The sequence below is a fragment of the Uloborus diversus genome, chromosome 4 (genome assembly GCF_026930045.1).
Source record: "Uloborus diversus isolate 005 chromosome 4, Udiv.v.3.1, whole genome shotgun sequence".
NCBI classification, from domain to species: Eukaryota; Metazoa; Arthropoda; class Arachnida; order Araneae; family Uloboridae; genus Uloborus; species Uloborus diversus.
Genome location: NC_072734.1, coordinates 145637480 through 145781658, shown reverse-complemented (window position 1 = coordinate 145781658; position 144179 = coordinate 145637480). Strand labels below are relative to the sequence as shown.

General features: G+C 32.8%; 3 protein-coding genes across 3 annotated transcripts; 2 read left to right on the top strand and 1 right to left on the bottom strand.

The window, feature by feature from the left end:
* The first annotated feature begins 9697 nt into the window (after positions 1-9697).
* On the top strand, positions 9698-20327 carry LOC129219974 (actin-related protein 2/3 complex subunit 3-like). Its single transcript, XM_054854295.1, has 7 exons — positions 9698-9784; positions 10008-10101; positions 12281-12360; positions 12452-12520; positions 15281-15407; positions 18574-18668; positions 20035-20327. The coding sequence occupies exons 1-7, from the start codon at positions 9779-9781 to the stop codon at positions 20095-20097; spliced, it is 534 nt and encodes a 177-aa protein (XP_054710270.1). The 5' UTR covers positions 9698-9778; the 3' UTR covers positions 20098-20327.
* Positions 20328-39705: 19378 nt separating this feature from the next.
* On the top strand, positions 39706-79548 carry LOC129220187 (nucleolar and spindle-associated protein 1-like). The gene is made up of 12 exons (XM_054854548.1): positions 39706-39879; positions 48944-49036; positions 49122-49217; positions 56280-56613; positions 57216-57299; positions 58054-58140; positions 59492-59560; positions 64967-65032; positions 70012-70157; positions 70716-70899; positions 77738-77930; positions 79347-79548. The coding sequence occupies exons 1-12, from the start codon at positions 39778-39780 to the stop codon at positions 79420-79422; spliced, it is 1530 nt and encodes a 509-aa protein (XP_054710523.1). The 5' UTR covers positions 39706-39777; the 3' UTR covers positions 79423-79548.
* A 97-nt stretch (positions 79549-79645) lies between these two features.
* On the bottom strand, positions 79646-97918 carry LOC129220188 (actinia tenebrosa protease inhibitors-like). Its single transcript, XM_054854549.1, has 5 exons — positions 97795-97918; positions 95479-95646; positions 92943-93137; positions 80835-81011; positions 79646-79736 (listed from the first exon to the last, which is right to left on the bottom strand). The coding sequence occupies exons 1-5, from the start codon at positions 97838-97840 to the stop codon at positions 79732-79734; spliced, it is 591 nt and encodes a 196-aa protein (XP_054710524.1). The 5' UTR covers positions 97841-97918; the 3' UTR covers positions 79646-79731.
* Positions 97919-144179: the final 46261 nt, after the last annotated feature.

Genomic DNA, 144179 nt, shown 5'->3' with positions numbered 1-144179 from the left:
CACACATACGCACGCGCCTTCATGCATACACACAGGTCTACGCACACACACAAGCCGACACATGCACAAACGCGCGCCTACATACACAAAACTTTAAACACGTAACCGCCCAGGCCCAGGAGAAGGGGCTGGCTTGGAGGGACAGGAGCTGTTTCCAGAAACGATAACTCCAATGAGTAGGGTCCTGTTGCAACTCATGATTGCGAAAAACATAATTTGGATTCAAAATTTCATAATTCAAATTAATTTTTCTTTTTTTTTTTGTCAAATGTTGAATTTGATAACTTTTCTACAATTTTATTCATTTCTTTTATTTAAAATATTAGGCAAAGGACAAAGTGTGCTAACTCAATGAAGGCTTGCATCCATGAATATTTTTGAGAACCAGTCAATTCAAGTAAATATTTTTCTTTTGGACATTTAAGTATCACACTAGAGGTATTACTTTTAATATCTTTTCTGTTTATAAATGATTTTTTATTTTTCAAAGTAAATAAAATATTTGTGTAATGTCCTTACATAAAATTATTGATTTTCCAAACACAATTTTGTATTTTTTAGTTTCCTGCTGCATTTTCAGATGGATAACATTTATAAATGGAGAAATGTTCCAATTCTTACACCTTCATTGGATACATACCTGGTATAAAATTTTCCCATTAGTTAGAACTATCTAACAACTCTTGTAAATGATTATTACACCATCAATTCTTAATGACATTTTAAAAATAGTAGCAAATAGCTTTTCTTTTCTGTGATGGAAATATACCTCCTGGGGAACCCGCCTTGCTTCTGCAAAAAGGGGTAATGCGCTTATTGCATCATACCTCCAAAGTGGCATCCCCACTAGAGTGCTTTTGATCTTAGGTCATGTTCAGAAGCTGTTTTATGATGCTCCAGTCTGGATGCCACTTTAAGGTAGTGTGGAAATTGATGCAGAACTTTATTTTTCTTAAAAAACCTTTCATACTCAAATGAGAAGGATTTGCATGCAACTTATATTTCTAGGTTATCACAGTTGAAGTGGCTAACATCCCATCAGATTCATTGGCATAGCGAAAAATTTTGCACACAAGAAGGCTGATTTTCATAAAAACAATGGATTTTTTTTGAAAATAAAATTATTTTATTTGAATGTGTCATTGTTATTTTTTATACAAACTGTTGAACATTCAAAATTGGTTTAAGACTAATGAGTAATATGTATTTTAAGCGTCAAAAAGTTTTCCTCCCAAACAATAGGCAGTCTGATTAGTAGTAAGTAGTGAATAGTATGGATAAGAGGGTAATTTTTATCAATTTACTATTAAAGAAGCAAAGTTTACCAGGGTAAAGTAAAATAAAATATTACAACACACACACACAATAATCTATATATACGCAACAATGGCTTGATGTGTCCATATGGTAAAACTATACTTTGTATAATCCATGATTTGCTGTGTAGTGAGAGATTTCATACTTAGAACATGCCACTATGTTGTTCTCCATGGCGGGGTAAAATATTGAAAGTCCATATATACTTTTCAGTAACTTACCGCCCTATAGCCAGGGTTAAGGCGGAAATACATGAAATACACCGCCAGCTCAGTCAATTCCAGCCGAGGACAACAGTTTTGTGCTTATTAGCACTCATCAGCCCGGCATAAGAAGTGAGTGAGATGGAGGTGGAAAACCTCTTAAGGAAGCCTAAAGTGCCAAACAAACTGGTAGCTAATGTAGAATCAGCACCGATGACCAGACGAGTGACCGAACCATTGCTTCGGTCACTCGTCTGCTAGCTAGTTTCACAGCTAGTGAAACAAAATGTAAACAATAATATACAGTGAATTTCCATATATCACATCTTTTTAAACTTTTGGTCAACTTATCAAAAAATTCACGTCTTACAACTGAAAACAATCAATATAAACTGATAAAATTCTCTATTAGAATCCTATAATATGCTATGAATCAAGTGAAAGCATTTAGTAGAGGAAAGAAAAAAAAATCCTTAAATGGTATCTTGAGAAGTTTCTTCAAAGAAATGTCGGGTTCAAAGCTATGCAAAATATCACCGAAAGGCAAAGTTGTCAGATTTTGTCCACCCTGGGAAAAACCACCCTATCCACCTTTTTTCAGTACATTAAAATTTTCAAATCGAAAACGCTGAGCTTAATAATAATAAATAAAATGTGTAATATGTGTAAATGATGAATCTGTAACGTAGCAATTAAATTTTTTAATGCAATTAAAAATTAAATCATGATACAAAAAATCATGAATTTTGGGTCCAGTATCAAAAGTTATAAAATGAATTAAAAAGTTGGTGTTGAGAAAGAAAAATTATAGTGTGGCTCTGATAAATGCAAGCTTGACCTTGACTACTTCTTTTTGGGAACTTCAATGAAAAAGGGACGTGTAATTGCTGCACAGATTTGGGTTGGAATACTTTTGAGAAACTTCTACAAAAGCAACCCAACTCAATTTGGTGCCAATTACCCTTCCTTGATATCCCAAAAGAATATAAACATTATCAAGGTCAAGCTTAAACTTATCAGAGTCACAATATACGTTGAAATGAAACCAGTACTTAGTATGACATTAATGTAAATTTAAAGTTAAGCTCTTTTGTTCCGGTTCAAATTTAATGCATTTTACATGTTTTCACTTTTGGTTCAATATCTGAAGCAAACTTAATGAATCATAACTTCTTGTGGTATCAGCCTAGGCTGTTTTAAAGTGAATATGGATTTAAATGGAAAAAATAAATTCATTAAATGCAAACAAATATTTTTATTAAACAATACAATGATACAGACATGTACTATTTTTACATTTGATTGCCTTATGATTCATAAAAACTAATGTAATACTAGTTTTCAATAAACAGATTTTTATTTTCCAATACTCATGCTATGAGAAAATAATTCTTTCTTTTTCTTGTAATAAGCAATAATATACGAGTTTTAAAATTAAAGTTGGTGGTATTATAAGATTTAAGAAAAATATAAAAGCAACAAAATATAACACTGCAACATACAGAAAAATCTATCATGCAGTAGCCATTTCGGAAGGTTAAGTCATTATTGGATGGTGAAATTGTAGACTATAATAAGTAGGATTGCCAGAAGTCCTGGTTTGACCATGACAGTCTCGGTCTTCAAACAAAATCTCGGTGTCCTGGTTGGTTTACTTCACGTAGCGGAAAAAGATAAATTTGATTACAGATGACCGAAAAAGTCCAAAAACTCATTTCTGTACCTCAGAGCCAGACTGACACAAGTCTATAAATTGCAATTTTCTGCATTGTATGTATAATCCTAGTCCATATTGAGTCATGCAAACGTAATTCTAAAAAAAAAAAAAAAAAAACAATCAACTGTAATTATTTACCAGTGTTAAAAGAGGGCACCCCTTATCCTTTGAATGATCCAGACAAATGTTCCTTTTTTTTCCTATAAAGTAGCGATTGTGGACATAAGTTAGTCTTGCTCTGAGGTAAAGTTGACCTGTAAAATTAATATTGGATTAGCTTGTGAGGAATTTTTACAGCGAGATTAAAAACAAAAAAGACTTTCTAAAACAGTCCTGGCCAATGCAAAGAATGCGTAAGTATCGTTCAAATTTTTATTTCTCATTCAAAGCTTTCCTTCCTACTAAAGTAACTTAAAAATATTAACGTGTAGGAAATAAAATATTTAAATGTATCTGATTGCATCATGTATTATTTATTACCCCTGATTTATCATTAAAATTAGTTACAATTTATTCATGGCATTGAGCACGGGTGCCCACAGAGCGGGATTATGGCGCAAATTGCACTATCAAAATTTTTGGAGGGGATTTTTTAATTTTTCTATTGAAATTTATTTATTGATTCATTTTTGATTCAAGTTATTTATTTTATTTTGTTTATATTTCATTTCATTTATTTATTTAGTTTGTATGTGTATGTGTGTTTTCATTGGCATATCACAGAACTTTTCTAATAAAATAATGATGATAATAATGATTAAAAATAAATAAATAAACAACTAAAAAAATGTTAAAAAATTAAATTAACATATTTTTAAAAAATAAAACATAAAAAAGAGAGCTAGAAAATAAAAAAGGGGGGAAAGAGGGTTGAGAAAATTTGGGGGGGGGGGGAATGTGACCAGATTTTTCAAGTTAAATATCAGGACACATGATGGGGGGAGGGGGGGTTGAGTAGCTTTTTTTCCCACAGGCTTAATATTTTACGTAACAGAAAAATGCCAAGAAATAACTCAAATGTACCAATAAAGAACTCAAGTTGAAAATAATTTAATAGTATTGATGTAAAGAATATTGCATCACACAACAAATTTATTAATCAAAATTATTATTTTCATTTGTACTTGCAGCGTATTAAACATTAAAGAATAACATTTTACATGGCGTTCTTACGTTTACTGACAGCAAAAAATCGAAAAAGCGTTTAAAAAATCTAGATTGTATGTTATATTTCTTGTGTGACAGAATTTAAACAAAAAAAGCAGGACCTTTTCGACAAAGCGAGACACTTTGGCGGGACATTCCCGCTAAGACAAAAAGCAGGACGTCTGGTCACATTGGGGGGGGGGGCAATTCTCAATGCCAACCCCTGGCATTGAGAATGAACCACCCTCTAAAACTCTTAAAAAAAAACAGGGGTGGGCAATGTCATTCTATTTAATTTCTGTTCACACACACACACATCAGAGGATTGTTCATTCAACTCGTTCATTTGAACTACTTCGTACATTTGAAAAAATTGCAGATGATCTCTGCACAACATACTCACTTAGACTCGAAAGGTTTCATAAGATCAGTAATATTCTTAAAGAAAAAATAACTAAAATTATTTTAAAGTAATAAAAAATGCCTATGAAAAAATGATCAAAAATTTTTATTCAGATTTAGATGTATATAGCAATTATAGTTTTTTTTTTTTTTTTTTTGTAAGTCATTTCTCAGTTGCCGAAACGAAAAAGTAACAACAAATGTATTGGTAGCTCAGCCGGAGTACCGAAGAACTTAATTAAAAAAAAGGTACTCACCTAAATATTAGAGAATTTCAAAATTATTCCACAGTACCGATGAGAACAGAAGAAAAAAAGACAACACTTTTTTAAATGGGGGACTAATTAGACAATCTTTATTAAAAATCCCTGGATATTGAATGTAAAATAAGCGACTTCAAAATCGCCAAGCAAGTTAAAAATAAATTAAAATCAATATAGAATGTAGCTGATAGGAATGTTATAGAAGATAAAATGATCACCAGAAAAGTGATAAAAATTATTTTTAGAAATAACTTTGGTGACAGAAAGCGTGAGAAGGATTTCAGCAGGTGCTTGGGACAAGAAGTGGAATGTCCAAACATTTTGCTAGTAGCCCAAACCAGTTACACAAAACATTGCTTAATGTAAATTTAACTACATTGGAAAATAGAAAATTAACTGCAATGGTTAAAGAAAAATGATGAATAACGCAAAAAGTAAAAAGGTTCGAAAAGAAGATATTGTACTGCATTGAGAAAAAGGAAATTTTTGAAATTGATTGCCCATTAAAAAATTGAAGATGAAAGTATTTTTTTTAAAATACGATTTTATCACAAGTGCATCAATAAAATTTTCCAAATGCTCACCGTTCAAAGGAATGGTTGTTCATTTTTTAGTTAACGAACGGATCTTTCATTTTAAGGGTTCGTTCTTTTTGACTCGTTTGTTCATGAACGACAAATCCCTACCCTTTTGAATACTTGCTACGCTGAAGGGTGGGGGGAGTTTTTCGTTGTTCCGTTTTGAACAGTACAAAAATCTGGCTCGCCTAAACATAAGCCACATTAAATTCAAGAAAACTGAGGGTTCTTGCAACAGATTGAAAATTGCTTAGCAAAAAACAGTCTGCGGGATAATGATAATGATCTGCTATCATCATTCACTGCAGTTTGAATTTTTCGACTGTCAAGAAATAAAGTCCTTGTAACATTGGCGTAGCCAGAAAAAAATTGAAAGGGATGTCGCTCCATTTCAGAGGAGAAAGGGTGTGAAGTTTGTTTCAGTTGTTTTGTATGGTCACTAAAAGAAACATTTCTGCTTTTCCGAGGGATGGATAATCACCAAATGTCACTGTAATGTGACTGCCTAATGTCATTCATTACACTCCAGTTACAGAACAGAAAAATTGGTTGACTTTTGAAAGACAAAACCAGCAGAGAAAAATAGGCAACTTGTTTATTAGTTGTCCATTAAATCAAAATTCTGACTCTTTAATGCTTAGAATATCGTCAATAAAAAAGACACTGTACATAGAGTAAATAAGAAACCTCATGCACTATTTACTTCTATATATCGATCTAGAACTCTAAAAAAAAAAAAAAAAAAAAAAAAAAACATTGTATTGGTTAGGAACAAAAAATCAACTATTTATTTTTGATCACCTGCAGTTCTTTTTTATTTTATAAGGATGTTTGCTTAGTTAAACACTTAATATCATTTCATGATTCTTCTGTAATGGTATTAAAAAATAAATAAAATACGGTGCAGAATCTCAGGAAAAATATCTTTTCATTATTTCCATTCGTAGTTCACTTACATGCTGGTTCGAAATAAACTTTTCTTTACAAACTTCCAAGCCTTTCATTGGTTTTGCAAATCATATTCATTTCGTAGGCATCGAAAAAATTTTGCTGAAGTTTTCAGAATGATCATGTATTTCTATTGTTCTAAAATCTTTTAAATATTACGGCGAGGAGCTAATAAAATGCTAGTTTTACCCAATTTTTCACTGGTGATGACAAGTAGCTGAAGCTGGGTGGTCAGCACTGGCTTCCAAAACAAAGCAGCAAAAGCTGCATAGATCACGTGTCCTATGCTAAAGTCACGTGTCTTATGCAAAACAAACCTGCTGTGACGTCACGTGAAAGTATCCCATTGAAAGATGGCCAACACTGAAGCATATCGACCGATCCCAAGCGGTAATTCTGTAATCCACGCTATGGCTTGGTTTCTTCTATGCTCGATAGATGGCGCCACTACTTTTTCATGAATTTTTTTTTTTTTTTTTGCTTTCTTTTCAAAAATATCTTACGATCAAAACGATAATTGAACTTACAGAGTAAAAGAAATCACTGATGAAAATGCTGCAATGTAAGTTTTAAATTTTTTTTTCTTAATTTAATTGCGGATAATCCCGGGAAAAAAATGTTATTAAAGGGACAGAACAGCCGATTTAAATTATTGGAATTTAAGAAAAAATGTGAAAATTCATGTGCCTAAAGGTTTAACGTTGTAATTAATAATTTAATCAACGGTCTAATTGATACAACTATATCAATTAGATAACATTATATGCAGTATTCGGGGGGGGGGGGGAGTACATATATATAGTGTGAAATGTAAGTCAGAACAGCTCTTTTACAAAAGTACTCCAATAGGCTTTCTAGTTTTTTTATTTATTTATTTATTTATTTATTTATTTTTTTTGAAAAACACAAAGACACACATATATAATATATGCCAATGATTTTTTTTTTGGTGTGGGGGGGGGTGTGATCGCTTCCTTTGGGGGGGGGGACACATTCACCCTTAGTTTTATTTACCCATGTTTTGTAGCATTTTTTGAAATTAATTTTCTGTTTAGTTTGTTCTTTAACTTTTGTTGTTTTTTCCACCAGTACTTACATGTTCTTTACTAAATTGCTATGTTGGGCCTTTTTTGGTTAAAGATTTTTTAGATTGTATTTGTGTTTCAATAAAAATTGAATTAATTTCTCTTTTGAATGGCTTATACAGATTTAACTTAAATATGCTTGTTAATTTTATACACAGAACTGGTTACATCAACCGATTCCGATCCGCCAATATCAACTAATTCCGATCCGCCGGTCGAAATGCGATCCGAAAACTGCTGGAAACGACAGTCCGTTTTGGAAAATTATAGGCAATTTTTTACTTGAACTTTTTGATCGCCTGAAAAAAAGTCTTTGTTCAGTAGAAATATTTTTCTAAACAATCGGGACTGAACCCCATTCGGATAATTAGAACCAGAAAATGTTCTATTGAAAAAAAATAATTGAGTGTATGTGATGTTACTTAGTTGTAAAATATTTTATTGAAAATGAAATAATAAAGTAAAATTGCAAAATTAAGGAATAATTATTTGAAAATGGGACTCATATTACACCAAAAAAAATTATAATTTAAAAATGAAATAAAAATTAATTATAAAAAAAAATTGTAAACGAATTTTCAGAACTTATAAAAATTCTCCCCGAAATTCAAAAAATCCCCCCTGGAATCTGAAGTAACGGGGGACATTCCCCTTCTAGAAATTGAACCTTATTTCAAACCCTGTTATATATACATTTAATTGAAAGTAACTTGCCTTTGTATTGTGATTGTCAATTTAGCAGTGCATCCTGTATGCTTTGAAGGACCATCCCCAGAAACTATTCTGTCTGTCATGCACACAGCGATAGCTGATTTTGTATTTATTAAATCTCCCTAATTTCGGATATGTTGTTGCAACACGCCAAGTACTTTTTGTATCTTCACTGTGTTGCTGTAACCAGTTCCGTGTATAAAATTAACAAGCATATTTAAGTTAAATCTGTATAAACCAATCAAAAGAGAAGTTAATTCAATTTTTATTTAAACACAAATACAATCTAAAAAATCTTTAACCAAAAAAGGCCCAATATAGCAATTAAGTTAAGAGCATGTAAGTACTGGTGGAAAAAACAACAGAACTTAAAGAACAAACTAAACAGAAAATTAATTTTAAAAAATGCTACAAAACATGGGTAAATAAAACTAAGGGTGAATGTGTCCCCCCCCCCCAAAGAGGAAGCGATCGAGCACACACCCCCCCCCCACCACCAAAAAAAAATCATTGGCTTATATATATATGTGTGTGTCTTTGTGTTTTTCAATAATAATAATAATAATAATAATAATAATAAATAAAAAACTAGAAAGCCTATTGGAGTACTTTTGTAAAAGAGCTGTTCTGACTTACATTTCACACTATATAAATGTACTCCCCCCCCCCGAATACTGCATATAATGTTATCTAATTGATATAGTTGTATCAATTAGACCGTTGATTAAATTATTAATTACAACGTTAAACCTTTAGGCACATGAATTTTCACATTTTTTTTTAATTCCAATAATTTAAATCGGCTGTTCTGTCCCTTTAAGAATATCTTTTTTTTTTTCGGGAATATCCGCAATTAAATTAAGAAAAAAAATTTTAAAATTTACATTTGCAGCATTTTCATCAGTGATTTCTTTTACTCTGTAAGTTAAATTTTCGTTTTGATCGTTTGTAATATTAATATTTGAATAAGTAAAGCCGGATGATAAGCTATCCATGGTTAAAACTTCAGAAGACACAAGACATTTTTGAAAATAAAGCAAAAAAAAAATCATGAAAAAGTAGTGGCGCCATCTATTGAGCATGGATGAAATCAAGCCATAGCGTGGATTACAGAATTACCGCTTGGGAACGGTCAATATGCAACACTGAAGCATATATCCCAATAAGGGGCTGCCATATATCGCAAATAAAGAGAAACATTCAAGTCACCATCTTAGCCGCCTCTCCATCTTACCCGACTCTCCCCTACTCTTCTTTAGCTATGCCTAGAGTCCCTATATGAAAACCTTTCAGCCAGTAAAAGTTTTTCTCTTGTGATTTCTAATTTGGCAACAGTTGGCGACGTTAAAGGAGGCAACCGGATTTTGATATTTGTTGTGGGTTCTGGGTCGCATTGGAAAGATTTAAAATGCCTGTATGTTGGGAATTAATTGTAATTCTTTTCTAATTTTAAACTTAAACATCTTTAGATTTCAAGAATGATTGCTTGTTGATTCATATTTCTAAAACATTTCGCTGTGTCTTCTCTTATTATTATTTTTGTCAACTCTTGTTTACAGTTTTATCTTATTTCTGTGTAATCTTTTGTATAAAATTAGGTTGCAGTTTTGTTGTAAATAACAATAAAATATTTACAGGCTTATCATTCTGCACTCAAATCAACGCAATTGATCGGCAATATGGCTCTCCTCCCAGTTAAAACTCAGTTTAGAGGACCAGCACCTCGAGCAGGTGAGTGATGTATATAGTAGGGCTACACGATGTAGGAATTTCTACATCATGATGCATCGCGATATTGCGATGCAACACAATGTAGGGTCTTCTTTTTTTGTAGCACTACCAGCAAAAAATTGTCAAAAAAAGAAAAACACACACGCAGCGTTAAAAGTGCAAGATAACAATAAATATTACAAACGTGTTTTGAAATTACAATGAAACTATTTTTTTCAATTCAAAAAGATGTGAGCTTATAGAAGCAATCTCATCTTGCATTTAAAAAGGTGTTCCTCGAAACACCATAATATGTGTATTAAACCTTTGTTGCTATTTTGAGCTTAAAGCTTTTGTTTTTGGTAAATGATTATAAGATATACTTTGTTCCTGAATGTATATTCCTTTAAGAGCTTAAAAAAGTGCATTTCCTGCCAGTGTGGGAAGGTCTTTGTTCACTGATGATCTTCCACTCAGAGATGCCCAGAACTTAAATTTTTTTGGTGGGGGGAATTTTTTAATTTGCCAAATGATAAAGTACTACGAGCATTAACACAAGTTTCTTTAACCTTGAAAAATAAATCAAATAATACAGAACAAAACTTTTTTTTAAATGTTTCACTATGTCTGGAGAATTCATTTACCTTTTTGTAACGAACGTTACATATAATACATGATGTTGTAATTATGCCCCTAATTAGACTTTTATGTTTGAAACAAGCCCAAACATGGTTTAATTTTACTTTTATAGTGTTTATATCAATATTAAATTTAATCCATTTAAATTTAGAATCATAATTTTCTTTACTAATAAAGTCATGGGCGCCCATATTATGCAAAATTGTAAGGGGGGGTCTCAGATATTTTAACCATGGTTTAACAGGATATTTTCCCCATGGAAACCGATTTCTGGACAGATTAGAGTCATTATAATTTGACATTTTTAATAACTTATTCATTAATGGCTGGAGAAGAAATGTTTTTACATTTTTGCAAAGAAAAAAGTACTAAAAACAAGGAAGTTCTAATTTCAAAGGGGGGGGGCTTAAGCCCCCCTATATGGGCGCCCCTGAATAAGTTGCAAAAATGATCATTTTACTTGCTAAAAAACACAAAAAATAAGACATTTTACCATCTCTTCCTCCACTAAATAAACCTAATATGAGAAAAAAGCAACACTAGATTCTTGTTCTAGGGGTTATAAGCTTTCCAATGATATATAACTCTTAGGGATCTGTTTAAGTTGATTTTCTGACCTCTTGGTTTCATGTTAGCTGGTATTCACTTTATAGAATTGAGGGTGATATAGGGTTTTTGAAACCAGGCAACTATACTAATAGTCTTGATGAAAGAAATAGCAGAAATTTTTAATTGTGTTTATGAAATAAATGCCAAATACGGTAAACACCCGATTATCGGCGGACGGATTATCCACCGATCTTTTCCCATTTTTTTTCACTGTCATTAAATGTTTTTAAAGCTTATGATTGTGTTATTGTTCGTGTATACCTTTTACACATATTTTTTACATATAACGTTAGTAGATGCAATTATTCGGATTGTCTGCAGTTTTCGTTTATCCGTGGTTACCATGCCACCCTATTCCATGGATAATCAGGAGTTTAATGTATTTCAAAGCTGTGAAGTGCATCAGTGAGAACATTACAATTTTAACTAAATTTTAACTGATGAGGGATGATCATGTTTATGAAACTGCAACTAAAGGTTAAGATCCAACACTGTATTTTGATTGCTGCGTTGATTATCAGACTTCCAACACTATTGATCATCAGAAAAGCCTAAAAACAGTTGAATAATTTTATTTATTCACATTCAAGGAAAAATAAGGACAGCTTGGCTTTTGTCCTATAAATTTATGCACTATATGGAAGTCAATATCTTGCGCTGATGATTTTAATTTGTTATTTAAAATTAAATTTCACTTGTTTAAAAAGGCTTATGACTCCTTACCTAGTAAATTTCTTTTCGAGCTTTGGAACACTGGAAAAATCTTGTAAGGGAGTTTTTTAGTCTTTCCAATAGTACAACTTTTGAGGCTATAGAATATATTTTATCCTGTAGTACAATTTTGTCAGCTTCTCTGAAGGTTTCCTCTTTCTTACTGCTCTTTCTCTCTCTCTCTCTCTTTGAAAAATATTTTTTTCTATTGTTTTTCTATGTTTCATTTTTATTGTTATAGAAACAGACCAAGAAGATATTGTTGATGAAGCAATTTACTTCTTCAAAGCTAATGTATTTTTCAGAACATATGAAATTAAAGTAAGTTTCAAAGGATTGAATTTCATTTGAATTAGTAATAATTGAAAATATTCATTATGAATGTATAAATATTGTCAATGTTTTGTTTTAGAGTGAAGCAGATAGAGTATTAATTTATCTGACATTATACATAACAGAATGTTTGAAAAAGTTACAAAGGGTAAGTTATATATTTCTATTCAAAAACTTATCATTCGTAGAATTTATGAAAATCCTAAAAATCAGATAAAATGACTTTTATACTGATTTCAAAATTTTGAATAACATAAAAATTAATGTAGAATTTTGAAACATCTCTTATAGTTAAAGTAGGAATTGTCAGTTTTTATTTGTGTTTTATTGCTATTTCAAAATTTAATTTTTTATGTCATAAAATTAGTTACCCGTATAGTGTATAAATGTGGCTCCTGTCTTCTTTCATATTGATGTTCGTACATTCCTTATAAACTATTGCTTTTCTAGGAGGAAAAAATAATAAGGGCACTTAAAACTCCTGAATTTTTCTAGCATCTGTGTACAAATCCTTATTTTTTATTCTGTAGATGCATCGCCTTTAGTTTTAATCTTGGGGATTGAACTGTTTTTCCTGTTAGTGAAACAAATGAATCTGTTTGGTTTGAAGAGATTTGGGTAGTAAAACTGACCTTCTCTTTCATTCTAACTTCTTATCCCTATTTTTACCTTCCTGTTTTGACTGTCCTTTGAAGTCTGTATGGGTTGGCCTGCCTGCATCAATCAGATTGAAGTAACCTTTAAATTACTCTGATAAGAGTCTGAAAACTGTCAAAATGATTGACACTGAACCCTCTCCCACACATACTATTCTTCCAGTTTTGGTAAGGAACTTCCACTCTTCAGCTGAATCTCCAGTTCTGTGGCTTTACGGTTTATTTGTCCAGATTTTTTTTTTTATTATTATTGTTATTAATTTCTGGACTTTTAAAATCTTACTTAAAATGTTTTTTTAAGCAAAATTTTTGGAGGCCCGTCTCATCACTGCACAATTGTTTGTTAGAATATTTTACTGTGAAAAGTATAGCTAGATAATGTAGATGCACGCCGTGCGCTGATATATTTGCAGCTGTGCAGATGCATTTGCTGTAGATATGTGCATCCCCTGATAACTGATAATTATTATCAGTATGAAGCATTGATTCAGTGGCAGTTCGTGAGAGGGGCCAGAGGGGGCCCGGACCCTCTCACTTTTTTTAGAAGACAATAATTTATAACTTTTTATTTATTTTCCTTTTTTTTTTTTTTTTTTTTGTGCATATGTGCTTGAACAAAAAAAATTAAGAATGTTTAAATATTAAAAAAATATTTAACTTTTTTTAAACCAGGGGGGGGATGCGAGTGCACCCATAATCTGGCCCCCTCACTTTTTCAAGGCACGAGCCGCCACTGCATTGATTAATGTTAAGATAGGTGGATAAATTAACGAAAAACGTTCACCTTTTGCTCTCATGGATGCATGACTGAATTCACTGTATTAATGCAAATTTTAACATTCACTGTGTAATGTTTTTTATACCTGCAGATGGTTTTGAGTTTTGTGCGCAGATACTTCATATTTTTATCTTACTACGATGAGAAGAGAGTTTAATCTCCTTCCGTTCAATTACCGTATTACTCAAAATTCGTATTTCACAAGATTTCTCTTCAATTTGCCTGCAATTTACGCAAATTGAAAGAATTGCAAATAACACTTCTCATTTTTTTAACTTTCCAAATGTAGAATGAGTACGGAAATTAAGTAAAATTTACTACGAAAAAGAACTTGAGAAGCAATAATTTTCCTAGTTAGAGCATAATAGCACTCAAAATGAAATAAATTGCAGCTTATTGAATGTAAGAAAAATACTGTAAATAATATTCTATGTTAAACTAACCAATGATACTAATGTTATGAAAAGTATATAGCTAAAAGTTTACAACCAAAGTTTCTCTCATTTTTAATTTTAGGTGTTACAATTGTTTAAAGTTCATGGAAAACAATAGTTATGAACTAATACTTTTTACCATGTTGTTAAAACACATTGGTTTCTGAAATAAATACAATTGCGCTGAAAAGAAAAATTTTAAACAGTATTTTATTGCAAAAACTTGCAGATTACTGCCACCACGTGCCTCGACATTGCAAATAACAACCCTTTCAATGTTAAAAGAAGTGAGCTCATGGTTGAAAAGGATATCTTTTCATATACGTGCTTATAGGGTGGTTCAAAAAAAAAAAAAAAATCAGCTAGAGTCCAGGACACCCCCATTTTTTATATTTTTTTATACTTACTAATAGTATTATGCTGTAAAAGTTTTAGCTTCTTACTCAAATTTTAAGAAGGTGCATTTAATGTGTGCTTTAATTTAACATAAGCCGTAGCATAAAAAATGCCGCAAATTTAGAAACATTTAATTTCCCCAGCTGTGTTTTGTAAATAATTATTTTATTGCAATGTATATGCATAATACTCGTGTATATTATAATATGTAGCGTAGTTGTTTCAGTTTAATGTATTTTTTAACCCCAATCCCCATACTGATGAAGTTAGCGGGAGGGGGTTGAGCACCCTCTTTCAGTTGAAATAGGAAGCTAAAATTCTTCCAGTATATTACTATCCACAAACCTAAAAATATTGAGGGGTGTCCTCTTATCTAGGAGAAACTTTTTTTTTACATGTATTTTTGAACCACTCTAATGCTCACCCCTCTTGCATTGAAAAAGACACTCCCTACAGTGCTGAAACATGTGTCTGCAGTAATCTGCAAGTTTTGTGGAATAAAGCATTGTTGCTTTAAATTTTTAATTATTCTGGTTTTGTTTTTATATGTATAAATAACTTTTCTTATTAATGATTCAGTGAGTATTTTAAATTAATGCATAGAAAAATTACATTCAGTTTGAATTGTTTTTTCTGTATTTTAGTGTTCAAATAAGAATCAAGGTCTTCAAGATGTATATAGTTTAGCAATAGCAAAGTTTGATATTCCTGGTGATTCTGGGTTTCCTTTAAATGCTGTGTACTCAAAACCTAGTTCTTCTTCTGAAGCAGGTATTGTACTTATCTTTTGCCTTATCTGCTATTTATCATTACAAGTAACTTAAATGTATTCAGGAATGGCAAATACTGACATTTAATTAATAAATCAATATTATTTGAGAAACTTTACTCAACTTTTTATTTTTATTTTTTTTTTTTTTTTTTTTTTTTGAAATTGGCGGACATGCTTGGATTAGCAAAAATTTTGATACAGAACTTTATTCCATCTAAGTACTCATTATTTCAAGTCTAACTATACATATTGTTGCTATGGCATAATGAAGAATGGTAAAAAAGCAATAATATAATTTTGTTTGCAATAATATAATAAGGTTTATCTATGCAATCAGAAACACTTTTTCAGACTAACTCCTGTTAATCTTTTAAAAAATAATCAGTTGTGCTAACTGTTGATAAAAACGTGATGACAACAGTGATGATTGTTGATATTTTTTTACTGCATCTGAAGTTTATTATTTTCTTAGAAACAAGTAATAACCAGGGCCCAATTTAGACTTTTCTCTAAATGAGTTTTTTTCCATGGTCATAATAGCAATTATTATAAAATTCATCATTAATGTATGAATTTGATACATTATTTGGTGGCTTAGATGATCCATCCAACAAGTTAGTCTCTGTGGCCAAAACCAATTCACTATCAATTTTCTGACTGTTTTAATGGAATGGTGTTGTAAAGCTTTACGGCAGAACAGGATTCGTACGCTCCTTCAAAACTCCTCCAATACTCCTTCATTTAAGATTTTTTTTTTGAAGGGCCCTTCAAACTCCTGCATTTTGGTTTGAACTCCTTCAAAACTCCTTCTTTCTTAGTTCAAGACGACATCATCTTCCTCTATAACAGTAGCTTGAAATACTTGGGTTGACAACTTTGTCACAAGAGCGAAAAGGGCGATTTTAATGTAGTGATTTTGTATATTTTTTACCCATAAAGATGTGATTCACAAATTGATCATAGAAGTTATAAAAGTTGAAGATTAAAATATTATTATCAGATGACTAAGATATTTCATAAATGAAGTATACCATGCTTTTTTTTTTTCAAATTTTATTATTATTGCTTTTCTCTCCACCCCACTCTCAGCCAGCGCCGTGTCCAAGAGGAGGGTTTTAGGGGTTAAACCCTTCCCTTGGGGGAAAAAATAAGCAAAATGAAGAAAATGTATATTTGACTTAAATTTACTTTAATGAGAAAGTTTGCGTTCAGCGTTTTTATTTTATTTTAATTTTCTTTCTGAATTTTTTTGCGATTTACAACTGCTAAAGCCTTACAAACTGATGTAATATTTCGAAAAAAGTATGGCGGACGAACCGCTGAATGATCTACCAATGCAAAGAAAGAATATTGCTTATTGTAAGGAGCTTATGGTGAATTTGGCATATGTTACATCTATGAAGATGCATTAGTGATTGTGCTTGGCTATGTAATTTGCATCTGCAAAGAGCTCTTTCTTGTTTAGTTTATTAAGCATTATTTCAGAACATAACAACCTGATATACATTCTACATCATAAAAGAATTTGTGAAGAGTTTTTAATACTCATTGCAAAATACTACATAGTAAACAGATTTAATTAAAAAGAAGCAAGCAAAGTTTGATTAAAGCGAATCTGTGAAACGAAGGAATACTTTGGTAACTTGTACAGCTAGAGGTATCCTTCAAGAATACAGCAGTCCTTACATGTGAATAAACGCCATACTGGGATCAGCAATTTGTCGTAAAACTAAAAGCTGTAAGGGGGTTGAATTCTCCCCCCTACTGGTAAGATTAAAACCCCTCCCTTTATGAAAATCTGGGCACGGGCCTGCTCTCAGCTACAAAAGTCAGTTTGTATAATTATTATTAAAATATTTAAAAATACATAAGGAGATGTACTTTATTAAGTGATTGTGTTAAAAAAACAATTGTTTAGCAAATCACAGTTATGATATTGTAAAACGAGTCATCCGCAAGTGATGTCATGCCTTGAGGGGAGACAGGTTCGTGAAAATGTGTCAAGGAGAAGAGAACGACGAAAAGAAACATGATGCAGTTATTATAACAATATGCTTTTAAAAAATATGACATATAACAAGAGGAGGAGTAAGATAAAGTGTTACACTTTGTAACAAAGAGGAAGGGGATCAAACATGTTGAAAAACAAGTGTGACATCATTTAAGGACGGCCCATTAGTACTCCTTCAAAATCTCCTTTTATTCCTTCAAAACTCCTTCATTTTATTTCTGAAACTAGGTTCGAACCCTGCAGTATGACTTCATTCTTATTTGATTCCATTAAAAACATACTGCAGTTGTTAACATTGGTTACACAAGGAACAAAATCTTCGATTAAATGGACTCAAACTAGTATTATTTTGTCGCACCTAATGGATCTCATTTTGTAGGAAGCAATTCAAACTATTTATCTTATCCTATTAAAAACTGAGCTTATGTATGTATGTATGTCCGAGTTACTTCTTCCGAATGCCAATGAACTGACCATCGAGCTAGGTATCGATAGATTCCTAATTTCCCCGTCTTTGTTAGGCTGTTTTAACATGATCCTCTGATAATAATAATTAGCAGAGATATCAATTAAAAACCATTAATTATGACATTTAGATTTCGACAAAAAAAATCCTATTTTTCAAGGACTTTCCTAAATTCAAATTATCATTTAGTACTTCATCTCAACTTTCCTATTATCATTAGGGGAGGAAATTTTAATAAAAGCAATGTAATTAACATTGATTTTATTAAAATTTATAACATGAAGAAAATCATTGAGAAAAAAGATGTTGTCATTTTTTTCTCCAATATGAATAAATAAAATTCTGGATTTTTTTTAAAGGCTTTTCCTCTAATCGGGGGATTTAAAATGTTTTACTGTTTGTTATTTTTCTGCAATGAGCCACAAAATTGCACTTTTTTTTTTTTTTTTTTTGATTCAACCTTGATTGTTGAACATGCTTCACTTGACGTAACTTTTATTTTAAGGTAGACTGTGCAAATCCGGGTGGCGCAGCTAGCTTTAGTATAAAGTTTATATTAATAATTGTCAAACTTGTTGGTATGAATTCAACTTTCTTTTTAGTTAGCTGTATTTTTTTTTTTTTTTTTGGCTTGCCAATCTCTCTCTCTTTTATTGTGTTGGAACTAATAGGAATGTTTTTTAAACAGATTTAATGCGTCAATACCTTCAACAGTTGAGACATGCCTGTGGTCTTCGATTATGTGAAAAAGTGTTTGACCCAGAATCTGGAAAGCCTAGTAAGGTAAGTTAACAGGAAAAGAGGTTTTGTAGCAAATGAAATTTCAAATTAATGTTATTTCCAACAAGACCGTATCCCTAGGCGCTTGCACCATGCAGAAATACACTCAGTAATTTTCATAACATTACATAAATTGTTTAAAAGTAATATTTTTATCCCCACTTTTGTTAATACTAATTAAGTGATTAAAGTTTCTGAAATTGAAATACAGTGGAACCTTAATTATCCAAACCCTTTCAACATAAACCTCGTCCAACTGAGTTCGGTTTCCTTTTCCTTTTTTTTTTTTTGGTAAGTAAAAAATATCTCCTTAAGTTCACTGGCAGCAACCACAGTGTAATATCCAGTTGTGCTTGGACATGCAGTTTTGCTTTTGACAGAATGCTTGTTTTGTCAACCAAGAAGATTATAAAGGTCAGGGTTACCCCAAAAGTGACTAAACTATTGCAGTTTTTTTATTGTTCATTTTCAAACTACAAACCATTTCCAACTCAGAGAAAAATTTCTTCACTATATGTTGATTAGTTATCAATGATTTTAGGTCATGATTGCTTGAAACTTGAAAAAGAAACAAAACTTTAAAGTATTTTTTTCTCCTTGGTAATATTTAGTGTGTTTTTGCATGGTTTTTGAAATCCTAAGGATATTTTTCTATTAAGATTTGCAGATTTAAATTAATTTGTAATCAGTAGTGTATATTTCACAAAACTACTGGGTAAGCATTTTTATATGTTTTCAGAGCATGCTGATCAAAATATCTTAAATAATAATATTTATTTTAAGCGTATTTGACTGCTAAATATCTTCTGTCGAATACATATGCAAATGAATGCATAGATTCGTAGGGTTTATTACTGTGGTTATTTTGCAGAAAATATGGGAAAAATAAAAAATATGCTTAGAATTAAAAAAATAACAAACTTGTCCCATAAAAATTTCAAAAGTTCATTTTAATAACCTACCCCAGTGTGCACAGTAGTATTCAAATTTGTTTGGCTTTGGCAATATTGCAGTCATTTTTTCAATATTATTTTACTTCTTGCAAGCCACAAATGATTCTACTAAACTGCAGGTTGTTAATCTCTGCACTAGTACTTGATCAGAAGTGGTATCCAGATCATTTACTACATTCATAGCCTAGCCAGGATTCGAACCCAGGCCCCAAAGATTGGGACCTTTTACCCTCTACTATGGCACTGGATGCATAATTTTGTTTGAAAGTGTTTCAAAAGCACTTTTAATTTTTAGGAATGAATAAAAGTATTTATTCCTTTTATTGTCCTTTTTGAAACAGATGTTGTAATAATGTGAATATTTTATCTTGCAATCAAAAATGGGTTGTTCAGTAAAATATATTTATTTTTTTCAGTGGTGGCTATGTTTTGCTAAAAGAAAATTTATGGACAAAAGTCTATCTCAACCTGGTCAATGACAACTTTTTTTTTTTTTTTTTTTTTGTGAATAGCCAACTGTTGCACATTAATGTATTAAAAGTTTTAATGCTATGCTTTTGATGTTAGCAAATTTAGATTTTATATTTCATTTTGTCTAAATTGACTTCCAATAAAGGTCAATTTTGTTTTTGTTGATTTTCTTTACATAAAAATGTATAAATTTTTTCAAAATCTTTTGTAATGTAAAGTGAAGAAATAAAACTCTTGTGAATTTCACTTATTTTATTGAGATTATTGGAAACATTCTTTATTTGTTCTTGTTCAATTAACATTAAAACTAAAATATATTGTTCCATTTATGTGAAACAAGTTCTGAGCAATTGATATTCATTATTGTATGCTGTGGCCTTGGGCTCTTGATGGATAAATCTTTTTTTATTTTATAAAAAATAATTTTTTAAAAAAGAGTTAAAATTTAAAAATTGTGGAAAGACTGAAAGCTGAAAAGTTTTTAAAAAGCAAAAGAAAATAACTAGAAAAAAGCTACATACCATGGGCGCCCATATGCAATATTATAAGGGGGGCCTCAGATATTTTCCTCATAGTTTAGCAGGATATTTTCCCCATGGAAACCAATTTCAGGACATTTTAGAGTAATTAAAATTTGTCATTTTTAATAACTTATTCATTAATGGCTGGAGAAGAAATGTTTTTACATTTTTGCAAAGAAAAAAAGTAGGAGCAAGGAAATTCTAATTTGTAAGGGGGGCTCGAGCCCCCACTTGCCCCCATATGGGCGCCCTTGCTACATACATAAAAATTATCCTCATTGAAACATGTAGTGGGTAGTTTGCAGGTGAGGAGCAAACATTTTGAAAACTTTTTTCACATGAATGGAAAAATTACAAAAATTGAACTAAAGAGAGCCGGATTTAAAGGACAAAGTTGCATGTGGATATATCTAAAAATACAAAGGAGGAGTAAAATCAGCACCTATTCTTGCATCTTTAGAATAAAAAAGCAAAATTTGTTTTTAAAACTTTTCTAAAGAGGATGGAGTGAATACGGTTGTACTAAGTGTAATCAGCATGAAAAAAGAAAAACTATGAGTAGGAAGAGAAGAAGTGCCTACTTACTAATATTTAGGAAAATAAGTTGTTGTCACTAAGTCTTCCAAGTTTCCATTCTAAATTAATGCCTCTGGAAGTGCTGAACCAGGAGTTGTTAGGCTTCTGATTTATATCAAAATTATCAAAGTCTGGGTCATATTTAAGGCTGGGTTTTTGGGTTTCAAACCACCTGAAATAAATGAATTGCAAAAGTGTTTGGTAAAATGTTTTTTTAACCAAATTCAAGGTTATATGAATTCATGCAAAAGTTAAATTAGAGTACTATCGTGGGAAGGTAAAAAAAAAAAAAAAAAAAAAAAAAAAAAAAAAAACAGTATCTGCAAATTTTTCTTTTGTTTGTTTTTCTTTCACTTTTGTCATGTATTGTACTTTAGTTTTATTTTACAAGCCTGCCTTTTTGGTTTATGCTGAAAATAAAGCACAAAAAATTGTCTAATTCCAACATTTCCTTATAATTAGTATGGAATCCAAAATGTGTTTCTTCAAATATTTCAGAAATGCATTTAGGCAGATGCTGCACTTTAACTTCCCACGGCAGAGTAAAAAAAAAAGTTGGCTTTATATAATCAGGGTTCGTACGGGTCATGGAAATCCTGGAAAGTCATGGAAAAAAAATAAAATTTCAGACCTGGAAAAGTCATGGAAAATTGAAATTTTCATTGAAAGTCATGGAAATTTATTTCAAGTCATGGAAAAATGTCCTGGACAAAGAGAAAGGAACAGTAACTAAAGGAGCATTAGAAATCTTGAGTGATTTAACAGTATAGCACATAAAAGCTATTAAAAGTGGAAAATTGAATGATCCAAAAATCAAATCTGAATTTTGAAATCTCATTGCATACACTTCTATCGCAGCCGCTTGCCATTTTTTGCGATGTGATTTTATTGCGTGGACATCATTTATTTTGAATTTTCTATTATTTTCAACACTTCTTCTTATTTTTCAACATATTCTGTAGTAGCAAACTTGCACGTTCTTGGTTTTGTCACGCCCACTCAAAAAAAGCCATTCAATTGCATATGAGTTCAATTCCATCACTCGTAAGAACTGTATTATTGAATTTATTAATAAAGAACTTATCTTTTAATTTGTTGAATGTTTTAGAATATAAAGATCTTAAGTCAGGCGAAAGAATACAGAAAAAAAGGAATTCTAATCAGGCACGTAGCTAGAACTTTGTTAAGGGGGGGGTCCAAGGTTGAGCGAGCTTCAAAAGAGGAAGCATTCTAAAGCAAAATTAGTAGCTCATATTCACGTTAAAAAAATAAATCCAATAAAAGTAATTATTTAAATATGATAATTAACTGAAATTAATTAAATAATAGAAATTGATGGAGCAATTGTTAAAATTAGTAATCAAAAATTTTACATTAAGTGGCAAAGAAATTATTGTCAATTTATAAAATTAACGTTAAACTAAAAGTTATCCCATACTAAGTTTCCAAACATGGATAGAAAAATTTCATCATATAAGCTTCCTCTGTTCTGATGCTTTGAAAATGAGGGATATAATAATTCCTATTAATAAAAAGTTCTCAATAAAAGAAAATCGGAAAACGAAAACTGTTCTAGGGATTACTTGGAAAATGCAGGTGATAATTTAATAAAATATTAAAGCTTAGTAATATATTTCAACAAAATATGTACAAGTCATTTTATTTGAAAAAATAAAGAAATCTATATCTATCGCGTCGAATGTATAACTGTGTGAATGCTAAATAACATAATTCCGCCACCCTGCCGATTTGATCAAGATTACTGACAAAATTCAACCACCATCTCGACGAAAATATTAGCAAGGTTTCATTTAAAAAGCTTGAACTAGTTCTTTGTTTATCTACGTTTATAACATTCTTTTGATAATACGAAATTGAATGAAACTTCTAATTTTATCCGTTTTCTAATTATCTTTTCTAACCATCGTTTAAAATCTTGAACAAACAATTGTATCTCTTTGATGGACGGAGACTTCCTTTGCAGCAATCATTTTTTAAAAAAAAGGCGTATTGCCGTTTCTTTTTTTTTTTTTTAATCGTTATTATTATTTTTGTTTGCAACGAATTGGTAAAATAAGCTATCTTAGGATCCGCTATGGTATTTTTTTTTTCTAATCGGGCTTCGTTATCGTTAGAGGCTTTAACCTTTTCGGACCTAGTGCGAACCACCGATATGGCATCTAGTCTTTCAAATGCCATTAATGTCCATTAAGGCGCAGGTGTGAGTGGCACAAGAAATTTTGATGCCGAGTTTCCACCAGATGGAGACACTTGAACTCTCTTCGATGCGAAACTGCACTAGGGGTTCAATTTTGTCAAGCCAAATGTATAATGAATGAAACTAAGCATCTGTGTATTTTTATTTCAACAACATTTTGGAAAAAAATGCAAATGATTGTTTTTTATAAATGTTTTTTATAAGGTCATGAATGATTTGAACATTATTGGCGATTTTCCTCTGATGTTTTCAATTTGATGCTTCATTTAAAAGATCAAGAGGAGGCATCGCACCCACCTATCTCACCACCAAACACGAGTTCTGTTTATTCTGCTGATACAAAACAACTTCTGTACAAATCAGTCTTTTTCAAATTAAAAATATAATTGTAAACAACTACAGGGAAAATGGCAATATGCTCTATTACGAATTATCGTGACAATATTTGATTATAACCTGGTTACTTTACTGTCTTTATTAGCAGTAAGCAAGTGTCAGACTCAAAATTTCATAATTTGGAGTCAAACGTCAAATTTTGATCATTAAGGTAATCTTCGACCCATTTGAGATTGCGATAATACCGTAGCATCAAATTAGATACATTTTCAACTATATGCAATATGAATAAAGCTAGCCGATTTTTGGAATCAAAACTTATAGGTTTCTTATAGCCTCTGTTTGTAAATTTTTTGCTCCTCAGTCATCTGATGTTCCAAAGTCTAAAGATAATCTTTTGTAAAAAATTCTTAGAATGATTGTGATTAAAAATCCAGTAATGATTTAAATCTACCTTCCAAAATTCATAAAACAATAATAACACTTCTGATTCTTTCATTTTCAAATTGGTATAACTTCCATTTTAGAAGCAATTTTGTAATCATCCTGTATTCTCGAAAGCATATCATATTTTATAACGTAGGTATTGACTTTTTTTTCTTTCTTTTATGTGATGTTAGTAAAACATATTTTACTGCAAGAAATAGCAAAAAATTTTAACTTGAAGAAATTAAGAGTTGAAAAAAAATCTAATATAGAAGTGAAAAACACAAGAAAATCTACCTCGCATTCACCTTTTTTTAATTATTTGCTTGTAACGCAGTAAATAGCAGAAATTTTCACCTAGTAATTTATAGTTAAATGCACATGTCCGTTTTTTGTTACATTTAATGCTACCATCGCAGTTTACTAATGATGGATGCATAGATGCTTACTAAATAAATCCTCAGTACAATGGCGGTAAATAACGATCAGAAAATTTATTCCAATGAAGCAAATACAAATATGCTTCTCTTGAAAAACGGAACAACATCGAAGAAAGATTTTTTTTCTTCAGTTAAAAATGACTAACGGCTCTTCTTTTGGGACCATAAAATTTTGATACAGCGAAAAGTAATTCCGTTGCATCAACTTCAAATTTTATTTATTCACTTATTTTACCTTCAAAAACAAATACTTTTTGGACATTTAATATGTTTAACGGTCATTTTAAATATTGAGTGGAAAAACATCCGTAAAAAGTCTAGTTTGTGCTAAAAATAAGACACAAATGTTCAAAAAAAAAAAAAAAGAACTTTTCAGGATTACAGTTTAAAAGTTCTAAGCTTCCGGAGAGATAAGTAATCTATTATTGTAAAAAAAAACTAAAAGTTTAAATAAGATTATTAATCAAAATATAAAATAAATCTTAAATGAATCATACCAAAAATATAAAGAACAAAAATTAATTAATTAATAATTAAAGTTTATTTTTTTCTCATCCTCAAACACGCGAAATGTGTAGAACTTCTTCTTCGTTGCTGTCTGAACTTAGTTTTTAAATGGGAAAACAAATTAACACATAAAATTGCTCGTATTGTTAAAAAAAACTTTAAAAGGGACAACTTACCTAGTTTGTGTAAACTTAATTTTCTTTTGATTAAAATTTCGTTCAAGATATGTTTCCTATAAGTGTGTGGTAGAAAGATACTGTGTGTTAAAACAGAAAATAATAGGAATTTCAATTTCTGATTCACCAGGGATGCACCTCACTCTGGCTGTCCTTCGTGCAGCATGTCTAGGAAATCAATTCCAAACGGGAAAAGAGTCGAAACAAAAAGAAAGAAAGAAAACCACCCCAATGAGACTGGAGAATGTTTGTTGACAATTACTTTGCCGATGGCAATCTGGTGGACTGAGGGAAAGGGGCCGAATTTCAAGGTCACAACCCAGTTGGGTTGAAAGAATACGGAAATTCTTCGTTTCCGGACGCAGTACGCAACGCAGTAAAAGACAGGCGGCAACTGGGAACCTGCAGTTATTGCACGAGGTTCTCGTGTTCTGAATTGACTCGGATGCGGGAAAACTGCTGATTAATGGGAATATTTAAGAAGAAAATACCGGGTTTCATAAAATTTCTCCCTTTGGAAATTTTTTGTTGACGTGAGGTGCAACAACCGAGAAAAAGCAGACAATGTTCTTTCGGGAAGGGGGGGGGGGTCCGGACCCCATGGACCCCCCCCTTGCCTACGTCCTTGTTCTAATGCTCTAAAACAGTAGTGCCTAACATACAACACTCAAAACTAATCCATGCGACCCACTGCTCAATGTCGGGAATTAACATGTTCTGGAATTTCTGTACCTACTAATTTATATGCATTTGAAAATATGCAAATTTGTAAACAAAACAAATATACTTTTGAATCACAAGATTGATTCATTACTGAATGGTTTTTTCAAAAAAGATCTGGTTTGGAAACATAAAAAACTAAACTATGTGGCTTTACTTTAAAGAACCAAAATACTGTTAAGTTACGTGGATGATTAAAGGCACTGTTGACACTAAAAGGTAACTTTTGAAGCAAATTTATTGAAACTTAGTGATGACTCATTCAACCTTTGTCCCATTCAATATCATTCTGCCTGTTTTTTAAAAAAATCAGATATTTAAGCATCATCATATTTGCTTCACTGCATTTTTATTTTACTTAAATTTATATGATGAAGACAAATAAGAATAGTTTAGTTTTTTAGTGTGCACTTATATTTTTTCCATAACTAGTAAGTGCTTCAATGAGGCTGTGGCATTCATATAGACGTTTTGCTAATGCTCATTTCCAAATATTACTAAGTTTGAGATTAAATAGTGTTATTCTCTTCATGTAATGAGGTCATGAAAATTTTCATTGAAGTCGTGAAAAAGTCCTGGAAAAGTCATGGAATTTTTTCATCCAAATAAAGTATGAACCCTGTATAATGTTATTTTTTCATGATTATCTTTCCTTTTTAAAAACATTTGGTCTTTCCTTTTCAAGATATATACAAGTAAAGAGGGGGCAAACCAGGGCTATGATGTATCATTTCTGGAAAAAGTTGTACAATAAAGAAAATAAACAGAAATGTCAGTTTTTTGAGCTGTTTTGCTACTTACTGGACTAGTTGGTCTCTCTTAATACGATGATCACATTTAATACGAAATCCGGCTATAAGGAACTGTTTGTTATGTTTGGTTTGCTATCTAACTACATCTAAAATTTCACGTAATACATACAGTAAATTGAAAGCCTTGGTTAATAGGAACAAAAATTTCTGACCTCTTTACTTGAAATGTTCGTGGTTGAATACTGTAATTTTCTTTTAGAAATTATTCATCATTTTGTTAGGTAGTAGAAGTCCCATTGTGTATTGTGAAAAAAGAAATGTTTAATATTTTGCATAGAAATTAAAGCCCATGCGTTTGTTTACCAGTGGACATTTCAATTTACTCGAAGATAAAACTACATCTTCCAGTGTGGATCGGATGATGTAGTTTTATTTCATACATTTTATAATTGACAATCCTATTCCACGATTGTCGATTATCATTTTCCTTTTTCAATATTTTCCAAAAACATTCATTTATAAGAAATAAGTGATTTTTTTTTTTCTGAATGTACTAATAGGGTACAAAGTGTATATTTGTAATAATATTTTCTAAACATATAGGTAAGCATTTCTTCTTTTTTTTCACATTATCACTCATTCAGGGTTGTTACAAATAATGGCTAATACGAATAAATTTGTGGATTTGTGACATTTTGTATTAACCGAGTTCAACTGTATATATTTTTTTCATTTGAAGTCTGAAGAAAGTGAGGAGTGGATTATTTCATTACGGATTTCGATCTTCCAGAACTTTAAGTAGAATTATTACATATTTTATTTTGATATGGAACTAAACCTGCTAACACATGCTGTAAAACAGTGCGAAGCTGACCCGTGTGACGAGTTGTTTTGTTTGATGTTACAAATTGAAAACTCGAGTAATCACAATGCTACAAACTTGGCGCCAAGTATCCAGAAATAGGTTTCTGGAAAACATTCAAACTTCGCATTACAAAATTAGCATCCAATAATGCTCACAATAGGGTCTTAGTGCATAGTTTTCTTTCATTTTCCACTTTTTCTCATAATATTTAGAATTTTAAAAAAATTATTGAAATTTGTGCGGCCCGCAAGAATTATCTTAATTTGAAGTGTGACCCTCGTGTATAAAAAAGGTTGGACACCTCTGCTGTAAACAATTCGTTGTTGATATTTTTAAAGCAATAGCTATTTTTCTGGTTGGTTGAAAGACGAAGTTCTCAATGTCATGGTTTTCTGATGTCCAAGTTGCGGTCAATGGACTGTTTAGAGGCCATGAATAGCTGTTCAGACTATCCACCTGAAGGGTGATGGAAGTTGCATTATTCAACAGAATCTCTGGTGAAATATATCCCTTTGAATTCTCCTCGTCATACCTTGATATCGGGATGTACAATCAAACTTATTCATGAATGATTTTGTCTCCTAATTAAAAAAATTTCATCTCTACAACATTACAGATATAGAAAAAGTATCCCCCTTGCAATTTCCTCCCTTCTGCATTCCCCCCTACCTGTATGAAAAACATTTGACTGTCTAGATTGAACCGGAAATGGTCCTGGCTTGAAAATTTTTGACATACAATGGGTAAAAAATTAAGCCTGCTACTAAGATAAAACTGCAGGAAATTATTATTAGGGTCTGGTGCTATTAAATTTTTCAGGAGTACATTTAGAAGTTCATATGTGAGACTACTGTAAAGCTCTCCTTGCAACTTGTGGATGAACAATGAAAGTAAACTAAGTGTTTCTCATAAGCCTAACTATTTATATGTAATAGTAATGTGATTACAGTCATGAATTTATACAAGTTTGATGACCAGCGACAGGCTCTGGATCCAGCTATTCCGGTCCTAGTCAGTTTATTAGTCCCCAAAGAATAGTAAATGGCCGTCTTTAAGCTATCTACCCCCTTGCTCATTACCGCCTCTTCCGTACTACTACATGAATTTACACTGAGTACCAAGGTCCGACTATGACTTTTGAGGACACTGGGACACGATAATGACTTGACCCCCCCCCCCCCCCACACCCACCACCTGTCGCTTTTACAATACATTGCAGCATAAAATATTGTGGATTTGGATTTAATGTACATTTTGATGTTGCTATAGCGCAATAGTGCCTAACCTTCGACCCTCGGGCCACGTCCGGCCCGCGAAAGCTAATCTGTGTGGGCAGTTGTTATGTTTAATGTTACAAATCGAAAACCACGATTTGTGACTGTTAAATTTGGGGTGCATTCAGAAACAACGATCGGTCGCCTCGGTGCCATACCGCAAGCGTTCGGAAACGCTGCGATCGCTTTCTGGCGGTCGACTTTTGGTAGTAACCTGTCGCACCGCTGTGTGGACGTGGTTAGCGAGATCACAAAGTCTGTATTGGCCAATTCGGTCGTGTTTCATGTTTTGATCGTAACCCACGTGACTTTCTTATTACGAAAGTTACTCTTTGACTGGAGCGTCGTTTGCTGTTGTAGAGTCAGCCCTAGAGTCAAATACAATAAACTCCCGTGCTGCGTTCGGAAATAATCCACCGTTTACACTGCGTGGTTAGTCCGGTGTGGTTATGACGTATCTGTAATTTCTCTAGGAAGCCTGGTAGAACAGCTGTGTTTTCAAACGCTCGTGGTCCCACCGCGGTAGTTCTAGTTCAGCAGCATACGACGCTCTACTCAAAGCGCAACTTTCGTGATGGGAAAGCCACGTGCTTTACGATCAAAACATGAAACACGACTGGATTGGATAATACAGACTTTGTGACATTTGTGATCTCACTAACCGCGTCCAGCGGTGCGACAGGTTGCTACCAAGTCGACTAAGAAAGCGACCGCAGCGTTTCTGAACGCGGTTAGCTGACGTCGCCTCGGTGTCACCGCAAGCGTTCGGAAACGCTTGCGGTGGCAGAGCGACCAATCCTTGTTTCCGAATGTACACCCCATTTTTTCGTGGAATAGAGTGGCACGGTACCCACGGATAAAAGAAGCATGGTAGTAACAACAATCATTGGCTTTTAATTTTCTTTCCTGTTCCATATTTTCTCGGGATATATTTAGAATTTAAAAAAAATATTTTGATGTTTTAAATCTTTGAAAACCCAATAAGCTTACGTTCGACGAGCTCAACCAATGAGCTACCGGTCGCTCATCGAACGCAACTAAGATTGTGAAGCAAGTTTAGGAGGCTGGTGAGCGACAGCGAGCATATTAAATGTATATATATATATCAATTTATCAATCGAAAGCCGTGATTGTTTTGCATGATATGAAATTCGTTTGATTTTTCCAAGGTAATTAGAGCGTTATTATAACTGTTACGATTTTTTTTTTCTTCTAAAATTATATGTTGCGTTCGACGAAACTAACCGATCGACCGTAACCGGTTACTAACCATCATCCTCCGGTTACCACGCCGGTTACCATTTTAAGCTGTTGATCGGTTGATTGAAGTATGTGATCATTAGCTGTCACGTGATCAGTTAACTGGTAGCTACCGATTGAGCTCGTCGAACGCAAGCATAGTGACATTTCAATCAGAAGCAGATGCAGTTAAAAACGATCCGAAATGGGAAGATTGGGCTCCGGAAACTTTGGGCGCCGGGAATTTTGAGCGCCGAGCAGTTTGGGAGCCGCGGGAACATTTGGCACAATGTGCTCGGCGCCCTATGTTCCCGGAACCCAATCTTCCTAGACCTTCCTAGAGAATAGGGGATTCGTGATTTCTCCATCGTAAATTTTGCGAAATTGATGATGTCCTAAGAAACCAGATTTAATTTATTTCTGGTGTTTAAACAAAAGGGTGGGGGGGGGGGGAATTGTGGGGCTTTTTTGGGATTTTTCAAAATTGAAGTCTTAGAGGCTCAATTTCAAGCTTTATTTGGCAAGACTGAGAAAGGGGGTAGATAGGGGACAGGAATGAAGATATTCCTCGAAATTTTTACGATCTTTTTAGAAAGATCCTAGGGGGGAGGTTAAAAGTTCTTTAGGCGGCGCTTAGTCCCCTATTTTCCACTTCAATTGACAGTAACAATAGTGAAGTAATTAATTTTAGTAAATGAATGGTTAAATGTGCTTAAAAAAGTAATTGTTTCTTTGTACTTTCAGGAAAGTATTAAGCATATTTTTTCTAAAAATATTATTATCAGACACAATTAGAGATAAACCAGACCCATGTCCACCGACAGAACTAAATATGGGGGGGGGGGGGGGGGTTCACTTGCATGCAAATCGCGAAAAAAATTTTTTTTTCTTCAACGTTTCTTTTTTTCTCGTTTAATTTTAACTGGCTGCATTGCCCGGCTTTTTGCACGGTCTACCTCAAAAAAAAAAAAAAAAAAAAAAAAAAAAAAAAAAATGAAAGGTTCCCTCAAGTGACGCGTGTTTAACAATCATGCTTCAATTAGAAAAAAAAACTTAAAAAATTTCCCGTCAAAATACATTCTCAAAGAAAGAAAATGGCAAATCAAAAGTTCCCGCAAAAAAAATTAAACGCAACCCCCAGAAATACAACTAAAATCCTAAAAAAAAAAGATAAGTCGCTAAATAATAATCAAAAGGGGAAAATTTTACCTCAAAACAAAGACAAAATTTTATTCAGCCTCAACCGAGGGGAAAAAAAAACCTCTATTTTGAATTCCGAAACTTTGAATTCAAATTATGTTTTTTGCAATCACGAGTTGTGACAAGACTACTGGTTAAAGTTATTGTTTCTAGAAATGGCTCCCCCGCCCAAGCATGTCCCTCCTCCTGGTGCTTACGTGTATATAGTTGTGTGCGTGTGTGTGTAGGCTTACGTGTGTGCACGTAGGCGTGTGTATGTGTGTAAAGGCGTGCGCGCGTAGGCGACTGCACGCACCATCCGGCGTCCATGTCCTACACATGCGCATGCGTATGTAGGACATGGACGCCACCGCCTAGCAAAAGTGGATTCTGGGGGAGAGTGCTCAGGACCAGCCGCGCCGCCGCCGGCGGACGGTGGTGCTGCAGTTCTGGTCCAAGCTGAAAAAGGAACCGGAACATCAAGGACTGTCAAGTGAGAACAATAAGCAATCGTGATTGCTCAAAAAAAAAAGTGGCAATCTTCTGAACGCTTATTTAAAATGAGATCACGCAAACGATAATTTTCCGCTTTAGAATTTCTGTTCCACTACGCTTTGCAGTGCTTTTTAATTTTTTCCTGGTGATTTTACAGCTTTTTTTTGAAACTCGAAGAAAATGAAGGAACTCTATGGGTGTTTTTCGCGGACTTTTCGACCCGAATCAAAGAAATCGGATAATTATTTTGTGTGGAAAGAACCATTTAATACCATTTTCGGGCTTTAAAATTAAAATTCGAACGGTTCAGTCCATTTTTGGTTTTCGAACCCGCCCCCCTCCTACGTTTTTTTCTCGGGTGCCCAAGTACCTTCCTGCCAAATTTGGTCGAGATCCGACGTAAACTGTGGATTTGTATAGAGAACATACACACATATAAAAATACACATATAACATATACACACATATTTGTTTTATTTATTTCTTATTAATTATTTATTCTTTGTTATCTTTAAAGCGAATAAACCAAACCCAGTGGAACGACAGCCCATGGGGTCCAGGACTAATGTGTCCATCTCAGTTTTCCTGACTAAGGGCTGTGGGGTGCAAGAGCACAGGGGCAGATTTAGTCTATTCAAGGGGGGGGGGGGTTGAAAACCGTGAAAGTCATCCCCCCCGACCCGTCATGTAGAGTGGCAAGGTGTCAAATGCCCTCCCCCCTTATCCTATCTTTTAAATATTAATCGCCTCTAACGAATTTTCACCCCCTTGTAGTGTCAAATCGCCCCTTTGGGGGCGATCCCCACCAGGGTTGGAAACAACTGTTTGAAATTATAGCAATATCTTATCATACCAGTATAGTGTAGTCCTGGAAGAAAAAGGTTGAAAAACACATATAGAAATATAAAAATTATCAAGATTCGAAAAAAGTGGAAGAGGTGAACTAAGGTTCAAATTGAAAAGTGGGTAACGCTGTCCATCCTCGACTACACTAACTTCCTAAAATTAATTTAAAGCAAATTTGTGGAATGTACTTGATTAAAATTAGCAGCGATTGCTAGTAATTCTTTCAATTCTATATCATTGGTTTCAGAGAATGACGGTCACGGAGGGGGCGGTCACCCCCACCGCCCCCCTAGTAAATCCGCCACTGCAAGAGCAGATGTTCCGGTCAGGTGGTCAGCCTATAACGTGGGACCCCCAGTGTTTAGTTCCCAAGCACGCTTGGTACTCATTTTATTAACCAACTGAAGGGATGATCGACTGAGTCGATCAAGCCCACCCGGAATCGAACCCGGATCTGTGGCGTGAAAGCGCCAAGAGTTAGAGCCACTGGACTTCTTTAAAGCGAATCGTGAGTTGTATTTTTATCTTTCTTGAAACTATACAGCGAAGAAAGTTAAGTTAAGGAAAGGAAAGGTTTGCAATAAGTAAAAAATAAATAAAAGGAATTTAATACTAGAAAAATCTAAAAGTGATGTTACTTTTTAAAATCAACTAATTTTATTTTTAAAAGTCAAGGTTTGAAAGTCACTCTCTTGAAGCAGCCCACTACCGATGCTCATAGATACTGATGTGATGTATTTTGTAGTTTTGTAGTTATGATTCTGATCCTTCCCCATGCTTGAGGAAGAAGCAATATTCCCAACAAAAACAAAATTACATACGCCGAAACTTGACGACCATCCCCATTCCCGATTCATCTCAAAAGCAAAGCAAAAAATGAAAATTGAAAATTATTTTAAAAGCCAAAGTTGAACCAACGTCTGTTTACCATATGGATTTACATTTACTCCAAATTTCATCCAGAACGTAGCATTACTTCTTGAGATATGGCCACTCTCAATGGAAGAAGAAGAACGTTCGATTACGCCACCCCCTTTTCAGCTATTGACACCAAAACAGAATAAGCTCTAATACCCTTTAAAGGCTACTTGTCGATATATTTCTGTTTGATTCCGTTCATTATTTCTTGAGATACAGCAGTAACAATTGACGACAAAAAACGTTCTATTACTTAACCCCCGTTTGAGCTATTGACACCAAAATTGAATCAGCACCTGTACCTGTTAAGGGCAACATATGGACCAAGTTTTGTTTGATTCCGCGAGTTACTTCCCGGGGAATACCAGGCACGCATAACTCAAAAAACGTCCCATTGCTCCCCCCCCCCTAATTCACGCCAAAACACAATGGGCACAAGTTTACATACTTGGGCACATAAGCGTACCCAATTTCGTTTCATTTCATGCAGTTGCTGTAGAGCGGTCACAAAAACTGGTTACACACATCATATGTGACACACACACACACACACGCAGACATTTTCCAAAATTGCTCGAAATGAACTCACACACGTCAAAACGTTCGAATCCGGTCGAAATTCGTAAATTTGCACTTATCCAATACTTTCTTCTATATATTAGACATAGAAGAAAGTAAAAAACGAAGAGGCACAGATTTAAAGGGGCACATATTCGAGGGCGCAGAGGAGGGAGGGTGATCAGGACGAATAGGGGCAGGCCAGCTCATGCACCGGCCCGCGGGCTAATGGTGCGCAGGGCCAGTCCGCCACTGATCGTGGTGTACGTTCTTACGTGATTGCAATTTGTACTTTGCTTAACATGAATTGATTTCTTTTTTTTATTTTTGAGCAATCACATTGCTTATTGTTCTTACTTGACTGTTTTTGGCATTCCTAATGATTTTAATCTCCCCCCCCCGCCTCCCTCTGCAGCACCACCGTCAACCGGTCCCTCCGATGCTGCTCCTCTAGCAAAACCCGTCTCCAGGTTGCGTCCATATCCTGAATGCACACGCGTATACACACGCATACTTTCACACACACACATATACCAACACACTCATGATGCCTGCACACAGACACAAACACACACGCCTACACACAATACACACACCCAGTGGCGTACCGAGACAGATGGGGGCCTGGGGCGCTACTCGAACTGGGGGCCTACCTGGTATTAAAACTGAAGTTTCTCAAACTATGTGTACGTACCGTATATTACAGTAATTACTTTAAGTGGTACATTTTTACATATTTCAGGTAGTGTTGGTTTGATTTCGGACACTATTGTAAATACCACAGTAAAACACATGGTTTTAAGTAAAATTAAGTAAATACTATATTTTTAATAAAATTGTGCTTTGTCAGAAAATATCAAAAACAGAAAAAAGTCCTAAAATTATATAGTATCTTAAAAATTTATTACATCTGAACATCCAAGTACAGTGAACAGAAACGTTTAGGTATTCCAGATTTAATTAATTTTAGGATAAAAATTGGCTTTTACAGAAAAAAAACCCTTTGCTATTCCTTTGAGTAAGACACACCAGGGAACTTTTTACCTGATGACATCACCTAATCTCAGAGAAAAATATTTTAAAAACATGCTTACCTAAATAAGGATGAAATTCACACGTTCACAGTCTAAATAAAACTTTTCTGTTAGGTCTCACTCACAAAAAAAAAACGCTCTTTATGTTCTTCAGATTAAAAAAAACTCTGGTATGACCCTATACTTGCCTGGCGCATTTGAATGAAGTGGAGAAAACGCTCCGCGCGGCTTTTCTGGTAGAATTAAAAATATTTAATGTTCGACAGAAATTAAGACAAAAAAATTTTGCGTATGCGTGGGTTTAACTAACTAATCCGATTTCTAAAGCGAAGAGCGTAATTTCCCCCCGATTATCGGACAAAGGGCTAGGCATAGGCGGATTTAGGACTAAGTTCCTGGGGGGGGGGGGAGGATCTTTTTTGAGAAACATTTTTAATTGCCCCTCCCCCCCCCCCCCCATGTTTTGGTTTCTTTTCCTGTGATGAATAAGGCCATGCTTTACCTTTTTTTGTGTGTGTCGTTTTCATTAATGTGTGTTTTCATGCTGTCCTTTTTGAATTGACCTTAAGAGGGGTGACTGGTATCAAGAGTGACGCAGGGCTCTCTTTTAAGTTGGATATAGAATATCTCCAATTTTAGGGGGTCCGGGGGTTTGTCCCCCGGAGGATATTTTGTAAAATGGATATAAAATTCTGCATTTTGAAGCCTTATAAGAGTTAATTGGATAGACGAAAATCTCAGGAAAATATAGACAAATTTTTTTTTAAAAAGTTTTATGATTTAAATGTGCTTTGTGATGTAAGTTAATACTTTAAAAGAAATGGTGTACAGATTTAGAAAATAAGTAACATGAGAGTAACATACTACTTATTTGAACAATTCATAATTTATACACTTGATAAGAAATAAAATTGAAGCACACTTTGCTTAGGAGTTTCAAAGACTTGTCTAACTATTTTCAAGGTTTGGTTGGTTAGATTGGGTGTTTTGGCACAAGAGCCCTAGTAGGTTATATTGCGCCAATTTTTTTTTCAAGGATTTTAGAACATTTAATAATTTAAGGCAACTCATTTGCACTTTCCAGTCTCTGAAATTGAGTGCTAGGTTATACAGTTGTACGGTCTTGTTCAAACTTCGTAAAAAAAAACAGCTATTTTAAGCCTAAAAGAAAAAATAAACTATAGAATTCTCATTACAATAACCTTTTTTTAAATTATAAGCAGTGCAGAAAACGAGAAGGAATGGAGGTAGTGTATCATTTTTTTCTGGGCTAAACAGATTAACAATATGCAGTAGAAGCAAGATAAAAGCAATCAATAGAAAAGAATTTCCAAAATACTGCATTTGGGATTAAATAAATAGCAAGATATGAAACATGTGAGTCAGAAAAATTTATTTCAAGCAATATGTTACAAACAAAAGAACCATGATTTTTACTTTTTTGATGCAGGATGTAGCAAGGAGCTAAATTTGACATATTTTGGCATTCCTCCCCCTACCATTTGTTAGAAATTTTAAAATTTAAGGTTTGTAGCCACACATTTCCAAATATTCAAAGCTTTCAAGCTCTTGAAAATGAAATTAGTCTTTTCAAGCACTTTCCATTTTTTAAGGAGAGAATGATGCATTTTTTGCGAGTTACCGGCCCACTTCAAAGTAGTGACCCTAAGCTATAGCTTGTTTATCTTATAGGCAAATCCTTCCCTGTATGTAATTCACTCTTGCCTGCAGATTTTTGTAATTTTTACAAAAATTTGTCAGTTTTTACAGTTAAAGGGTTTTTACAGTTTTACCAATCTGAACGTGTGAATTCAGAAGGTTCTTCAAAATCTTTCGTCTGTAACAACACAAAATATCTAGTTTTTGAAATCACGCAAATTGAAAATAAACATTCTGAAAAGAAAGAAAACAAATTATAAAGAGTAGATCGTTCTGTTAGCGCAAATGGGGGAGGAGGGTTTCCTTTGTTTTAGGTTCTAATTTGAAAAAATAATCGTCAATTATTATAAGTGTTGCAGCTGAATGCATAGCTCGTTTAGCCTATAGTTCCATTTATATACTTGCCCAAATGATTTTCAGTCAAATGGTGAATTAAGACATATTTTCAGCACCCCAGTGACAGCTGTACTGTTTGTATTTAATGTTCTTTTTTTATTTTTATTTCTCCCATCAGAAAAGGACATTCGCGAACCTCTTCATTTTCATTGAACTATTCAAAAAAAAAAAAAAAAAAAAAAAAATTTGTCTTAAGGTTTTGGAAGATGTAATGTTATTATATGAAGTCCTCCCAAAACTGGGGGGGGCATTGCCCTCTATGCCCCCCTCCTATAAATCCACCCATGCCCTTCTGAACTATTCAACAAAGAAAAAAAAAGTAATATTTTTTAAAAAATTCTTTGGAAGATATGTTGTTACTACATAAAGTCTTCCCAAACTGGGGAGGCATTGCCCCCTTTGCCCCCCCCCATAAATCCGCCCATGGGGCTAGGAACTATTTCTTTTGCTTGGCCGCAGCTCATTTCTACATAGTCAAGTAAGCTTGCAATCGAGTATAGAATGGATGGGAGGAGGTATTATGCAGTCAAGGTCAAAAGTCCCGAAGGATTGACCAATTAAACAGTTTTACGCTGTCGAAAGGGGCATAGCAAAAAGGAAGTCCTCTTTGCTTGAGTCAGAAGGGGTCCGATAAAAAGAAAAATTTATCTGACTGATTTTTCCAACGCCACAAAGGATAGACAACTTCTCATTTAGGAATGGATTTTCTTGGTTATATGTTTGAATTTGGTTTCAAAAATAGTGTATGAATTAAGACTAGACCATCGTAGTCTTAATACCCAAAACAAAACATAAAACAGATATTTTAGCTGCATACTGTAATGATCAAAAATTATAAACGTGCATCTGTTATGCATTAGTTTTTTTTATAAATTGTTCGAAAAAAAATGCATAAAACTTTGCTGAAAGCACTTAACAAAATAAAAGCAAATGATTTTTATAGGTTTAGTTAATTTAAAAATTTGGGGCCCCCATTAAATTCGTGGCCCAAGCGCTCATGTGCCTTTGTACACTAGGACGGGTCACTATGAAAAAAAGTCATATTTAACAAAATTTATGATATATACTCGCATATATAGGTAACTGATTAATATTTCTAATCATGATGTATATGACAGATCTACTGGAAAAAATAAGATACAATTTCGGGGGCCTATGTCAAAGCGGGGCCTGTGGGACATAATTTGCCCTCTCTTTGTTTAGGGAAGAGTCACTGAGAAAATATTCATTCTACATAAAAAGTCAACTTTTTATTTATCTAAACCATGACATAAGGCACGTCTGGCGAAAAAGAAAACGAGTTAAAATTTTGGGGCCTATGTCAAAGCGGGGCCTGGGTATCATAAACCCTCCATTGATCCCGAAGAGGTATTGATTGTATCCCTGAACAAATATTTGGTCTTTAAAAAAATTATGATTTATTAAGCCAATTTGTTTAAGCATTCAAACCAAGATATGCGACAATATTGGTGAAAACCAAAAATTGAGATTTGGGGGCCTATGTCAAAGCGGGGCCTGGGGCGGACCGCCCCCTCCGCCCCCCCTTCGGTACGCCACTGCACACACCCCTACACACACATTATGTACACACACATACCCACACACACATACAAACACACACCTACACACATACATCACACGCCTACACGCACATATGCACACATGCATACCCACACAAAGTGACAAAAATTTTTTTCTTAAAATATTATTTTAAATCTATTTTAAATATATTGAAAAGTTTCAAACAGAAATTTATTAAAGTACAATCCCTCCCCCTCCCCCAAAACCAGGGGGAGCAAAGCCACACCCTTAAACCCCGAAATGGGAAGATTGGGCATCGGGAACATTGGGCGCCGAGCACATTGTGCCAAATGTTCCCGGCGCCGAAAATGCTCGGCGCCCAAAGTTCCCGGCGCTTAAAACGATCGGCGCCCAAAATGCTTGTCGCCCGATGTTCCCGGTGCCCAATCGACGACGCCCAATCTTCCTAGACCGAAAAACGATCATACAACGTCATGACGTTTTATCGATTTTAACTCAGTCCTGCGACCCCAATCAAATTAACTACTTTTATGATATAGTAAAGATATGTGAGTGCGTAACTGCTTTCTTTTATGAGGTCGTTTTATTTCATATCTCGTTCTCATTTTTCATTTTGAAATCGGGATATGTCCCCATTTTGACATTATGAATCCTCCCCTAGTTTGCTACATTTTCAGTTTAAAGAGGACTAAGAACTATGCATTTTCAAACTGTGCCCCTTTTATATTATTTATTTATTTCATCAACGCTTACGGAGAAAAAATCGAAAGGAATATTCGAAACACACACACACACAAAAAAAGAGGGGAGCGCACGAGAGACGGCGAGTGGAGGAAAGGAGTAGGATGGAGCAAAACGCACGCTACAGTAGACGTTTAGCTTTGGCATCAGTTGAAATGACCAATCATAATTTCTTTCAAGTTTTTGAATGCTATTTGAGTTTTGATTTAATTTAAACAGTGCATCAGCTGCGTAATTGTACAGTTTTCTCTGATTCTGTTACTATTGTTTATGAAAATGGAGACCCCAACTACTGAAGAGAAACTAAAACGATTATCGTATGCGGAACTGAAGAAGCACGCCAAGGTTCATGGTATTAAAGCAAATATGAAGGTATGATTTGTTTCTGAAATCTATTCGTTGTTGATGTTATGAGTTTTGCAGTTATTGTTTCAGTATGTATGAATCTCTAATGTTTACATCTGGTTACTTAATGCCTTGTATTATAATATGCTTTTCATGTTTCTTTGTCTGAGAGGAATTGTTTGGCGATATTTCGATAATTGGGAATCTGGCGATCTGTCTTCATTGGCGTCAATTTTTGGCTCCAGCGCCTGCGCGAGAGGTATTTTTCTTTGCAAATCTAAACAAAGAGATCGGAAACATCTATTCACATAGGGTTACTTTAAATTAGCAGGGTTACCAAAATAAAATTATTTACGCCAAAAATGAGACGACCGCGCCAGATTCCCAATTATCGAAATATCCCCAATTGTTTTACTATTCATTAAGTCTGATGTAAATTTAAAACCATGATAAACTGACTTTGTTTTTACTAAATCCGACTACTCCTCATTCCCCAACCTAAATTGCCTGAGCAAACATTGTTTAAATTTTTTTTTCACACAATTTCTCTTCACATATAAACATTTGTTGATTGCAACTTATGTATAAGGGTCAGGGTTGCCAGATTTAAGAACAGTAAATACGGGGCAGGCTTCTAGAAGTGAAAGGGGGGGGGGTATTTTTGAGGTTGCGGGAAAAAACTGGGTATTTTTAAGGGGTAATTTTTGACGTAGAATATCTCTTCATGATGAATCTATGAAATTCAATCGTAACAAAGCATTAAACCTTACAAAATGTCGCCGATCAAAGTATAAAAATCATTTTCATTTTGATTGTAATGCAATGTCTAATGCATATGCATAGATATATTTCCAACAATGAGCAAAGAGGAAGCAACCATTTGGCTCCTCATGGTCTGCCGCCAAAACAAAAACCAAATTGAAATAAAAACAATTTTTGCTATTGCTGCCACAAAATTTTCTTTGCTCTTTATTTCACTTTTTGTTTTATTTTGTTTTTTCTCTTAAAATAATGTCTCGTTTTGTAAAATATTGTTATTAGCCAGAATACGGGACTTTAGCCGTCCCTTATGGAAGTTCCCCGGGAAGCAAGACAATTGTTCAAAATACGGGGCTGTCCCTTGAAATCCGGGACGTCTGGCAACCCTGGTAGGGGTACCCATCCGCTACTCCCAAAAGAAATAAAGCATCCCCTCCCCAAATACCAGAGATCCCAAAAAGCGAGACCTCCCTTCCCTTGAAAGAGTGGCCTGACCTCACCTCCCCCTTCAGTTGTGTGAGTTTTGAGTGGGGCAGTCCTGTTTTCAGGCGGCCTAGCCTGTTGTCCCTGTGCCTCGCATATTGTGACTGTCGAAGAATGATGAATGATTTATTTGACCGAAATCGTATTTTCATGGTTTTAAGCGTCTATGGTTCCTCATCTTAAAAACTTAAATTATCTTTTTACCTTTCCTGTTTCTCGGCATTTTTCATGCAGTCATAAGTCTGTATAAGCCCTAAGCATGTTCATGATGCGCATGAAGTCCAGTAATAATTCAATAAAACTAGATTTTTTAGCGCTACTAACAGGGTTGGCAAGTTTCTGCCGAGGTGGTTAAAACCACTGGTTGAAACCGGTTAAAACCGGCATGGCAAAAACCCCTTTCTGCCACATTTGCGGCAGAAACTGGCAAAAACTCAAAAAAATGACATAAAAGAAATCTTTGATACCCAATAGGAATTTAGCATGGGAAAATTATGAAATGTTAGCCAAAGCACAATTTAATTACAGTATCATTAAAAATCAAACATTATGTTTTTTGCACTCTGCAGCTATCTCTAAGAAAAGGCGGATTGAAAATATAAATGAATTCTTAATTTAATATGAATAGAGGAGAAAGAACAGAATACTCTCGCAACAGAAGAACTAGGTGGCAATGCCATCAAGGATCCAGCAAAGATTCATGAAACTTTCCTCAATTGTATATATTTTTTAAACTGGTTCACTATGTAGTAACTGGAGTGGTTTAAAAATTTGACTGGAAAAATAAGTTTTGGGAAGTAGGGTCAATTAGTTTTGTAAAGCTGTGAAATTAGGTATAAAATAGAGGATCGGCAAGTAAAATTCTGGCATTTTCTTCTTGAGCACATGATAATTTTAATCCCAAGCATTTTAGATGACGCTTATAAGCTAGCAAATGACAACCAGTAACTGCCTGTTTAAATCTTTATGTCACTTCTTTTTCTTAAGTGCTCTTAAGAATCTCGTCCTTTAGATCAATACAAATGTTAGGAGCATCTGCAGTTAAACAGTTCTCTTTCTGATCAAACTAAATCAAGGGCAATGAGTTCTATTTTTTACAATGATGAAATGAAATTACATTTTTTAGTTTACTTAAACAAATATCATTTTGTAATTACTTGAATTAATAAAGATGCTTTTTAATTTTTGCCAGTTTCTGCCGGTTTTTACCAGTTATAACCAGTTTCTGCCACCAGCAGGGCAGAAACCAGTTTCTACTAACACTGCATATTTAGTGAAAATAACCTCAATTTTTGAAAGCACAGAGAAGAGCTAGAGAAAGAGTTTTGAGAGAGAAAAAAAAAAACTTTTGCAAAGTCAAAAAACTTTTCTTGAGAGGGGGCAGCTCCCCCCCTCCCGGGACACCCATCTGGTGTGGGTGACTCCTCAACTTAATTTCAGAGTTTATAAAAATTGAAATACTTTAATTCAAAAAAAAAAAAAAAAAATTCTGCAATAATAAATCTTAAATTTCATCATAAAAATTTCAACAAAAATATTGCACTATATTGCAGAGAGAGGTCATGTACATGTACGTCCAGGGTTGGCAAAAACCCGGGTTTTTTTTAAAAAAGCCCATGGACCCAGGGTTTTTTGGTTTTTTTAAATAAAACCCAACTAAAGCTGAGTTTTTTTAAAAGAAATGTGTTTTTTTTTTTTTTGTCTTTTTCAGGGAAAATATGGGTTACTTGTAGCCTATTGTAGAGTAAGTATATGGACAAAGCACAAAAATTCTCTTGGGGTAAAAAAAGCTAGGAAATTCTGCATTTTCTGAAGAAACCTATAAAAGACGATAAAACCCAAGAATGGTGAAATTTCAGATTTGTTAGTTTCCATGATTACCAATATTTTAGGCAAAGTAACTTCTCGAGTGATAAAATCTATTGTTCGTTTTTCATTACTATATTTTTTGTTTGCATTTTACTTTATCGCATTTCATTTTGTTATGCAAAACTACTGTAGAACCTCAAGTAGTTTAATTTCCTTTTTACTGAATTCCAGCTTAATCAAGACATTTCTTCAAATTTTATGTTGCCTGTTTTTCTATTTCTGTGTACAGAGTAAGAATTATATTTAACTTTTTCGTAAGGTAATAAAAATACTGTACATCCTACTCTGTTTTCTGTCCGATCATTGTAAAACCTGTTAAGTTCTAAAAAGTATACCTTGTTTATTCGAGATTTATGGCGTGTTGGTTTGCAGAAAATAATTCATATGAAAGCCTTTTAGCTAAAGTACAGGGTGGCGACAGATCATGGAAAAGTCAGGGAACTTTATTAATCAGGGAAATATGAGGGAATTTTGAAAAAATCAGGGAAAATTTATTTTATAAAGGAAAAAAAAAATTTTTTTGCTTTACAAAATTAAGTACTCTTAATTCCCTACGCATTTTCCGCCAATTATCTGTTCAAAAAAAAAAAAAGTAAAATTAATGAGGTGTGATTATACACTGCCGCATATTTGTGCATCTTTTTTCCTCAACGTCAAAGTATTGAATCTTACTTACACCCCACAGGATGAACTTCCTAAGATTGCTTCTCTATCTGTTAGGTTGTTTATTTTACCTAGCTTGAAATTTCCTTTTACGCTTTCAATGCTACGTAAAATAAACAACCGTACTGGCAAAGAGGAAGCCTTCATTAGTGCCTTAGCTCCTTTGCCTTTTTTCATTGTTTCGAAGTAATTAAGTACTGTAATCACGATTTCAAGAAGAAATCTTTGGTTTTTGAATTAATACTATAAAAGCTTAAACTTCTTCGCATCTTTAATTTTATTGCTAAATTGAACTTTCAATTAAAAAAAACTTTGTTTTTTGCCGTTATACTATTTGTTGTCACCACAGATCGTCATGGTTTTCTTTTCTTCAGACTTAAGTAATTCTTTAATTTTATAACCAAGTTGTATTCTTCTTTTATATATTTTGAAATTAACTAATTGCTTTTTTTCCCTTGTATTTCAAAGTTTTTTGTTACAAAAGCAATCTAAGATTTTTTTCGTTAGATACTTAAATCATTTGAAATAGAGTTAACTTGTGTACTTAAGTAAATATCTTTATTTTTTATTGTTAAAATGCTGTATTCATTCATTAAAACCTGTGTTCTTGATTAGAAAAAAGCTCCCTATGAATGGATGTCAAATGGTTTCATCTGTTTTGCATAAATATGTCAATTAGTTATATAAGAATAACAACATTACTTCTATTCTTTCACTATTACTTGTTATTCTTGCAACAATTATTATACTGTTTGAAAACTTAGTTCAAAATAACTGTAATTACTTTTTAGTTCTATCTTAAAATTCTTATGCTAAGTGTTTTCTGGAAGTGAGGTTCTTTTTTTTTTTTTTTTTTAAATTTTCTATAATCTTTCCATGTAGAGAAAAATTTAATATACTGTTTTGTAGGTCCCCCCCCCAAAAAAAAAATTGACTTGATATATTTTTTATCCATTTTATTAAAAAAAGTAACATCTTTTGAAAATATATCTTTAGTTCATCAGCTTTACACAGCTTAAAACGTTAAAAATACTGCATTTTATAAAAATATACATTGGATTTCAAGTAGAGCAAAGAAAGAAAACCATTATCATTGGTAATGTAATCAGGGAAATTTGGTGAAATTAATCAGGGAAATCAGGGAAAAGTCAGGGAACTTTTTTTCACAGTTCCTGTCGCCACCCTGAAATAGTTTCCTCTGTACAATCTACAAATATTGAGAAAATCAGGACTTAGTCAAGATAATTTGAGTTATTTATTGACCAGTTAAACGAAAAAATAAATATATTCATTTAAAATCTTTGAAGTATTTTTTTAACGCCGTTAAGAGTTAAAAAATACTATTAAAGTTCAAAATTCATTTTTTATGTCCATTGTCTGTGGTGAAGAACAAATAAAAAAGAAGTTTAAATTGGAAAATTATTTAAATTAATTATTTTTTAAAAAACTTCTTAGAAAATTTAAAAAACCAAAAGTGGGCTAAATAGTGGGTTTTTTTTAAATGGGTTTTTTCAAAAAAACCCGTTGGGTCCAACCCAATTGGGTTCAATCCGGCCAACCCTGTGTACGTCTGGAGTAAATTTTACACAAAATGCGGCGGTATACAGTTTTGTACGAATAGCTTTTACTATACCTACATTTCTTGGATCAATTTTAATTATAATTCAATTGCAGCTTCAGAATTGACTTTAATTTGAAGATTTTAGGATTGATTACAATATTGAGTGTTGTAACAAATAAATCATGTACTAATTTTATTTTGCACGTTGCATGACAACCAAGCATTCTTAGAAAGTCTTTAGATTTAAAAAAGAATTTATCGGTACAGATGTGATATACCCCCTACCTTGGCGAGGATAGAATTTTTAGCTCATTTCGAAAATCGCCAACGTTGGCGATAAAACTTTTTCCGGTAGCCCTAGTAACCCTGCAGAATATACCTGGGAAGTACAGATGTGAACTAATTCTTTTCGCATTTGTGTCCGTGGAGGTAGGTGCACATATGTTCCGCTCTTAGGGGGATTTTACGACGTGGTGTTGTTTCGTGCAATATACCTTACAGGAATGCTTATTTTGTGTTAGTTTAAATTCAGTAGTTGTGTTTTGAAGTAAAAACATTAGAAAATGCCAGTTTCTTCAAACTTGAAGGTTAATTAAAAGTTAACTCCAACGTGGTGTGTATCTGTAACGTGCCATTGTCATATGATGTATTGTTTTAGACTGAGTGTGAATATTTATACCATATAAAAAGGTAAGTTCTTTATTTTAAAATTCAAAAAAAAACCTCTCGCTTCCAAAATTCTTTGTTTTTACAAATCCTTGAGGTGTTCTTGTAGTATACATAACTGTGATCATACTCCGACTGTAATGTATATTAACAGTCGGAGGGATAACGGACCGAGCGGAGCGAGGTTCTGGCGAGCCAGAGGTCTCATAGTACTTTCGTAATGAGACCGAGGCAGGGCCGGCGAGCCGAGGTCTCATTACGAAAGTACTATGAGACCGAGGGCTCGTATCCCAGAGAAATGATGAAAAAAAAGTTAATGCATTAATTTCGACTTGTAATTAATACAATAATTTATTTCATTGTATTTTAATATGTTTACAAAAAACCCCGGCCCTGTACATTTTTGAAGCATATATTCGTGATGTTTTTTGTTGTGCTTTTATGTTGTTTTTATATATATTGTGTTCTGAAGTGCTTTGATCATGTTTTCTTATCTGATTTTTTCCTGTTGGCGCTAAAAAAGCATCGCTAAGAACGATGTATGACCTATGTCGTCATACATCGTTTTCTTGGCGACGCTTTCTTGGCGCCAACAGGAAAAAGTCGCCAAGGGTGGGGTATATCACATCAGTTCGGAATTTATCTTTTATCAGATCTTTTGGATTTGCGCTTTCGTGCCAACACTTATTTGAATTCACCAAGCACCCTCAGAAATTACCCGACTTGTTCAAGCGATACATATCCCTTTTACTTTTTTTAACTATGATCAAGGTAAAAAATATATTATTTTTTTTTGAAAGTGATTAGAAAATTTTAGGCAAGAAAACTGTTTGCTAACAGTTGCTATCAGTTAAATAAAGTTAGAAAATAAGCAAATTAGTAGACAGCGTTTTGGTAGCTGTTTACAGAAAGCTCGATAAACAATCAGCAAACTGATTGTCATAGTGACAGTTATTTCCTTATTAGTATACATTTATACATGTAATCAAATTAATTGGTAGTCAGGTTTTTTAAAAATGCAAGGGGAGTCAGTGAAAATTAAAGAAAAATAAAGAAACCCGGAGTCGGCATGTTTTCAAACAACTCTGACTCCTTTACCCCAAAATCAATCAGACTCCGACTCCACAGCCCTGTTCAACACAAAAAGAATTTTTCAATTTGAACCAATAGTTCCTCAGATTAGTGCGTTCAAACAAACGAACTCGACTGCCTTATATTATTAGTAGAGACGTACCGAATTCTGATCAGATACTCGGCCAATACCGAGTAGTTGCAAAAAATTGAATATTGTCCAAGGCAGATACTAAAATTTATAAAAAAAGAGCAAGCATTATATTCTGCAATCATTTACAATTAAAATTTATAAGTCAAATTTAAATTTTGAGAATAATGAAGTTTGTAATGCTTCAATGAAATAAATCTTTATTTTAATGTCCCCAAAGTTAATAAAACTTTTTTATTAAAAATTATGCAAAAAAAAGGTAAGTATAGAAAATATGGTTTTTATATTAAAAGTGGATTTTTGCTACAAACAAAAATTAGTTATAAAAAATATAAAAATACCTTTGCTTAAAAAATAAAAGGAAATAAAACAACTTTAAAAGCACAGTGCAGGAACACTGCAGACATGTGTTTTGGCGTTACAGGGAATTCCTTTTTCAATGCACAAAATGGGAGCTCGTGGATTTAAATTCATCCAACAAAAGTCAGATTTTTTTGTCAAATGTCTTTACATTCTTTAGCTCACATGTTATGCACTGAAAAAGACATTCCTTGTAACGGGGGGGGGGGGGGGGGGGGGGACGGCAGAAACACGTGTCTGCAGTGTTCCTGCACATTTGTTGAATTAAAATTATTTATGTTTGGCGGACTAAAACTATGATTGGTATAAATTTGTTTTCATTCCAACTTGATTAATCATACCTTTTATTTATTTTTAATTTTAAAAATATTTGTTTTGTAAAATTTTTGACACAAGCAAAATTGTTCATATAATGCTTGATTCAGTTTCAGCAGGAATTTAGTTTTAAAAACTATTATATGGACAAGGATGTCTAGACTACTATTCCAATAAATTCAAAATTCATCACATGTGTGTCAGTGGTTCTTCTTAAAACATAATTGGAACTTGGTAACTTGGCCGAGTAGTGAAAGGCCGAGTACTTGGTAACTCGGTACTCGGCCGAATAGTGAAAGGCCGAGTACTCGGTACTCGGCTACTCGGCCAAATTGCTACTCGGTACGTCTCTAATTATTAGTATAGATTTAGTGGTGAGGGTGACAGGGTTCACTCTCGCTGATACATATTAGTCAATACAGATCATGATATATGTCCAATATCTATTTTGAAAATATTATGATATTTCGATATTTATTCTTTCAACTATGGTATATTTTCAATATAAAAATTATTTTAACCATAGTAATATTGTTCAATGTTCATTTATTATTAAAAATAACTAAAAAGTTATGCACTATATTTTTATGATAGTATTAATACAGCAAAGCAATGTATTTTTTTTTAATTTTATATTCATTTTTATTAGCAATGTAACAAATTTTAATCATATTAAAAGTGCCTAATTAAATGTTAAACAATGGTCAGAAAAAAAGAAAATGTCTTATAACTATGCACCAACTAATGCATATTTTTTTACTTCTGAATCATATAAATGTGTAAAAGTAGCTAACAGAAGAAAAATGAGCAAAACAGAATGAACTGAATACTGAATTAACTTCAATAAAATTGAAAAAAATATAAAATGATTATTAGATATAAATAGTGAGAGAAACCTTAATTTTAAGTCTACATATTTTTATAATAATGTAAAAAAATAAAGAGTGATTTGAGAATGCATTTACAATTTTGAAGACTTGAAATTGCACGGATTGAAAATGTTGGATATGTATCAAAATATCGAATATTTTCAAACCTTGGAGGGTGATGAAACTTACTGTTCGTTCAGCTTTCTTTTTAAAGTACTTTAATAAACATCATTGGAAGAAAATTAAAATCCTAATCCTAGAAACCAAATATTTCCAAATGCACAAAAGTAATTATTATTATTCATTTGCTAATTTTTGTTACAGGCTGAAAAGATTATTGCTGCTCTCATCTCTGAAAATATAAATGAGGATAGTTTCCTTGCTTTGGAACAACAGATTATAAATTCTTCTAAAAAGGTAAGATATTTAACTGAATAAATAGCAAAATGTGTGCTGCAAATCTTTTTCAAAAAGCTTGATAAAATTCTTAATCTATTTTTAGAATAAAGAAGAAAAATTTAACCGTGACAAAGTGGATTCGGTTAGTGAAACACCTAGGCGGGATACATACACAGTTGAAAATTCAGAAATAAGATTAGTATGTATTTTGTATTATGTATTCAGCAGTATTTTAAATAGGTACTTGTCTCTTAAATATACATCACTTACTGCATTTTTTATTTTTGGCAATTTTAATTTATTTATTACTATTACAAACTAGAACATTCATACTTGGCGGCTTCCACGTACTTGAACTTCTAAATTCTAGGTTTGCCATATACTTTATAGCAGTGGTGCCCGATCTACTGAAGCAGAAGCTGATTCAATGTTACGAATTGAGAATTGTTCTGGATCTATCCAAAGCAACTGATCATTTTCAATTGGTATTAACAACAATTATTGCAAATATGGAGCCAAACATTCATAGATTGGTTTCTAAAAAATTGAAGGAAACTTTGTATGAATAAAATAGGCATGTAGTAATGATATCCGGGATTTTCTGTTTTGTAATTATCTTTCTTTTTCTGGGGTGTTTTGGCCACAGAGTTGTAATATGAGATGCAACTCTTGGGTAAAAAAACAGGTTGAGCACCACTGCCTTTAAAGATCTTGTGAATTGCCTTGAGTATTTTTTCTATTTTTGCCTAGTTAGAAAGTAAACAAGTTGCCACACCAAGAGACATACCTTGAACGCAAAAGTACCATTAAATATTATATTATATTTTTGATGATCAACCCTTTTCAATGAAAATAATAGATTAAATGTTTGCCATTGTTGTGATTAAATATTTTTTTTCAAGATAAAACATCAAATCATAACTTAAAAAAGGAATGAAAATGTTTTTCCTTTTGTGTCTTGTAAAATCAAGCATTATTTACACTTCAATTAAAGTTGAATTTAGTTTTAAAAAAATGCTGTTGTGAACATTAGGGTGGAGCAAAAAAATAAAAAGTTTAAAGGTTCCAGAACAGCCGGGTGTGAAAAAATTGCATCCATGCCATTGAAAAAAGTCTGACAATTTTAGCAGTTCAATAATTTCTTTTATTTCTGATAGCTAACACTAAATTCAAGTGTTTGGGAAAAAGTTACTTTTTGTTTATTATTTTTGAAAAATTGAAAAATTCAATGCACCAATTGGACCAATATAGCTGGGTTGGGGGAAAGGGACTAAAACGTTAGGCAATTGTGCCTCCTAGAAATATATTAAATATTAGGCTGACTAGGCTATATCTTTTATCTCTGATGATCTGATGAAATTTTACCACTTTTGAGAAACAGTTAATTTATGATTGCTTTTGTTTCACTTTAAAAGCCAGATTAGATGTTATATTATTGATACACAATTATTGTGGGTCCCAAAGCAGAATACTATTAAATTTCCGAAGTACGTTGCATAAAAGATGCCTGAGCTGTAGAACAATATTGTTCAAATACTAGAGGAAAACTCACAACTTTTCTGCAGAAATTCTACAAAAATCAGTGAAACTTTTGCAGAAATCACGGTGCAGAAAATCTACAGAAACCATGGTGCAGAAAATCTGCAGAAATCGCTGCAAGAAAATCAGCAAAAACTGCGGTGCAGAAAATCTGTAGAAACTGCAGATTTTCAACAAATATCTTCCAACTCAAGATAGAATTTTTCAGAAATTCTGCAGATTTCTTAAAATTAGAAGAAAATCTAAAATTCTCGCAAATTACAATAATTTGTCGGAAAGCTCGCAATGTGGAATTCGATTAGTCCTTTGTAGGACTTTCTCAACCGATCTTCATCCACTGCAAGTTACGCTGTACACGTACGTTTTGGAAACATGCCAACATTGAAACACGTCTATCTCCGAAAATTGCGTGTCTTGTTTGAGATTTCAACCCCTTTGCATCCAGAAAATATTTTTTGAAGTGTTTTATTATATGCAACCCAAACTTGACTCATTTTATTTATTATTTCAGTAATTTCTTTATTTAATAACATTATTTTAATTGCTCCTTTGTGTCATGTAAAATTAACCAAAAAAATGTGGTTTGACACCTAGGTTCAGAATTTTATAAAATTTTGCATCTTTGCTCTTTCTATGCATTTTAGAAAGCATATAAACTATTTTTGGAGAAACTCAATCGGTTTAAGTTGGACATCTTGTTAAAGTTTTTTTGATTTTATAGTTTTCATGATCAATTAATTTTCCAAATTCAGTGCCCTTAAATTAGTCATTTGGTTGAAAGCTGTGATGTTTTCGGAAATATCTCATTTCACAGAAATAAATAGCAACTGTCCAGTTAATAAAAAATAAAATACTCCAATATGTAATAAATTACTTTTGATTCTTTGCACCCAATTTGTGTAAAATGTCATGTTTTTTTCGCGTACAATGCTTTAAGTACTTGCAGAACAATTTTGGTTAAATGATTTAAGTTGCAGAACATCGTAAAGTATTCTGCTTGGAGGATTGTGGGTAGCTTAAGAAATATTAATACCACCCTAAACTTATTTTCATTGGCTCCATTTATAAACCTTATTACGCATTCTGATCCTCTTAAAAGTATCAAACCTTGCCATCCCGTGGTGGGATATTTCTTGTCCAATCTTCAAGGGGGAAAGATCTATCATATTTTCCTTCATCTTAATCTGCGGCAGTGTATAATCCACACCTCATTAATTTTACTTTTTTAACAGAAAATCCGCAGATTATATGCAGGAAAATATGGCAGTCGGATCAGTCAAAAATCGCATATCTTTCTGGATGTTACAATTGCCTAACCTTTTAGCATGCAGTTCTTTTGATCCATTGAGTTGTATTTCAAGAGTTAATAAACAAAAAGTCATTTTCACAAAATCTTGAAATTTTAACTAGCAGTTGGAGGTAAAAGAGATTTTCTGATCAAACTAAAATCTTAAACTTTTCTTATTGGTCATGGGTGCTCACAATTTTTCCGCACCTGGCTGTTTTGGCCCTTTGAACCTGTTCTGCACTCTACCATAATGTGTTAACATTAAAAACATTATTCTTCAAGGTACTCTAATTTTTTTTAGCTTTGTTCCTCATAAAAAATGTAGGAAAGAAATATACTGTTTTAAAGAGTTTGAACCTTAAAAAACTACCCCTTAAATGCAGCCATGTTTCAGTATACTTATCTGCACCTCTGAACCAAACTGACGTCAGTTAAAAAATTGCGATTTTCTGTTTGTTAGTCTAGTGCATTGTATGTAGCATTGAGCCACGTAAATGCAATGTAAAAAAAAACCTTTTCAATTTTTTTACGAGGGTTATAAGAGGCGCATCCCATACGCTGCATGTGCCAGAAAATTTTTTTCTTTCTCTCCTGTAAAATTACCATAAAATATGACTTACGTCCTTTTGGCTCTGAGGTACAGTTATATCATGGAAATGCAAACAATAGCAAAAAAAAAAAAAAAAAAAAAAAAACTTTCAGAATGCTTCTAATATAATTCTTACAGATTCCTATGTAAAACGACGTCCTGAATTCAAACATGACCACTGTTCCCCCCCCCCCCTATGTCTCCCAATTTTTGTGAATGCCGCCCCAAAATTTTTCAGTTTTCGACAGTTTCTTAGCCATTATTTTTATTTGAAGTGGAAGGGAACACTATATTAGTCATTAGCACTCTTCTGAAAGTATAGAGAGGTGCAAAGTTCAAAAGCATGAACACTTGGAGCAAGTTGGAACACTCAGGAGGGATGTCCTCCCTCAAATATTCAAAATATCATCAAAACCAATCGTTTTAAGCACTTTTATTATACTTGGCCTGATCCTCACAAAGAAATTTGAGGCCTGGTTTTCTTCACTTAAAGCCTTCGGAGTTTCATTAAATTGTTTGCAAGGTTGCACTTAAGGTACAACTTAATTCTGAAAAATTAAAATTCTACAATAAAATTATTGTTTCAGTTAGGATGGAAAACAGCAAATTTCTTGTAATTTCCCCATTAAATGTTTAAATATAAAACCCATTGTTACAAATTTTGTTGTCTTGCAATAGTAATGTTAATAGTACAGTGAAACCTGTGTAAGTTGACCAGTACTTTGGTGGTCAACTTAGACAGGTGGTCAACTTATAAAGGGTGGTACTGTTTTTTTTTGTCATTTTTTTGCATCATGTATTCATTTTTTGACTAATTCACACTTATTCTTTCTGTTCAACTCACTTTCATTGTTTAACATTGAAACAATAATTAAAAATGTTATTCAAATCTTTTTGTTTTTTCTTCCTTGTTTTTTACTATATTATACACTGTAGTTTTAGAAATTCCATATGTGGTCAGCTAATTTTCTCTTGCTTTGCCCCTTTTCAATTAATTTTAATGTTTCGTACTTTTTATCAATCTCAAGTTCAACTAACTTTCTTTTTGAAACCAGTTTATTTAAAACTCATTACACAAAGAGCAACAAGTTGGACTCTCCTAGTTCATCAAGGCAGTTGAAAATGAAAATGTCCTACTTCTTAATCCCTTGCACCAGAAATAAATAACTTTACTCTTAAGCATAATTCCAGTGTTGCCACAAAATATTGCAACTGAAAAAAAAAAGACTTTGTACTTTTCTACTGACACCTATTTTCATTGATCAGAGTACAAAAGGCTACCTCAAACAGAACAACAAAAGAAAAACAGCTTTGCTATGTCATGCTTGAAAACGCTTGACCGGGAAATGCGGAGGAAGATAAATTTTTTGCGGAGTCTAGCTATTTTTGTGGAGCAGATGGCAACCCTGCATCAAAGCATTAAATTTTTTCATGGAAATCTATAAAAAAAAATAATAAAATAAGATAATTTGCTTAGTGAAGTTTTGAAAAATAAACCAAGTGGTCAACTTACAAAGAGTTTTTTACAATACTCTAAACCAAATTTGGTGTACATTAGTGGTCAAGATCCGCAGGTGGTCAAGATAGAGAGGTGGTCAAATTACAGAGGTTTTCCTTCATTATATAAGATAGGATTAATTCCGTTCCCGACAAAAGCGGTCAACATAGGCAGGTAGTCAACTTTACAGGTTTTATTATAATCATAATGAAAATTTTGAATCAAGGCTTCTCTGGAGCAAGAATGAAATTTATTCACTGTAATGACTTTCTTAGGGTTATCATCCTCATCTATGCCGATAATCGATAACAGGGCTAAGTAAAGAGACATAGTAGGATCTTTATCACAAGTAACGTGTATGTTGTTAACCATTCTTTTGCTTATTCAGCAGTTTTATTATACTTGGCCTGATTGTCACAAAGAAATCTGAGGTCTGGTACAACTTAACGCTGAAAAATTGAAATTCTACAATAAAAGTATTATTTCGGTTAGGATGGAAAACAGCAAATTTCATGTAATTTCCTTATTAAATGTTTAAATATAAAACACATTATTACAAATTTTGTTGCCTTGCAACAGTAATGTTAATAGTAATCGTAATGAAAATTTTGAATCAAGGCTTCTCTGGAGCAAGAATGAAATGTATTCACTGTAATGGCTTTCTTGGTTATCATCCTCATTCCTGCCAATAATCGATAACGTGGCTAAGTAAAGAGACATATTAGGATCTTTATCACTAGTAATGTGTATGTTGTTAACCATTCTTTTGCTTATTTCTCAGCAACTGGACCACTTAGAGACTTTGGAATTTCACTAACTGATTTGTTTAATCTTAAGATACAACTTAATGCTAAGAAATAAAATTTTGTTTGAAAACGAAAAATTTTAAAATAACCGATTTAAAAAAAAAAAAATACTAGGCACTATTTATAATGCACTCTGAAGGACAAAATAACTTTTCTGAGTCAGAAAGGACAATTTAAGTATTCCTGTAGTTTTCAGTTATTCCATGAAAAAGATTTCACAAATGAAGAAAAATGCGCTCAAGTCATATCAAACCAAACCTTCCCATTAATTTCGTGCCGATTAAGTGCGTGTTTCAGCACTCAAATTTTTGATTGAAAGCTAGATAATGATAAAACATTCTCTACATGACTTGAGCTGCACTTTTCTTCATTTGTGAAGTCTTTTTCTTGGAATAATTGAAAATTACAGGAATACTTAAATTGTCCTTTCTGACTCAGAAAAGTTATTGTCCTTTTGAGTGCATTATGAAAAGTGCTTAGTATTTTTTAAAAAAAATCTTTTGTTTCCCTAGGGGCTTGTTTTAGAATTCTTTCACTAAAACATAGGTGCATGGGTAAACTTCGTCTCTTCAAAAACATATCTCTGATCTAATATGTAGAAAAAAAAATTTCATTTCTAATCCAATCAGGGTTTGTGCGCTCCTCATAAACTCCTGCTTTTTAAGAGAAGAAAATAAGGGCCCTTAAAGCTCTTGAGTTTTGCTATTATCTTCTTACAAAATCCTTAGTTTTTATTCTACAGGGCCTTAAAGATTTTCTTCTATCACCAATCTGATACAAGTGATTATGTTATGCAGTATTTTGCCGGAATTTCAGTATTTTTTCGTTTGTTAATACCGGAAATCAGATTTTTTCATTAGGCTATTTTCTTTCCTATGTCCGAATTTTTTTCTGTGCTCTAAATTTCTGACGATTATGTCCATAATTATTAATAATGTATATCTTGTGGACTTTAGGTTTTCAAAAATGCATCTTTAAACAGGAAACTAGTCTTTAAAAAGTAAAATGAATTTCTGCAAAACTCCTTAAAAGCTCCTTATTTTTAATTTTCAACGTTGAGTATGAACCCTGCCTATGTAATAATATTCAAAATATTTTAATCATAATTAAGTTAAGAAAATCTAAAACTAAGCGGTATGATTTTGAATAAATTTTAATCTGTAGTTGAAGTTTAAAAATAATATTTGTTTGGGGCTGTCAACAAATGAAGTTTTGCTTGGGAGGGGGGGGGGGCATTAAATTGGCAATTTTCTGAGAGAAGGGGTAGCAATAAATGTTACAATGCCTTTTTCAAGCAGTACACATTTAAAAAATGGTGTGACATATTACAAAGTAAGGAGTAAGAATAAGTGTGAAAAAGGGTTCATAAATGTTGAAAATATGTGATAATATTTACAGGCAGTCCCTTTTTAATTTTACCTTGTTTTGGCATGGATAACTGTTCGAAGGGTAGACTTTCTTGTGTTAATTTTGATATTGTATTGTTTTGCAGAAAAAAATAACACATATATACATTGTATACAATTTAAACTGTTTTGTAGGCTGAGATTAATGAGGCTATTGTGAAATCAGCATCTCCAGAGTTGGACAGTTCCAATGTTACAATGTCCAGAGGTTCTGAAAGGATTTTAAGAAATCGTAAAGTCAGCTTTGTGACTCCCATAAAGTCTCCTCGAGTGAGCTTTTCATCTTCAAAATATATTAGCTTAAAGGATAGACCCAAGACTCCAATTCCTGCACGAAGCTCCGAAGGCCGTAGAGTGTCTTTTGTTACTCCAAATAAAACCAAACCTGGGCCCAAACAATCATTACCTACTACTCCTCATCCAATGGCCTCGAGACAAAAGGCAAGAATGTCCAAAGATGTTATTTCTGGTAAGTATTTAAAATGAGATATTTCTGGCTTAGTATGCAATTGTTTTTCAGTACCTTACTATGTTATAAAAATCTATCAATGGTGTCACATCAGGTTTCCTGCCAAATAAGAGAAGGACTATTATCTTCTTTGAATGCTATGTTATTATTGAAACTATGAAGTATCTTAGCATTATTTTCAAAGGAATCAATTTGCAAGACTTGAGTGGAACTAATTTGAATTTAATTGATGATTATTAGCTAGTATATAAAAATTAATTTATACAAAATAATACGTAATTATAAAATGTAATATAAGATATTCAAAGACTTTTTATAAAAATAATAAATCATTGCCAACAAATGAACAGGGACTAGTAGTATTTAGTAGGTTTTTCTCCTGGTTTGTAACTTGGGTAGACACCTAGTTGGGTTGATAAAAACCTAGCTTTTCCCATGTCCTGGTAAAAACCAGTTTCTCCAGGTAAAAACCCAACCCTAATCTAGCGAGCAAGTTGAAGACCCTTGTAAATTCTCCATATTTCTATGATTCTGAAAAAGCAAAGATCCTGCTTAGCTTCTTACCTTCATAATTTGTGTATAAATGTTTTTATTATTTTCAGAGAAATTGAATGAGACTCCACAAAATGTTATTCTTGAAGTGGTTGATCAAGCTTCTGTTGAAGAGAACACTTGCATAAAGCAGGGTGAGTTGTAATCTTTTTTCCATTTGTCTTTGTTTCAGGAATATGGCTAGACTGGAAGCTCATAAATTGCTATCAATTCTGTTCGTTGTCAATTTATACTATTTCCTCCTTTTGTTTTAGGAATTGCAATTATAAAACTAATTTAAAATTGAACTTTCATTTGTGCTTCATGTAACCATGCCAACTAATATGGGTTGATGCATATTGAACATTTTATAAAATATTGAAGTTCTTAGTTTACTGTAACATACATCAGTGTCCGTGCACCTGGAAAGTCATTGATTTCAACAGTGATCTAATATGGTCATGGTGAGTCATGGTTTTCAACAAAAAATGCTCAGAAATCATGGAAACTATTGGCCATGGATTTTGAGTTCTAGAACAGGGGTCTCCAACCTTCGGCCAGTGGGACAAATCTGACCTGGAATGTGATTTTTCTCGTCCAGCATTAATGCCTAGGATTATATGAAGTCTTTTAACTGTTTTGGTCCTCTTACTATGACTGTTTTCAAACTCAATGTTAAAATTAAAAAAGTCATAAGTTGCAAAATGAACTTTTTTTATGAGGTTTCAGTAGGGACAAGAAATTTACTTAGGATTATATCAAAATCTGCAATTAAATCTTATTGGTTTACTTATGAAATCTACATGAACTTGATTATTTCACATGTTAATAGATATTTTGAAACATGCAACGTTTTAATCTTTCTTTTACCAATGTATCAACATGTTTTAAATGCTATTGAATTTGCAGATGATCCTTTAAAAGGTGTATCAAGTGAAGTTGCTATTGAAATAACAGGACCAGAAGATTCCCAGAAGGATACTGCTGAAGAAAAGGGTTAGTAATGTTTGTTGATCTCCAATACCAGAAAATGTTTTCGATTTTAATTTTTTAAAAATTGTCTTCATTTGGCTTAAATAGTTTCTGTGAACTTATTCTTGCAAATCATTAATGTACATTTTCAATTAATGTATTTTCAAAACTCAATTTGAAGAATCAAACAAAATTTGCAATTTCAAACAAAAAATCTGATCCAAAATAAATGAGTTGCAAAGAAGTTCAAGATATGCTTCTTGATGCCAAATAGTACAAGGAAATTATTTGACATTAAACCAGTAGTAAAGTAGTTCAAGCATCTCCATAAAACAAATGAAATGCACCATTGCTTCAATAGGCACTACTAGTATAAATAGGCAATCTACACAAACAGAAATCAAAAGCACTATTGCATTAATAGGCACTTCTAATATAAATAGGCAATCTACACAAACAGAAATCAAAAGCACCATTGCCACAATAGGCACTACTAATATAAATAGGCAATTTACACATCTCTATGATTGGGGTGGGGTGGGGGGTGGGGGGGGGGGTAAATGAGCTATGGTGAGAGAAAGAAATACCTGTAAATGAAAGAAAAAGCCAGACCTTTGTGCTGCTTTTAATGTACTACAAGATAATTTGATCACTTTTTATGGTCTTTAATAAGTGTTTTTTTTCTTCTTTTAGGGTTCCCATGGGCTCTTTAAAAGCCTCTATTTTCAATTTTTATTTGTAGGGGCCCTTCTAAAATCCATATCTAGTGGTCAAAAATCCTATTTTTTAACATGGGTCAGTTCGTGACAAATCAACCAAGATTTATAAAAAAGAAACCAGCCGGACTAGAAGTTTTTCATGAAATTTTCAGAAATCTTACTCTTTGCGGTCTTAGATTTATACATAATTTTAATTAAAAAAAAATCTATTGCTTATGAATTGATTTGATATCAATTTTTTTTCTACAAAAAGAATTATTTTTTGAAAAAAAAAAAAAAAAAGCCTTTCTAAAAATGCATTGCAGTTCAGATCTTTCAAATTTAAGGTACTGTTTGGCAACAGCTTCTGTGGAATTATCAGACACCAAGTTAAGACAAGTCTATCCGAAAAAGGAGGAAAAGTATAAATTTGATGTGCATATTTTACTCATTTCAATCTTAAAAAAATGCTCAATGCACGTTGAAATCTTTGAAATGATGTTCAAACAAAATAGCCAAGTCATGTGTCAATATATGGAAGTATTCAAATACAACAACTAAGTTAGAGTGTAGTATAATTAAAAAAAAACTACTTTTTAAAGACATTCGACTTGTGAAAATGCAGAATGTCATATTGTAGTATTCAATTAAACTTCTATTATTCTTTTCTTCTTTAGATGTCAGCATTGTTGAAAATTTGATTCCATCATCGGGCTCTGTGAAACGTAAACGACCTTCCAGTCCAAGTTAGTAAAGTTTCAACTAATGTTAACTACGGATGCACCAATAAGCAAAGTGGCAGCATATAATCTGTTGCCGATTAATCATAATGATAATTTTTAAAGCTACAATTTTTCCATCAATTTTTGGAACTAAAATTTTCATACCTTAGAAGTACTTAAAAATTTATTCACTTTTGTGAGCGAAGATTTTTTTTCTCATCAGTGGAACTTCAATAACCCGAATCAATAAGGGACCCAGGTGGTCCTAATTAATGAAAGTAGGGATTAAACAAATTTACCTATTAACTGAGCCTAGGTGCATAAACTAATGTATACAGTAAAAATTGTATTTTTAAATCAAGAAAATGAAATAGAAAATTGCATAAGAGAAAATTTTAAAGATATATTACAAAAATATAAAACACGGCCTACAAAAATACATTATGGTGCTACCTCACCTTTTATTTATACAGTATGTACATCTAAATGGCTGTGCAGATTAAGCAAAGTCTGGTTTAATAACGTCTTGATTTACAAGCGTTTACTGTATTTCCATAATTTTTCTTGAAAAAAAAATGTTCCAAAATTGTATTAAAATTCTGTGAACCGATTTTCTTACTTTTGTTGATAAAATTGTATTCTGTTGCTGACTAGACATAAAAATTCAAATATTTAGTTAGTAGACTGTCTTGAGGCACTTGTAGTTTAGCATAGACTTTTTTAGTTTTAGTAGCCATTATATGTGGATCTTTTATCTTAAAAAAAATTTAATGCTATCTTAAAACTCGATGCTAAAGGTAAGGTATAGATGTGTGTAACGTAGTATATATATGTAGATCAGTATAAAATCAAAAAAATAGATTAAAAATGTTAACATTGCTTCAATTTTTCTCAAAATTAAAAATCAAAACATTGTTTAATTATACAATTATTAATTAACAATAAAATGTTTAATTATACTGAAACTTTTATTAAATGGAAAAGATAGTGATTACAAAAGAAAACCGTAAAATGTTTGTTGTCGTGTAATTGTTTACAAAATCTGAGTATAGTAACTGAATTAAAAAAAAAAAGTTAGAATAAGAGCATTCCCTAACTCGTTTTGGGGAAGAGGTGAAACAGATAAGACACATATAAGTAACTAACCCGTAACCTCCCACCTAAAAAAGAATGCATTAATTCAACAAGTTTTTCAACCTTTCTAATTCTCTATTTTTTAAAATTACTATTATTAATTTATAATAACTTACCTTCTGTTGCAGAAAATCACATTTATTTATTATTTATGAACTCCTTAAGTTAGTTTTGATTTCTGTGCATGCTTTGAGTAACTAATTTGAAAAAAAATTTCGACTGATCAATCGGTGAAAATTAGCCGATTATAAATGATTGACAAAGTTGCCGGTTATGGGGGATAACTGATTACTGCTGGCTAATTGATGCATCCCTAGTGTTATCTATTCTACGTATTTATTTGCTTCTATTTTTGCAACAATGGAAACATTTACAAAAAATATATTTTCCCTTATAATAATTTTAGTATCTTGGTGCATTTTTTTGCAGTTTATTTTACTTTCACCAGTTTTAAACTGTAAATTCTATGTATAAACACTCCATAAATATTGCTTATAGCTTCTGTAAATTTGGCTAGTAGAAAAAAAAAGCAAGTTTATTAATGTCTTAAAAAAATCAGCACTTGCTACAAGGTTCTCATATTCCTTATAAGTCTTTAAAACAGTCTTATTGGCTTAGATAAGTAAATAAATATCTTATAATAATTGGCTTAAATAAGTAAGTAATTATTACATCTTGCATGCTGTTTTAAAAGAATTTTTTGAAATCGAAGAGGATATTAAATTTTTGTATTCAATTAGTCTATTTTATGCTGTTAAAACTTTTTTCCATGAATTAGGTCATTTAAAATCTCCATTTTTTTCTCCCTTGAAAATTTGGCTCAATCTCCAATTTTTTAGTTTGCTGAGGTTGGCATGTCCAAGGCAAGATTTTAAGACGGGTCAAAGGATAAGCTGACCTCCCTGTGGCAAGAATTTTATTATGATTATTAATATTAATTTTCCATTTTTTAGATAAAAAAATAGTCCATGGAATCAATGTGAACCTTTTTTTTTTTGCTTACTTTTGTAAGGTATTTCTTCTCAGCAAGTCGGAATTTAAAGGATTGACTGGGTTTGTCTATACAACCTACATAGTTGCCTTTTACAACTATTTTGTAGATCTTATGTCATGTATTCAAAGCGTACAGATCCGTGATTTGCCTGTATGCCTAAAAAAACATGACGTTTAATGAAAATTTGAGGGATCCATGTCAAAATAGGGGGGAGGGGTGCTCCTTACTTACTTAATGATAAAGTATCATTAAGTTTAACCTGTGTCTTGAATTGATGAAGATTCAGGAAGTTGAATTGGTCTACAGAATTAAGAACTTTTTGGACGGCGATCAAATTTGGAAGTCAAAGAATTTTCATTGGTAAAATTTTTAAAAACTCCGAAAATGTTGCAAATAACACAAAGTTGGTAATTTTTTTCAATGTCCTAAAATTGTGACGATCATATCTGGCAAGTAAATTATTAAATAAACTAATTTAGGACTTGTTTTTTTATTCTGATTGTTTAATTCATTTATTTACTTGGAACTTAATTTTAGTAATAAATAATTATTGGCCGCACCTTTTTTTTAAATAGAAAACTACTAGGGTCAGGTGGTCTGAAATGGGTAAGATTTTGTCTTTTTCTAAATGATGCCATTTGCAAACCCGTAAACTTTTTTTTGTACTTTTTTAAAAATTTCTTCTTTACATCTGATTCTTCCTCTTTAATTTAAGCTGCTTCTTATTGAAATTTGTTGTCGTTGACAATCTGAAAATTGCAATTAAAGTATCTGACCCATTTCACCCCACGGTGGGGTGAAATGGGTTTTAATGGGGTGAAATGGGTCATAGCAATAGAAATGTACAATAACTAAGAAATTATTAACAAAACATGTACAATAGCTGAAAGAAATTGTTTCCAATGAACCATTTATTTATTTTAACTTATTCAATACGAAAATATTTTGAACTAAAACTCAAGAATATAATGTCCACAACAATCGAATTCTGCTCGTTCAATGTCTTCAGAATTTGACATCTAGAAACAATGTCTGTATCTTCCTACTGAGGGAAGATGTAGTATTTGCCTGAGTTGGCTTTTCGTAGAAAATTTACGTTGTTGTAATCCTGGTCATTGACTTCTGTCAAGTGATCAACAAATTCTTTTGATGATTTCTTGCCCTTGTATTAGACAAGAGCCCACTTCCCAGGTGTTGGTTTTTGCATAAGTAACTCACATTTCTTTATCCAAGAGTTGGGTTTCATTCGGTTGCTGCTTCTTAGAAGATGTCCTGGCTCTTGCTTTCGTGAGCAATTTTGGCTTCCTCTTACATAAGTGGCATGCCGACCTTTTTTCAAAATTCCTGGCCCACTCTATGCCAAGAGTGCCACAATTGCATTTTTTCAGAATTGGTCTTTATGAAATCCTTAGTAACAATGATTGTATCTTTTTATCAAATGAGAAACCACTTTGTAGAGCTGAAGCAATACATCTTTCTTCTTCTTCACTTAGCGTTGTACATCCACCCGAACCTTATCGACTTTGTGTGTCGGAGACCCATCTCCTCGGTGTTTCTCTTGGCATATATTTCCTTGTAGCTGCAGGAATTGCTAAACCACCTTCAACTTCAATTAGTGCAGCCTCTAAATCAGAGTCTGAATATTTCTTTTCCCTTTTTCTTACATACACCCCAAGCATTTTCATTGAATAAACAAAAAATTTGAATTAGGAAAGAGTAGGTAGCTACATAATAGGTTGTAAATATGGATGACAAGTTTAGGTTTTGAATTCTACACATTAATAACACTTTCTCTATTTTTGTTACATTAAAAAATCTTCTAAATTTCTGTTTAAGACTGACTTATGGATTTTAAAAGTCAATTTACTCTCATTATGAATTAAAATTCGCTAAGCCTAATTATGCCCCATTTCACCCCACCACATGAAAATAGCAACAAAAGAAGAAAGAATTGATACTTTTCCTACCTGTTTTTTGCAAATTGTAGATGGAAGTCTGTTCTAAATGATAACACTTGAGAATTTCAAGAGAAAAAAAATGTATAGCAAGATTTTAAGAAGTTTGTCAGGCTTCCTAAAAATTCACATGTGACTTGAGAAACAAAATGTCAGTGTAGTGCTCCCAGCAATTTACACAGAAGCTTTTTAAAAATCAGAATTGTAGCCAAAAAGCCCCTCATAACTTGTGTAAAGTTTGAGAAAAATTCAGCCAGACCAAAAATTTTTGTTAATAAAAATACACAGCATGACCCATTTCACCCCACCTGACCCTAGCTTTTAAAAGAATCAATTTTAGATTCTTTATTTGTTTCAAAATAAAATATCATTTTACAATTAAAACTTCAATATATTTAGTGACTGCAAGATTGTTGTGTTTCATATCAAATTTTTCTGAGGAAAAATAATTAATTTCTTTATTTGTAAATTCTTACCAAGTTTAAAATTTTTGTATGATTTATCGGAAGCCAAGAAAATTTTTCCAAAAAATTTAGATTTATAAATGTATTTCCTTGGTAAATAAATATTACATTTAAAACTTATTATATCATGTGTATCACTAATCATTGTTATCTTACATGTTTTTTAGTTATAATATCAGCTCAGCTCATTACATTTCCCTCTAATTTGAATTTTTAGATACATATAGACAAAGCATTAATCAGATGGTTCCAATTTTAATTTTTTAAACACTGATATAGATAACAAAATGACCAACATTTTGTTGCCCATATATGCTGATTACTGCAGACACATGATTCTGGGTTACATGGAACAGCTTTTTCAGTGCTAAATAGTGAGCTTTTAGATGTAAAGATACCTTGTAAAAGCAACAAGAATTAACAGCTGACAGCTGAAATAGCAATTAACAAAAGAAACAAGACAAAATAGAACTTGGAGGTAAAATTTATTGCATGATTCCCTTCGAGAAAAAATTGTTTACATTTAGTGAAAGGCAGAATAAACTTAATACAGGAAAACTATGCCACAGTAACCAACGTGGGATCCTCTGGTCTAACCCAACAATAATGAAGTCATGTTAATTCACAGACTGAATAACAAAATTTTATTTTCAAAATGTAACTGAAATGTAAAAGTTTTCTGATAATTTATAATACCAACAAGTTGTATGCCACGTAGCACATTATCTTTGAGACCAAATATTGGGCAGCGTTATGGTAATGTGTGCGTGCTGTGTTTTCAGAAATCTTGGTGTCACAGCTTGCCATTCCTAATTAAAAGTGTTTGAAATAAAAAATTTTTCTCATGTAGCTTATTGATTTCTTTTTTTTTTTTAATTTACAGAACAATCTGGTAAGAAAGGAAATGGTCGTTTGCAATTGTCGAATCGTAAGAAAATTTTGACTCCAAGTAAGTTTGATATTTTTTTTAAATAAAAATCTTTCTCTCATTTCCCTCTTATTTATTTATTTATTTATTTATTGCATAGAAATGTCATATTTTAGATGTCCATGTGTAAAATTGGTATCAATAAATGGCCAATACAAAATGACTTTCTAACAAAGACTTGTGTTAGTAAATAGTCTGAGCCTTTTGTCTGTGAACCATATCAATTTGTAAGGTACTTGAAAAAAGCTCATTTTTATCAAATTTTACCCAGCAATTTAACTGTCAAACATACATGTCTTCATTGATTATATTAAAGTTATTTTCTTTGCTCAGCCACTAGCATTAATATTTTTAATAGTTTTGTAAGTACTTTTATTTTTTTTGGAGGGATTCTTGTATTTAAATCTAACTATGAAGAAATATAACTTAATACATTTAAGATAATAAAAAAAATATTATGAATCAGTGATAAAAGTTTCATAAAAAGTATAAGTATATTGTGACTTCAATTCAGAGATCGGTTCAGACACAGATCGGATCCACTGTGCCGCCTTTCACAAATTTTATATCGTAAAATGGCCACTACACAAAATTTCATGCCTTAAAATGAAACCTTTAAGTTTTTTGCAAAAATTGTTCTGTTATCACTTTTAAACTCAATCAATTCTTCTAAAAGCAAAACCTTTAGTAAAAACAAAACCTTCAGCTTCCAAGTCAGTCTAAAACTATATTTTTTGTGAAATTGTATATTGCAAGAAAATAACAAAAACAGGATCAATTTATTAATAAAACATTTTATACCAAAATTTTATTGAATGCGAGCAATCAAGTATAAAAACCAGTGAGCGTTCTAATTATAAAGAATTTCTCATTCATTAAATATTTCAATTAGTTTGCATCTTTTAATTTTTTAAAAAAAAAATAATTACTAAAAAAAAAATCCTACTCATACTTACTTATGACGCTGTTACAAAGAGAGTACAATAATTGACTTAAAAGCAATAAATGAGAAATTTTCAACTGAAGAATAAAAATATAAATTTGAAACTATTCTGCATTGAAATTATTATTCATCTCTTAATTTTATAGTGATGAAAGACTGTAGCACTGTTTCATGATCTGAAACTAAATTACCATCAATCTACTGTGGGAAAATATTCATAATTTTCTCAAAAAGTTATCAAAAAAATAGTAGCTTAGCTACTGTATTTTTTTTGTAAAAAAGCAGTCGAAAACTTTGTGCTGTGGAAAGCAAAATGACACAGCATGTATAAAGTACAAATAAAAGCATTTAAATAAGAGTTAAAAACTCAGCTGTTTGCTGAGGTTTTAACTCTTTTAAATGCTTTTATTTGTACTTGATACAAGTTTTGTCATTTTGCTTATCAAAATTTTTTGTTTGTTATAGTTACTTCAAAATGTATTATGTTAAAAAAAATAAATAAAAAAAAATTTAAAAAAAAAAACTGCGCTAGTTAAAAAATATAAGTGCTTATATTTTATCATTAATTTACAGGGTTCATACAGGTCATGGAAATCCTGGAAAGTCATGAAAAAAACAAAAACAAATTTCAGACCTGGAAAAGTCATGGAAAATTAATATTTTCATAAAAGTCATGAAAATTTATTTCAAGTCATGGAAAACGTCTTCTTGGGTAGTAAGAAAGCAACAATTGTTAAAAGAGCGCTAGAAATATTGAGTAATTTAGTAATATTGCATATAAATTGAACGATCTCAAAAACAAATCTGAGTTTTGGAATCCAATTTCATCCGCTTCTGTAACAGCCGCTCACCTTTTTTTGTGATTTGATTTTATTACTGGGCCATTACTAATTTTGAACCCACCATTATTTTCAGCACTTGTTATATTTTATATTCTGTAGTAGTGGACTCGCACTTTCTTGATTTTTTCATGCCCCTTCAAAAAGTGTAATTCAATTGCATCCGAGATCGTTTCAACTACTTGTAAAAAGTTCATTATTAAATTTATCAGAGCTTATCTTGATATATTGAAGTTTTAAAATGAAGACTTTAGTCAGGCAATAGAACATAGAAATAGGGGAATTTTAATATTCTAAAACAGTAGTGCCAAAAATATAGCTCGCAAAACTGATCCTTTTAGCTAGCTGAAATATCTGGTTTGGAAAAATGAATTTACTGTAAAAAATGACTTTACTTTAATGAATGAATATGCTGTCCAGTTACATGAGTGATTAGATGCACTATTGACATCAAAGGGCAATGTTTTTATGAAGTAAATTTATTATTTTAAATTTATTCAATTTTTATCCCATTCATTACTGTTCTACCTTATTTATTAAATATTTATCAGACATTTAGACATCAGTGTATCGCATTCATATATATTTTTATTTTAATTGAATTTATGTGATGAAGACAAATAAGAATAATTTATTATTTTCAGCAGTATGCACTGATATTTTTTTAGTCACTATTAAGTGCTCCAATGAGGTAATGGCAATCATGTAAAAGTTTTTCTAATGCCCATTTCCGAAAAAATTGGCAAGTTTGACATTAAATAATCAGGGGTCTGGCCAGAGGATATTTGGGTCCGTTAACGGACCCTTCACAAAAATCCGATCAACCAAAACGGACCTTTCACAAAATCCCGGTCAAACAAAACGGACCTTTCACAAAATCCCGATCAAACAAAACGGACCCTTCACAAAATTCTAATAAACAAGATCGGATCTTTCACAAATTGTTTATTGAAAGAGCAAATGAAATCTGAAAGCTAAATAACGCATATTTCTGTGTATAAACCGATAGTTTTTGGAACCTTTTTTTAAGTCAAATTAGAGGGATCAGCTTTTACAAAATCGGCTAATTTTGAAAAAAAAAAAAAAAAAAAATCGGCACTCTTGCGATGCTCCTGCAAGCGATAAATAATTGCTACTGCCAAATAAATATAATGGTTGTTTGTTTTGTCACAGCTAATTAGCAGCGGTGTTGTTGTAAACTTTTCTGAAAAGGCATTGGTAAGCACTTTTCTCCCCGCTCATGATTTAATAAACAATAATAATATATATCTGCGAAATGAACTTAGAACTGCAAAGAGATAGTAAGGGTGGGGGGAAAATATGATTGCTTCAGATAGGGTTACCAACTTCAAAATTATCACCACTTAGCGTCTGGCGTTGAACCTTTATAATGACTTGACTCGAAAATATTCTCATAATTTTACCAGCTTGTCAATATTTGCGTTTTTACGGGTGCGGTGCGGTGTTTAATTGTTATTTTGGGAGAAAATTATATGGGTTTTGATTTTTCGATGCTAACAAGGATGATTAACTTTGAATAAACTCTTTTAATTACCGTTTTTTTTTCTTTAGATGTCTACATTTTGAAAAATGCAATCTTTTAACATCCGATATGAGAATCATATTTTGTTCTTTTTTCAAGCTAACTTCGCTTTATTAGGATGCAAATAAATGAAAAGTCTCTTTATTTCTGTTAGAACTTTCATTTCAAGTTTTTAAAGCAAAATTCCATTTTATTTATTTATATATTTTATTTTTTTGGCGTCAACTGTGTCCACAGATATTAATGAAATGTTTATCATAGGACTCTAAAATGCAATTTTAAAATAATTTTATCAAAAATATTTTTTTTACAAGCCGTTTTTATACTTTTGATGCCTTCACTTTGAGAAAGGCGATCTCTTTGCATCCGCTATGGGAATCCGATTTTTCAAAATTTTGATGATTATTACGCTTTGTTAAGAGGTCAACAATCAAAATATCCTTTTATTTTTGTTGAAATCGCGGAATTTATAAGTTTTAAACGAAATTCTGTGCTTTTTAAGAGTGTCTTGGGTCAAAAAGTTAAATGCTGAACTCCCTATTCTGAATTTTAAGTTATTTATTTATTTTTTTTTGTTAATTATTTTAAATGCTGTACAGAAATATTTCTAGTATAATTTAACATAATGTAGAAGGGTAGATAAATATTGATACTTGAGAGGGCGATGCCCCCCCCCCCCCCCCCCGGGCCAAATATTGGAAAAACACTCAACTTTAAGTTTAATTGATGTAGTTCGTGCCATCTCTAAATTCTAAAATTTCGTTTTAGCAATGTTTTTTTTTTTTTTTTTTGCGAAGTTATTTGATTTTTCACAAAATTCATTCATTTTTCACAAAATTATTTGATTTTTCACAAAAAACGGACCCTGTGAAAAATCCTGGACAGACCCCTGATAATACTATTCTCTTCATGTAACAAGGTCTTGAAAATTTTTATGAAGTCATGAAAATGTCTTGGAAAAGTCATGGAATTTTTTTATCCAAACTGAGTATAAACCCTGAATTTATATTAATTTGTGATTAAAAAAAAGAGTTTTCCTAAAACACTATGTTAAACATTATTATGCAGAAACCATTTAAAAGGTTAAACTATTTTGCTTTTCAATATTACACATTTAAAGCATTTCTTTGTGCTATAAATGGAACTGAAATTGTTTACATTGGTTGTGCTGTGACTTACTTTTCATAAAACTATCAACTTCTGCATAAGGAAGTCTTATGTGATAGAGTAACTGGCTTTTTTTTGAAATGTGAAATACTGTTTAAATGAAAACCTGAGAGAAAAATACTGTCAAATATTCATCAATTACAAGCAATTAATATTTATGTTTATGCATTACTAATGATGCAATAAATAAGAATTGATTAAATTATACTTTTGGACAATTTGAGGTTTAGGACACTTTCAGACGGATTTGGAGGGTAAAACCCTCTTGTCTTGTCCGAAACCAGTTTCGGACTGTCCAAAACACAACCCTGATTTAAATTGTTTAATATTTTGCTTCGTTGTGTTTGTTTAATATCTTTAGATACATAAACTCACTTTTGTTTTTGCATTGAAAAATGGATGTCTTGTAATTCCAAAACACGTGTCTACAATTTTTTCAAAATTTGTGCTTTGTAACATTGATAATTATGCTTTTACATAAAACTTGATCAAGAAATTCATGTTTCAGACTTTAAAGCAATCCATGCAAAAAATTTCCAAAAAATGGAATCCATTGTTGATTATCAGAAGAGAAAAGCGGAACGTTCAGCGAAAAAATTTGGAAAAAATGTTTCATTGCATTCCAGGATGGTGTCGACTCCAACAATCAAAAAGGTATAGCCTGTTTAAAATAGTACTTGAGATTATTTTTTGTCCATATACGTGTTTGACACATGATTTAGAAAATACTCATACACTCAAAAAAAAAAAAAAAAAAAAAAATCTCCCTCCAATTCTGAAAAACCCCACTTAAAATTTTGGTTAGTGTGAGAAATCCCACCTTACTTTTTTTTTGCTAGTGTGAAACCAGATTAATGACAAAGCTTTTGCTTGACCACATTTCATTCAAGTGCCACATTTGCTTGTAACAGAAGATAGTATTTTTTTGTTAAGAAATTATGTGGAAGTTTTTTATTTAATGACTTGTAAACATATGCAATGAACTTGTAAGCATGTTCAATTTGTAATGAACAGAAAGTTGCTTTTTTACAGGTTTGGTTTTTATTATGCATACTACCTGGACCTGCTAGCCTCTATATATAAACTAGATTCTACTGTACTTTGTTTTCGTAAAATTAAGATATTTTCACTCTTCCATAGTCGACATGCTTCGAAATTTGTTCATGAATTTTTGTTTAATTACTTAGAAATAATGTTGAGTTTATTTTCCAGACTCTTCCAAAACCTCCCAATCATCATGCTGGGTTGTCATTTATACCTACCATTACAGTGACTTCAAAAATGAATTTAGACTTTTCATCTGTGGCTTCAAAAAACAAGAATTCTTCAAAAGAAAACTCAAAACCAGTATTTGAAGCGAAAGGCACAAAAGTAGAGAATGCAATAAAAAGTTCAGGTAAGGAACTTGTTTTCATATTTCATTAATTAAGTTGTAAGTTTTATTAGTTTTAGTTTTATTCAAGGGAAAACTGATCTAAAATGAACAAAATGAACATGTGTAGTAGGGTTTCCAATCCTCATTCCCATGGAATTCCGCATGATATTTAGCGGGATTGCGAGCAAAATCCCGCGGATCTCAATCCCACAAAAATTTTCAATGCAAAAGTTTCCTAACTTTTGCCGTCCAAAAAACGAATATTTTTGCAAGTATCATCTGAAGATTTAATCACTTTCCTGTATATCTGCAAGAAGAGCAAGAAAAATTTTATCTCATATGATGAGCAATAAATTCACCATTCATTTGAGGTTTCACCTTTCATACGTTCAGCAATTTTCAAAAACGTGTAAAAATTATAAGCCTTTTCAAGAACCCTTACTAAATATATTGAAAACCTGAAAATTTATTAGAAGAAATTGATAAAGTGTATTACAGAATGCAAAATCCACTGCAGTAGGCTGATTGCAATGTGGGATTGCTTCTGTAAACTTGAGGAATACGCTCGAAACCTTGAACAAAAGTGCATAGTATTCTTTTTTTTCTGAAGAAGAAAGCAATGAAAAATTTGTCATTATTTATTTATGCTCTCTAACCTGTAAAAAAGTGTTGATGTCTTTGTCACCGTGAAGCTAATAATATAGAGAGTGCTACCTTGAAAATTCTGTTGGATGAATTAGCTAAGCAAACTTCAATATTCGGCACGATTCTAAAAGAGGTGACAGAAACTTGGGAGAAACATTAGATGACTCGAATGATGTTGCAGTACGTTAAGTTGCTCTAGTTTTCGATTCCAATCAACGTTCACCCCCTACTGTAACAAATCAAATGCACTGATGCAATGACCAACTTTAATGAAACCAAAGGCAAGTTAAATAGATTACACAAATCAAAGACATTGGTTTTGTCCAAAATTTTAAGTTCACAAACCAAAACCCCAATCTTGACCTCCATAAGAAAAGAAAAATCTATTTTACACGGTGGTGAAGTTTATGGGGATCTTTTGCTAAATGTCTAGAATCACAGTAAAATCAACTACAGAGGAGCCACATCACGTGCTTTCATCAAGCTCATTACTTTTTGCGCAAAAATCTTTTCCCATTCCATACAAACGATGCTTTGTAAAGATGCATTGGAATATTTTAAAGTACACTTTTGAGTACCAAACAACAGTTCACACAGATGTTCATCACATTCAGATGTGATTTTCGAAATAACGAGCAATTCACGTAAGAAAAAACTTTTCGTATTTGATGTTAAAAATTCAACTTTTAGAAAAATAAAGTGAATCCCGTGGAATCGGGCACCTTACAATCTTGGAATCCCGCGGGACTGAAATTGGTGCAAAATTGGATACCCTAATGTGTACTGTACAATAGGGTGGGGCGAAAAATGAAAAGTTTTTCCGATCAACTAGTAATAGTTGCCAAAAGTTGTCTTATGTGATAGTTAGCTAATGTGCAAAATTTGACGAAAATCGGTTAATATCTTCAGGGGGCGCTGCGATCGCAAAGTTTTAACATTATTTTTTTCCTATAATATCATGGTTTCAATGTAAAAATCATGCTTTTTTCTAACTTTAATTTCACCTTTTTTAATTCTAAAGGACATGTATGTATTAAGAACATATAGAATAGCTTCCAAAATAAATTTGGTCACTAAACGTTAGCATTAAAAGAAAGCAATGCATGGTTTTGTTGTAAAAACTCCGTAATTTGAAGAGACACTGCCGTCGAGCTCTTAGAATCATGTGAAATGCCATTTAAATACGTCATACAACCTTGAACTCTAACCGAGAAAAGTTCCAGACGCATTTCTACAGCATCGAGTGCACAGCACAGTGTATGTTTATATTTTCAGTGCATTGAAACGCCATCTCTAACACCATAATGAGCGGAAAACATTCGAAGGATTATTGTGCTGGATCGAAAGTAAAAACAAGGAAAATGTTAAAGGATTCAATTTTCGGAACACCAAAAAATTTGTCTGATTCTGTGTTACCTACGTATGAAGATGTATTTAAGTATTATTTATTTCTTGCACACGAAAAGAAACAGTTTAGTTCTTCCAAAGAGCCCACAGTGACTGAGATAGCAGAAGACGTAGCCACGAAGTTAGAAGAGACATGGCATCGTTCCTCTATTCCTATAGTTTCACATAAACGAATCGTTCAAATGATTCGACATTTTCACGGCAAATATAAAAACCTGAAGAAAACTATGAACAAAAAATCTGTTAAAACAAATGCGTTTAATGCAAAGATGCAGTTATTTTCATCCAAAGCTCAAGAAAAACTTTTCGACATTGCTTGTTGTAAATGCCGTTTCAGTGCGTGTAACTGCGACAAGACTCGCAAAGTTCCCTCCAAAGAACAACTTTTTCTTTTTGATCAGCGTGGTGATAGAAAAATGTTTATTGGAAACATTGATATTCAAACCACAAGAAAATTAAAACTGAGTTTTGAACGAAAAAAGAAAGAAGAATCAAGAGCAAAGAGGGAAAGCATAGTTAATACCCATGAAGAAGGTTCTGAAGAAACAGAAATTGATAAAGAATGTTCAATAGAAGGTACGGACGAAAAGGATCCTGAATTTATAGTTATAAATTATAAAGCAAGCACTTCGCAAGCAAGAGTCAGTTTGAACAAATTTTCTAAAACGTGTGACCGATACGGTGTTTCGAATAGATCAGCGGCCGCGTTGGCATCATCCATATTAGAAGACGTGGGCTTAATTTCTCCTGAAACATCTTCAAATATAATCGATCCAAGCAAAGTGAAACGAGAGCGTAAAAAAGTGAGAAAAAATCTGCAAGCTCATCACCAAGGGCCATGTGCTGATGTACAAGGTCTGTACTTTGATGGCCGAAAGGATAGTACATTGTTCTTGGAACAATCTGTGTCCGGCAGTTATCATCGAAAAATAATTATTGAAGAACATGTAACACTGGTTATGCTGCCAGATAATAAATACTTAGGACATATTTCGCCAAATCGATCAAACGCAGAAGGAATTGCAAACGGCATACTGGATTTCATTGTCGAAAACAAAACTGATATTACTCAGTTGTGCGCCGTCGGATGTGACGGTACTGCAGTAAATACCGGAAGAAAAAGTGGCGTGATTTTACGCCTTGAAACATTCGTTCACAGACCATTGCAGTGGTTAATATGCCAGCTTCATGGCAACGAATTGCTGCTTCGCCATTTAGTAGAATACTTGGATGGACCAAGTACTAATCCCCGAGGATTCAGCGGTCCTATTGCAGGGTGGCGACAGATCAGGGAAAAGTCAGGGAACTTTATTGATCAGGGAAAAAACAGGGAAATGTCAGGGAATTTCGAAAAGATAATAAAAATTCAGGGAAAATTGATCAAATGAAGACAAAAAATTTTTTTTTTTTGCTTTGCAAAATTAAATACCTTTATTTCCTATGCATTTTCCGCCAATTATTTGTTAAAAAAAAGTAAAATTATTGAGGTGCGATTATACATTGACACATGTTTGTGCATTTTTTCCTTAAGGTCTAAGTATTGAATCTTAAGTTATTAACCACAGGATAAACTTCCTAAGCTTCTGTATCTGTAAAGTTGTTTATTTTATGTAGTTTGAATTTTTCTGCCAGGCGTTCCATGCTACGTAAAATAAACAACCCTAAAGGCAAAGAGGAAGCCACCATTAAAGACTTCGCTCCATTGCCTTTACTCATTGTCTTGAAGTAGCTAGCGTACTGTAATCACAATTTTAAGAAAAAATCTTTTTTTTTTTTTAATTGATACTGCTAAGAGCTTAAAATGTATTTTACTTGGCATTTTCGATTTAATTGATGAAATTGAATGTTAAATGAAAATCAACTTTGTTTTTTGCCATTTTATTATTTGCTGTCGCTTTAGATTATACAAAGGGTTTTTTTTTCAGACTTTAAAATTCTTTTATTTTAAAACCAAATTAATTATTGTTTTTTTACATTTCAATGTAGTTGGTTACAAAAGATTTTTTTTTTCGACTAATAATGAAATCATTTGAAATTGAGTTGTGTACATAAGTAAATATTTTTACTATTTTTTAATAGTTAAAATGCTGTATTCCTTCATTAAAACCTAAGTTCTTGATTAGAGAATAGCTCAATATGACTGGTTGTTTAAAAAGGTTCCAATTTGTTTCACATAAATATGTTCATTATTTACGTAAGTAAAACTGCATTAGTTCTATACTTTCACAATTACTTGTTATTCTCGCAGCAACAATTATGCTGCTTGAAAATTCAGTTAAAAATTATATCCAAATAATTTTTTTTAAGTTTTATCATAATTAGATATGTCTTTAAGAGTGGTTTTAATAATTTCTTAGAATTCTTATGTTAACAGGTTACTGGAAGTAAAGAGTATTTGTTTTAGATTTCTTATAAAATTTCTTCGTAGTACAATTTTTGCTAAAAAAAAAAGCTTTTTTTCAAAATATGTTTTTAATTAACAGCTTAAAACGTTTTAAACACTGCATTTTATTTAATATGCAATGGTTTTCAGGTAGGGTAAAGGAAGAAAACCATTATCCATGGTAACGTGTAAATCAGGGAAATTCAATGAACTTAATCAGGGAAAAGCCAGGGAACTTTTTTTCGTCGTTCCTGTCGCCACCCTGTATTGGCAAAATGTTGATAGGCTGCGAATCACTACCGATAGTGAAATATAAAGCCGTTGAGTGCAATATTCAAAACATGCCAACTATCGACCGAGGGGACCTAAGTACTGACCAGAAATATCTACTGGAAATATTTGAAGCCGTTATTAGTGGCAACTGCTCCGTACACCTTTCTGAAAGAGTACCTGGTTCCTTGAGTCATTCTAGATGGCTCACGACAGCCAGTCGGATTTTGCGTTTGTACATCGGTACAGAATATCCAACAGCAAATTTAAAAATGCTTGTTTCATTCGTTATTAAAGTTTATACACCTTGCTGGTTTCTAATTAAGTGCAACTCAACATGCAAGGATGGTGCACGAAACTTGTGGCATGTTATTCATCTGTCGCGTGATTTGCCAGACGACCTGTTACATGTCATCGATCCAGTCATTCAGCGGAACGCCTTTTTTGCACATCCTGAAAACATCTTGCTGGCGATGTTAAATGATGATCGAAGGCATGTACGGCAGTTAGCTGCTCGTCGGATTTTGAGATTACGAGACACTAATTCTGTGAACAATAATGATATCCGTACTTTTACCATCCCTGAGCTTAACTTTTCTTCTTCCGACTATGTCGACTTGATCAATTGGCAGTGTGAAGAAGTGCTTATAACAAAACCTCCTATAACAAATATACTAACTGAGGACGAGCTACATGACTTAGTGAAAACCGTAGATGTTCCTCATTTTCTTCAAAACATGTGCAAATTTCCTTGTCATACTCAATCTGTGGAGCGCTGCGTAAAGTTGGTGACGGATACATCTCTGGCCGTAAGTGGAATAGAAGCCAGGGATGGTTTCATTCGTGCACGTTTAGAGGCTCGAAAGGAACTGCCTTTCTTTGAAAGTAAAAAAGACTATTTTCGTAAAAGCTCTAACTGTGACACATAAATTTGTATCACATATGTAGTGTAAATTTTTACAGATTTTTAAAATTGTTTATTATTGTTTCAATAGTGCTGTTTAATTTTATTTGTCTAATATATTTGCATTTTCATAATTTTTGTGTCACATTTTGTAAAATTCATCAGTTTTTACTTAGTATTGACCTAAAAGTCACTATTTTTTACTTTCTTGTTTCTTTTTAAGATGCTGGAAATATAAATAAATAACATAAAAGAACTTTTATGGGTTATTTCATATGCTTTCAGTGCATAAATAAATCTTATGAGTAAAAAAATGCAATGATATAAGTTAACAGCATTATTTTTCGTATTTTAACCATGAAATCCGGGAAAAAATCTATAATAAAACTTTGTGACCACAGCGCCCCCTGAAGATATTATCCGATCTTCATCAAATTTTGCACTTTTGCTAACTATCACCAAAGACAACTTTTGGCAACTATTACTAGTGGATCGGAAAAACTTTTTATTTTTCGCCCCACCCTACTGTACAACCACCAGTCAGGTGGAAAGTCAAACATAGTTTGAAGGCTGAAACAAACACATCTGTTAATTTACAGGGATGGCAGTTTGCCAATAGAAACGTGCATTTCTCTCTTAAATCTGAGACACAGTTTTGAAAACATTACAGTTGGTTCTCTTTCAACAATTTTTAAAAATATCTATTATTAGTATTCATACTAGAATACATATATCCAACCAGGACTATCAGAATCCATTTCAAATTCTGAATTTCCTATTGTACTTACTACTTGTGCTGACTACATATGGTATTTGTTGTCACCTCGCATCACAGTTCAACTAGGCACAGAGAATGAAAGGTTGAGAACCCTTGTACTCTTCCATCTCTAGCAGTCAATGAATATTTTGTGCACTTGTGGAGTGTTGTTGACACTGATTTCTCAATACATTTTTTTTTTAAATTTATGTAGCTAAGAAATTTTGTGTTAGCAACAGTTATTGATTTTCAGATTTTAATGTTAATTATTTTTTAACTCTAATTATTTTATTCCTTATAAAATATTGTACCTCAGATTAAACGGAACTCCTCCTGAGGCTCGGGATTTTTGAAATTTATCTGCATTTATACTTTTTTTTAAAATATTTTCAGTAGTTAGTAATAATGAAATCGTATGATTTTGAAGTTTAAGTTGACTTTTGTTTGTCATACATTAGGTTTATAATATTTTACTTTTTCTATCATTGTTTAGTTTCAAAACCAGGACCTAAGGAAAAAAAGAATATGAAGTTTGATCTTAAGGCAAGTCTAATGAAAAAGCTTCCATACAAGCCTCACAGTGGACCTTTAAAGCCAGTTGAAATTAATTTGAATAATACCATGAATTCTAGCATGTGCTTTCATAAAAATGCAGAAACCCAAAATAATACAGTGCAACAAACAAGGTAAATTGATAAGTGCAATGTCTATATTTTTTGTTTTTACTACGCTTGCTACGGTGGTTGTAACTATGTATGTGTAATTTATGATGGTTAACTTTTAAAATGAAATTTCTATGCAACCATTTTTGGTTGTAACCAAAAAAAAAAAAAAACACTTTTAGTTTAAATTATGGGTCTTTTCAAATTTTTAATGCCCCAAGCTGCGATGATATCAGTATATGTATGAGCAGCAAACATTTTTAATTCTCTTACTCTTCCAATCACTCTCTCTACGTGAATGTGTAGAGCAGCAATATGTTTTGTTTGTTTAGCTTCTTTGCCATTTCAGCGTCTTTTCCTTGCAAAAATGTCAATTGATTGCTCTCCACTTTTTTTTACATTGAAATGAATTGTTTGGTCAATTATTTTATCAAACTTATCTTCCAAAGATTTTTTTTTAAAACTTTTTAGTTCATATTGCTACATCCCCATTTCACACTATTTTTTCCAAATGTAGAGTTCGCAACATGGCACTTTTTTTCCGTAACTATTTAATTTACTGGTTGATTAGCAAAGTCTTAATCTGAGTTAATCCTATTAACCAAAAAAAAAAAAAAAAGTTTACTTTTTCAAATCAAAAATGTTTATGTGATTCTGAAAGTTGACAAATGATCACAGTTCTTTATTTCATATTTTTGTCTCTTTTAGATGTATTAATTAAATAACATAGTTATAACAATAATGATTTTTAAAAGTAAAATTTAGCTGAAATTATTTAGGTTAATTATTTGGAAACATTTTTATTTTGGTTACTGAAGCAGAAAAAAAAATCTGAAGATAGTTGTTACATTTACTAAAGTGTAATAGGTGCTACAGAAAAATTATGCATTGTTGAAGCCTCTGCGAGTTTTACAGTATTAAGAAACCCTGTTTATATTTGCAAAAAATAAATTTTTCCTTTTTTCTGGGGAAAAAAGTATATTTTTTACACTGCCTCAAAATTTTTGAAAAGTTCATTTATAATCACAATATTGACCAAATCAAATTAAATGAAAGATGTATACATTTAACTTATAACTATCAGATTTTTGACACCAACATGATACTTGGAATCATTGGACAAGCGCTTTGTCTGCACTTGCTCCTTCATAGCCTTGCCCTCCCCCCCCTTACCTTACATGGATTCCAACCGGTGTTACCTTTTAACAGCATCAGTACAACTGAGTTCTTTCGAGTTGATTGTCTTTCAGTTAGTTTGTATTGTTTATCCGTTAAATGGTTTATGTATTTTATTTTGTGTTATACTTTTCTTGCATATTGTAGGGCATGCAACAATGCATGACACAAGGTCAGACCTTTATATTATACTCTGTGATTCCTAGTTGATGTTTTATTTACTGAGCTGTCAAAGCTCTAAATGTTTCAAATTACTAATTTCAGGTTCAAATCCCGAGCCTTTTTGAGAGGAGTTCGCACAAACCGCAGGTTTGAGTTGCAGATGTCTAAAAGATCTTGAAGATGTGTTTTAACAATATTTTTACTTGCTTTTATTATCTCCATTTGTGTATTGTATACAATTATTTTTAGGATTGAACATATATATAGTACATTTTTGTATGTTTTAAAACAGTTGTATATTTTCAATATCAGTTACCAATTTTTTCAATGGAATATGAAAAAAAAAAAAAAAAACCCTGTATTTTATTAATAGTTTGTTATTGCAAAATATTCTATACACATAAAGCATTTTAAATTTATTGTCCTTTAAAAGAGGTGTACAAAAGTTCTCTGTTCATGCTTTTCTTTCTTCTTTTTGTCATCAATTTTATTCTGTAAAGTGTAAAAAGAAACAAAAAATTAGTTTTTGGAAATAAAACAACTGTATATTTCTTTCTTTTATTGTATTTTATTTTAAGAACAACACTTTGAAGATATTTTTGTAAAGGGAATTTCCACCATTTATTTTATTTTGTCTTTGATAAACTTGTTAATGAACAGTTTGAAAAAAAAAAATTACTAACTTATGCGTGGGGCAGTTACATGGCCCAACTGTTGTGCCACTGCAATTATGTTGAAGAAGAAATACAAATGGCATTTTATGTTTCAAAAGCATACTTTTTCTTAGTGCATTATGAGCCTTTTGTAATTGAAAGCAAGTATTTGAGCTTTGTCAAGTTTTATCAGAGTTAGAAATTAAGATGTAAGTATTGGGTGATATTGACACACCTAAGTTTTATTCTAGGACCAAAAAAATTCTAATTAGGTAACGTTTCAGCACGTTGACTATCAACTACAAGATAACTCGTAGATTGAGTTCTTTTCTAGGATGCCAACTACGAGTTACGTTGCACTTGTTTACTTGCTATTTTTTTGCAGCTACGATTAAATTCGGAATATATCAGAGCTAATATCGATAGATGGCTTCTGGGAAAAGAACAAATTCTATGCTGGCTTGCACAAACAGAAAATTTATTAAAAAACAAACAAAAAAAGTTCGAAAAATTAATTCAAATTCATGAAATAAAATATTTTGTTGTTTGTGGAACTTCTTAAAACAATTTTCTACACAAAGAGCTGGCTTTTCTTTCAGGCTGGACAGAAATAACGCGTTTCTCGCTGTTTTTTTGCTTGAGTACATATATGTCTGGCACTGTTTTTTTCCGGCAGATGATTTCAATTCAAATGCTTTTTAATGATAATTATGCTCTAGAATTAAGAGTCAAACTACTGAAAAAATTATTAGTAAGTAGCAGAGTACAATTATTGGTATAAAATTTCTATTCTAAACTTTTGTGAAGTTGGCAATTTTACTTAAGTTTGCTATGGAAATAGTTCGAATATTTAATATGGAAAAAGATATTTCACACAAAACAAATCCTTAATTTTCTTATTCCATGCTGCATATTTAAAATTAAAAAAGCAGTTTACCTTTGCATGTGTTGCTGCATTCTTCTTCGGACTCGAAGTTGTTCGTGTTGCCACCACAGCCTCCATAGACAAATGGTTTGCATCTATTCTCTTGTCTATCGAAGTAATATCTCACGAAATATGCATCACAGGGTCCAACCTCAGGTAGGGCATTGCAATTAATGTCATCAGCAGGAGCTGAAAGTACATGCAAACATTTTTCAAAATTTCATTTTTTGCTTTCAGTTGGGATTAAATAATAGTGTAAAGTAATAGTGTGTGTTAAGTAAAGTAGAGACTCAGGTATCCAAACAGTCTTTAACCAGAACAGTCCTCAATCAATTTGAATTTTATTTAGTAAATATTTAGACTCCTCATATGTATGATAGCTAAAATCGCTGATCGAGTAATGTTCCGAAGTTGCCAACAATGAAACTCGCGCCACAGCATGCATGACGGCATTATTTCATTGTTGAAACATTTAAAATTCAGAGTAAGTTATTCATGAATTGATGATATTGTTTGGCACCGTTTGACAAGGCTGTGCTGGATCCAGTAAGTTAACTGTTTTACTGGTAAGTCTGTCATTACAGGAGAATGAAGAAAGGAAAAAGAAAGTTAAAGATTAATGCTATTTATTGAAGTTTGAGATTTGTTCTGAATATATAATTTGTTTTGTATAGCTTATCATATTTAATTATTTTGTCATAATTTATAGGTGAGCTATGGTAAAAGGGATCCTAGTGAGATTTAAAATTTTTTGGTGCCAAAGCCATACGAAGAGTTATTATAAGATGGAAAAATTTTGTAAAATAAATAAAATTGGCCATCAAAAAACATTAAAAGTTTCATTTCATTGAAAATAATCTGACAAATAAATAAAAGATGCCAATAAGTACCATTAAAACTTTTACAGTGAAACCTGTGTAAGTTGACCACTTGCGGTGCACTACTTTAGTGGTTGATTTATATAAAATAGGACTGATTATGTGCCTAAAACGGCAGTCAACTTACAAGAGTAGTCAACTTTACAGATTTTACTGTATTAAAATTGGAGACAGTTAAATTAAAGCTAAATTAAACCAAATAAGAACCTCGAATATTATCTCGCCATTCGCCCGCTTTATCCTTACCCTGCCTAACTTACATATCCTTTTTCTGTACTAGTGAGAAATCTCTTTTTTTTTCCTTTTTACCAATGAATATCGCTTTTTAATTTCATTTTGCTGTGTCTTGGCATTCTTTTATTCGCTTTGTGATTATTAAATAGGGAGTCACAGGATCATTTGCTTTATGAGGGAAGTGAAGCTTAGGTTAGGGGATGTCGTGACAATTGGGTGAGATTTGATTCCTTCTGTTTAATTTTAAATGCTTTTTCTGGTAATTGTGAACAGTTAAGATTTTTTGACTATTTTGGTGCCCAACTTTATACTTTGGCATTTTTAACTTCTTTCACCAATTTACAAAACCAGCCTTTCTTCTTTTTTGAAAACAAAGTTGCATATTATGTGATTATAATATTTAGATTGCAAATGAACGTAGTGCTTAACCTTTGGTACAAAATTTGAAAAACAAATGTGGAAATTCATCAACTGCTTCGTGCTACTATAATTTCTCCAATTACATATACAAACTGATTATTAAATTTTGATACACACTATTCGACATTAAAAATGCAACATCAAGAAGACCTGGTCAGAAATTATGTAAATTTCAGGGTACATACACGTCACTGAGTTATGCAAATGATGTAAAATATGCTGCTCTCCAATACACGTGAAGTGACATATACAAAGAAACTTGTAGAAGGGGCAATATTTCTGCCTGATGAATGATCGAGGAAATTTTAATTTTGTCTTGGAGGATGCGTGTAATAGGGGAGAATGCCAGGCCGCCGTCAAGGGAGGTGCTTCCAGCAGACACAATTTTACGAGGGGTATGGTGATTGCTGAAAAGGGCAGGTTGATCCTTATGTCAAATCGCAGCCGATACCAACATGGATACGTCCACGGTGATGGGCTGTGACAAAGATGGTAGGAGTAAGGAAATGTGGCAAGTTTGAGGGATGCAGGTGCATCCAGAGTGACGTCATCAGGGTGGATTGATTCATCCACTGACAAGTTGGTAGCAGCCCTACACGCCATGTGTACCTCCATACTGATGCATGTGCAAGCAGGGGTGCCCAACCCCGTAAGTACAAGGGCACTCCCCTAAATATTTCAACCCCCCAAAAGACGGAAAAACCCTCTAAACACCGCTTCTAAAAATTTTAATGCCGCAGTATGCGCCATGACCCCCCCCCCCCCCCAGTGTGCAGCCCTGTGTGCAAGACATCCTGGATGTTCCCATATCGACCAGAACATTTTCCCTCTCGATTGGTTGCAAGTGGCCTGCTATCAAGGCGTCCGTTAAGAAGACTGCCATTCACCGCACAGCACAGATGTCAACTATGGAATGGTGCCGTGCTAAAGTGGCTTGGATGGTAGAACCTCGTTCAGATGAGTCACGCTTCTGTTTTTCCAGTGATGATCACCGCATACAAGTGTGGCGTTGACGTGGAGGCAGGTCTAATCCGGCAACAATTGTGGCAAACCGCTTGACAACATGGCATCATGGTTAGGACGCTATTGCGTATGATAACCCGTCACCACTAGATTGTATTCAGGGCACTATGACAGCCAAATGATGCATGCTGAATGTGGCAATCCCTTACATTCAGGGCGTGCCCAATGCATATTTTCAGCAGGGTATCATCTGATCACAGTGTCACTCATATCTCCCAACATACTGTACAAGGTACCGATGCTTTCCTGTCCACCATCTCTCCCGATCTGTTACCAAAACTGTTCATTTGTGAAATGAGATGAGCAGTGTATGATTACTTTTGTGAAAAGTACTAACTTTAAAACGCAAAACTTTCCTATAGTTAGAGAACATTAAAAACCCACCGGTTTTGTTATAGACTAACGGTACGCAACGGCTTTGCTGTTGTAGAAAATTATCATTTGGTTCGTCTGTATATTTACAGTTAACGTCTACTATGCATATTAAGTATATTTTTTTCATGGTCTCTTCACAGTTTTCGCAGAATTAAGAACTTAGCATGTAGCTTCAGAAACCAGCCATAGAAACCTTTTAAAACGGGTGAGGAAGTTTGCCTTCCTTGTTTAAAATGCAAAATAAGATTTTTACAAAATTAAACGCTATTCACAACTCCAATAAACTATAGGGGGCGCTGCAGTCACTGTCTAATTGCGGATGAAAGAGGTAAAACATACAAATACTGTAACATATAACTTGCTTTGACGCTTAGTGAATGACTAATTTTTCATTGTGTTTGGTGGGGAGCTTTCTTTTCTATTCTGAAATTAAATCACACCATAAACTGTCTGAAGCCTGTAATTTACCCTAAAGAAAACATGTGAAATGGAATATTTTACCTTTTTCTTTAGTATTATTAATCACCCCAAGGGAGCGTATTCGAGCTCTGGAGTTGCGAATGGAAAGAGTATCATAATAGCAATATTTTAGTATTTTATTGAACATAATTCCATAAAAATTAATAAAATAAAAGCAGCCGATTTTTTCTTAACAGTTAGAGGGCCTTTGGGCCCTTTTCATTTGAATGCTGGCAACTTGCATTCAAAAGATGTTTTCACAATTCGAATTGCGATTCGCAACTCCAGCGCTCGAATACGCTACCTTGCGGTGATTTAGAAAATTAAAAAGGTAAAACATTGCGTTCCATGTGTGTCTGTTGAGGTAAACATAGAGGCAGTTTGTTATGAGTATTCATTAACGCTTTCTCGCATTCGATGTGTCTTAGATTGCTTTCAGCAACAGAAATTGTTTTGTCCCTAAATATGGTATTCTTACATAAATAACAAAATCAGATGGTCACCAATTAGTCTTCTATAATCAGGCAGAGTCATGCAAAAAGAGGAATCAACTAGATCATCAAAAGCAGTTCGTTACACATGTATTATTAAAAGTCAATAAGATTTTCACATCAAAATATTTTAGACGCTTGTATATGCTCCATGCTCCGTGTAATGTTTTCATCAAGTTGTATCAAACTTTCCGATCAAAGACTTCTGACTGACGAAAGGCTTTCAAATTCTTTCATATGAGGACATTGTCTTCATAAGTAGAGCTTTTTCAGCATGGCTTCAGAGCTACTTATCATTGTCAATGGAAGCGCTAAAACCGGCACTTTTCAATGACAGACTAAATTATTTGAATGTAAAATATGTCAGGAAGTATGCAAATATTTTCAAGCTAAGAGTATCAAATGTGCGAGAGACAAATGAATAAAAAACGAGCGAACTTTGCTTGAAACCGTTTGAGCATGAAACTTTATCAGAAACAGGCATGTTAAAACTCCGCCATTATAATATTTTTTTCGTGAACCCCCTGAAAACTTCGATAATCACCAGGGGTTCGCAAACCACCAGTTGGGAACTGCTGCATTTACAAAGGCACATTTTCCACATACAAGCTTATGGGAATTTAAAAAAGTTTTTTTACTCCACCCTAATAATCAGTCTACTTGCACATCTACAACTATATTATGGTTTTTTGATCATACAGTGAAACCTGTGTAAGTTGACTACTTGCGGTGCACTACTTTAGTGGTCAACTTACAAATGTTGATTTACGTGATAAGGGCTAATTCCGTGCCTGAAAAAAGCGGTCAACTTGGACAGGTGGTCAACTTACTAGGGTGGTCAACTTCACAGGTTTTACTGTACTAGTTTTTAAAATAGTATCTGGAAGTCCCTAGGGGAAATTTTAAATCCGGATATGTTGATTGAACTGAAAACTGAGTAATTCATTTTACTGTTTTAAAATACGTATTGTGTTCTTGAAAAGAATTTGCCCATAGTTCTGTCACTTATTTGGGAAAATATACATACTTTAGTTTGAAATGCAGGTATCCAGTTCTGCAGTGACCCTCAGTGCACTGAAATAAAGGCTCGTGAAAAAAGCACTTTTTAGCATTTTTCGATAGAAAAGCCGATAATTTTTGGTAGCGCAGTGGGTAAGCCATGCAACTGATGAGGGTATTGAATAATTTATATATATATATATATATATATATATATATATATATATATATATATATATATATTAGAGATGAAAACAATTGGAAAAAAAACGGAAAATTTCCGAAAAACAGAAAAAAAAAACCGTTTTTTACCGAAGGAATAAATTTCCACTTCGGAAAAATTAAAAAAAAAAAAAAAAAAAAAGAATTTTTTCAACTTTTCAGGGTTTTAATTGAAATTTTCAGCAAAAAGTGATTAGAAATTTCTCACGCTTAAATTGTGATGCAATTTCCTCCCTCTCCCGTTTTATGTTAAAATACTGTCTAACGTTAATGCAAGTTGTTGTATGACAATATAATTTGCATATAGATCAAAAAATGTTTAATAATACGTTTTACAAAAAAGCTTAAACCAATAACCTTAGTGAAGAATTGATTCTCCTTCTTCATAGAACAAACAAACATAACTTTAATCACAAAACTATGTTTCTGCTGACTGCGAACCAAATGTACAGGGTGTGGCAAAAAACGGCGTCCACTCAAAAGATGATATCTTGTCAAAAACAATGCGCTTTGCACCACTCTTGTCTCTTTTTGGCCATATGAATCGGTGTGGAGTAAAAGGAAAATGTCCAGTCTACAATGCTGAAGTGCTCTTAGGCCCACAGAAGTACAATAACTTCTAAAATGTCCTTCTGGTTTACTTTTTGATTCATTTTACGGCCCTCATCCACAAAAAACTAGAGATTTTTTGTCATTGTGCTGATTCCATCACAGACAAAGCCTGACTTCGGATTCGGCACTTTCTAAGGTGCTTGGAGTGCCTACCAAGGACGCTCACATGCAAAATTTTAAGGGGGGGGGGGAGGGGGCTCTGATATTTTCCCCATGGTTTAGCAGGGTATTTTCCCCATGGAAGTTGACTTTAGTACAGATTAGAGCTAATAAAATTTAACATTTTTGATAACTAATTCATTAATGGCTGGAGAAAAAATGTTTTTACATTTTTACAAAGAAAAAAGTATTAAAAGAAAGAGGAAGTTCTCAGTTCCAAAGGGAGGCTTGAGCCCCCCCCCCTTTCCCCCCATATAGGAGCCTATGGTGTCTACAGACCAAATCCTATGGTTCTGGGGGATATGAACCGGTTGAACGGTAAATCAGTGAAAGGTATCTTTTCCAGCGTGGACTTGCGGGCCCGTCTCAAACGTTTCTGGCATCTTTAGAGTCATTCGAATGCCTGAATTTTTGGAGCTTGCAAAACTTCTGTTTGAGCTGTTTTTTTCTTCAGTCGCACTTATCGGTTACGAATTCGCACAAACGACTGCTCTCGTGGAAACCCGAGGATTTCATTGAACTCACTTTTGGATGACCTGACGATTAACTGAAATGTTCACTGTTCGTTTTTGTACACTTTCCGGACATCAGCTATCATTTCTAAGCCACTTGAAACGGCATGCCGTTTCAAATACTGTTTGTCGAGGCACAACAAGCAAACGAACTGTCCTTCTACTTGGTTAAACAACTTAAAATAGCAGGTATTTCGCTTAAAATTGTAAGAAAACCGAAAAACAATACATAAACTAGGTAATATATTGTAAATTATTTCCTAATAAAGTGAGAAACAAAAATAAATAAGGCACTCATTAAAATGAAATTACCTTTCTTCTATTCGATGATACAATTTTTGTCCGATATTTTTTTTACCGCACCCTGTATACTGCCGTGCTAAGCAAAAAAGGGGACTTTGCAGTTGACTCAAGCTGAGATATTGTGTTTTAAAGTGTGGCTCTTCCATATATTTGAGTCAGATGTCTTTTTTTTTTAAAAGAATTTTTCAAAACAATAGCTCTTGATCAAATGACCCTAAAACATTTTATTTGTTAAGTAAAATACGAAACAGAGGACAACTTGGTTATAATAACTCAAATTTGTTCAAAAGGGCTGGTATGACTACTTTTACTACTGTGCTTAGCACGGCCTATGAATAAACTTAAATTCCAGTTTAATTTTGGTTCAGCTTAAGAAAAACCAATTTAGTTTTGATTTGGACTTAGACTGGATTGGAAAAAATCAAAACTCAATAGCTTTTATTTTCAGACAGTAACATTGTTTTATTTTTCTTCCAAATATATATATATATATATATATATATATATATATATATATATATATATATATATATATCAATCATGTTTGAAAGTCAAAAATTTCAGAAGTTTCAAAGGCAATCTAAAATAGAAAATGTAATTGTTATTATTAGACACACATTACCCAATATTACTGGTTGAGTGACGACTTGACTCATTTCTGGGTTTGACCATGAAAGCCCTCTACTCAGTTATAAAGCAAAATGGTTTTTTCTTCTAATTAATCTTACCTTTATGTGTATTTCGCTGTCAAGCAGAAAAAGAAGGTGTGTGGATAGCATATATTTTTTAATGCTTAACCCGTTATATGTTACAAAAAACACAGAGCTATTAAGAAACCCAAATTTTATTCATAAAAAAATCAAACTTTCCATTTTTTCCAATTTTTCCCGAAAAAAACCAGTTTTTTTCCACCACTTCAAAATTTCCAGAAATTTTACATCTCTAATACACACACACACACACACACACACACACACACACACACATATATATATATATATATATATATATATATATATATATATTAGTACACAAATTACGTACAAAAACCTTGGTGGAACCTCAGTGCATGGAACCAGGAGGCATCAAACATGACACATATTCACTTTCTTCGGCACAGTTTAGCTACCCCTGCCAGGGTCTACTAAAGGTGGTCAGCCACAAAATTTACGATGTATTTCAATTTAAGTACTAAATGTCATATTGTCAACATAAGAGTATTTTTTTGCTGATGCTCAATACACAGAAATAATCAAATTAAAAAAAAAAAAAAATAACTCTAATTTGGAAAAACCTCTACATCGGGCACCACTTGACGAATTTTTTACAGGTTCCCAAAAAGTTTTTTGGAGGAAAAGAAAAATTACTTGTCATCTAAAATCTTTAAAAGAATCCACCATAAAAATTTGAGTAAAATCAAAAATGGTGTATATTCGAACACCCCATTTCTGCCCGGTTTTTATAAAAACTGGCTCTCAAATACTTTTGGAAGAGTCCACTTCGAATCAAGTGTTTTGCTGTCCCCCCCAACAAAATGGCTGATTTTGTGCAGAATTTTAGTAGGCAGTAACTGAAGAATTTTTTTTTCTTCTAAAATCCTTTCGGCATATTTCATATGCATCTTAGTTGTGACTACTGTCATTTTTTGAAAAAAAAAAAAAAAAAAAAATCCATGATAGTTATATGACGGTTTTTATACTTGCTCGCCAAATTTGAAATGTAATGACTCAGGATTCAGGATAGATTAAAAATGCTCCTATTTTTGTTGCACGTTACCCTTAAAATTTAAATACAATCGTTTAAACTATCGTAAAACTGGCGATCAATGCTCCTGAGAAAAAAATCTAGAGTGAAATATCTTTTACTTTTTGTTCTTCATTGTCTCAATCTCTATCAATCCTCTTTGCCGTTGAGACAATGAAACGCAGAAAAACTTTTAATTATAAAACATCTTTTAATGACTTTCCATTGCTCAAAGCATGGACTAATGAATTGAAGTTGAGCGCTTAATACGTTGTCATCAATTTAAGCAGAATCAGGTTTCCGGCTATTTGTGTAAAAGAAAGGTAATTATTGGTTATTATTTTATTAGAAAACTCTCACTTTATGAAGGAAAGGAAAACCGTTTCCAGTGATCTTGACAGCCTCTGTTTATCTTTGAAAATATGACCTAATGTTCGAAACTTTAGAATTTATGATTGTTTTCTCGGTAAAGACATTTTACCTTTTTTTGATAATGTGTTCTGTAAAGTAATTATTAATACATTTTTTAGTTGCAGTGACAGTTTTCCTTCTTTCCTGGCTGTAAGGGAAGTTTTGTATTTAGGAGCGACCCGGAACTAAATTTTTTGTAGGGCACAAATTCTCAATTTGCCGAATGGAACTCTAAATTTTGCTGAATGGAATTTCAAATTTCGCCGAATGGTGATACTTTTGCCAAATAGAACTCTAAAATTTTCCGAACGATGATTATTTTTCCGAATCTTCAAGCAAAATTTGCCGAATTTGGAAATTTTTGGAGGTCACATTGACCTCCCGTGACCTCCAATCGGGGCACCCCTGTTTGTGTTCGTTAAAAAATTTTACTCACATTTCAATTTAATTTGAAGGATTACACAAACTTACTAAAGATACATTTAAAAATCAAGTAATTTTCGATGTATAAAGCCAAATTATGCCATCGTAGCATAACCGGGTTCGAGATAGCCCGATCGGTTAGGCAATGGGCTCGTGGCTGGATGGTTGCAAGTTCTATACCTTTCGGTCGAAGACCCTCTGTATAGGCTAATGGTGACTGATACACATTAAATCCGTTCGGGCACTAAGTCCTTCAAGTCTCCAATCCAAATCAATATTTCTGGGGGTGCTGAATCAGGAGTTGTTCGGCTTCTGGTTTGAATTAAAATTATCAAAATAATGATAGATGGGGCTTTCATTTATCGTGTGCTGCATAAGCTAAGTCGGACTTCCACGTCAGTGGTGCTGTGTAAATGGAAACCGTACATTTCTGCCTTAAATTGGGTAGCTGTTTCTACTCGGATAACCGAATGATTTAAGCAACAACAACAGCAACTAACAAAACCGCTTTTGCGTGCACATACCCGCATACAGTACAGACAGAAATAGAGATCGAACTTATTGATAATTGCATAGAAAGTACACGTAAAGGATACGTTACATTTCATTTCTAATAAATCCAAAATATTCAATATGAAATCAGTGAGCACCCAAGTCTGGAATATTAATTTAATTCTGAGATAAGTTGTATTTCATGAGTCAGTGCTCTTCAAAAGATCCCAATTTAAAAATCAAAATGAGATTTTATTTTCTCTTTTAAAACAATGAGAGTTTTAATTAACATCGTTTAATTAATTTTTACAAAGCGACCTTAATTTAAGAAGCAAGTAAGGAGAAGCAACTGGTTTTACATACCTAACATAAATTCAGCATTCATTGTCATCTGTTTTTCTTTGCGGTTGTCTGGTGGGGGGAAAGTGGTCGATGGGTAAAGTTTTCCTACGTCAAATAAATGGCTATAGCTTGGCAATAAATGTTCGAATGAATGTGAAAAATTTATTTTTGAGTAAGCTAGTTAGAAACTACATTTTGAATACAAAATTTTACAGATGAAAAAATTTTATTTGGTCCAAAAAAATAAATAAATAAATAAAAAAAAAGCGAATATGAAAAAATTTAAAATCGAAACACCTTTTTTTACCTTCTTCGGGAAATTTTATTTGTTATAAATATGAACAGATTGACAGCACAGGAAGCTTCCTACATGTCTCAATAACTCTTACTCATTAGCAGTTAGCTGAATCTATTTTAGATAATATTTTAGAACGATTTAAGTAAGATGGGGGTAAAATGGTCATAATATTAGGCTTAACGAATATTGTTCTTCTTATGTTACTTAACTTTTAAGTATGAGGCAGATATAAATTAAATATTCATTCCACTTAATAAGCATTGTTTTTACAGCAAAGGCGGTTAAATATACGAGTATATGCGTATGCATACGCAAAAACTCGTGTATGCACGTATATAGAAGCATTCACATAAATGCACCAATAAACACGTATATGGATGTCTGCAAGTATTTTTTATCTATGCAGATATACATTCGACTGTACAGGTATATACTAGCTTATTTTCGTATATATATGAACACTTATATACTCAGGCAGACACGTACATTCGCGTACATACTCTAGTAGACACTTACATACAAGCATATAATATACAAATATACAGTGTGAGTTTAAACTTTTGGTCAGGTTATTAAAAGGTGTTAGAGGTGAATATAAGGATCATATGGTCATAAACACAATGCTGATACGCTACATGCACGCAAAGCCAGAAACTGATAGATGCAAAAAAGATCACAAATTTACTACACAAAGACAATTTTACACAACATTTTAGGTCTTAAAGTTTTAAAGCGATTGGTGAAATTTGCGACCTGCAGCTGTAATACATGCGTCGCAATTACAAAGCACTCTCTGTCGCAATAACGATACTTTTGAAAAACTTTCATCAGTCGCTGCACCTTTGCTGCGATGCATGTATTAGAGTTACTACAGGCCGTAACTTTTAACAACTGCTCGAACAATTTCTTAAAAATTGAAATGTTGAGTAAAATTATCTTTGTGCAACAAGTTTGTGGTCTGAATCCATCAGTTTCTGGCTTTGTGTGCATGTAGTGCGTCAGGACCATGGGTTTCCTCTGATTTTTTGCTTCTTATCCTCTCCTCTCACACTCCTTAGATTTTTGCCAAAGAGCTTAGATTCACTCTGTAGGCATTATGTATACAAGCGTATATACTCGTGTGTAACACACGTACTAGTGTATGCACGTAAATGTACGTATATGCATCTTTACAGGTTACGTACGTATATGTTCAGAACCCATCTTTACTAGTAATAAAGCTGAAAGTCTGTGTGTCTGAATCTCTGGATGTCTGTTACTTATTTCGCCTACACCGTCCGGGCCGATTTTCTTGAAATTTGGCACAAAATTAGTTCATAGCATAGGGATGAGCACCTCAAAGCAATTTTTTGAAAATTCGACATCATTCTCTTTCTATTCCAATTTTAAGCCCATTTTACCGAGCGAATTACCATAACATGGACGAATAAATTACCCAAACATGGACGAGCGAATTACCATAACGTGGACGAGCAAATTACCATAACATGGGCAAGCAAATTAAAGTAACAAATTGGCAAGAAATTCATCATCCATTGTTTGTAAATATACAGGCGAACCAAATGACCTTTTAATTTTCTACCACGGGCAAAGCCATGCAAGTACCGCTAGTTAGTAATGATGTAAAATCGCTCAAAGTCATTCTTGGGTTTGAAGAGGATAACATAGAAGTTTAAAAAAAAGAAATTAATGAAAAGGAAAAAAAATCATATCAATAAGCTTACCGTAGGCTTTCTTGCAAGTTTGCTCACACTCTTCAACAGTTTCGAAGTTGTTTTCATTTCCTTGGCAGCCACCATAGATAAACTTTTCACAGCTACCAGTGTCTTTGTTGAAAAAGTATCTTATAAAATATATAAGACACTTTCCACTTTCGCTGGGCAGCTCACAAATGTCTTCAGATTCCCATACTACTGCATCTTGAGGACAAGAAAAATAACATTTATTTTATAAAATTTTAATAAAACTCGTTTTTATGGTCCCAGTTTCCACACAATTGGACTATTCATTTTCATAGACGTATCAACTGTAGTCAGGGGGGTTAACCTAAAACGCCTGGGGGGGGGGATTTTCAATTTGCCGAATGAAGCGCCGAGTTTTACCGAAAGATAAAACATGAGCATATACTGGTAGTTATCAAAATAATGGAAACACCTATGAATAAAAGTGACATTTTTGAATGTGCTTCGTAAGTAATGAAGAACAAAATTAGGTATCTGTTTTTTTTTTTTTTTTTTTTTTTTTTTATTTATTTTTATTTTTTATTTTTTTTTTATTTATTTATTTTTTATTTTTTTTTATAAATAGCAATGTACATATTCTGGTTGCACAGGGTGACTTAATTAAAGTTCTGGAAGACTTGGATTTTTTTCAAGCACGTGAAATGTCGGACCTCTCAAACTTAAAAAAAAAAGGCCAAATTGTTGGAGCGCGTCTAACTGGAGCAAGTGCAACTGAAATATCTCAACTTTTTGGTGTTTCTACAGGTACAGTATCTGAAGTCATGACAGCATACACACAACGCGGTAAGAGAAGCTCGGCAAAGTAAAATAGTGGATGGAAAGAGAAGCTCAGTGAAAGAAACCGACGGATATTGAAGCGGATTGTAGTGTCTAAAAAGCGAACAACAGCAGCAAAGGTGATCACAGAACTCAATCACCATCTGGATTCACTAGTGTGAGTGATTGCAGTCAGAAGGCACCCTTATTTACCGAACATTTACAGCAGAGTAGTCATTCCCAACATACTTGTCACAGAGTGTTTCCATTATTTTGATAACTACCTGTACCTGTAATCATTATGAATTTTTCTTTGAAATTTGAATTTTGCATTGCTGTCTCTAAATTTTCCCAACTGTCAGACAAAACTTGCCAAATAAGGAATTTTTTGGAAGGTCACAGAGACCTCCCGTGACCTCCCATCGGGTCACGCTTGATTGTAACACAAAACAATCTACTAAGAATCCAAATACGTTACGTGCTTGCTTGATTGCATGCACTTTATGAAGAACATGGACGTTAAATAAAATAACATTTCGAATTTAATAGTGGAAAAATGGAGTACTATGATCTTTTGATTTCTTTTGAATGTTCCAAAAAATGTGAACATTTTTTTAGAATTGGGAGAAGAAGAAGAAGAAGAAGAAGAAGTAGAACAAAAAAAAAATATACTTCGAGGTACATATACAGGGTGTATCAGTGCAGTGTTTACAGATTTTCAGGGCAGATAGAGTGCACCTAGACCAGGGCTGTCCAACTGCAAAGAGCCCACGGGCCAGAAATCCGGTCACTGATCACCTATCGGGCCTCAGTTTGAAAAAGTTAAACAATAACCTTTTACCTCTTATATTCGTGGCGGTGCTGGAACACTCGATTCTCACTATCTATCTTACGTTTTTAAACTCATCGTTGGAAGATGAAATATTCACAATCAACAATAAAATCAGTTTTCACCCGTTCCCAAAAGCATATAGCTACGGTACAAGAGAGGTTTACTTTATATCCAAAAGCTGCAAGCTTATCCGAGAACCTAAACATTCGTCGCAACCAGTCAGATCAATATCATCAACGAACAAGAGCGGAGAGTTGACGAAAGCAAGCTCTCAATTTCTTTTTCGAAAACAACAAAGGCCGTGGAGTTTAAATGTATATTACGTACATTATTATTTAAAGTCTCACTCGTAGCTAGCACAGTGGCCAGTGTACTAAACAACAACAAGAAACTCAAAAGAACATTAACAATGTAAATTGAAAACCATGTAAATATGAAAAGTTGAACAATATGAACATTAAGATAAATAATAGAATGGGCAGTAACTGCTACATTATCAAAGAGCTGGAGCAGTTGGCATATTATACTAATTTGCAGGTTTCTATACAGGCAGTAAAAAGCAAAGGGATGTAAGTGGACATTTTCAAGTTTTGAGTAAAACGCATTTAAAGATAACGTCTTAGGTAGACTTTCATTGATTCTTTTTTCTAAATCATGCAACACCTACCAAAACTACTAGTACTATCTCTTGCCCCAAGATAGAAGAGAGGTTCACCAACCATTTGTACAGGTTATCTTCAAATTTTTAATTTTTCCACTTACATTCCTTTGCTTTTAACTTCCTCAAATGTAGAAATTATCTCTTTAATTGAACGTTTAAGCATGAATTATTTTTGATAAACAATCATGAGCTGTTTTCTGAATTTTAATACAATTTAAAAGAAACACACAAAAGATGAATTTCGGTATTATTCATTGTTTTATTTTTACCTCCACATTTTTCCATACATTCCTCTTCAGATTCGAACCTGTTGTCATTCCCATCGCAGCCGCCATAGATGAACTCTTTGCATGTTCTGCTTTTGTAGTCGTAGTGGTAACTAGGGAAATATCCACGACACATACCTTCCTCCGGTTCTAAGAAGCATGACTTATCATCTGAAATGATTGCAGCACAAAAGATGTTATTAAAATTTGTTATATTAAAAAAAAAAACTTCATCTTACGGCAGAGAAATTGAAAATGAAAAACTCGTTCTGTATGATTTCCTTGGTATCATTCAGAACGAGTCATTGGCGCAAAGAGTTCTAAAGTTATATATGATTTAAAGAATAATCATTTATCATTCCCCTATCTAAGCTTTTTCAAAAAAAAAAAAAAAAAAAACTGTTTTTACTTATGGAAACCGCAAACGAAGATATTTATTATGAGAGACAACATTTCTGAAAATATTTCTAAGGAAATGGCAATAGATCATGTGACACGTGACTCGCTATTTATCAGTCCTAAAACGAACCAAAGTAAAAAAAAAAAAAGAAATCTACTATGTCAAAAGTATCGAATTTTGAATAAAGCCTCGTATCCAAACTGCGTTGTTTTCACCCGGGGGGGGGGGGTATGAAATACGAAATTTAAATCTAACTTCATTACAATGTTCGTTTTTTTTGTCTTTTTACTTACTTTTACTACTAGCAATTATAGAAGCAAATGGCGCACGAAGAAAATACGTGCATAAATTAAAATAAAAACAATATTTTATACTGTGCCATAAGCTAGAGTTAAAACTGACACTGCGATGAAAAATATAAAACGTTGCAAAATGATCAACAAAAATCTATAACACAAAAGGAATTAATTGCATGATAATTTACAATTTTCTCACTAAAAATTAAAAGTTAGAAATTTCTCTTGAAAGTAAAAATGTGAAAATAAATAAAAAAATATAGAAAGAAAAATTTTCTATCTCTTTTACCTTTTCAGAATATAATCGTGAACACTTAGTGGGACTATGTCACACAAAAATATTTCATTCTCTTGTAATATTTTAGCGGCCCCTAAACTTCAAAATATTTTAGCGGCTCTGTGCGGCCGCAAAGTTTGCCACACTCTAAGCATGGCCCTGGTCGGACTTCACATCAAAATACGGAACAGTCGAAAAAGTGAAGCAGCGCACACGAAATTGACAGCCTGGCTGGCACACGAAAACAACAATAATCATAAAAAGCCAACAAATATCGAAATTGAAAACGTATACGAAACTGATTGTTCAGAGTTCAAACAAGTAGGAATTGCGAGTTAAAAAAGAAACAAACTAAAGTGCAAGAGCTTTCTCCTCACACTTCGATTGAACCTCGAGGAAGTATTGCGTCATTCATCGCTAAGTTTTCTCTTTTTGAATGAATTTTCTCTTTTTTGTTTTTTTTTTTTTAAATTTGAAGTGTCAGTGTTATTTTCCTAGACTGCAATAATTTCATAAAAAACGTACTTCTGTTTTGAAAAAAAAAGTTAATGATCTTAGTTAAGTATTTCCCTTTAAATCTTATCTGTTCGTTAAAAAAAAATAATAAAAAAAATCAATAAATAAAAATAAAAATAAAAGTAAAATGTAAAAAAAAGTATTTTTATTTAATAATTTTTTAAGGTCAAAAATTATTTGATAAAGTTGCTTTGTTTCATGAATTTTACTTTAAATTAAAATTAGGTATTTATATTTTCAATAATATCATTGTTCAATAGCGCCAACTTTTGGCGTTTTCAAGAAAGAAACAAGTAGGGGGGGGGGCAGTGTCAGTTAGCTTCCAGAGGGAGGCTATGTGCTTAAAAAGGTTGGGAACCACTGTTTTAAACGAGCGCCCTACTAATTTAATTAAAAGAAAAATATGCCTGATATTCAGAAAAATGTTGATGGTTAGACAAATCAGATAGAAAACTATTTAATTTTTTATTATTAACACTATTTAATTTTTTATAATTTTAAACTTTAATTCTTGATTCATCAAAAATGTAGTGTTTGACCCTGCGTGAGAGAACATTTCATTTTTATTGAAATTTATAGCGTTATATTATTGAAAATGTTTTTTTTTTAATCATCCGAGTAATTTTTATGTTAAGTAAATACGACTGGCAGTTTTATTAGAAAACTGGTAAGATTTTGCGAAAAATAATCAAGATCTTAGATTTTAAAGAAAAAATACTAAGATTTAAATAAAAGTTGTGAGTAAAAAATGTTCGAGAACCAGTTCACGCAAATGTCATTAGAAATCATAGGTGTAATTTCAAGGAAAAAAAAAAAAAAATCAAACTCACAGGCAACAGCCGAAGCCACCAAACAGAACAGCAGTAAGTACATCATCTTGACACTGTGCCTTGTTAATAGCTAAAGCTTTTTTCTTAATTGAGGGAGATATTTAACACCATGCGTTTGAAAAGCTGCTATAACTCCCACGAACAAAGTTATCAACAGATTATTTCTTAAAAATCTTATCTCTAGCTTATCGTTTATATTCAGAGTGACAGAATTTTAAAGGCGTTATTTTAGGTGCCCTGTGAGAATTTAGCAGAATGTTATCTTTCTGTTCTTTTAGATTTTTTTTACTTGTCTTTTAAAATTTCCGTTTTCCGGCAAGTAACTTCGTACAGAAAAATAAGTTACTATTTTTTCTTTCAACACACATAATGTTCTTGTTGATTATTTCTTAAAAATCGTACCTCAAACTTCTCGTTTACCTTTTAAGTTCTCGTTAATTTAAAAGGTATAATTTTTGATGCTTGTGAGAATTCAATAGAATCTCAGTTTTTTTTAAATAGAAAATTAAGTTTTCTTGTTCTTGCGTTTAAATTTTCTATTTTTCGACAAGTAACTTCGAGCTTGAAATAAATTGTTCTTTTTCCTTTAAATAAATTTACTGTTCCTGTGGATTACTTCTTAAAATATTATCTCTAACTAATTGTTTACATTTTGAATAATTAAATTTTAAAAGGTGCCATTTTTTTATGCCTGTGCGAATTCAGCAGAAAGTTATCCTTCCGTTTTTTTTTTTTTTTAGAAAATTAAGTTTTCTTGTACTTGCCTTTAAATTTTTTACTTTACGGCAAGTAACTTGGGGGCCATTCATTAATTGAAGGGATCAGTGGATAAAAAGGTGTTAACTGACATTTAAAAAAAAAAAAACGAGTTTTGTTGACGGATGAAAGTTTTAAATAATTAAATTTCATATAAGCTAGCATTGAAAGTCCTATTCTGTATATTTCCAGAGATTCTAGATGATAAAGGTGTTATCTAACACAAATCCGTAAATTTTCTAGTGGTTAAAAGTGTTTACGTATGTTAACACCTTCATCCACTAAAGGGCACCGTTTTTCATAGAGTTAGCACCGTTTTTGATTCGAACGTTGGCAGCAAACAGCTGTTGAGTTGATTCCTCCTGACTGATCTGTTTGTTTACAGTACTTTCTGAACGTGATTGAGCTATTATTTTCTTGTAATAGCCATTTGCGCTTTATTGTGATAATTAACATAAGATACATTTTGTCAAGAGAAATAATCTAAATTCAGTATTGATGACAGGACTTCCACACTAACTGAATTCAATAAACTAGATGTGAATGCTAAAAATTGTACACTTTTCAATAGTATTGAAATTAATAGCGTTAAAAGACAGAGCACAAGTGCTAGGAAAAGTAGGGCAGCTTCAAACAAATATTATGTCACTTTCGACTGTCAAACTATAAATATTTGCAAAACAGTTATGTGCTCTTTGTATAGTATTGGGAGAAAAAAGCTTGATATCATAAAAACAGTATTTCAAGTGGGTTGTCAGCACCACTAACAGATAAAAGGGTCCATCACAGTTTAAGATCACACAAAGTGGAAAGTGATGTTGAAAGCATATGTAATGGAGTATATAAACAGTTTCCCAGCAGAAAGTTCACATGATTTCAGGTGCAGCAATCCTCACAGAAAATACTTTTCCCCTCTTCTTAGTATCTCAAAAATGTATGCTTAATATATTGAATGATGTAACGAAACTCACCAACGAGAAACCTTTTTTGTCAAAGAGTGGACATACAGAAGTATTTTTAATAGCGAATTTAACTTGTCCTTTTCACAACCAAGAAGCGATACATGTAGTACATGTGATTCCGGGAATAATGATGAAGAATATGAAGAGAATTTCAAAGCTGCTTTCGATTCAATCATATTTGATAGGGAATGTGCAAAAAGTAATAATGGTACTGCTTTCATTACCGTTGACTTACAACAAACTTTGTCGTTGCCAAAATTACCATCATCAAAAGCCTTTTACTTGCGTCAGATGTGGTTCTACAATCTAGGAATACATATAATTTATAAAAATGTAGCCAAAGTCACATTTTGTACATGGACTGAAGACGTTGCCCATCGAGGAAACTCAGAAGTCTGTAGTTCAATTTTAACGGCAATAGAAACAAATGATGATCTGAAAACAAAAGACGGTTTAATAGTATGGAGTTACTCTTGTGCTAGTCAGAACAAAAACTTTGCAATGATCTGCCTCTATCAATTCCTTATATTGAAAGGTTATTTCAAATCAATTAACCACAAATTTCCAGAAGGGGGACATACATATCTAGATTCAGATCGAGATTTTGGAAGAATTGAGAAGGTTCTTAGAAAACACGAAACGATATACATACCAGACCAGTATCGGGATATCATCCGGAGTGTATCACGAAAAAACAAAGTGATTGATATGACAAACCATTTCTGCCATACTGAAATGCTTGCAACAATGTTAAATTTGACAAACAAGAAGAAAAATTGTCTACAAGAGAAAGTTAGGTTTAGGGATGGGCTCAGATGGATTCGGGTTGAAGAATATGGATCTTATCTATATAAGGAAAGTTATGATCAATCTTTGCCATTTAAAAGAGTAGATTTACTACGAAACAAGAAAATAGCAAGTCCACTAAATACTAGTATTCGTCTTCCTAGAAAAATGGGTAAAACAGGAACTGTAACAAAGGAAAAAGCTCAAAATCTTAAAGAGCAAAAGTTTGTTCCAGAGGAACATAAATGGTTTTACAGCACTGTTATAAATGGAAGTGATATGTAAATGACATTAAAGATTATAAAAAAAAGTTTGTTTACTTTATTTGGTTATTAAATCCAGAATATTGCAATGTTTTCTTAAATTTATAATTCAAAAAATGTGATTCAGATAGATGTTAGTGTATTTTATTACCATCATCCATTGACATGGTATGAAAAGTTTGATCCGAAATTTAGTGGATGAAGGTGTTAACTACATAAAAGTGATAAAAAAAACTCATTAATTGATGGTTTTCACAGCTGATCATTTTATAATAGATATTTCAAACAAAAAACTAACATTTGCTACCAAAAGAGAAACATTTTATCCATTGCATGAAAAATACTAGCTTTTGAACTTTGACAGCGTTTTTCTCAAAACAAATGATTTGTCAGTTAACACCTTTATCCACTGAACCCTTCAATTACGTAAGGATGATTTTGGCATTTTTGACTCCTCCTACCCCCAAGTAAGGATACGTAAAATTTTTCAAACCCCTCCCCCTATTCTTACGTAAGATTCCATTTCGTTTTTCAAAATAATAAAATGTTGCTAGAAAACGATCAGTTACGCTAAAACCCTCAGTTTGACGGGAAACAAAGTTTTTTTTTTCAAATATGTTATATGAAGCGATACTGATCAAAAATCTTATTTTATCTTACGTTTGTATTCAGAGTGATTGAATTTTAAAGGCGTTATTTTAGGTGCCTGTGAGAATTCAGCAGAATGTTATCTTTCAGTTCTTTTAGAATTTTTTTTTTTTACTTGTCTTTTCAAATTTCCGTTTTCCGGCAAGTAACTTCGTACAGAAAAATAAGTTACTATTTTTCCTTTCAACACACGTAATGTTCTTGTCGCTTATTTCTTAAAAATCGTACCTCCAACTTCTCGTTTACATTTTGAGTGATTAAATTTGAAAGGTGTAATTTTTTATGCTTGTGAGGATTCAACAAAATGTTACCTCTAATTTTTTTTTTGAAATAGAAAATTAAATTTTCTTGCTCTGGCGTTTAAATTTTCTATTTTACAGCAAGTAACTTCGATCTTGAAAATAAATTGTTCTTTTTCCTTGAAGTAAACTTACCGTTCCTGTGGATTACTTCTTAAAAATACTATCTCTCTCTAATCGTTTACATTTTAAATGGTAAAACTTTAAAAGTTGTAATTTTTTATGCCTGGGTAAATTCAGCAGAATGTTATCTTTCATTTTTTAAAAAGTAAATTACGTTTTTTTTTTTGTCTTTGCCTATAAATATTCTATTTTACGGCAAGTAACTTAGGGGCTATTCATTAATTACGTAAGGTTGATTTTGGCAATCTTTGTTCCCCCTAGCCCTATGTAAGGGTACGTAGGATTTTTCAACCCCCCCCCCTTATTCTTACGTAAGATTCCATTTCGTTTTTCGAAATAATAAATGTTAGAAAATGATCAGTTACATTAAAACTCTTAGTTTGACGTAAAACTAAGATTTTTATTTTCAAATACATTATATGATTCGATATTAATTATAAAAAATATTATATCTGCATAGTCTTTTACATTTTTGAGAGATTAAACTTTATGTAATTTTTGATGCTTATGAGATTTCAGGAAAATGTTTTCCTTCAGTTTTGTTAGAAAATTAAATTTTCTTGTACTTACTATTGCATTTTCTATTTTACGGCGAGTAATTTCGAGTAGAAAAATTAATTGTTTTTTTTTCGCTTTAAACACAATCAGTGTTTGAACTATGCCGAGGAAATTGTGTTGCAAAGTGTGTTGAAAAAACTTACTCGCGGAAACCACTTTGGTTATTCAAAGATAGGAGCACGAAACTGTACGTTCTGCTATTTCAGCAGCACATGCAACACATGCATAAGTCGCTTCATGTGTATGTATAATACGCACATAGAGAGACCGAAAAAAATGGGGGTGGGAATCTTAGGAGGTAGGAAAATGTTTTAAGCTTCACACATGATAAATTATTTTTTCAGGGTTTATGGTAGCTAGGCACTATTATGTTCTCTTGTAAATCAACTACTTTCTAAATTTACTGGCAAACGGCCAAACTTTTCTATTTTAAAAAAGTTTTTAAAATATATCTCATTAAGATTTTTTATACCAGATTATACGATACAAACGTTAACAATATTTTGTCCAGTAAAAAATTAGAAAGTCTTAATTAAATATTATTATTGAAAAAATCAAATAAATCTTTACTTGTAGAATTTCACTCTTCTTCGAATTTTGAAGCCAAAAGAAATTAAAAATACGCTAAGTTAAAAATGATATTCGTAACATAATTTCCCTCCCTCTTTTTAACTATACATACGTCACATCACACTCCAGGGTCCATGTACCTACCACTATTTGTGGTTTAACCGGTTGGATGGGATCCTTAAGACATCTCTGTTTTTTGATCCATACCAGAGGCCGAGTCATCCCTGGTCCAGTATTCCCTGAGAATTCACTTGCAGGACTTCCTGACCATGACATGTCCCAGTCACCATGAACGAACACGGAGGATCTTTGCCCGGTTGGAATCAAATCCGGGACCTTTTGGTTACGAGACGCCTTGCTGATCACGCCACCACGTCCTGACTACACACACATCGTGCACTCACATATATGCACACAGACACACTCAACACACATATAGCTAAATACAGTGGCGCAGCGAAGGGGTGGGTTTTGGAGTGAAAGCGCCCCCCCTCCACTGCCATTGTTTGAAACGTAAATGCAAATTCTAATACAGTAGTTTATACATGTGAAAGGGCTGTTCTGATCAAAAAACCCCTTCAGAAGGTATTTTTGATCAAAAAATCCCCGTCAGAAGGTATTTTTTTTATTACCCCCCCCAGAAAATATTTTCGATCAAAAAAACACTCCAGAAGGTATTTTTGATCAAAAAGCCACCTCCAGAAAATATTATATTTCTGTCTTCGCTTGTGGCTAAATATAATATAATTCGGAATACAGTTGCCAGACAAGACTTTTGTGCAGACTCTTTTAATTCTATACTCTACATTATCACAAATTTTATTAACTTTATAAACGACTGAAATATTACAATATCAAAACACAAATTTCGCTATATTACATGACCAGTTTTTAACAGAAATCATCGTTGGAACGGATGCTAAACGTTTCGATATTATTTTCGATTTGAATATCTAAAAACATGCTACACATGCGTATTTCAAAAAAAGTGGATGTTCATCAGGCCAATCCAAACGCCTAACTATATGATGCTTGCATTTAAATATAAGCTTTGTTTTCCGTAACAGAAAAAGAGGGAAGGAAAGAAAGACAAGATCAAGTGGAGCTTTGGAGAGATTTACGACACTCAGCGGAAAAAGTTAACGTTTCAGAAGCTTTCTGCCGTCAATCTGGCGACGTTGAGCGATCTTGGTGCTCTTGTGTGGTCAATTCCGTGTTTCGCGTTAAAAGAAAAATCGATTTTCTGGAAATACGCCTGAAGGTGTAAGGTTTTCGGTAACTGTTTCAAGAAAATGGATAACAATAAACGTTTGTTGAGGATAAGGGAGAAAAAAAAATGATTTTTTACATTTTTCATTAAAATGTTAATGCCCATCAGCTAGTTTAATAGCGCCTAGTATTTTTGCCTCATCAGTAGGTTTTTAATTTATTTAGAACTACTATAGTTGTTTATTATAATGTAAAAGTTTAAGTTAAAAACATTTTGGATGTTGTTCCGAAAAAAGAGTTGGTATTTTTTAAGCAAAACATGATTTATTGATGTAAAACGCTTTTGTTTTAGCATGGATATCATCAGAAAATTTTACGAAAAATTTTCTTGGATTTCAAATGCTGCAATAACACAGCAGAAAGAGTGTAAGGCTGTTTAATAACATAAAAGAAGGTTATTCGTCACACATTATGATTGCTGACCAATTCGACAGCTGTATAATTGATAAATTCGACGTCGTATCGCATAAATTTAAATATTATGTGTTTCAAAATTGAAAGAGAGTGATTTATGCAAAAAAAAAAAAAAAAAAAAACCATGAATGCAATTTTCATTGTAAATTTGTACTTTACCAGTTTGATGTGCTTAACTGTTGCATTCTGATTAAAGATATTATTGTCTAAATGTCTAAAATAGGTTTCAACTAGAGCACTTATATAGCAGGACGCAAAATTTCCTTTTAAAGACTGACAATTATGAAATTCGTTGAAACATGCCTAATAAATTAAGAGTAAATTGAAGGTGACTTTTCACAAGAGCTAAATGTTCATTATTTATGAAAAGGCTCTCTTCTGTTTGAAAATCTGGTTTACCAGATAAAAAGAATTATGCAATGATAAGAAATTCTCTACCTGACTTGAGTCGCACTTTTTCTCGTTTGTGGAGTCATTTTCTTGGAGTAATTGAAAACTACAAAAATACTTAAATATTGTCCATTCTGACCCAGAAAAGTTATTTTGCCCTTTTGAGTGCATTATTTAAAGTGCTTAGTATTTTTTAAAAAATCTGTTATTTATATTTCTAATGGAAGATTATGAACAGTTACTGCCAAAAAAAGTATAAGAACAAGGAACACATATAAAACCAAAACAGCTGAAACAGTCCATCAATGTAACAAACAGTCTGAGTAAAAACTTTAAGGCCAGTAAATTTTTTCGAGAAATTGGACATGCCTTTAACTGAGAATCAAAACATAATTTGAGTGATAATTATTAATCTTAAATACAAGCAAAAAACGACAAAATGATCATTTGTAATTATTTTATCATCAGAAAATACTACAGATCACTATTTGAGCATGAAGGAGCTGAGTAAAATCTTTAAGGCCAACATAGAAAAAAGCATATGAAGAAAGAAATACAAGCATTTAGAATCTTGTGCAGGAGCCATTTCTTCGAATTACTTCAAATATTCTTGTTTGCATAAATGAAACTAGTTTTTGACAAAGTTAGGGATCTGTTTTATACCATTCATCTTCGATAGTAGATTTCAGCTCTATTAATGAAGTAAAATGCCTTCCATTTGCATAAACTCGTCTTGCTAAGTCGCCAAATAAGTACTCGATTGAGTTGAGATCTGGAGACTTAGCTGGCCATTTCAAAGTTTCAACATTGTTGACTTTTAACCTATTATGTGTACTGTTACTCGAATGGGTAAGTGCATTGTCTGACTGATATTTTCAATTTTCTCTAGCAATAAATTCAGCATTTGGTAAAAGATGACTTGGAAGGACATTTTGATATGCTAGTGAATTCATTTTACCCGAATAAAACGCAATTGAGCCCATACCATTGTTAGAAAAGCACCCCCAAGTCATGACAGTGCCTCCACCCAATTGGCGTTTGGAGGATATTTCTTTTTCCCTTCGTAAATCATGCCAATAGTACTTCCATCCGTCTGATCCATCCAAGTTCCACTTCTTTTCATCAGAAAAATATTCGTATCCATTGGTTATCCCAGGTCATGACTTTTTGGCTGAAGTTCTAGGTCTTCCACCGAGATTTATTTTACCATAATTGTCTTTCAATCTCAATAAATTATTGACCACAGTCTTTGATCTCCCTATTTTTTTCGCAATAGTACGGCTACTCATCCCCGTTGGAGAAAAACATCAATCTGCCTTCTTTCACGATCAGTTAACTTCTTACCTTTCGACATCTTCACAAAGAGCACCAAAACTTAGAAGAAATTAATGAAAAAATTACAAGTTGAAGGGTTTCCACAATCTCATTAACTGATGTGATATTTATTCCAGTGAATCTACATTTAGTATTTAAGAAATACTGGTGGCCTTAAAGTTGTTACTCATGCTGAAATACTAATTTTGAATATACTACTTCTTTTTCGGTAAAAGCATGCCTTAAAAAACTTAAATATTACGTTATTTCTTTCAAATGAACATTAATGATTACTAGTTCAACAATATTAAAATCCCTTAAACTTCATTTCCCCTTATTCTCAATTTTTTTTTTATTGGCATTAAATTTTTACTCAGGCTGTACTTCTGGCCTTCCAGTAACGATTGGCGAGAAATGTCTTGGGCAGAGTAGGTCAGTGGAGAAGATGTACGGAGTCCTTCACCTCCAAAGTGCATATCGGAGAAAGAACGACTTGGAATCCATCAAGATGATTTTGCAGGCAGTCATGTCCGCTGGCAAGGCGGAATTCAGCAACCGCATTGCGCCATTTCACAAATTCGGAATAGCATTCTTCCAAGACTTGTGAGAAACACGATTATAGAGTTCTCCCTGAGCACCGTACTTCGTACTTTGATAGATCATTTTATAAGATTTTCAACAGTATGGAATTCAATACGAAGAAAAATTAAACGAATTAAAATAGGGCGAGGGATTAAAGCACCTGTGTTAACCAGGAAGTGGGCTTTCACGTTACCTGCAACCCTACAGTAGGCAGGAGCCCGCAGGACTATTGTGTTCTCAAGTGTTGCCAGATTTTTCAGATAAATGAAAGCAAAGCTTTGTAATACTGATCAATCAATGAAATCAGAAAATTAGGCATATTTAGTTTTGCAGGATTTTCGTGATAAAATAATCACATTACATTCGCTTAATGTATTCTGAAGTTGATTGAACCAGTATATTAAGTAATGCAATAAAAAGCAATTTCATTAAATCAGCTTTAATGTAAGGATTTGCGAAAGTAATAGCTATTGCACAATGCTTTAGTAACTGTTGTTAAAAACATTTCAGAATAGAATAAGATATGTAATAGCTGCGTAAGGCAAACTCAATAAAAACGATCACTCTCAATTTCCGTGTGATTAAATAGTGTAATCCTCTAAACAAAGTTTGTGTTTTCTCAAGTGATGCCTCTTTGAATCGAGATCACGACGTGGCTATGAGGTGATTTATAAAGTTACATGAACAGGAAAAAAATATTTAATGCTTCATTAACATGAGAAAGTGACAGTTTCCCATATTTGCGTGCTTAAATATAACTTTAAAAATTCTCACAATTTTTTAAGCATTTAAAACATTGGGCAGGGGCAGGTTGGTCAAAGCCGAATAGGCGGATAAAGTTGGTATCCGAGTGTTTTGAATATAAATAAATAAATACACAAAAATAAACAATCAAAAATAGATAGATAAAAATAGGCATATATATATAAAAAAAACAAAAACAAGCGATTAAAAAAGGATAAATAAAAATAGCAAAATGAAAATGAAGAAAATAAATGAATGAAAATTAAAAAAAAGAATAAATAATAAAAACTAAATAAGTAAAGAATGAAAATAAACTTTAATCAATAAAAACAAATAAGTAAAAAAAATCTATAAAAATAAGTAAATAAAAAAAAATTAAAAATAAATAAATGAAAATAAATAAATAAAAAAAAAAAATAAAACCTGTGACCCTCTTCCTCCAATCAACTCTAATTTGAATTCTGAAACTTTGAATTCAAATTATGTTTTTCGCAATCACGAGTTGCGACAGGGCCCTCCTCCTGGATGGTTATGTCTGTATAGTTGTGTGAGTGCAGGCTTAAGTGTGTGCACGTAGGCCTGTGTATGAGTGTAAAGGCGCGCGCGTGTAGGCGAGGGTGTATGAGCATGCGTGTGTAGGACATGGACGCCACCACCCAGCAGAAGTGGATTCCGAAGGACAGTGCTCAGGACCAGAGCAGCCGTGCCGCCGCGGGTGGGCGGTGGTGCAGCTGGTCCAAGCTGAAAAAGGAACCACAACGTCAAGGACTGTCAAATGAGAACAATAAGCAATCGTGATTGCTCAAAAAAGATATCAAAACGATTAAAAAAAGAAATAAACAAGCAGAAAACAAATAAAAAATGTAATCAAGTGAATAATACTTCCGCAACTAACAACAAACTAGTATGTTGTGGCCATCACGAAACTCTCTTCTGTATCACTTTTATGAATTCTGATCATTCCCCACGCTTGACGTTCCCAATTTATTGGAGCCCCCCCCCAATTGGAGCAATATTCCCAACAAAAACAAAATTATACTAGAAAAAACCTGACGATCATCCCAATTTACGAATTATCGCCAGAGCAAAGCAAAGAGCGAAAATCGAACTATATTGTTACTATAAAAGCCTTGCTTGAATTAATTATAAATATTCTATTTGCTAACAAACGTATGAAGGCAACAGTTAAAACTTTTAAATCATTCAGGCATTATTTCCGATTATTTCCCAACAATTAAAATCATGCGAAAGACGCCAAAATAGAATCCGCTCTTATACCCTCTAAGGGTTTGATTCCGTGTTCATTATAGCAGTCACAAGTGACGGCATAAAAGCTCGATAGCCCAGCCCCTGTTTAAGCTATTAACACCAAAATTGAATCAGCACCTGTACATGTTAGGGGCAACATGTGGACCAAATTTTGTTTGATTCTGCCAGTTACTCCTTGGGGAATAGCAGTCATGCATAACTCAAATAAAGTTCCATTATTCCTTCCCCATTATAGGAATTCGCGCCAAAAACTAATGGGCACAAGTTCTCATTCGGGCACATATGTGTACCAAATTTCGTTTGATATTATGCGATAGTTTTTGCTGCAGAGTGGCCACAAAAAACCGGTCACACACATACGGACACACACACACACACAGATAGACATTTTTCAAAAATGGTCGAAATGGACTCAGCACACGTCAAAACGTTTGTATCCGTCAAAATTCGAAAATTTGCACGAAACCAATATTTTCTTCTATACATTAGATATAGAAGAAAGTAGTAACATACTCTCTCACACACACACACGTATATACAATATACATATACAAATATACATGCTTATTTATATGCTTGTTTATTACTGTAATATCTTGACTAATTGGAATTTTCAATAGCTCTAAAAGGAAGGTAATTAATTAAGCAAATCGTACCGGTTTTTGCCACTATGTGTAATGTAATTCTCATATCACAGAAGCAATTAAATCATTTGTCATTTTTTTTAGCCTCAACGGAAGCAAAATTAATAAATGAATATCCTAGTGGACAATCTAAATTACAGAAACAATTCCAATTTAGATGTGACTTTAGCAAAATAATTATAATTCAAAACTACAAAAAGTCTTTTTTCATATTAAAGGGAAAAAATATCTTGTTATTTATCAATAACCACTAAAAATAAAACTCTCGCTTGCAAATTAGAAGTACTGCTTTTTCTCTTTCTCGACGTGAAATAAACGCAACTCGAAAATAATTCTTTCAATTTATTCCGAAAAAAATATTTAAAGCTTATTTAAAGCACTAAGGACAGAGTACCCTTAGTTGAAGAAACACAACAAAATTCCCCTGGGCATTCGATTTAAAAAATAATATGGTACAAATTCTTCAAGATTAAGACCTTGCTGCACAACTTTTCTTTCCCTGTGATTAATTTCTCACAAATAGCATTTTATCCTCTGAGAGCAAATAGAGGATGGAATCGCATTTAAATTGAGTCACCGCAAAGTTTTCGCTTTATTTGCATCGCAGATAGAAGTTTAAGCGCTGGAGGCTCAATATTAGGTTCAGCGCTCACAACTTGAAAAAGGTAGGAAATGAGAAGGAAATATTGGGTTGGAAATCTTAAATGTGTTTTTAGTGTTTTCAATTGTCATTCTGTCTTTTCACTTTTAGAGAAGAGTGCGGGTAAAAATTAAATTAAGAGGAGCATTGCAGCTTTTTTTTTGATGGCTTATTAAATAAAGGGAGTTTGAAGTTGCGATAGTTAAATTGGGCGATCAATACAAAAACAAGAAGTGCTGCCTGAAGTAGTTAAATAATAATAATAGTATTAAAAACCCATTGTAATCTCAGGGGCCGTTCATTAATTACGTAAGGATAATTTTGGCAATTTTTGACCCCCTGCCCCTATGTAAGAGTACGCAAGACTTTTCGAACTCCTCCCACCGTATTCTTACGTAAGATTCCATTTCTTTTTCAAAATAATAAGAAAACGAATCTTACAACACTGGGATCGTTATTAAAATTACTATTATTTAATTCAACCTTTTTGTGTAAAGAAATATTTACTAAAAAGTTGGAATTTAGACTGAATGTTTTTTTAGACATTTTTTTTTGTACAAGAGGCGATATTAATTAAAAATAAAACATGCCATATATAGTGCAAATATTTCATTTCATTTTATACTATTCATTCTTTGTAAAACAAATAAAAATCACCTCATCCTAATACGTCTTTTACTTTCCACACGCAAATGAAATATGATTACTGCCAAACTACTTGACCGCGGGATTTCTAATATAAAATATCGACTAGGAAAATATTACGTAAAAATGGGCTTGACCCCTCCCGCAAAGTAAGGGTACGTAGAGATCTTTCCACCCCCTCTCCCCCTCAGAACCCTTACGTAATTAATGAATGGCCCCTTACTAGTCATTTGTAAATTACAAATGTTGTGCTGTTGCAATTATTTAAATATTGGGGGAAAAGTTGATAGACAACGGATTCTGGATTTTCTAATATAAATAAAAGTAGATTACATTATTACTTCCTTATACTAAGTACAGGAAGTAACGTATATATGAGAGTTGCTTGAAACCGGGTAGGCGGATGAAACTGGCACCTGGCAGCAGGGTTCGCCAATATATATCAATCGATATATATCATGATATATATCACGATATGTATCCGATATTTATTTTGAAAATATCATGATACTTTGATATTTTCGATATTTATTTTTGAACCACGGTATTTTCAATATAAAATTTATATTACTCATAGTAACATTGTTCCCTTTTTTTTGAAAATGAACAAAAAGTTAGGACTTAATTTTTATCATGTATTAATACATCATTAATATAACAAATCAATATAGTATTCCTTTTTCATTTTATATTCATCAAATTATTAGTTATGTAACAATGTTATCAGATTAAAACTGCTCAATTTAATGTTAAACGTTGGTCATAAAAAAAATGTCATATGACTGTGCACCAACTAGCACATATTTTTTTTTATTTCTGTATCATATAACTGTGTAAAACTAGCTAAGAGATGAAAAACGAGTAAAACAACTGATGCTTAATTAATTCCATCACAATTGATTAAAATGTGAGATGAAATGTTAGATATAAATAATAAAAAAAACCTTAATTTTAAGTCTACATATCCTAATAACAATATAAGAAAATAAAGAGTAATTTGAGGATGCATTTACTATTTTTAAAACATGAGTTTGTTCTGATTGAAAACATCGGATAGATATCAAAATATCCAATATATATCAAAATATCGGATATTTTCAATATTTTCGAAAATATCATGATATTTTCAAACCCTGCCTGGTTTGCAGTTTTGGCGGCTTAGTACTGCTATGTGTCGGAAAATGGATGTTACTAGTTGCAGACATCCGTCATGCTATTTGGAGTTATAAGAAAGGCAGTGTAGATTATATTTTGTTTTGTTGGCGCAAATGTACGGTAAAATTCAAGTTCCGAACGTTTGATATCGATTCTACTCTATGGCTATTAATTGACTAAAGATTTGTGTTAGGTTGTGTAAGATCTACATTTGATAACACTTATTTAAGCAGTTATTTTAAGTTATTAAACCACTTTTTAGATCATGTTTGAAATATGCTAGGCTTTCTTTTCCGATTAATGGCGTCGTCGGATAAAGCCGGGACCTTGGCAGTTGGGCAACACCCGGTTGTACTCGGGTCCGGAAGACTTTTTTTTGTTGTTTAATGTGAAAATAATGTGTTTAATTTGTATAATATAAATACTTAAAACGCAAGAATGATCTCATGAATGGCAAAAAAAAAAAAACTTTAATTACTTTTAGGAAGGTAGTGTCTCTAGTGACACCTTTAAGTGTCCTCTACAAACAGGAAGTCAGGAAGTGGCTGATCACCACTCGAGTCGTGCTATGAGAATTTTCCCAATTGGAAATATATTTAGAGCTGCATAACGGCCGCAAATCCATTAGGCAGATGTTGAGGGATTTGGGAAAATTAGGAACTGCTCATTCTACAAAGAAGTATTACCAGATCACCTCTTCGCACCCTCTGATACAGCTGAAAAACAGATGGAGATTGGGAATATTTCTGAGGGTCGACGAGAGGCCATGTCAGCTTAGTCGGGAACTAGGAGTCCAATCCTTTGATGGGGGGAGGGGGGGGAGGAGGGCGGCTAGGGATCGAAGCATAAGTTTTAACAGAAAAAACTGTTTACGCATAAAACTTACAAATTTTATAAGTTTTATAGCGGGAAGGGGGCCCGACGACCAAACCATCAGTGGGGGTCTGTTTATGCTCTCAGTGGTCCTGGTATTTCTTTTACCTGAACAAGCTCCAGTTCAACCACCAATAACCGACAATTCTTTGCCGGAATCACCTGTTGAATGAAGAATCATAGACAATTTTTCGCCTGAAGAACCTCAAGTTGAATCACAAATCACTGGTAATCTCAAGTTGACAATCTTAAACTGGACAATCTGAAGTTGAGATATGTTCAGAACGTGAGACTTCTTAACAAACCGATGATCGTAAAAAGGCTGGGATGCTAAAAGTCTATGATCATCAACATTCAACTTCCACACATTACACAGTTCAGATAATCGTTTCTTCTTGCTCAATATCTTTAAGATAAGTAAGACCTCCCTCAGTGGAAAAAGATCTAAGCTATGTGAAAACAGTCCAAATAGCAGTGAGGAAAGGCAGTAATTTTTACTAATTTACAACTGTTTAAGGCTCCTAAGCAAAAAAAAAAAGAAGTTCGGTATTAAAACAGATTCCTTGGCATCAGATGAAGACGACGAGGAGTGACAAAGTCTGTATCTTTTGTAATGCATTGTACGCCAGGTCAAAATCTCTGGAAAGTTGGATACAGTGTCTCAACTGGAAAAGATAGGCACATGCAGAGGAGCATGACTTAGATTTTATTTGTGGTTTTTGTTCGTAAAACTTCTTAAAAGCCTGATGAATCAACTAAATTTACTTTTTATTCAAAATATATAAAATTAAAAATTACTTATGTGCCATGTGGGATTTTTTAATCCACCTATGTTTCTCAATAAAAGTCGGCCATTGTACCAACTTGTTGTTCTAAATAAATGTTTCAGTAGTAAAACAATAATATTTTAAAATTATTCTTTTATGTACCCGATCTTATACGACCAGGTGGGATAAAACCTAGTATTTGTGTACTTCAAAAAAAAAAAAAAAAAAAATATTTACTTTCCAAAATACTGTTCTTTCACTTTGAAAAGTATTTATGTTTAGAACTGAAGAACTAATATATCCTTCAAATAGAAATTGAAGCATTTTTATTCACAGGGCAACTTAGAAAAAACGAAAATATTTTGTAATCCTTTTTTTTCGACCTTTCCCCTAAGCGAAAATAATTTACCACTCATAAATCAACCCGTACACGTAAGCATATTGGGGTGGTCCTTGTTATTGTTGGTGTTGTTGTCGTGTGCTAGCCAAGCTGGCAATTTGGAGCGCGCTGCTTCACTTTTCCAACTGTACTGTAATTTGGTGTGAAGTCCGACTTCCACAGTACGCACACGCCACAAGGACCCGTTTATAGGGTAGGCAACCATTCACAACATATTTACACAAAGGAAGGACAAAGACAGGAGAGGAAAAGTACATCCATTTCCGAGCCGGGATTCGAACCCGGGATCTCCCTCATCACAGTCAGACTGCTCTGACCACTAGATAAGGCGGCCGGCTAGGGTGGTCCTAAAAAACTTTTCAATTTTTTATGGAGCATCCTCCTATTTCGTTTTATGCCCCAAAACATAAATACCATAAAAATTTGCAAATCCATTAAAAAAATATCCGCAAATTGTAAAAAAAATCCTGATTTTCTCTGGAGCACACTCGTCCTTATGCAGTAAATCTTAACACAAGGGCTCAAAATATTTAGAGCCGCTGATAAACAAGCATAAAAAATCACTCTACTGAATGAAATTGTTAATGCATTTAATACGAAACATAATTTATTTAAAAGTAATATAGATATTGAAGTACTTAACATTATTTCTCAACAAAATGATTCAAGCATTTTTTGATACACAGTTTATTATCTTTCTCATACTTAATACATGTTGAGAAACTATAACTCCACTCAAATAACTATTAGTTAATGAATTCATTATAGTTTCTCGCCCCTGAAGCTTCTTTCAAAAGATCGAGCTTCCTTTTTCGAAAATTCCGAAAATTTTCTACCGATAACGTATAATTACCATCTTCTATAATTAATATGAAATGTAACTTAAGGGCGGACGCAACATCCTAAACTAGAATGCATTAACGTCATCTTTTATGATGTATAACATTCATTAAAGTTTAGTTCACAAACTGCTGAGTAAAGTCGTTTGTTTGCTCATTGTTTTCTTTAATAATAGTTTTCAATTATGTAGTTCCAGGAAATCATTTTGGTGAGCATTTTCTTGTGATTTTTTAGAAAGATTTTGGTTTTGAAACAGCTTATTAGTCATTTTCATGTAACGTATGAAAGCTTCAATATTTTAGCAAAAGAACATCAAGCTTTAAAAGTTAATAGTTTTAATTATAGGGAAAAAAAACATAAGTAAATAAAATAATAATACAACATTGAAATTTGAAAAAAAATAAAATAAAATCTAATACATAACTACAAATACATTGTTTAATGCTTTCGATTTGCATATGAAGTTTGATATTGATAGTAAAATATACATTATGAGAATGTCCAAGAACTAACAACTTTTTTTTTTAGCTGTCTTTCACATCTGACCCACAGAAGCCTTTCGAAACTAATCAACCACTTGATCTGTATTTGACATAAGGTAAGAGTCTTGCTAAGACTGATTGTCTATTTTTAATACAATTCTTTCATACCTGGCACAAAGTAAGAGTTTTACCGAGACCAATCAACTCTTTTAATGGACATTAGTTTTTTCACACTTGACGTAAGGTAAGAATCTTGCCAGAACCAATCAGCTATTTTGATGGTCCTTTGCATTTGATATAAGGTCAACGTAATTTTACCAAGGCTAACCAACTTATTTTAATGGACATTAGTTTTTCACACTTCACATAAGGTAAGAATTTTGCCAGGACCAATCAGCTATTTTTTATGGTCTTTGCATTTGATATAAGCTCATGGTAATTTTACCAAGACCTATCAACTATTTTAATGGACATTAGTTTTTCACACTTGACATAAGAATTTTACTAGGACCAATCAACTATTTTGATGATTTTTGCGTTTTATGTAAGGTCTTGGTAATTTTATTAAGATCAATCAACTATTTTAGTGAATATTAATTTTTCACACTTGACATAAGGTAAGAGTCTTGTTCCGTTATGAAAAAAATTGTTTCAAAAGTGCACCGAATGTGTTCGGTTGAGGATTTCTATTCAACCGAAGTTTGGGAATGCACTTGAGAACACATTGTGTGCATATTTGAGAGTACTTGTGAAATCACAGTTTTCTTTGCTACAAGGATGATGGCTAGATATAAGGTTGGTTGGTTGCACTATATAATGTATTTGTACTCTGAAAAAATACTACATTTTTTTACAGCAACTTTTGCTGCATTTTTTCAATCACAGCAGCTGTTAACTTATCTGAAAGTTTTTTGTGCTTTAAGTCGAAATATGTTTCATCACGTGGGCCGTGCATCCAGTAGGAAACTCGAATCAATTGCTGCGAAGCTACGCAAAAACAGCGACACGCGTTGTTTGTAAACATTATGGATAATCCCTAATTATCTTCGTTGGGGCCTCGGTAGCGCAGTTGGTTGGCGCGTCATTGTAGTAATCCCGAGGTGGTGGGCTCGATTCCCGCCCGTTGCCCTGGTTGTAATTTCCCTCTCTGTGCTGCTAATTCTGTCCTACACTATGTCCCTGTATTGTGCTATCTGTCAAATTGGACGTGAGTTCATAAACGGGTCCTGTGTGACCAAGTACACGAACTCGAAATGAATGTTGTCAATAAAAAAAAAAATATATCTTCGTTGCAGGTAGCGTGACCGAGTGGTCTAAGGCGCTGGTTATCTTCGTCTTGTTTTTGAATATTTTAAAGGTACGTTACTTATTTACATTAATATTCTTTACAGAATGAGTAATTTTGTGTTTTTACATTTAATGAGCTTCATATATTTGCTTTACAAAACAAGTGCTTCTTCATACTGCTTAAAATATGATATAATATGAATGACCATATTTTAAAACAATGTGGTTACGTAAAGATATAATACTAAACGTGTTGAGATTTTAATCATGATGTTTGGCCACTGGTTTCGCACTCCTTTCCCTTTGGATTTAGTGTTTTAAACAAGGGCTTCCAATCACGAGATCACGATCCTTTAAGATAGTTCATAAGACATTTCTTATGCTATTCAAATTCCATCTTTTTTAAAAAAGTCAGTTTCATCTATGTACTTTTTATTAAGTCTGTTTTTTACTTTTTGTTTTTACAGATATTTTAAGTGATTTTTTTTCTGATTAGCAATTTTTCATTCTTTCGTGCTTTTACTTGTAATTGATTCAAGTTATCAACCGTCTTGTGCAACAATGTTTGGCTAAACAGACCGAAAAAGAATGAATCCCTGGAGGTCATATGGCTCAGATTAGGTTAAACTAAAATATGATCTATATCTACCACAATAACATGGATGTGGTTCAAAACTAAGTACAGGGACAAAGATTCTTCTGAGTTTCTTGATGTTTGTAAAAAAACATATTGTCTTAAGTTTTATATCCATTAATTTTAAATCACTTTTGAAGAAACAATATTTCCTGCTATTCAGTATCTTATTTTGTTGCATTTCATACATTTATGAAATTTGAGTTTCATGATTTATATTTAACACAAATGCACAGCAAAGCAGAAAGTATTGTTTGGATGAATAATCTGAGCTCAAACTATTAGCTAAAAATATTTGATTAAGTATCTTAGTCTTATTTTTGAAATCATTACAACACTGAGTGCAAACCTGGTTCCGTGTATAAATGTGTTTTATGCATGTATAATACATGTACCGGTTCTCTGGTTCTTAAAAATGGGGACATGACACAAAAAAATAATTAAAATCACTAGTTCAGAAGATAATTCTAAGTTTTTTTTAAAATTTTTTTGTCTCATTTAAATCCTGTTTTTTAATTTGCTGTTAAACATATGAATAACAATTTTTGGATTTTAAAAATGATTTCTTTATAAAACAAATACAACCTGATAACGTAAAAAACAGAAACAAAATTCTTTTTAAATAATGGGATGAAAGATTTTGTGAAAACATGTTGGATAAACTAAAGGTGCAGTCTGTTGCAAGTATGAAAACTATTTCGATTGCAGATGAGTATTTATATAATCGATCACATTCAAAGATTCGGTAAGCGTAACCACAGATTGAGGAATCTGGAGTTATCAGGGCTTTTTCTTTTTGATAAAAATTCCGAATTTAATATTAATAACGAAAGTTTTGGCCACTTTTAAAGTTCAGGAAAGGGCGTACGGAGATTTCCCAGGAAGATTTACCGAATCTAATCTCAAAGGAAGTTTAGGCTGTCTTTGCTGATGAAAGGAGATGAAGGAGGGGGGGGGGGGGGGATACTTCAGGGAAAAAAGAATTAAAGCTGCAGTTTTAAAACTGCTAATTCAGGTCATTTTTAAGGAATTTTGAGCAACGTGTTCGGGAAATTATTTTACGTAAAAATGTTTTGAAGCTGAAGTGTGAAAATAATTTGTAAGCTAACTTAAGAGTGAGGGAATACGGAAGATATTAACAGCAATTTTTTAAAATAGATTTTTTTAAAGTATAGATTTAAAACATCTTTAGTGACGTTAGAAGAAGTAAACTCTGATAGGGAAGACGGGGGGGGGGGGGGGGGGTCTCCAGAAATTTTTAAAAACTGAAACCCCCAAAACGTTTTAGCTATCTTTAAGGATGTAAAGGGAACAGGAACGGGGGGGGGGGGGTCATTCTAGAAAATTATGAAAACAGAAAAATTAGTGTATATAAATGTATAACACATTGCTTGTGTTTTCTAATAAAGTTTATAAATGTAAAACAATAACTTTTTATTTATTTTGAGGTAGTTTTCTACCTCCTTGTAAGAAAGCAGGAATGTATAATATAGTTTCAAGCATTGTTAAGAAGTAAATTTTGAAATGTGTATGTATAAAGTTAAATTAGTTTTAAGCATATTGTGTTGAATGAACTAGATGTGCTTGATAACCTGAGTTCAGTGTTATTATGTCTCGCATACGTATTTTAAATTTAGTTGCATTAGTCAATGATTGTAGAACATTTTTTCTCATAGTTAGTCTTGAAAATAATCACTCGCCATCTGGCGACTTACGTTGGAGGCTAAAACAAGTACTCAATCAGTAACTTCTTAAGGGGTTACAGTACCTTAAAAAAGATCAAACGATCAAAAAATGTTTTATTGCTTATTTCAAAGCTAAAAACTAGTCCAAGCACAGGGGAAAAGTCTCATTACTTTAGTTCAAAAATTTAAAAAGTTATGAGCGGTTTTATGTCATGCTCGCTATGTGTTCTTATTGTAAAAGGAAAACTTTTAATTGATTTTTCTCGATGATTTTTTTTTTTATTTGTGTGTGTTTTTATGTCATAAGAATCCCTAAGGATTTTTTTCTATCAACAATACAGCTTTCAAGTAATACTTTTTTGCAATTAGGATAACATATTTAACAAAACTGTGCATTGGATAAGCATTTTATTAATTACTCAAAGGTTTATAGCATGTTAAACCTTTATTAAAACCAAATGAAAAAAAAAGATTTTTTGCATAATTAATCACAGAAAATTTTCTATTCAACACGAATAGCAAATGAATGTGCAAATTTTTAGACATGATGATTGTGATCGTTTAGCAAAAAGCTAAGAAAATTACTGATAATTCCATCACCACCGTCAGTGCTCGATCTACAACTTTCCCTATATGGTGCAAATCTTAAAACTGCCGACCCGACTCATCTTTCTTCAAGTTTTATATTAAATTTCATAATAAAAAAAAAAAAAAAACGAAAATAGAATGGACTTGCCTCCCCCCCCCCAGATCTAGCACTGATCTGTAGTTAACTTTCAAAGAAATGATTAGTAATTAAAGAATTTCACTGCATTTATATAGTTTATAAGAACGCTACTAATTTTTAAGGGCATTGAACAAACACTAAGGAATAGATTGTACTATGTAGCTAGGTAACGAGATTCTAAACAAATAAGGCGTATTGATTTCGTTCTTGAGAAATTAAAATTTTTTAAAATGAAATTTATGAAGCAACAAATTGAAGGTCTTTTTTTTTTAAACTGAGAATTAGGAAAAAAAAAAAAAATATTAAATAAAACAAAAAACCCGACTGCGTAGAAACCAAAAAAACTAAAAAGAAAAACATATAAGCCCAGTAGTTTAGAATGTTATTAAGTATTTCTGAATAACTAACTACACCGTTGAAATAGTGTTATATTCGTAAACAGATAAGACATATCATAAATTCAAAAGCAGAATAGAAGGATCAACAGTCGAGACCCATTTCTTTCTGAATCAAGGAACCCCGGAAAATTTGAATGGACCCCGACTGTTGATCCTTCTATTCTGTTTTTGAATTTATTATATGTCTTATCTGTGTACGAATATCAAACTATTTCAACGGTGTAGTTAGTTATTCAGTAGTACTTAATAACATTCTAAACTACTGGGCTTATATATTTTTCTTTTTAGTTTTTTTGGTTTCTACGCAGTCGGGTTTTTTTGTTTTACTTAATAATTTTTTATTTTACACTTTTAAGTTAATTTTCATTGACTTAGTTATTATGATTATAAGACTGTACATTTCGCAAACTTGTCATTTCATTAAGAGAGTTTGTTTGTATCGCGAGGTTTATTAAGTAACTTGCGGTGGTCTAAACTTACTCATAATTAGTCCCTCTAGGGACCTAACTTGGCTTAAAGCTACATGTGCTTGACCTTCGGCAAAAATGCGCGAACATAAATCAACCACATTACAGCTATATAAACAGCCTTATATAACTCATGATGACGTGAAATCGGAAACGTCGTCAGTCAAATCTTTCTCGCAAAACTAAGAAAGCCTCTCAAGAAAGTACACGTCGCGAAACTCAGTCCCTTTAATCAAGGCAAAAACGAATGCAACATATGTTAGAGATGAAAATCGAATTAGTAGACTTTCTTTCTTTTGGTGCTTATTTCACGGGTTTATTTTGATGAGAACTACAATCTGAGTGTCTTGCCTTCGTTACGCATAATATATTTTTTTATGACAGCACAGAATACATATAAAGAACACATGAAAGAATTTACATCAGAAAGAGGGGAAAGTACATCCGGAGCGAGGGTGTCTTGACCCGGCGCCTCAAGGGGGATAAGCAATCGCTTAGATTAGACCACTCGGCCATTGAGACCACAATTAGTAGACTTAGTAAACAAAAAAAATTCAGGCAGCGAAAACTACCTGCATTTGTCGCACGCAGGTAGCGTGCGACACAGTGTGCAACACCCAACGTTCGCCGATCCTGAACTGACAAAATATGGCAACTGGTTGTTGATATGGTGAATTTTGATTACTGTCATGTGTTTAGTGACACTCCCAAGGTTAAGACAAATCGATTGACGTAAGAATTACCAAAATTGGCCAAGGCGTTTAGCCTGTAAAACGCCACATAGGAACAGATATACATACATAGACTGATAAATAACCCTCCTTTGCGTCGCGCACGCGCAGTCGGGTAAAAAGAGCAAGTAACGATGTAAAATGGTTGTGTTAAAAGAGTTATTTTATCTTTTTTCCTTAGAATTAAATGTGTTGTGTTTAACCTATTTCAGTTTTGGAGATTAATGTTTAATTTGAACAAAAAAGAATGTTACATATTCACGACACGGTTTATGCCTTAAAGATTGTTGAAGTTTTCATGCTATCTTTATTTTTGAGTGCCTCTTTGAAGAGAAGAAAATTGCCATTTTTCAACAGTGTTTTTGAAGATCGGTGCCATTGATGTTAAACTAGTATAGAATCATTTGAAATTTGTTTTGTAAAACATGTCTTACTTTTGTGTGACTTAAAAAATTGGAAAATACGTATTCTTTCTTCCCCATATTTATAGAAAAGGCAAAAGTATTAAGTCAAAGACGTAACAGAAGGTAAGGTGGGGGGAAAAAAAAAAAATCATTTGAATGCAGTTTTCAAAATATTTTTAGAGTGCTAATTAGTATACACATGGACAGTTTGCAAAATTAAAGAAGTAAACTATTTGCACCTCCACCCCTCGGATTTCCAGATATCAAAACTACTTTCGTTATCATTTTTTCTTCAAATACACATTAAAAAGAATTTCGAAGGAATGGATTTGAATTCATGAGCATCAAAGATATTTGAAGTGCCATTTTGCAAATATGAAGATTTCGAAGATTTTAAATAGTATGAAGTTTACATTGTTTGTTTCCGCTAATAATTCTAAACTACAGCGATTACATGTGTTGGAAAATTAATCAAATTCGTTCTTTACTTATAATTTTTTTTGTTAAAGCGAAATATTTAAGATATTCATTTGTTATGTTATTAGCATATGTATATACTTTTTCAAAGGAATGGGCTTTAAAATCCCCCTCCCCTCCCTTAAAAATATCAAAAGGTAAGGTTGAAACCGAAAAACAGGGGAGAAGGAAATTTCGTGTCGCAAAAACCATTAATTATGTTTGTGAAGCAAGGCTAAAGAATAGTTCTTATTTCATCGAAATTCTTAGGTTTAAAGTAAGTTTATTGTTTAACTTAAATTTTACTAACAAATAACTCATACATTGTTGGTTAAAGTAACAACCACATTAACTTTAAACTTTCTTGCTGCTTTACTTGCACCAGAATTGGTGCTTGCTTTAAGAACTTCTATATTTGCAGTAGAGGAAAAAAAGCTTCGCCAATTCAGACAAACCTGATTGATACTGCTTTGCGTCTATTACCATGTGTGCAGCCGTTTAAGCTGAAATTTGAAGTTCTTAAGATTTGGATAATAAAATGTTAAATGCTGGTGTGGTTAGGCGTTTGCTACATATCTATGTCACGAGATTAATAAATATCAGTTTTAGTTGGGTAACGACCCCACTAATTGGCACTTTAAGAGTTTGTCCTTAAACTAACCTCTGTTTTCCTTACTTAGAAAAATAATATTCACTTGCAAATATTTTTGTATTAAAGAATTCACATCTGTGCATCGAATTAGTTCACTAAAATCAAAAATATTTGAATTGATATTTGTATAAAAATATATGCATAAAAAGTTTTCAAAATCACCAGTAATTGGCACCTGATACCCCAATGTATGACACCTTGTGATCCAGTAATTGGCACATGTTAATAAAACTGGAAAATCACTTTACTGTTCACTTTTAGATTACATAAGAATACTATCACCATAAGACATAATTAATGTTAATTTAAAGTAGGTTATTTTACATAAATTAATGTTAAATTCTACATCTTGACGTTTTAAAAGTATTTTAGAGAGATAAAAATAAGTTTGGAGTTTTGCATGGAAAAAAAAATATCGAGATTATTGTTCTTTCATTAATCGGTATGCAGTTTCGATTTTACGAAGTATAGCTATTTCCACCGAAAAAGGAACATTGACCCGATGATTCTAAGGGACCATAAAAAATGAACCAATTCTTTACAGTCTTGCACCCTCCGCAATATCTGACTGATGGCAAAACATATTTGTTTTTTATTGTTGCTCTTAAAAATTTAACAGTATATTCTATAGGATTCTAATCAGTAGTAGAACCCATATAAATATAGTTGCAGCAAAAGTATCAGAAATCAAAATAGTGACATATTGCACAACTTATTAATGTTTATAGGAACATGTACCAATTACTGGAGACTAGCAAAACTGAAGCACCACTAAATGGCATCCATCATTATTTCAAAAATCTAAAAAGGGACAAAAATATTTTTTTTACCCACTCAAAGTAACACCTTTCAATTAAACAAAACTTTTGACAACGAAAATTTAATATATATCTTAAGTCAGATTTTAATGGATTGATGCGCATGCTTCTCTTAAGCCAGAGAAGAAGCTTTTGCAACAAAAATGGCTGATTTGACACAAACCACAATTGTTCCTCTTTCCAATGAACTTCTACCATTTAGTAACATCAATTGAAGTTATAATCTTTAAAGTAAATGTATATCCAGTTGGTGTATTGCCTTCTAATTTAAAAAGATTTTGTACGAATCTTATTTCAGGACATTTTTGTTGGAAGCGCCAATCACTGGTGACCTGCCAATTACTGGGGGTGTTACCCTATATTTGGTCAGCTAAAAAAGAGAGTGTTTACGCCACAAAATCTGCACCTTAGAGTCAGAAGGACGTAAGTCACATTGTAATAATTTTACAGGAGATTAAAAAAAAAAAAAAAAAAAAACGTTTTTCCGGAGCACACAAAAGATGGGACACGCGCTCTTTTAACCCTGGTAAAATTTGAAAAGGATTTTTTGTTTTAAGAATTACGTTCACATTGCTCGATGTAGAATAGGCTTCCACAATGTAGAATTTACATACACAATGGACTAATAAACGCAAAATTGCAATATTTGAACTTACGTCAGTCTGGCTCTAAAATATGTTTGACAGTGCATTTGCAATCGCAAAACTGAACTTTTTTATTTTTAATGGCGAGTTTTATATAAAAGTATGAAATTTAATGCGGAACATTCGGGTCGTTTTAAGCAGTCATTTTAGCGATGAATAAAAGTCTTCAATGTCACAAATTTTACGGAAAAACGCCGGTTTTAAATAAGTACAAAGTTGTTTTAAAGGGAGAAAAAACGCTTATTTTAATCGTGTAAATCAAATACCTTCTTCGTAAAAGGTTTTTCCTACTGAACTTCAAACTACCATATCCGATCTATTGTATATCAAATAAAATACGAAATGTTATTTCTCTTTTTATTTCACATTTTGTTCGAACTCAGAAAAGATACAATGTTTACGTAACTCGCACAAGCAATGCAAACACTGCTCTATGCTTGACGAAAAGAAAATCACTTACCAAAAACAGCAATAGAACAGTTGGAATATGACAGACCTCAAAAATTTCAAGCAGAAATTTCCTGAAAATAATTTTTTTGATTTCAAGGGCAACAAAAAATATTTACTAATAACCTAACAAATGAATCTCTACAGTATTTAGCTTTAACAAACAAATTAATAAAGCACGAATTCGATTACTTTTCCAACACATATAACAGCTGAAGTTTATAATGATTAGCGGAAACAAACAATGAAAACTTCATACTAAATGTAATCTTCAAAATTTTCCAGATATTTGCAAAACGTCATTTCCATCGTTTTGCGGTGCAAGTATCTTTGATACTTATGAATTCAAATCCATTCTTTTGAAAAAATATATACATATGGTAGTAACATAACAAATGAATATCTTCAATATTTCGCTTTAACAAACAAATAAGTAAAGCACGAATTCGATTAATTTTACAACACATATAACAACTGAAGTTTAGAATAATTAGCGGAAACAAACAATGTAAACTTCATACTAAATAAATCTTCGAAATCTTCCAAGTGTGAAGTATTGCATCATGATTTTAATACTAACAATTGTGATTAGTACAATTTTAAATTATCATTTCTTTCTTTCTTCCGGTGCTTAATTGCACTGGTTCATTTTGATGAGGACTACAATCTGAGTGCCTTGCCTCCCTCAGGCATGATATACTTTTATTACACAAATATATACAACACATGAAAGAATTTACATCACAAAGAAGGGAAAGTACAACCGGAGCGAGGGTGGGAGTCGAACCCACCGCCTCAAGTGTGCCAGTGAAATTATCATTTCGAATATCAAATTACGTGGTTTGTTTTGTCTCCTCGATGTTGCCAACTTGCTTAAACGTAAAACTTAAGTATATTACATGCCTCTTATAAGGGAAACAAAAAAGGCTTAAAATGTTTTCCACAGAAATAAATAATTAATTAAATTTACAGTTCAAATGTATCCATATCGCTGAGGCTTAACAACAGTTCATGACGATTTTCTTATCGGGTTTTCCGCGGATGCTTGCTGGACATTTGTTTTATGAACCATTTTTTCTGGCATGCTTGAATGTTCCTAATGTATAGCTTAATTTGTTCCCTTAACCAAAGTCGAAGGATAAAAATCTTCCACTGATCTTCTTTGTAAAGAATTATGCTATTCTAACTTGTCGGAACGAATGTAAAACCTATTTCTGCGATAAACTCCACCATCCTTCCCTTTAATAACGTAAGACCGAGGATTCTGATTAGATTGCATGACAGTTCCATGTTTCCACGGCTCGTTCGGCATTTTTCGAAACTATACCTTTTACCAACAATTCTGATAAGTACAATTTTAAATTATCATTTCCAATATCAAGTTACGTGGTTTGTTTTGTCTTCTCGATGTTGCCAACTTGCTTAAACTTAAAACTTAAATACATTACACAAAGATATTTCCAAAATGGCATTTCCATCGTTTTACAGTTCAAATACCTTTGATGCTTATAAATTTCAGCGCAAATTAGAGTAAACCTAATTAACGGTATTAACTCAAGATTCATTTTTTCATAATTATTAGTCATTTCCTATTACTTAGGTTTTACCCTGCTAAAAGTAATGTAACAATTGAAAAGGTTCAAGTATTTCTTCACTTCTGTACTCTCAGAAAATTCTCAAAAACGAAATAAACCTATGAACTAGTTCCAGTTTCCGGATGGAAGCTTGGCAATTTTTCTTTCAAGGCGATGATTAAATTTTGTTTCAAATATTTCTGCAATCCGTCAAGAGATTTTTATTTTTAGAGTGAACGGAAACAAATACAAAACAAGTCTTTCGCATGAAAAGATCACCCTTTTTATTTGCTTGGTGCTTGTTGTCCCACTGATTGATAATGATCTTGTCTATTTCTTGCCAAATACCAGGATTTGCAGTTTTCTATTTCTAATCAATTTTTGCGAAATTCGTTATTTCCTTGGGGCATTGTGAACACTTTTAACGAGTTTCGACTCCAGAAAATCATTCGTACCTAGAAAAATATTTAAGATTACAGAAATTATCAAATAAAACAAATACGATGATAAAAAAAAAAAAAAAAAAAAAAAAAAAAAAAAAAATTGTTGTCTTTTTGTTCAATTTACAGTGTTAACAATAATGAAGTCATGTTGACTGGTCAAGAGATCGATGAACTCGTACCTCAGAAATGTTGAGCTGAAAAAAAATTGTTATTATTATCGTGTAAAAGAGAAATCACGTCATCATTGCAGTGTCAAATTTCAATTATTTTTTTTTATCGAATTCATGTTGCAGGGACATAAAATTTACAGGGAGAGGGGGGGGGGGGCTGTAGATATGAAATTTTTTTGCAATTAAAAACCGAAAAGCTCAATTTTAGGCCCATGTTCATGTGTTCAAACACATAATTTTGAACTTCATAGTGTGAGGGAGGTATGACTCTCTATATCCTCCCTAGCCCGAGAAGAGATAAAAGGGCGGAAGTGAAAACTTTCATTTATGAAACCAAGACCCCAAGTCATGTGATAGATTTTAAAGCAAAGCAACGGAAGAAAACAGGTTTCTTTTGCTTGTTTCACGTAAAACGTGACAACGATTCTTCGTTGTTCAGTCACGGGACTTGGGTTCCTTGGGTCAGCTTTTGCTAAGCAAATGATTGGATTTGCTCCCTCCATTTTAATTCCTGCTCTAAGGCCCAGACCACTGTGGGAAGATGATCACATAACGCTTTGTTACTGATTTTAAGTCGTCATAAACGTTTTTGGATAAAATGATGGTAAATTTGTATTCAGTGAGCTTAAAATTAGTTAAAAGGTTTTATGTTTTTTTTTTTTGTGCATCAGGTTAGTTCGAAATTTCGCAAAAGCGTGGAAGCAAATGCAGTCAATTACTGGGGCAGTGAAAGCGTTTTCCATTGAATATCATTCACCCTCCACTTGGACCTTCCTAGAAGTTAAAGACAAGCAAGGTAAAGTTAGAAATAAGCGAAAATATTTTCCATTTATTTGCATTTATATCAATTTTGAGCTTCTCTAAATCATCAAGACAAGCAAAAAAATCAAAATAGACGATGTCTTGATATGGGACTCCAACTATGCATTTTCGACAAAATATTCATTTTCACTGCACTGTGAAAAATCCTTTTTCATGCTTTCAAAAAATAAAATTAATGTACTTTGAAACGCAAAAGAAAGAAAGAAACAAAACCCGTCATTGATGCATTGTTTTCAAATACCTACTCCGATTCTGCTTGAATACTGTTCATGCAGCCCAGCCATTCGTAATATGCGACAATTAATTGGAATTATTGGTAAAAGAAAGAAAAATTACTCCAGAAGGAATTGCTGATTAATTCTTATTTGGGAAGCCGATTAATACCAATTTGCTAAGTGGCATCAATAACTACCTTTTATTCTCAGGATAAACTACCCTTTTTAAAAACAAGGCGTCATTGCCTTTTTCAGTGAGCTTTTTCTTTAAGGGTTGAGGTCTCTTTAATCTTCATGAATTTCATCCAGATAATTATTAAACGTTAGGTAATTATTGTCGGTTAAATGTAAAATATTGCTTACGAATGGGGTTTTAATAGTCTCTGAAAGGGGCTGTCCATAAATAATGTTCCACCATTTTTGACTCCCCCCCACCCCTACGTTTCAAAAATATATTCTCATTCAAAAATGCGTGATATCATCCCCTTACCAGAAACTACCACAACTTCACGACCCACCCCCCTTCACCTCTGAAAACGTGACAACATTTGTAGACAAATCGTGTACTCTCTCTCTCCATCAAACGTGTTACCAAAAATCTGGTAAAAATATTAAAATTATTTCACCTGGTAGAAAATAGTGCAGTTATTTTTATGTTACTTTTAACTGCTAAACTATGTACTCGCTAAAATATCAGAAATTTTTGTCGCTAAATAAAAGGACAACATTTCGAAGCTTGAAGTAGGGGGGGGGGATGTACCATTGAGAATAGATAAAATGGAGGGAGTGAAAACTTTTATTCGTGAATTAGACCCCCAAGTCACGTGATAATTTTAAAGAAAAGCGTTGGAAGAAATCAGGTTTCCTTCGGTAGTTTCACGCAAAACGCGTCAACCATTCGTCGTTATTGAATCACATGACTTGAGCTTTTACCCAAGCTTTTGCTTGACCAATGATTGTACTAGCTCCGTCCATTTACTAATTCCGGCTCTAAGGGGCGCGTCTTCCTCTATAGGACAAGAAACGTCAAATTACTTCATTCTGAGTAGTTTCTTTAGTCTTAACAATGGCCTATACTAACGCTTACATGAAAATACACTAGATTGCGTTGGAAAAAATGTGCTGCTTCCTTCAGTAGTGAAATACGAGTGCATACATACACAAATACAAATGTGACTACTAGCAACAGGCTCTGGGCCCAGATAGGTTGGACTTAGTCAGTTTATTAGTCCCCATTAAAGATCAATGGCACTCTTAAAACTATCTACTCCCTTGCTCATTTCAGCACCTTCTGGTAAGCTGTTTAAATTTCCCACAACCCAACTAGAGTAGTAATTTTTTCTGATTTTCTGATTAGCCTGAGACTTGAATAGCTTAAAACAATAACCCCTCGTTTTGCTCACCGGACAAAAATCTAACCCCATTAACACCTTTTATTTCGATGTATTTAAACAGATGAATCATGTCCTCTCTAACTCTGCTTTTCTCCAGGCTACACATATTAAAGCTTTTTACGTCTGGTATCATAATCTACATCTGAAAATCCTCTTGCTAGTCAAGTAGCCCTTCTTTGAACCTTTTCCAGTAGCGTACCTATAGGGTCTAGCACCTCTGGTGAATTTTAGGAATGGCGCCCAAACCCTCCCTCCGCCCTATTCCGTAGAAATTCAATAAAAATCAATAGCAGCAGCAATTCATTAGAAGAAGAACAGGAAAAGAGTTTGTTCTTGAACCAAAGACGATACATTTTTCAGTTCTGTTTGTAAAAAATGTTTTATTCTTTTTCAAAAGGGTATCAATTTTGAAATGTTTTTTTAAAAGTACCAGAAGATTATATGCACAATGAAGATAATTCACACAATTACTAAAAGAAAATGTAAAACAAAAGTAAATAAATAAATAAATAAAAACATGACAAAGATTCTGCAGAAAATTAAAAGTAGGAGAGACTGTTACACCTTGGACCACTTCTAAAACTTCTGGGTCATTCCATATCAAGTGATCCAAAGTTTTTTCCCTCACCCTTTTGTATTTCTTTGAAATTTGGCTCATCGGTTGCACCCTTTGAGGTAATCAAAAGTCCAAATTTTTAGATTTTTATCTCTATTATTTTTTTTATTTATGACACTTTGATTTTTCGAAAAACCCTCTTTTTTTCATGGATGCTTGAACATAAAATGGACGATAACTCAGCACCAAATATAGATAGAAAGATTTGGTAAAAAGCCTTTTAAAGTACATTAGTTGCTGTTTAATAGGATATGCAACATGACAAATTTCAAAAGAATTTTAATTTTAAAAAAATGAAATTTAAATTTAAATTTCTTAGAAAAGTTATAATGAATTTTTTAAAAAAAATTCTCAAAAATTTGTGTGTATTTTATCTTTATTTGTGCAAATTTTCAAGTTGGGATCTCAATGGGATCATATTTTTATGAATTTTTAAATAAAATTTGACATATGAAATAATGACATTTTTTAGGTTCTAACTAGTTAAATATGGGGTTCTCTTACTGGGGATGGTCTAGTAAGTAGTAATTGATCATGACTATGCTTGACATGAGCTGACATGAATTTGTGGATTAGTAACCCCCCCCCCGCTCCGCCACACAACCACATTTTATCTTCTTTTTTTTTTCAAAACAGTATTCAAAAAAAAAAAAAAAAAAAAGCTGGCACGTAAGAGTTTAACCATAATAAACCCACTTTTCTGAGACCTTTTATATTGCGTGTAGTTTCTTTTGTGAATAAGGTGATTATTTTTTTAAAGCATCAAAATGAACATTTAGCTGGTTTTCAACAAACAAAACAAAGTAATTGACCTGAAAAACATACAATTCGGTATAAAACATTTTTTGTATGATTTATTAAAAAAAAACTGTTAGCCATTTTTTAAAAATTAGCGCCATCTTGGATGAAAATCGTTTTGAGGGGTAATTTTATATTATAGTCATAAACAACAATCTTACCAAATGGCATGTTCTTATTACAATTAAAAAAAAAAGCAGTTTTCCATTTTTGTCGTATAGCTTCCCAACTGTAGGATAAATATTGTATAGAGAGAATGAGAGAAACTTTAACTTTGCCATATGTGCAAAAAATAAATTCGCTTATTTATTGCGAACTTAACTTTTTCCGTTTCTTCTATATTGAAATGCACAGCTGAATGTTACACATTTCATTTTCTCTTAACTATTTTTTGGTAAAAACCCAGAAGAATTTTGCCCCTGGCATGAATAAAACATGGATTTTAATGAAACATAAATTAATCTTCTCCAATAAAACTGAATTATGCTCCTTTTGCACCAAACATATTGAGCGACAAATTGCTAATTTTATGTTCTTACAATTTTTTACTACGCCAACTCCCTTTCGCATAATTCGGTGATCAGAGGGGAAAATACTCGTCTCTTAACTAATTTATTACCTTTATTTTTCTGGAAGAAAAGGAATTATTTGAGAACAGTTCGATGAATTCGAGCATATTACTTCGAGATAGCATTCAGTGTGGTATTTAATAAGATATTCAGTTGTTTTATGCCCTCTGAAGCTAAAAGGACGAAGAAGTCATTACACCAGATCGATTGGATTCATTAAAGAAAAATCATTCCTACAATCTGAATTAAAGAGATTGAATCTTGAATTCTTGAGAGTTTTGGTATCGCTATATTAGGGTGTCTACTTACTGGAAATGCTTGACATATTGGACTAGATTCCTTTTTTTTTTTTTTTTGCATGCTGGAACTGCACTCGATTTTTTAATTGAATTACTGCAAACAGAAAATTTAAATGCCCAATTGATCAGAATTGAGGCCAAAAATAACTGCTTGTCTAAAAGAATCCAGCTCTAATGAGCATTTTTTTAAAAAGAGATATTTATAGCAAACATTTTACAAAATCGTGATTAATTATACCCCAAAAGTGAACTAACAGAACTAGAAAATGCAAAGTTTTTTGATGTTTGGATTTAAGCTGAATTTCTAAAATAAGTTGTCCACACACTGTTTTAGTATTTTACATTAGCTAAAATAAAATCCCGTTAAGAATTAGTTGAATCGAGTTTCTGAAGAAATTAATGTTGCTATATTTTATGTCTGCAATAGCAGTTTGCAACTTCTTACTTAATGTTGTAAATGGATCGTTCACAGATGATGTCACACTTTGAGGAGGAGGGGAGCTTGTGTAATTCGGACAGTTTGTTACAAGGGAAAAGGAGGAGGTTTGACGAAAAGCATTTTTTAAAAAAAATAAGAATGTGTTTTACAAAATAACGTCACATATGAAAAATGGAGGGGGTAAGGGATTGTGTGACAAAAGTGTGAGGGGTCAAACCTGGTGAAAAAAGTGTGACACCGTTTATTGACAGCCCTTTAAGAAATAAAATAGAACGCTAATTGTATTGGGGATGTGTATGAGCGCAGATCCAGATGGATTGGGTCATGACTCCCTCCCTCCATTTGAGCGAATAAATTCACCCTCGTCTTCCGATTCGTGCGAAAAAATTACCCTTATTACCTCCTATAGTTACCTCTTTCAAAATCAAAGAGAAAAATCTGCTCTTGAATTTGGGGGGGGGGGGAAGGAAGGTTCTTAAACAAAACGGAAACATATTTACCGAACAAATAAAGTAAAGTCCATGGTATAGTATTAAGTATAATGCTTAAAATAAAAGTATTGTCCGTTTTTCAGGAGAAGGCACTTCGCCACACCCCCTCGAAAGCAGAGTTCCATTTTACGCGGGAGTGATCGGTACGCAATCTACGCGCTTCAAAGGGAGACAACCAGACAGCCTTAACTTGGGCATGCATTTTAATGTGCAAAAGGTCTTAGTGCCCTTTACAATCCTTGCTTCACTTTTTTTGCCATTTTAGTTATTCTTAAATTTTAAAAACTGCTGCTTTTACAACAAAATGTTATGATCCGAGTATACCTTCTGTCGAAAACAGCGAAACAGAATCATCGGATACCACGTGACGAGGGAGGAGTCAAGTGCCTTCTTGTGAAAAACGAACAATACATACAAGAAGAAAAGACTCATGTTTATGTATGAATTGCATTACTAAGTAATGTTTGATACTTCAATTCCCGTTTTGAAAAGAAATTGCGATTTTTTCCTTCTTTTTTCTGTGATACGATGATACTAAAAAATTTTAAAATGCCATATACTGGAAGTCATACATATTGTGTTTAGGTTTTGTATTAGCTACCTAGAATTCTTTAATGAATAGCTCTCATTTTCATTATGACTTTCATATACATATGTAAAACATTCTTCTAGCAAATGATTTAAGTTTTTGTTTGCAGCAATTATTATTTTTATTATTTTGTAGTTTACCTTATTTTGATTGCACTTTATAAACTAATGCTGCTTAAATATTTGCTTAGGTAAAATTTGATAGTGAAATTTTTTTACAGTTTATGAGAATTATCAAATTTTGTGGCTGTTACTTTATTTCTGTCGTCCCTGAAATTAATAAAACATGTATTAAAAACTGAACTTATCCCATGCATCTTCATTACGTGCAAAATGGATTAAAAATGTATACAATATTTTTGCAAAATAATAAAATATTTAACAATTGAGGCTCGTTAGGTAAATATTCTCTCGTAATTAATTATTTCAAATGATTTTATAAATTAGTAGTTTATAAAACAAAATGTATCACACTAAAACATAATATACGTCTTGCGTTCAACTGCCTAATTAATAGTATTTTTTAAAATTTAGTTCAGCGCAAAGAAATCGTACATAAAATTTGTGCATGTTTTTTCTTTTGTCAATATTTTTTCATTCTGTTATATTTGCTCGCTGAGTCATATATGCAAAGAAGAAATGTTTGTGTATCAAAACTAAACGGGTAAAGAGAGTGAGAAACGTTTTATCTTTAAAAAAGAAAAGAAAAATGAAAGAAGAAGAAGAAAAAACATTTCTGTAAACAAATTTTTTTGAAAATATGTTTCTTTGAAAAATTTCCAACGAAAGATTAGAAAATATCCGTTTCTTTATCATGATTATTAATTTTTCAAGTTTCCTCAATGAGCTGGAAGGAATCAAAAATCAGTTTTTAAATCACTGTTCGTATATATATATATATATATATATATATATATATATATATATATATATATATATATATATATATATATATATATATATACGAACGTGTTGAAAAAAGTGGGACATTATTTATATATATATGTATATATAAATGATGTCACACTTTTTTCAACACGTTTGACCTCCCTCCTTTGTCACAAACTCTCATTACCCCGTCCCTCCCCTTTGTCACATGTGCCGCGTGATGTCACAATTTCCCAACCCCTCTTCCCTCAGAGAGTGACATCATTTTTGGACGGCCCTTAATTTGTTTTACTTCAGCTCCAACAAAAGAAAACTAATGCACTTCTATGAGAAAGAAAAGAATTTAACCAAAACTTGTTAAAGAAATTGATTTTTATTAACTACTTAGTGAGCTAAATGCTTAAAAGAGTAAAATTGTTGTTAATTTTCTTAGTTGTCTCGTACAATGTCATATTATCCAACAATATTGTTTTTTAGATAATTAACTTTGACTTTCCTTGATGTCCTCAATTAATAAATTTTTCTTGTTTTGCTATTACCGTTAATTTAATGGCATATCTAGATTTTAATCTCAAGTTTATTAGGAGTAAATATATATTGATTTAAAAAGGGGGGGGGCACGTTTGAATTAAAGTAAAACAATTTGGGTGAATGATCTCCTCTTGCGTTTCCCCTCAAAAAAAAAAAAAAAAAAAAAAAAAAAAACTCACTGATAACATAGATCACTGTACATTGCAATTTAATTGAACAAGGAGATTTAAGGTAGGCGAACACCCTAAATATATTTTCTTCAATGTTCATTGCACCTTTCTAAAACGTTTTTCGATTATTAAATATGGCATAAATAACCCATTTTGACTACTTATTTGTTGAAAAACGAATTTTCTATAGGTTCTTTTAATAAAAAAGCCAGGTTTTTCCAAAAAACTACCATTTCCTTAACACTTCCAACGCATTCTCTTTTTTGTACTTTTTAAAACTTTTTGTCCTATCTCTTCGTCAGATACCAGAGAGTGATATGACCCTCCAATTTGCAAATAATTAACTAAAAATAGGTTTTATGGGTAAGTGTTTGAAAAATAACCCCGAAAAACGCGCCTTTTGCCCCCTAAGGTTAATTGATCATTATTTCAAAACCATATATTGCACTAGCTGCGTTGCCCGGCTTTGCCCGTTCTACCTTGAAAAAAAAAAATCATTGCATCTAGTGAAGTATCTTTTAAGAAATTAAAATAAAATGAGAAAGATGGATTTAAAAGGCGTAGCCATGGAAACACAAAATAAAATAAGTTTAAGAATTGAAAATGAGAAAAATGGAAATAAACAATGGATTCAAAAAGCGTTACCGTGGAAACGCAAAATAAAAAGGTTAAAAACTTGAATAGAGAACAGATATTTGAACTTCACTTAATTCGCTTGTAACTTTTTTTCTAATGGAGATAGAGAGTTGAACTTTCGACCTAGTCTAACTAAGTTTTCGTCTAGTTAGATCTGGAGTAAAAAAAGCAGCTCTTTCCAATGGTGTAAAAAATAAAAACTGTAGGACAATTCCTTCATTATTTCAATTCATTTCCTTTTTATTGATGGATTTAATGAAGAAAGTAGTGCCTAAATTTCAGCTAAGCCTAAAAAAATTCGAGTTAAAAACGTAAAAAACTCCCGTCGCGATTTAGTTAGAGCATTGGAATAAATTGCGTAGAACGCAGAAAATTCTTCCCTTTCCAACGATATATAATATTACTATTTCCGAGTAATTTTTCACCCCCATATTCGGGAATTTATGTGAAAATTGGGCCTAAATTGGAATATAAAAAAGAACTATTCATCGAATTGTTTTCGAACTGCGGTCTGCAAACCTTCTCAGGTCTTAAAGGAACAAACTGAAAATTTCATCAAAATCTGCCCGGTAGTTCTCGAGTTTTGCGAATTCAAACACACAGACGCTTTTTGGAGACTTCATTTTATACTATATGTAGAGATACATCGCCAGCTCAATCATTTCCAGCCGAGGACTGCAGTTTCATGCTTATTAGCACTCATCAGCCCGGCATAGGAAAGTGACTGTGGAGCAGATGGAAAACATCTTAAGGATGCCAAGAGTGCCAAACAAACTGGTAGCTAATATAGAATTAACAGACCAGACGAGTGACCGAAGCAATGATTTAGTACAACTCGTAGATTGAAGGCAATTTAAAATCTTTAGAGTTAATACTTTTTTTGCTAGAGCTGTTGCGTCAATAAAATCTTTGAAAACGTGGTTATGAGAAAATCAAGAAGGAAAAAGTAAATTTCAGTTATAAGCAGTGCATTTGAGTTCAGTAAATTTCTTCTAGTTTCCTCAATAATTCAGAGATTTAAAAGACAATTGCGGATTTAGAAAGAAAAACACTGAGACTATCTCAAAATCTCAAAACCGATTTTTTTTCGAAAATAAAGGTATTCTCCTACATTAAACTAGTCCTCATAACGTGAGTTACTACATTAATCTCTATAGAATGCTTTTTCCTTTTATCTTATGTAATAAAATCGTTTCGACTGCAATTATCATAACACGCTGAAAATATAAACGTATTTATATCACGTATTCTAAAATAAATTCTCACAATTAAATTACGCGAAAACGTTTTTCATCAAATTAAGTACAAATTATTCGCATGCTTGAAACATAATTTTCCAGGTATTATCTCGAGTTTCTTAATTACATTTCATCTAATTTCCTTCGGTAGTAACTCATTAGCTGTTAGTCGCTGCTTTGTGCAAATTTTTATTTATCCACCGTTCCATTCCCCGGAGGAAAAAGATAGCGCAAAGATTTTTGTATAATCTCTGTAGGTTCTTTTAACGCTATTATTTATCTGTAGATATTATTTACTGAAAAAAAAACAAGTTCTTTTGCTTCTTTTCCATTTCTTAGAAACATTAAAAATTTAGTTGTAACCGGTTCATCGGAACATTTCCTTCCGGAATGGATGTTAATCAAATGATTTTACAACTGGCTGATTGCTTTAGTTACAAATAAAGTAAATCAGCATATAATTATGAAAGCAAAAATTACTTCTTTTCTCTATTCAATTCGGTCATTACGTATGGAACTATTTAATTATGGAACAAAAAATATTTTCCTTGGAGTGGACGTTATGGAATTCTACCAGTACTCTAGTGAAGTATTTAAAGGCTTTTAATAGAATTATATTGCTCATTTTGTGGTAACAATTTGTGATTAGAGCATAAAAGCTCTGATCACAGTATAAAGAGACAACTTTTTAGTAATCTACAAGGTTTTTTTCCTTATTTTGTGAAAGCTGGAACATAAACGATTATTTTACACAAAACTTCATTTATACTTAACGCGATGAGCGCTTATGGATGCAAGATATTCGAAAAAAGGTCCTTGATTAACTTTTCAGGGATGTCTTTCCTTCCATGAGCTCAAATCTTTATGTATTCAGAAAAGGTATTCCCAAACATATTTGCGTTTTTTTAACGTAAATAGTAGTTTTAACTAGAAGGTACTTATTTATTTCTTATTTATCCTTTCTAAACATTGCTTTTGTATCACCATGCTTCATATCTAATGTATTTATTTCACAAATGCCGGACATTAGTTTCTAAGTCATTAGTTCACGAGCTCTCCAGTACGTTTTAACAATATCTTCATGCTATGATGACGCAATATAATCATTCAAATGTTCAAAGGCAAAGGTAATTGGTTGATTAGAATTACATAAGAAAAATTCCACAATAGGCAGGAAGTTATTGAATAAAATTTTGTGTGCCAGCTCCCTAAATAAAGACCTACAATCTAAAACACTTTGGGAACTGTTTTGAGCATTCAGAAAGGTTTGAACGCATTTTTAGAATCCGGCAACATAACTGCCCTTACAACGGAGTGGCGACGAATCGAACACAGCGTAAACTTCAACTTCACCTTGAAAGACAGTAGTAAGAGATCCTGTCGATAAGTAAAATCTAAAGAGTTCACTATGAATACCTGTTCCAGTACCATGTGATCTCTCTAGCATCACATCACACCCGAGAGTTCCCTGTTCCTATCACAGTGGTGACTTGCCCAGATTAGCTAACCTCGGGAAGTTGCGACCTTTTTTATTTAATTCCAAAGTAACAGAGTACAGAATTTAGAAAACAGTAACAAATACAGAATACAAATAACAGAATACAGAATTTTGAACATTTTAAAATTTTAACGTAAAATATAAAATATAATAAATATAACATAAATAACAAATTGTCAATACACTATGAAAAGAATACTAGGAAAAAGGGCCTAAGTGGTACTTTGGAATAGATCTCTCTACCAGGGAGCCATCCATGAAGACACATACCCATTCATATTTTCAGGATAGCAAAACTCAATAGTCTCCTTTGCATAAGATTTTAATAGCACTTAAATCTTTCTAAGAAACTCATTGAGTAAAATCGAAATGTTTATTCAAATTTAAAAAGTCCAGTGGGCAAGGAGAGGAGGAGGCCAAATAAATTAAATAACCTCTGCTCAAACTCAAGGCATCAGACTCTCTCTTGGCAGCGTGGATAAAGACAATTTATGGTTTCAGATTTCAAGGTACTTCATTATTATAATTCCCCTAAAAGGAGTTACCAGGTAAGCGTACAGGATTTTGGTATACAGGTTCTAAATTGGTTAAAAGCATCATTGCAAGAAAAGAAGATCTTACTGCCCTAGTAATTAATTACAACGCTAGGTTCTGGAAAACCTCGAGGATTATAACTACATACTCCAGAGCAGTAATGAGGATCTCAGAACAATCACCAATAATTGGTTGAACATATACTTTGTAAGTAGTTAGCAATAACTCTCTGTCACAGCCCCACCTCGAGCCAGCCAGTCCTTTTATAGCAGATAGTCTTCGGTGAAGTTAGGGGAAAAAAAAGGTTTCAAATCATTCTCTCGAAATTTTCTTAAAGTTGAAGTTCTAAAAAAGCAGTTCTAGATTAACTATAGTGACGGCAAATGAAGGGAATGGGTTCAGGACCTCCTTCCTCCCCTCTCATTCAATGATTTTTACTCTACATTTTTTAAAAGTAAAAATTCCATGAAAGCTCCCTCCCCCCCCCTCTGTAAGTAAGAAACAAGTAATAAAAATAAACTGCTTCCTCCATCAAAAATTTCTGGATCCGTTCTTGCTCATTTGCCTTTTGTCATTATTTTCTATCGAGAAGAAGTTGTTTTTCTTCCAAAACTTTTAGGTTAATTCCAAAAATTTTAATTTGGACCAATTTGAATGCTTTTGAGGGATGTTTTATGATTATATTCCACACTCAATTGATCAATATAGAATGTCGCAAACCCTTTGGAAAACTAATAACATTTTTCTTAACTGCTAATAGCGTTTGCAAAAGCTCATGAAAAACGCGCGTGTATGTTGTTGAAATTGCTTATCATCTTCTTTACTAATAATAAAGCTGAAAGTCTCTCTGTCTGGATGTCCGCAGGATGTCTGGATCTCTGTGACGCGCATAGCGCCTAGACCGTTCTGCCGATTTTCATGAAACTTGGCACAAAGTTAGTTTGTAGCGTGGGGATGTGCACATCGAAGGGATTTTTCGAAAATTCGATGTGGCTTTTTTTTCTATTCCAATTTTAAGAACAAAACTATCATAAGATGGACGAGTAAATTACGTAATTATCATAACGTGGAACCGTAACATGGGCACAAGCTAATTGGCGAGATACGAAATTACCATAACGATGGAACCGTAACATGGGTACAAGCCAATTGGCGAGAAAATTTGCCATACATTATTTGTAAATATACAGGCGAACCAAAAGACCTTTTAATTTTTCTATTACGAGCAAAGCCGTGCGGTTTCCACTAGTTAACCAATAAAATATTTAATTAAAGAATTTCTCATGGGCAGTTAGTGCGAAGATTCATAGAGAACTACGAGTGTATTCACTGTGTTTTGATGTCTCATTTCTAATTCCCATCGAATAAATTTTTCTGACTCGAATATCGAAATACTTGTTTTACATATATTTCATAACAGATAAAAGTTTTTTTTTTTTTCTTCTCATTTTTGAACGATTTCATGGAGTTAAAAATTCCGCAGATTATGTTTACACATAATTTGAATAAAGTGAAAAAATGACATTTTAATGAGCTGAGTGTTATGAAAACATTTCTCTTTCAAGTGTCTCTTGATTAATATAATCATTAATTTTCTAATTAACTAGTCCTTAATCATAGGTGAAAAACATAAATCTTTAACGAGTCTTCAAACACGAGTAAGATGATATTTATTTTTTAATTAAATTTTCTTTTCATTTGAATAACAAAAGAAAACATATTCATTAAGAGTGATCTTTTTCGCCTTGCCACGTCAAGTCTAGATTTCAATAAGAGCAAAATAATAATTAAAAATATAATTTTAAAATTTGTGAAATGTCCATGAAAGCAAATACGCAAAGTAGGGGAATGTAGTGCTAAGTGAAATAGTTAAGAGAACCAACTTTTTTCAAAATGAACAAGTGAGAAATTTGTTTTTTAAATAATGGTGCGTAAAGAAAGAACAATATACAAGGTGCCCGAAAAGTCCTTAACACATTAAAAAAATTATAGAAAACCAACTTTTAAATTATTTTTAAATCGTTTTTGTTGACATGGGAAAACGCAAACAGGAAAGAAAATTACTAAACGAAGAATTACAAGCATAGCATACGAGTATACTGATACCCTTTCTGCGAAATGCCTTTTTTCTTCTTCTTTTTTTTCCCTTTTCATTTTTTTTTTGATGTCATAAAATCTCTTGTGAAGTATTTCGGTGCAAACCACAAATTCATATGACATTTTGTTGGTTTTCTATGATTTTTTTAAAAATGTGTCAAGGACTTTTCGGACACCCTGTATTTTGTAATAAAACTTGCATTGAAACATTTTTTTTATTTTTGGAAGTAATTTTGTACCTAAAAAAAAAAAAAAAATTTGTTTCTTCTCTTTATGGGGCAAAGTGAAAAACAAAATATTTTTATAGTGAAATATTCTCTATTCGATTACACTACTCAAAAGCAAAAATGCATCCGGTTCAAAAATAGCTAATTCCGAAGTATTTTGCCTCGCTAAATACGAAAATTACCACAAAAAGTTGAGATTAGCTCTAGCTTTTTTTTTTTCAAGATACATGGCCTACTAGGGCAGTGAATTCTCGCTAATACTCTTTTTTCCTGGCAGATAGAAACACCCCCCTCCCCATGTGATTGACTGTCTTCTAAACTTCGACCCCACGTTGGGATAAAAAAATCTCCCTACATAAAAACCGAAATGAACATAGGGAAATTAAAATCCTAGGAAGAGATGGGCCCGAAATCATCCTAAATGTCTGCTTCCATTCATACTCATTCTGCTGGGAATAATGAAGAATTTCGCGCTGTGAACAAAGAGGGTTATCTAATACTTTAGAGGGAAATTTTCAAAATATATTGAAGCTAAGGTTTGAGAGAGAATTTTTCACTGCCTTTCAAATACGCGATACTATAAAAATCACTGTTTTTGAAAAAAAAAAAAAAAAAAAAAAATGCGAGGGAAGAATGAAACACCAAAGAAGCCTTTAAGGGTGTATTACAAGTATTTCTAAGCAACAGAGAAGACGAAAACTAAAAACAGTTGGTCAAACAATCTTTACGGAAGTTCTGTGACCATTGATGAATGATTGTTTCTCATTGCCCTAGCGCGAATCCGACGAGCTTAAGATAGTCGAGAAGTAAAATTTTGGGAGCTCCAATTTGGAGAAATAGCCTGGGGAGATCCCCAAACCCTCTGTACGTTCCTGATTACATATTACACTTTTGAGCCGCCACTTCAATTCGTATCCGCACATTTTAAAAATAACGCAATTTCAAACCAGAAGCGAAATCCGGCCTTGATCTTCATGTATTCTTCATGCTTGTGGTCAGTTTAGGGGGATTTTCTTTTTTATGAATATCCAACAGACTAAAATTTTTTCTATCATTTAAAAAATTACGTTTACAAATAACATGAAATGGGGAAAATGACCATGTTGACAAGTGCACTGTATTACTTTTTGAGATTTTTCGCAACCGCAGAAAAAAACTTTCCAAACAGTGATCTTAATTACCATGTAAATATGCTTCAGTTACAAAAAATATTTGATCTCACTTATTCCATTTATTTAGAATGATTTGCTTAGCATATGAAGTTTCTAATTCTTCTATAAATAAGCGAAAAGGGTAACATTTCTTCTAAATGGACATAGGAAGGACATCGTTAGTATTATATTGTAATGGTCTTCAGAAATTTAAGTCAAGGCCCGCTTTTCGATTGAGTAAAAAACAACGGAGGCGATGCTGCCTCAGAAATATAAATATACACTGGTATGCAAAAATTAAGGACGAAGTCAAAAAATTAGCATATCAGCTGAACGAAGAGGCAGAGCGGACAGAAGTACCAATCAGGAGATTAAGTAAGGTGATGTGCGGTAGCACATCCGCAGATATGCAGGCAGACGTAATGGGGGAGTGGCTGAGTAGTATAAAGCGTGTTGTCGGTGTAAGATCAGTGTTTCTGACAAAGAGATTGCACGCCGTATAGCACTTAAAATCACACCGAGTTGCTGCCTCAGCGAGAAATGGCGAATAATCAATCTGTGAGACGGCATCTGAATGCTTTTACCCGAGGCCGAATCATTGGGAAGTTAAAGGAAGGCCGCAGTGTGACAAGTGTGGCTGCAGTGTTCGGAATTGCTCACAGCATCGTTTCTTTGGAGACAATTTCAAACTACAGGAACAGCTATCCGGGGGTTCAGTAGTGGTCGTCCACGAAGAACCACACCCGCAGATGACCGGTATATTGTCTTACAGGCCAGAAGAAATAGGCGGCAGACAGCGGGAGAAATCGCTAGACACACGACACAGGCGACTGGACGACCGATATCGCGTTTTACCGTGGTCAGAAGACTGCACGGTGGTGGTCTGTTTGCACGACGCCCTATACGGTGTGTACCTCCAACGCCTGCCCATCGGAGAAGGCGTTCTCTGTGGTGTCGGGAACATCGGAATTGGAGAGACAATGAATGGGGACGAGTATTCTTTACAGATGAGAGCAGATTCAGTCTGAGTAGCGATTCTCATCGCATACTCATCTGGAGAGAGCGGGGAAGCCGCAATCATCCCTCGAACATCATTGAAAGGGACAGGTAAGGAGGTCGCGGTGTTCTCGTATGGGGAGGCATCATGCTTGAAAGTCGTACAGACCTTCACATCTTCGACGCAGGTTCAGTCAACGAGACCCGTTATTGTAACGAGATTCTTCTTCCATATGTGCGTCTTTTTAGAGGCGCTATGGGTCCGCAGTTCCTTTTCATGGACGACAGTGCACCATGTCATCGCACAGTAGCTGTCGAACAGCTCTTAGACAGTGAGGATATTGAACGTATTTACTGGCCGGCACGATCTCCGGATCTCAATCCCATCGAGCATGTATGAATTTTCTAGGCAGACGCTTGGCAGCTCGTACTTTACCACCAGTAACGATTCGGGAGCTTCGATTGGCGCTGCAAGACAAATGGGCAGCAATGCCTCAACAACTCATTGACACCCTCATTCTCAGCACGGGTAGACGCTGTGAAACCTGCCTAGCAGTCGGGGGAGATCATATCCCCTACTAAAGACCGGATGTTTCTTGCTAGACAGCTAGGGTGGAACGAAAATGACCTTAAATTTTTTTTTTCAATTTTTTTGGTTTGCCGTAGGGGGAAAAGTTGTCATTTAAGTTTAAAAAGAAGCAGAAGAAATTTCATTGCTTTACTACAACATCTTTAGGTGCCGCAACGAGCTTAAAGTTTGATAATAACCGAAATTTCCATTTAACATTTGAAATTTCTTTCTATACTTTCCTACTGCATATAACGACACAAAATATGACAATAAATACATTTTTTAAGCATTACATTAGGAAAAAAACACTAATTACAAAATACAGTTTTGGAAAACAAATCATAATCTTTACTAATAATAAAGCTGGAAGTCTGTCTGGAGATCTAGATCTTAGTCTGGATCTCTGTGACGCGCGTAGCGTCTAGACCATTCGTCCGATTTTTATGAAATTTGGCACAAAGTTAATTTGTGGCACGGAAAGTGTGCACCTCGAAGCGATTTTTCGAAAATTCGATTTTGTTCTTTTTCTATTCCAATTTTAATCACATTTACCCGAGGAAAATTATGAGATGGGCGAGTAAATTACCAAGTTGTCATAACGTGGAACCGTAACATGGGCAAGCCAATTGGCGAGAAATTCTTCTTACATTATTTGTAAATATACACGCAAACCAAATGACCTTTTAA

Bases quoted from the DNA above. Each gene is read 5' to 3' on its own strand.
- LOC129219974 (XM_054854295.1), top strand. The intron at 12,361-12,451 runs GTAAGTTTCAAA...GTTTTGTTTTAG, and splicing joins TCAGAACATATGAAATTAAA to AGTGAAGCAGATAGAGTATT. The intron at 12,521-15,280 runs GTAAGTTATATA...TCTGTATTTTAG, and splicing joins GTTTGAAAAAGTTACAAAGG to TGTTCAAATAAGAATCAAGG.
- LOC129220187 (XM_054854548.1), top strand. From the start codon at position 39,778: ATGAAAATGGAGACCCCAACTACTGAAGAGAAACTAAAACGATTATCG. The intron at 49,218-56,279 runs GTATGTATTTTG...ACTGTTTTGTAG, and splicing joins AAAATTCAGAAATAAGATTA to GCTGAGATTAATGAGGCTAT. The intron at 77,931-79,346 runs GTAAATTGATAA...TACTAATTTCAG, and splicing joins AATACAGTGCAACAAACAAG to GTTCAAATCCCGAGCCTTTT.
- LOC129220188 (XM_054854549.1), bottom strand. From the start codon at position 97,840: ATGATGTACTTACTGCTGTTCTGTTTGGTGGCTTCGGCTGTTGCCT. The intron at 95,647-97,794 runs GTGAGTTTGATT...CAATCATTTCAG, and splicing joins GGTGGCTTCGGCTGTTGCCT to ATGATAAGTCATGCTTCTTA. The intron at 93,138-95,478 runs GTAAAAATAAAA...CTTGTCCTCAAG, and splicing joins ATGTATGGAAAAATGTGGAG to ATGCAGTAGTATGGGAATCT.